At 35.1% G+C, this 102,017-nt stretch overlaps 1 protein-coding gene across 5 annotated transcripts; it reads right to left on the reverse strand.

Moving 5' to 3' along the window:
• Window positions 1–5,952: 5,952 nt before the first annotated feature.
• Window positions 5,953–92,770, reverse strand: LOC150091474 (uncharacterized). 5 transcript variants are annotated; one of them, XM_090375777.1, is made up of 14 exons: window positions 92,551–92,770; window positions 73,863–73,965; window positions 62,388–62,476; window positions 60,847–60,877; window positions 59,277–59,919; window positions 41,622–41,662; window positions 33,233–33,339; window positions 27,544–27,693; window positions 24,590–24,764; window positions 20,661–20,771; window positions 15,696–15,931; window positions 13,693–13,838; window positions 9,123–9,248; window positions 5,953–6,813 (listed from the first exon to the last, which is right to left on the reverse strand). In XM_090375777.1, the coding sequence occupies exons 1-14, from the start codon at window positions 92,686–92,688 to the stop codon at window positions 6,243–6,245; spliced, it is 2,667 nt and encodes an 888-aa protein (XP_090231903.1). In that variant the 5' UTR covers window positions 92,689–92,770; the 3' UTR covers window positions 5,953–6,242. The 5 variants fall into 5 exon arrangements, with proteins under 5 accessions (XP_090231903.1, XP_090231896.1, XP_090231911.1 ...); XM_090375770.1 differs by having other exon boundaries at window positions 33,233–33,342; XM_090375785.1 differs by having other exon boundaries at window positions 33,233–33,342; window positions 62,388–62,470; window positions 92,551–92,769.
• Between the last annotated feature and the right edge of the window lie 9,247 nt (window positions 92,771–102,017).

A 102,017-nucleotide genomic window follows, 5' to 3' on the forward strand; every position in this document is an offset into this window, starting at 1 on the left:
ATGACTTTACTGTTCTTATTCAGGACCAAATACCAAATGGGATAACCATTAATATGCAGAATGTCAAACATGAGAAAAAGCTAGGTAGCTAGAAAAAGTTGAAAGGGGGGGAGAAAAGTCAGCTAAGACTTTCCCAAACTATTTTTCCTTCAGTGGCTAAAGAAAATTGGAACTATGTACTGTACAAATGTAATTATATAATGATCTCTGGTCAGAGTTGAGTGAATTGATAGGTGTTCTACCATATGGTCAAGAATCTGCTTCTAGATAGTGATAAACTGTATGCAACTCAATTTGGCAGTTTTCCACAGATTACTTCAAAATTCTAATCATTGATACCCTTCAGGAACTGTTTTAAAATCGAAGATGATGAAAACAATTTCTGGCTAACGAATATTGGGACTAAAATTAAATGGCAGTCTTTAAATTATGTTATTGTTGAGAATTACGTAGAAAATTGAATCCAATTCAATACTAATACCTACTGCTCACTTGACTTCATTAAAAACCAAAATGATGACCACAATGCATGAAATGATAAATCAAGATGGCATACTATTAGGATAGATTCTGAATTATATTCAAACTAAGTAAATGATTATTCTTGAAATAAACTAATTGACAATCTTAATTTTTTCAAACTTCTGCATGCATATTAGGTAATTACTTATTGGACTAATAGTGCTTGTTGACTAGTTGTTGCTGAATGTTTTGCATGAGATCGATATTCTTACTCACCATACTTTTCATAGTCTATTAATCACCATTTCTACTCATCCTGCTGCATATTGGGAAGTTCGTTATCAGACTTTCAAACTATAAAATCTATTATGTTCTTATGCTTTTGATAATTAAAGCTTATAATGATGCCACTGTTATGTTAAAATAAGGGGTTCAGAAATATATATCTATTATAGAAATAGAATAGAAAAAATACATTGACCACATTTTGCCAGGTGCAGGTTTTTTTGCAGCCTTTAAAAGGCAGTATGTGACTGTACAGAGCCCTTCTGACAAGCACAGGTAGCAGGAAGTATCTTTCCAAATGAGAAAGCTGCCCTGGTAGCTACAGGCACATTATTTTCAATATTACCCTACACAACTCAGAAATACTCCATCTGGTATTTTTAGTGTTCAATTTTAGCATTTCACCACAAGTGCGGGTGAACTGTTTCAGAGCCACTGACCCAAAGAAATATGCATGGAATGAATTCTCCATTAGAATTGCAAATTCTTAGAGAATTAATTGTATTAAAATCACCATAAAGGAGGCAACACTGCAAATAGTTGGATATTATGTATTAGTCTGACAATGATCCATTGACTTGCCTAAAAAACTAGTCTCGTCAAGTAAGTGGTAAAGACTAAGAAATGGCAGCAATAATTACAATTATATAACCATGTTTATTTCATGAAAATCAACTGAGCATAAATCTACAAGCAGTGATTAATAATAAGCCCACAGCAGACTATAAAAACTGAATTGATGATCATCACTCATTCTCCAAGAGGGTTGAGCAAACACTAAAGGTTTTTAATCTGATTTGAACACACATGAAAAAAAAAAAAAAAAAAAAAATCCATTATGAATAATTAAACCATGTTTGCATTGGCACCAGCTGAGAAATGTGCACGAACAGCAAATCAGTTCCACAAAGTTGCAGCTGAAAAACACTTAAAGCAACCAATTTACCTTGCCTGTTGCTTCTTTCATATCACAACATTGATTATCATTGGACTGGTTGTTACATGCAATGAAAATAGATTATCTATAAATTAATCTGGTGTTTACAGTTTTAATCTGGTGCCTCCGTTTTAAGCCCATGCTTGAAATTTTAATGGATTTCAACTCCCATTATGAGATTCTGACCCCTGGCCAAAACAACAAGGCACATTTTAGTCCCAAAAAAAAAAAATTGCTTGAACATTTTTGGCCATTATACAGCAGCAATATCAACTGGATTTCTAGTTATGTACAGTTAGGGCTTCAGAAGAGGTTTTCCGATATACTTGTTCACAGACAGTGGAGAATATCCCATCTCTTCCACTCTGCCATAAGCATTTCTAATGCTGATGTAGAGATGCCTCGACGTCAGAAAATCACCCTGGTTTAGTCTGCCATAGTAACAAAACAGTGAATTTTGGAAGTTGATTTAATTGTTCATTAAATAAATTTCCACAACATTCTTTAATATATCTATGAATAATGACTTCACACTATGCAGATGTGAGCACATTACATATATCTATTTTCAAACATTGGCAAGACATTTAAAGAAACAAATTGGTTTAATCAAGTTGTCAGGAATGAAACAGGAACAGAATTTCTGCATGATTGAGGTAACATGCATAATATTTACGTGTTTGGGTTTGCTTTGACTAAGTTTGCATATTATATAAACTTAAGTGCCAAAATTTTATTTTGAAAGATTTCAGTTTCAGGTTGAGCAGAGAAAAAATGCCTAATGGTATATCAATTCCAATGCAAGCATAGAAGTTGCTTTTGATTTGGTTTTTAAACAACAGTGGGATATCACTTGCAATAATCCACCTATATCAACTTAAAATTGCCTATTTTTAGAGCAAGCAGTATTTTCAGCATTGCACTAGTGAGAAACACTTCTCAATGCACTATAATTAGTAGCATAACACAGATTATGGTCTATAACATGAAATGCATATAAACATTTTAGCAAATATAATATCTTCACTAACCACAAGTACACACATTTTTGCATTTCTTACTATAGAATACATGTTGTCCTCGTGCATATTTACTTAAACATTTGATTAAACTTTCCAGTGTTTCTAACTGGGGGAAAAAAAAAAAAAAAAAAAAAAAAAAAATTATTGCAAATATCTTGTCTTTAGAAAATGTCTTTGCCATCTCACTGAAAGAAACTTGCTAATCAGTTTTACACTAGTATAATGGAATGATTGCAAGGTTATTAATTCTGAATATATCCATTTTGAAATTTAGACCAGCAGTCCTGATGGCAATGTGTTAATATAAGTAGAAATTCAGATTTTTTTTTTTGGTAAATTCCAAATGTTCTGTAGTTTTAGTATTTTCTTTAACCAATATTTTTGCAAAAAGATGAAGGAAAAGGGAACACATTGACAAAAAAAAAAATAAATAAATAAAAATTCTTATTCTCCTTGAGAAATCTTGTGTGCAGCAATTCAACCCAATGATTCAATTTCCCCCTCTAATGTTTGTTGGCTATACATAATGACTTTGTTAAAAGGTATTGCACCCTCTTAACCAATTGCTTAATAGTTTCTATACCTACTATGTTCCCACATTTTACTTTAATCACCTTGATATCTGAGTTGTCCATGTATCTGACAGTACAATTGGTACTATGAGGTAATACCAGCTACTTATGATCCAGGTTCACCTCTAAGCTGCATCCCCCCTTTTTTGAAAGGGGGAAGCATATTAACATTTTGGACTGCAGGCACATTGTTGCACACAGGTTTCATGAAAGAGTGGCATATTAATAATACTCAAATACAACCATGCTTTGTACTTGTTAGCAATAGCATTAAAATCGCCATAAAGAGAACTCAGGACAACCACACATTGTTCAGAGAAATTCTTGTTTTGGAGGAAAATGTATCTTATTAACCCACACAGTGCCTCACATTGCATTGTACTGTAAGTAAAATATGGGAGTCATAAGTATTATTTTCGGAAATGTTCAGAATACCTTCATTTGTTACATTTGTTAGAACTGTCATGAAGCAAATTTTACATTTGTAAAAATCAATTTAAAGTATAATAATCTGTCATTCATTTGTTTATTTTACATTCACAAGTAAAATTTGCCATTGTTACTGATTATTATCTTTTTTTGATGGAGACTAAAGTTTGCATTACATGTTTCATACCTTGCACCAAGAGGGGAGGAAAAGAAATAGGGAATTGTGCTTAGCGTTGTAGTTATGTTATTACCTTACCGTGCGAAGGAGCAACGATGCTTTTAACCCAGGGGTTCACTCCCTCTACTTTTTTTTTTAAAAAAAAAAAAGTTGTGCCATTACTAATTTATTTTTGGAAAAGTTTATTTCTCCATTAGGTTTGTGTACCAGTGTTACTTTTACTAATGGACTTGAAAACCTGAATACTTAAATTTGCCATTTTACATATTTTGACCAAAATCTTTTTATATTTTCGGCAGAAAACTAAAAGATAAAACCACAAAGGACTTCAAACTTGCAATTTGTAAAACCATCTAAGATAATACTGTATATGAATTTTGTTCTGCTTGTCTGTGTAAATGCATGTACAAATTAGATACTATTAGTAATTTTGTTTATTTAAATTTTGCATTCATATTTTACTACTCAGCATACTTCAGGATATACTGTTATAAACATGTACGGAAAGAGTTTAGTGACTGATATGCAACAACACACGAAACAATGGCGCACTCCACACCCATGCACCTTGGGGATTCAATTGCTGCAATGTGGCAGCCCAAATTACAATTAGGATTAAATTTTGACTAAACAACCATTTATTATTTAAACCTACATAGGAACAGTGGTGGAATCAAAATTTAATGTATAAATAATACACACTTTGTATCATTTATATGTTAAAAAAAACTCTTCTGCAAATATATAACACAAAATGCAGAATGGTGACCCATAGCACCATTCTGCTTTGTCATGCCTATCAGTGAATGTCACATACATACTTTATTCAAATTAACAGTTTATGAATTCAGTCCCTCTTTTATTTCATTTTGTGTTATACACAGATGTTAGAACAGCATGTCACGGTTGGTGCTGCTGTACATTTTTCAAAAAAATTGTTGCAATGGATACTCTTATTAGGCATTAAACTAGCCCTCTGTAATTATTTGTCATAAAACTGACTACAGACTATTATTTGCAATTTCAACAGACTTACTTGCAATCCTATTCACACCTCAGTAACATCCAAGAATATCTAGGAGCAAACATATCCCCCATTAAGTTCTAATTCATTTGATGGGAAATTTTATACTTTATGCCTTGAATCCGATTTTTTGTTTTTGAAGAGATCTAGAGACTTTTTTCTTGGTGAAAATTCTTAATAAACCTACAGAGGGTTTTGGAACACTTCATGCAGTAAAGGACAACTTTTATTGTAATAAAAGTTCCCCACCTCAATTTAAAAACAGCTGTGGCTGTTTACAGTTAAGAAAGTCAGTTTTCATACTAACTTTCTTAATGTTTACTAAATTTATATTTTTTTGACCATGTTGCATAAAAAAAAAAAAAGGTTGTAAAAAGGAAAACTGGTCTGAATTACTTTAAAGCTTGAAGATTATCACTGCTTATAGCCTATGCACAACTACCCCACCCCCAGAAAAATATTTGCACCATTTTATGTTCTTTGCAGTGAAAGGAACAATCATGGGTATTTGTGCATAAAATCAGAATACATAATCGACTATATTAACAACCACACACCTCCTGCATGATTCAAGTCAATTTATCCCTAGGAAGGGTAAAAAAATGCTTTTCACACAAAGCAATTAATATCCACTGAAAGATAGATACATAGGTATGCAGAGCTAAATATAAAAATCTCATTTTAGTAAATTAAATATGATAATAGAGCTATTAAATGCTCAATAATTCCTATATTCTATTATATTATAAATTAACAGGGATTACCTTTGTTTTTGATATAGGAAGCTTCTATATCAAAAACAAAGGTAATCCTGTTGATTTATAATAGTAAATTAAATATGTACTACAGTGACAATTACTATAGAATTAGCTGTCGGTGAATTGGAAAATGGGTCTTTTTCTTGACACTGGCTGCATGAATTGCAATTATTTGTATGTGTGATGGTATCCATAATTTGATATATTGTCTGCAGGTATTGACATATGCTTGTTGAGACTTGGTAATATGTCATTAAACAAATGATGAAACTTGAAATAACCAAATGTCACAAACAAAATCATTTATTGCATTATACAACATATGGGTATGTAATACAATCCACTGTCATTTAATACATGCTACTGAATATCAAAGAACATTCAGACAACTGGACCACTATAATGGAATAAAACAGCATTGTGCAACATGCTGGTGAAGTTGCACGTTGATAATTACAACTAGCACATACACACACAGACTAATATTCGACACAAAGTATTCTTCTGCACTTAAAATAATAAAATGTGCATTTTGAAAGTAAAACTGGAAAATGTACACCAAGAACACACACTCGTTAATACCTTCTTATTATAGGCACATTGTAACGCTCCAAGTTACCCATATTTGACATCATTCCTCCCATCCCTGAATTACTCATAACGCCAGACTGCATATGTACGTTAGCCTGACCCATACCCACTCCTTGGTGCCCACGGTGTCCCATTCCACCACCCCACCGGTCTGTCTGTGAAGACTCTACTCTTCCCCAAGAATCCACTTTACCACCAGAACCCCACTGCGATCCAGCACCACCTGACCCAAAAGATTTGTTACCATCTCTTTCTCCTTGTGAAGGCTCCCACACATCTCGGTCAAAGGAGCGATTCCCACCTGAAAATCTTCCAGCACCCATGTAACGGTCAGACCGATCCCGGGAAACATCATAACCACGTGATCTCTTTGATGCATCAAATCGATCCCTGTCAGAAAACTCTTCCCGGCGAACTCCTCTCATTTCCTGGTCTCTACCACGACGTCCTCCTTGTGCACCTGCAAATTCCACTGGCTTATTTCTTCCTTCAAATCTGTCACCACGTTTATCAGATGATTCTCTGCGCTCATATGGCACCCTGTCTCTATCAAACCTAAACACAAAGAGAAGATTGTCAATGAAACTGTCACATTACAATATTTCCTTCCTGATTAAAAGAAGGATGCATGTTAGTTTTTTTTTAAAATGGGGTTCAGCATGGTTATATTACAATGCAGAACGGAATCAGTTCCCAATGTGAAAAACTAAACTAGAAAAATTGGAGGAAACACTATTCAAAAGTACACAAATTCTTTTAAGTTCTTACAAATTAATTTTGAAGCAAACTTTGAGAACGAACAGCAATATGGAAAGCTGGCTGCACATACTTATCCTTCTAGAGCTTTTAAAAGCAAAAGGGATAAATACAATGTGTGTGCAGCCATTGTGGTACAAACTCAGAAAAATGGAACATCAAAAGGAGTGACTGACCAGTGGGGGGGAAGGGGTAAAAGAAACTGCTGCACCATTTGTATGGAGATCCTATTTGCCATTTCTTTGCTTGGTGCTGAATAATTGCAGTGCATATTCCCAGGTCTTCTAATACTACATAATCCAAATTTTTCCAGTCTGAATTTCCATTATTCTTTTGAGACATCGAAATTAATATTAAAACCAAATTTTTTAGACGACAACTCCATTTCCCAGGTGCTTAACTCTACAGATATCCAGAGCAATTCCACCCATTTAACAAGTTTAGCTTACATTAAAATTAAATTACATAATTTCATTACAATCCCTTAATTATTGACATCAAAAGACTGTAAAGGGATGACAATGTGGTGGCAATAAAAATTAGATGAATTTCATTTTCATAAATTGGAGCTGTCTGCCCCACTAGGCCAGGCATGAAATATACTGAAGAAAAATGAAACTGACATTCTTGCAGGGCAATAATGATGGCAATGATACTTGGGCATTGCATAGGAAAGGGAAAATTAACTACTTTTCCTGAACTGGAAAAGTTAAAAATATGCAGCAAAAAAGAAAAAAACCGAAATCTTGCTTGTATGGAGTTCGTGCTTTACGATTACATTTCTTCACTTATGGAAATTCAATAAAATATTTAAGTGCTGATAAATGGGAACATCAGTTTTAGGCCAATCCAATACGTGGAAACAGTAGCAGAACTGATCAGTGTTCAAGGAGTATAGATGCGGATGAAGTTGCTGCCTTATTTTGAACAAATATTGGTTGTCTACAAATAATAAAATTAAAACATTACTGGAAACTGTCTCCAATTACTTTTCTCAATACAGTGCAGTTACAGTAGCATGTTTTTACATTGCTAAGTATATAAGCTGATGGTGGCATAGTAATAAATTATAATTTTTTTACAGCATCTTACAGGGTGGAAAAAAGTGATTTAGATGAATGGGTGAAAACAACAGAACAATGTCAATTGGCGCACTTAGAAACAGTAAGATACACCCACATTTCAGAAGGAAACCTAAAGAATATTTTTACATATTTGAAGCACAGATTATCAAGTGCTCACTAAACAAATGCCAATATATAATGAAACATTTACTCATAAAACGCATTATCATATCTACTCTCAAACCTTTCATTACTAATGTAATGATCTGAAATTCAACTTTCTTTAAAGTAATCATCCATCTCTTCTGGACATTGCAGATATCATGTAATGAGAACTCTGTTTAAAGAATTTCCACAAAGTGAAATTTCCACCCAATCGGTATTTGTGAACTGTTAATTACTTCATCTGTTGGTAGGAAATCATGATATGGTGCTTCCTTCCATCCAAACTGCTCTCGCACAGAAATGCTTTTTTAACTGTCAGCAGCTGGCTAAAGCTGACTTTAATTGCAGTGAACTCAAGGTGAAATCAGGGACCTATTCTTTTTGTTGCCTCCATTATATGAATGAGTCACGCTAAAAGAGCTAGTGCTTTAAGTCATCTGAACATACTACTCATACTTCAGCCTAAGCTGCAGATAAAGGCATCACTGTGTGCACCCTAGTATATTCTTATTATATCACAGAAAATATGAGACATTTCAATAAAAAATAAAGCACATCATATGGTCCAGAAAATGCAGTATGTTTACCTAGCACTGTTTACATGTTTTTTTTATTATTATTTTTTTAAAACAGAGTACTACAGTGTTTCATCCATTTTTTTTTTTTTTTTTTTAAATTAATCTTATAACAAATTAGAGATAATAAAATTTAAGGTCCAACACTATCCAACCTGAAAAATTTTGTCATCCACTATTTACTTCATCATATCAGTTGCTAAACATTGCACTAGCTCACTTTCTGGTTCCCTTACATTTTTCTGCTTATGTCTGGCTCCATGAATATTATAAAAAGTAGTATTTCTGATTAAATGAACTATACCTTAACTGGTGACGGCGCCTGAGTTCCTCTCTCTCACGTTCCAAGCGTTCACGTTCCATCCTTTGTTTTTCTCTTTCCATTCTTAACACATCCAGTCTATCTCTTTCCAGTCTTTCTCGCTCAATTCTAGAAAGAAAAAATATTCTTAACCATTCCTGCTATATTTCATCAATTAATAAATTTTTATTACTGTATAAAGTTGAGGATATACTTTTTAATCAGTTGTGATGATAAACAGAAGGATCAGGATCAATTGGAAACTAAGGCTACAGTGACTATTTTAAGTTAAAGTTAATAGTTGTCCTTCACTATGGTGCAGTTTATACTAAATTTATTCACTATAATTTCACTAGCAAAAATGTTTACTTATGTAAACACTAGAGGGAAATGGATGAATCACGACAACTTGGAGCTGACAAATTGAATGTGACTGCTTCTATATTCACACATCGGGAATATTTTAGGGATAGAGATACCAAAGGGATAAGAGTAGAAGAGAATGATTTCTCATCCACTTCCAACAAACTGAAAGGAAAGCACCCTGGATTTCCCCATTGTCCAAGCATATTAAGAAAGCTAGGAAGAGGTCAGCAAAACTTTGATCACAATTATTAGATCATCCTCGGATTCAATAGAAATTGTGGACTAGTTATGTGTAAATGTATCACCAAATTACCAATGGTGAGGTGAGTAATTAAAGACCTGCAGATTTGACTTATATTCAAATAAAAATAAAGCAGTTATTGTTAAAGGATATTTTACAGGACCGGAATTAAAGAAGTCACAGTATCAATCTGATAGGATGCTATGACTAAGGAAATGAATGCAAAAATATTTTTGACAATGTATAATCAAAGTTCAGAATTTTTTGATACAGTACCAAATTACACATTCTGTACAAATGAGAATGTGTGCAGTTTATGGGCAAATCATGGATAGATAACTAAGAAAAGGACAGTGGTCTTCAATGTGCATTACTCTTCTTGGGCTAATATTATTAGTAGAGTCCTCTAAGGCAGTGGTCTCAAACTGGCAGCCCGCATCTGGGCCCCGAATACATTTCAATTATGTATTTGTTGTAAATACGGTGCTTATAGTTTTAGAGACAGAAATATGGACTGAGCTTATGTGCACAACTGCTATTGAAGGAAAAAGAGATAGAATGAATATGTTGGGGCTTCGTCTTTGTCACTGTATGCTTGTATGCCAGGCCACATGACTGGGGTAAGGTGGGGGAACTTCCCACGTCGGTACAATCAGTAAATTTGGTTCGCCAGCTGACAGTTGATGGCGCTTCAGTATTCTGGTGTTTCCGATTTTTTCTTTTGACCACCCAGATAAAATTTAAGTGATTCTCACCATACGTATTGTACTGCTCAGTGAACAATTAATATTAATTTTGAACATACTATGCAATCCAGTTGAATGGGACAGGAGCATGTAATAATGTTAAATTGGGCAATTAATTTTTGCTCTGGATCGTTTAAATCATATTTATAAATAACAAAAAATTTCAAAATATGAGGTATTACACATCCCACAAGGCTGGCAAAATTTTTCTAAGGAGAACACTGTGCTGTGAACAAGAAAGTAGCCGAATTGCCATCTGAATTTCAAACAATTTTGAATTTATGACAAAGAGAACTAAAAAAGTGTTTTTTGCCCACAAAGTATGCCTAGGAGTAATTAACCTGTGTAATTTTAATAGTATTTCAGGCTGTTATTTGAAATACAGTATACCATATAAGTTTCCATAATTTATAGTTTTCTTGCATAAATGTCTCCTAATTTGCTTTCAAATGTGGTGCTGTAGATCATTTCACATGTCAGTGAGTAGTCACTTGAGGTACCTAGTTTCGCCATACTGAGTGGAGCTGTGATCAGTAATGAGTACAGCACATGGATAGTTCAAAATGGTGGATGTTACAGATATATGTATCAAGCAAAGAGTGGTGATTGTATTTCTTACCACGGATGCCTATCAAAATCCATATGTATATGGTGACAATATTGTAGATGTGAGTAGAGATTGATGTTGAGTAAGACACTAAGGGTGGAAAAGTGACATTGCTCAAAGAGCCGAAGCGGTTGACCAGTAACATCTGACAGACAAAAGCTGGACTGATGCAGTGATCAAAGAGGACTGCCGCATCTCAACACACGAATTGTGAGATGCAGTAGGTATAGGGAAACCTGCTGTGATAACAATAAAGGAACCAGGCTACCACAAGGTTTGCACCTGGCAGATCCCAAAAAATGCTGCCGCATGAGCACAAAGACTCAGAAAATCATCTGTTATTCTCTAGCGCTGAGAGTGAAGAGGTTTTTCTTTCACGTAATCACAGCTAATGATACCTGGGTCTACCACTATGATCCAGAAATGAAGGGACAGTCAATGCAGTGGTACCATGAAAATTCACCACGCAAGAAATTCAAAAGACAGCCTTCTGTCGGTAGTCATGGCGACAGTGTTTTGGGACAAAGGTGGGGGTCTTTCTTGGAGCATGGCACCACAATCAACTCAGATCAATATGTGAAAACTGAAAGCCTGCATCCATAGTGGACAAAAACCTTAGTAAGTTTTCTTCTTCTCCATGATAATGCATGACTCCATACCATTATGCGCATGGAGGCCACTGCAAAACTGGGACACACTGTTCTTCTTCATGCCTCTAATATCCCAGATCTTGAATTTTCTGACTATTCGCTCTTCAGCCCACTGAAGGATACACTCCATGGAACCCATTTTGTGCACGAAGACTAGCTCAAGCACATGAAGCCAGTTCATGAAGCCATCTGGAATAAGAGGTAAGGACTTTTATGGGATTGTAATACAGTCTGATTCAGAGAGAGAACAGAAGGGCATAGAAAATATGGTGACTTTGTGGGAAAATAAGTGTTTATTAATGATTGAGGATTAATTGATTTAAAATGCGTGGTTGTAGGAAAAGGTTAAATTTTCTGAGAAAAAAAAATAGGAGGCATTACTTTCGTCCTGCTCCTAATAATGCTTTAATAGTTTACTGCATTATTTGTGTACTCAACTTCAAATACATAAACTCCCTTGTTTTATGAATATTAAGCAGGGGACACCAGTATGCAACAGAAATTAAATATCTCATTTTAACTTAGCTGTAATGTTTTTGCATGTAGCTGAGAAGAAAACTAATCTTACCACAAACTTTGCTGATATTATCTAGGAAGATGATGTCTGTGACACACACAACTGGTTTCTGAAAAATTTTCCAACAAGGCAATTCTCCCATAAGAAAAATTTGTCCTGATAAATTTTTAAAAGATTCAAAAAGTAGGCAGTTTTCCATAGATTTAACCTCATAATGGAAAATTGAATTATGCTGCACATTTTTTCCCCAAACAAATAAAGAAATCATTTTAAACAAAACAGTCATAGCAAAAATAAATCGTTTTATATTGAGCTGGTTGGCTCCTGGAATAGAGAAGTGGCATCTAATATCAGAGTACATTCCTTAGCACAAAACAAGTGATGTGATAACAATATAGCACTATAAGTTTGACCCCTTTGAGCAGAGAACCCACCATACTAGAATTTTGCAGATATTGCATGGTCAAAGAACAGCAATCCACTAAAATCTAAAAAGTAGCGAACATTTTTGATCAGCAGAGTTGGGCAGAACAGCAGACAACGCAATGAACAAATGACACTGGATTAGTCTCCTATAGTTCACCACTCTGCTAAAAGTTCACTTGTATTTAGAAACCATTTTCAGGACTGCTTCCTTCATTAATAATTTAAAGATTACTTTGCTCTTTAAAGATATCTTTATATGACTTTATTTTGAATGCAAATTTATAGGAATATGTAATGACGTTAGAGAAATCTTATGATGGTACAACCACAATTGCAGAGGATCTGAATCTTGTATTGTATGCAGAAAAGAAGGGTTTCCTCTTTATATCTTGAAATTAACAGTTCCCAGCCCTGAAGTGTTACACTTGTGTCCAAGACCACTTCATGATATCCTTTATCCTCCTTACACTACTTTTACTATTGTTCATAGTTCTGTGCTCTTCAAGTTTAATTGAATGGAAAATGCTACCAGATGTGTCATGAAAAATTTCAGCTTTCAGTTTCAAAACGACTTTTGAAAGCCATTGAAGGAATTAAAGCAAGCATGCAGGAGCAAACTCTGCAGAGAGCTAGAGTATCGCCTCCATATTATTCAGATGGCAAATGGAAGTGGGATATATGTTGATGAGTGAACAAAATGCATGGCATGTTTATGCCAACAAAGCAAACCATTAATATAAGTACTTATTCCTTTTAGTGGTAATTCTAAGCACTAAATGTTTCGTCGTAGCCAACCTGTATATATATATATATATATAGATGTAAATTAAGAATAACTTTTATTTTGTTAATGCTGGATCATTTGTCAAATGGATTCATCTATCTTATAATAAAAAGGGGATGGGGGAGCAAAATGAAATAAAAATTGTGAAAAGAAGTTTTGCACTAACTATAAAAAATAATTTGAAGCTCTAGTGGTTCTAGGAATTTGGTCTAATACAAATAATAAAAAAAAATTACCTCAATCGCTCTCTTTCCCTTTCAAGACGATAAACTTCTTCTCTGTGTTTACGTTCCATGTCTTTTTGTCGATAGTAGTCTCTTGACCTTCTGTGCTCAGCTTCTCTCATTTCTCTTTCCCGTCTACGCTGGCGTAACCTCTCTTCCTTTAAAAGAAAATATTCTTCACATATAGACACATTACTTGCACACTTTAAATAGAACCAATTATTATTAAAATACAGAAGACTCTCGATTTACTGGTACACTTCAAGAATCCAAATTTTAAAAAAAATATATTATGTCAAGTAATAAATATAAAGGTATAAACAGATGTTTTGCAGGTCGTGAATAAGCAGTGTTATAAGTCTTCATTGGGAGATTAGTGTACCTATTATCTTGCAACACCCCAGCTTAAAAAAAAAAAGTTTAGTTTGCTTTAGTGCATCGTCAATTGTTGTGTTCCACCACAGCGCAAAATGACAAATTTTGTTTCATTATATTAGGGATGTCAGAAATTTTTTTTTTTAAAGTAACTACTTTTTTTGTTTAGAAATCGCAAAAATGATCGGCAAACGCAAGAGTTGTGCTTTCAATTAAACAAAAGTTTGAAAACAGTGCATCCGTTAAATCTCCAAGGAACCATTATAATGACGGTGACCAAACCATATGCGACATTGTAAAAAAAAGGGAAACATAGTATTTGACACCCAAGTACTGCATGGTAAGTTTCTTCGTTTTTTCTCAATTGCCATACTTTTTACGTAGGTTGCTGAATATTTTGATACAACAAGTCCCCAACTTACAAAGCTTCAGACTTACGTTACTTTATTTATAATTTTTTTTAATAAGAATGATTTCAGTGAAGAAGGCACACATTGCACCACAATAACATAAAAACCCAAAGAATTCCAGCTATTGGTATTATCGCAAATGCAATAAGACTGAGTTTACTACCCGTTTATAATGAATTCCACTAACAGAAAAGCCCAATAACCCAGAAAGTGCAAATTGTTTTTGTTTTATGGCAGTGACCTCCAGAAATGTACTTTATTAAAATGTGAGCTAGCGTGGGGTGATAATATTGGGTTTATCTTATCCCTGTGAAGTTCTTTTCAGAAAATTTAATTTTGACTTTTAGCACAGTGACGACTATAGAACAGGTGACAGCGGTACTAGTAAATCTATGAAGAAAAGGAAAACGATAGAGTTGGATCAGAAAATTAAAATAATAAGGATGTATGAAAATGGCCAAACATGACAAGTATTGTGCAGAATTTAGTTTTGTCTATGGCAATGGTGAACACAATAAAGGAGAAAGAATACGATAAGCGGTCGGCACCAATTAATCAACTATAATAACCAAGACTATGAAATACATGGTTTTACAGTACTATAACATGCACGTTTTCTTTTCTTATGCGATTCTCTGGCTACTTCACTGCTATCCCCAGATAAAGTTTTTAATTGAATTAATAACTGTTTTTCTTTAGTCTTCTAAGGATATTATGTGGTTTTTGTAATTTTGGCATATCAGGGATATAATAGCAATATTTTATTAGTCATTCGCGAGTTACGTAAAGCTTGAATTACAGAATAACCGGGAATTTTTTTTTAACCATCCATCCCAGAAAATCTAGAGTGTGTTCTGTATTATGCATAAAATATCAAAAAAATATATATAAATAATAATTTTACAATTTTTTATGATATTCTTGAAAGGTTTTTGTAAGGTTCTAGAAAATTCTATACAGTGAAAATAGTTTTGATATTGAAGTTTCAATATAGAAGATTGTAGATGATTCTAGAATGTCTGAAAAAAATAAATTAGAGTAAAGTCCATAACTTATAAAATCAAACGTTCACAGTATTTGTGGAACAATACTGAGTGTAGTATCTAAGAGCAAATCCACATGGATAACAAATTAAATTTGCATGCTAACATTTTTATAGAACTAATTTTTGCAGTGCAGCAAATCCAAGTCACATATAATATATTCAATGTTAAAAAAATTGATACATACTTGCATCTTCTGGAAAGAAAGTGAAGATCGTGATTTGAAACCAGGTCGTCCCAATGCACCACGACGATATAAGGGACCTCTGAACCTACCACGTCCCCTAAATGAAAGAGGTCCTCTCCCACGCCGACCAAATCGGAACCTGCTGAACTCTCGACTCCTTGAACGTCGCCTGTCTTTTCTTTCAAGATCATCAGGCTCACCCTCAATATCAATTATATTTTCCACTTGAGATCCATCTATTACAGGTGTACAATACAAAGATATTAAATACTAGAAAAGAATGCATTGGTAGTTATAAACATTAGTAATCTTGCCAGCATGTGTGGGCAGAATGCTTCTCATTAAACAATGCAACAGCATATCTCAGAACATGTTTAGAAAAACTAAACTGTTAGTTGCAAATTTTCAGTGCATGTTTTCTGATGTATTGGGTTGGCAGTGAGTGGAAGGTTCGGGGGTGACATTAAACTTTTTTTTTTTTTTGTTTTTTTTTTTTTTGGCAATCAGTTATTTCTTGCACTCTAGTAACAAACGTTTTATGGGAAAGGTTTTAATAAATTGGTTGTTAGGTAATTAGCAGAGCATTGTAAGATAAATGAGATTGAGGCTGAGATAGTAAGAAAGTAACAGTGTCGAGTTTAGTAAAGAATCTTGCGAATAGTTTGGTTCTGTGACAGACAGTGAGATATGACAGTAGAAAACCTTTAAGATGCGGAAAATTTTGCTCATACAGGATTCAACAATTTTAGGAAAATGTACTCGCATCTCTTTAGTTGTTTTCTGTGTAAAGCAATGTTAACAGGATAACCCACAATGGACTGAAATGTGAACTACCGATACTAATGCCATCTAGGATAATACATAAAAATATGGATATTATAACTGTTTTATTTGACCTTTTACATGGTTTGGTCATCAAATGAACACTGAACCTCCAACTCACATACACTGGCAGGTATTAAAAGACATCTTGAAATCAACTTGGCTAAAAAAATAAACTTCTAATAATCTGTTCTAGTTTACTAGATCATAATTATCCAGGGTTTTTTTACTTGAAAAAATAAATTTTATTTTTCCCCTCACTGTGATGATTTGTCCTGTTAGTTCTATTTTCCTCAAGATTCCTTCTAATTTTTTTTTACCATTCCTTTATTTCTTACTCAGCTTTTATAAGCTAAGTGTGTTATAAACATTTGCATTTGGTCAAATTGCTCTTTTGCTACAAAAACATTTGCTTATGGCACATGTGCCATAAGCAAAATACATAAATAAATACCCATCCACATTGCTAACCAGTAAGTTTATATTAAAGAAAAATTTGGTTTACAATCTATACCAGCCATACCCGTAATGAAAATTTAAAGATTGTGTGCAAAATTGTTGGGCAACAAAATTCTGGCTGGAAATTTAAGTGTTATTATTTCCAATAAGACTACGTACTTGTTTTAGCCAGTTTTTTTCCTATAGCATAAGGAAAAATAACGCCCCATAAATTCATTTAATGACACATAAAAATAACTGAAAATTCTTTTCATTTTTAATATGAAATCAATTTCTTTGACAAAAACATTATATAAACATACACTTGCATTCAAAAAGTGCATCACCGCTTAAAATTGTATGTCTGAATAACGTAAGTATATGGCAATACTTATTACAGATTGCAGATAAGATTGACACATAGGTGATGACATAATATTGTATCATCTATAATGGCACACTCTGCAAGAGTTGCAGTCATTCCTTGGTTGTGTCAGGATGGCGAGTTACGTGCAATTGACGCCACGAAGAAAGTGTAATTGTTGCTTTACGTGAGGAAGGATGTTCTTCCCATCATACTGCTTATAGTGTCTTGTAATCAGTCGACAGTGAGTAGGTTTCTTGCCAAACTCAAGAATACTGATACTACTGATAAGAAAAGGGGAACTGGACACAAACAAGTCTTCAAGCCAAAACAGTACCGCGTTTTGAAGCATTTATGCTTTAAAACCGTAAAGCTTCTTCGTCTGAGCTAAAAAGAGAATGGGAAGATCCAGTGCTTTTTTTGTAAAAAAAAAGTGCAGGTACTCATTCTTTGCTATCAGGAAAGATTTTAAATTAAAAGGATATGAAAAGTACTCAAAAATTTTCCCCCCTTGATATTGTTACTTTCGTAGTAATGTTTTTGGAATAAAAACAACAAATTTAGTATATTAACCCAGTTTATTAAATATAAATTAATTATTCAAGTATATATAGAAAAATAAGTAAATAAATTGGTCAACTACTGAGTGCCGGGCACTCAGGATGACACGAATGGTCTTTAGTGTAGTATCTCAAATAGAGAGCTTTGTGGTAACTGAAAAAAAAAGTTTCTAGTACACCGGCTTGGCCTAAAACTTAGGAAATAACGAAAGCGTTGTCTATTTGAGTCTTTCCAGTTGTTGTGAATGCCAAGGATGGGAGAAGTGACTGGCAGGTGAGGGCCGTGCAAGATTCAAACCAGGCACCTCTCCACCATCAACGCTGGCTCTGAGTATCTCCTTGCTGGGACAACTCCAGCTTTGAAAATCATTGAAAATACTTCTGGTTGCAAAATTTATAAAATGACCTTTATAGAATTATTGACTAACTATTTGGCAACCTTTTTGTCACCAAAAGGAGTTACTTAGCACAAAGAAGCGCGCTATCGAAGTGCAATAAAAAATTGTTTTTTTAATTTTAACACAAATATAATTTATCATTTAATTATAAATGATAGATTTCAATCTGAATAGTTTTCTCTTGATAAGCATCGAATAATGCATAGATAATGTGATTTTTAAATTTTTAGCTCCACTAGCGACGGAAATGAGAGTGGGACACGAAAATTACTCACGTGTCTCATTAAATATTTTGTTCAGTAAATATAATTGTGTATTGCATTTAATAAAATTTTTGAATATTTTCAATTTTACTTTTACATGCAACAAGATATGGAAAATGTAACACACTACAGAAATCTAACTTTGAATATTTTTGAATATGGCCACTGTACGGGAAATGTTTGGATACCACTGCAGTTGCCTAAAGGCCAGAAATGCAAACAGAGCATGTGAAAAATTTCTCGCTCAACAGAAACTATTTTAAATGTAACTTCGAATGGGAATTCAAAATAATTAAACAGAGGTTCGACCGAGCAATTTAGAATTATAAAAATGGTTATACAGTTTTATATAGAAAAAAATCTTAACAATGACAGTGAAAAATGTAAATTAAGTTAAATAATTTTAAGCTTATTTGAATAGTAGATAAACTACTGTCACACATCACTGTTAATAAAGGTGCCGGTGTGCCGTACCATCACAAAAAAAAGCACTGGGAAGATCATACAGGAGTGGTAGCAAGTGTAGCAACAGTCAGAAGATGCCTCTTCAAAAATGGACTTGTAGCCTGTCCTCACACAAAAAAATTAAAAAGCACGATTAATTTGGTCTAAGGAGGGTTTGGTGGTCAAATGGACCCGCAAGCAGTGGAAGTCAGTTATTTTCTTGGATGAGAAGATAATTCAACCTGCATGGCTCTGATGAGAACCAAGCGATTCACCGTAGACATGGCAAAAAAATACCATCCAGACTGTATGGAGTTTACAGTGGAATTCCCTACCGGCCAAATGATCTGGGGGTGCATTTCGTATTGCGGAGTAGTTCACTTGCAGTTTATAAAATGTTCCTTAAATGACAATCGATAACTGGCTATATTAGAAGAAAAATTGCTGCCAACCATTAGAGACCATTTCAACCTGCCAAGTAACTGCATCTCTCAAGTTGAGTATGCTCCTTGTCATCAGGCAAAAAGTGTAAGTAGGCACTTCAGCTTCATTTCTGCATTAGAGGTTCGACAGTAATGTGTTTACATTTGTTACAGGTGAAAAAATGGTTGGAAGAACAGTCCATTACAACTCTTAGCTAGCCAGGAAACATCCCGGACCTGAATCCTAAAGAGAACTGTTGGCATTGTGTGGAATCTGCAGTTGCCAGAAAGAAACCAAAGACACTTCGTGAACTTCAGGAAGCCATAATTCTGTTTGGAACCACGAACTATCAGTTGATTATCTCCAGAAATTTAACTTGTCAATGCCTCAACAGTATGCTGCATCAGGGCCAGAGGTGATTCAACTAAATATTAGTTTGAACCTGGTGAACTTTCCATTTTTTTGTTTTCCATTTAAAATGATAAATTGAAGCAAACTGAGGGTTTCTAATAACATTTCAGTTGTATAATGGTAAATGCTCATTCCGGAATATTTTGAGGACACCTGTCAAATACTATTTAGCTTTGCCTTAACAATTAATAAATATCTTTTGTTTATATTTCTATTTGTGATGCTAGCCATTAATGTAACATACCATCGCAAAAACGGGTTAGAAATTCTGCACTTTCTTTGAACACCAGTGTAACTGCTCAAGATTCTGTAAGTCAAGCCCCCTTAATTAATTGTATCAGTTAGATATTACATATGTGACGTAATAGCTGACTAAAAACAAAGATGTCAACAAAGACAGTGGGTGCAGAGTTACAAATAAAAATGAGTGATAGAAGATGCTGAAAGAGGAATATCTCAGAGAATACTGAAAAATACCACTGCTGCAAGACTGGTTATTTGGAATGCTGGATGTTAAGCATAAGTTAAAATGAAGAATTTTCTTTAAATGTATATAACCCTCAAATACTTGACTGGAATTTTTAATTACACCATCCTTCCTTTCAACCTGAAGTACCTAACTCTACAGGTAAGTATTCTGGTTGCAATTTCTTAGTGGACCTCACAAAAGGATTAACTAACAGTTCAATTAACACTTACCATAATTAGACCGTAGCCTAGGTGGAGACTATTCCCTAGAAAGGTTATTAAAATTGCAAAATTATAGTTAACCGAGTGAAAAGGTGATTACTTTGGAAGAGCAGCAGCCTAAGTTTTAAATAAAAAAAAAAAAAAACACATACCAATTGCTTCATCTTGGTCCATTTCCTCAACATCGTTAGCTTTATCCTTATCTTTATCCTTCTCTTCTTCTTTAGCTGCATCAGTCTTCTCTTCGGTTTTCTCCTCACCATCTAATCACGAAAATCAAACTTGTAAAAGACTAAACTTATAGATGTCCTTGTTTGTAATATTATTTGTAAGTAAACAAACTATACAGGAAATATTCTTTTTGCTCATTAAATGTATTCTTTATTAAATGTGTATAAAAAACCCTTGTTTTTAAATATACAGTAAACCTCTAGTAGTGCCCAAGTGCTTAAAACGACCACCTCTATGGGTGGCCAAAATCTGGTAGAAGGGTTTAAAAAGATACAATATTCATGCTAGTTACCCTCTATGCCAACCACTAAATACCTAACCCTCTCCAATCGTAATCCCTATTCTAACAAGCAACTGTGAAAAGATTGGTTCAGAGGTAAATTCCATGGATTCGTCTAGGTATTCTAGCGGTTCTTCTAGGTGGGGAAATATTAACTATTGTTACTATTTTTATTGTTTGTTCATTTAAGGGCACATGCAAATTGTGCTGTAAGGACTGGGGGTGGGGATCTCGTAAATTGCGGCATGAATAGAAATGATGGCAAAAAACAACGCTATCGATAAGGATAATAACTGAGTTTACTTCTCGTTATTCGCGTCTCATCTTTCAAGGAATAAATTCATGGATAAGTCTAAAGTACACGGTATATTGAAATAAAGGAAACGAAACATTTAAACTGTTCATTTCAATTACATAAAAAAAGTCACACCCTTACTCACAAGCAGGGGACAAGACCCACTGTTGTAGCTTTGGCCCAAGCCCTGGGTTAGAATCAATGAAATAATAAAACAAAAGAAATTATCATGCAGCAATTTACAAGTAGGGACATGACCCCCTGTTGATTATGTTAATTATGCTGCTATTTACATGTGGCACTTCACTAACTCACTTGTGTCAGCAAAGAAGAGTGAACACAGTTGCAACAAAAATGAGTGATAGAAGATGCAGAAAGAGGAATGTCTCAGACCCAGGACACTTTGAAAAATAAGGAGGCAATAAAGAACAATTGGTTTGAAAATTCCAGCAGAAATATTCATAGGGATCCTCAGAAAACCTTCACAACGAACAATTTGACTTGTTCGTAATTTGATGGTTCTGGTGCAAGAAATTTGCTGATAAACTACTCAATATTAAAAGAGAAAGCAAAACATTTTTCTAAAGTACTAAGCATCGATAATTCTATAGTTAGTAATAAGTGGCTTGAAATATTTTTTAATAGAAACAACAGCAAGTTCAAATTTGTTTGTGATGAAAGTGCATCAATAATCCAGACAAGGATTTCACGGTGAATGGATCTGACTGGGAACTATGAATCAAATATTCAGTGTAGATGAAACAGCACTTTTTTTATATCATGGTTGTCCACAAAACTAATAGTTTTAAAAATGCAAAAAAGACCCAAATTTGTTGTCTACAACTGCATTAGGTGAAAAAGAAAGACCACTAATCATAAACGATGCACTGAAACCACACTTGTAAAGAAAAAAAAATTTCCAAACTTGTAGTTGACTTGCATGCAAAAAAAAAAAAAATGCTTGGATGAGTAGGTGACTAGAATTGAGTAAACTGGAAACTAGCTAGGATGAGTGGAAACTAGAATTGGCAAATTTAAACAATTTTAACCTTAGAACGATGTATAGAGATGTGACGATAACCTTGAAAACTGTGGGAGGGAGGAACTTTCCTACTGTCAACATATGGAACGAAATGATAGCAGACAAGAGTAGTGAGAGGCAAGGAGTGAAATCATTGAGTGTAAAACTATTGATGGATGAAAAGCCTTCTCAATGCAATTAGGAAATTAAATTATCAAATTATTTCAGGTAGAAGTTAATTGAAAATAAAAAAATTAATCTTCCATTGACCAAAACAAAAATATAATGCAAACAACCAGCTGGAGTCATTAAGTGACCCCAGCAATAAATATTTTCTATTTATTAAGTATAAAAAAAAAAAAAAAAAAGCAGCTATAACACAAAAAATTAAATGAAACAGTTGATAAGTGAAATACTGGTAACGAAACAGTTTTGTAACATTAACTAGTTTCGGCAGTTATGCATTCCACCGAATTGAAATTAGTTGTTTTGTTTATTTCATGATTAGCATACTGTTGATTTTATTCCAGTGGCATGGTTCCTGCAAACCAACCAATTACATTTACATTTTTTTAATTGTTCTCTTATCAAATGTTCTGAAATAAAATTTGGAAAAATATTACCATTGCCCAACTCTTAGTGTCGTGGGAGCATGTAAATTCCTACTATGCAATCCAAAGTGTCTACAACCCCCTTTGCACTCATTATAGTCAAGTATCACTTGGAGTTGTTTCATCTGATATATTCAAATCAAAGTACTGAGTTGATACTATGCTCCTATTTTTCTTAGGAACATAGGAAATCATCATGACATCCTCAGTTGTTTGCACTGTATGTTTTATATTTGTGTGAAATTCTTGAGGAACCTCTGATTGAACTGCATAGTTCCGTTTAGCATTTACCTTGCTTCAATAATTCTTGTGCAATAAGGAACTTCTACATTACGTAAGGTCCATATCTTTATCCTATACCCAGCTGTTTGAAACCCAGCTTGTCAATGCATAAGTCATCACTGGGAATATGTGCTTTTTTACAATTCAAAACAAACATGTGGAATATATCCTCAATTGCTGCACTGTCTTCTCGTCATTGTGGACGAGTCTCTATATTGTCAAATCTAATAAATCTGAGCAAATCCTTCAATCTAGTGCGTGATATGGTCGCAGAAAAAAATTACAATTTTTTTCTGCAACCATATCACGTACTAGATTGAAGTACAACCAAAAAAATGTTGCAATGCAGGATTTCTGTGGCTCCATAATTCTAGAATGGGTTCCTGACATGCTTTGAGTGAATCATTAATAATGACCAGGCCTATGAATGCTTTCATTTCTAAGCAATTTATTTCCTTCCATTCATCATCTTTCAGAGACAGAGATAGCTTTTGGTTTCTTGAATAAGTATATCCAAAACATCGAAGCATTCAACTTATCCAGTTATGAATAAGTTGAATGCTTCTATGGGTGTCGTAATATTCTTACTATAACTTGTAAATCTGGGTATTTTGTTCATTGTTTGTTTCAAGACATCTTGCAGTTGGTTGGTTTTTTGACCACAGAGTGCCATCTTTAGTCAAAATTGTATCTTTAGAATTATTTTCACTACCTTCGTCAGATAATTCATTACCAGCATGTGCAGAATTATCGCTTTCACCATCTTCATCGGATGGATCACTAATTTGCTGCTTTTGGCTTTGTGAAATGTCTTCCTCTTCCAACAATTCCAATTGATCAGGAATATAATCAAACTCTTTGTTTACTAATTTTTTAAGTTCGCCTTCAGTGAGATACTTATGTGACATCATATAGCTAGATTGCGGAAATCAAGCACGTGAGAATATTACGCTGTCAGCAACAAAGCAAGTATGGCGTGACATGTCCTAGCACTCTTTCAAGCATTCTCTGACCAGTAATTTCACTCTATAACGGTTAACAATGTAATAACATCAATGGCCACGTGAGGTTACTAGGTTATCCAAATTTAGAAATTTTCTTAGATAAATTTTAAGTCATCGGAAAAGGTGAAAAACTCGGCTAAAAAAATAACGAAGCTTCTAAGACATTAAGAAAAATATTGACAAAAAGTAGCATTGTGGGGTCACTGTGACCCCAATGCTACCATTTCTTTTTCCCAGGTTGGGGTTCCATAGTGACCCCCACCTGGTCATCAGAATGTTAAGGTAAAAGTGCTCAAATAAAACAGTAAATTCAAGATGGAAAGAGTAATAGTAAAAATTTACATCAATTCATGTTACCTGTTTTTTCTGCTGTTGGTGTATCTCCCTTTTCTCCAACAGGCTTATCAGTTTTTTCTCCAACAGCTTTATCAGCCTTTTCTGTAACCGGCTTATCATCTTTCTGAACAGGCTTTTTACTACCTACAGGCTTTGCATCTGGTCTTCTTATTGATCCACCAGATTCTCTTCTCACCTATTAATTTGTGTCTCATTTAGAAATGTATGAATATTTAAAAAAGTTAAGATAGATCATGCCCAACCAGAGATAACCATGCAAAAACTAAAAATGTTCAAAGTTGTGCATCTCTACTAATTACAATATTTGTGCTTTTAAAAGAATCAAGGAACCACTGTTTAAAACATAACTTCTACAACTTAATAATATCTAGTTTCAAAATTTTTTTTATATTTAATAATCATTATCCTAAGGACATTATGGTAGTCAAATATGGTTATATAAAAATACAGATCTCATGATTGAAAGTTTAGTCTGCTGAATTTTCTAAGGGAAATCAGATTGCTGCTACTCCAGTTGCCGGGGGGGGGGGGGGGATCACACTTGGTAAACATTTAAGTGACTCAGAATAATAAAAACTACTTTAATTGCAACTATTTTCTCAAGACTTATCAGATGATAACTAGCCAGTCTGACACGCACAACTACCAAACTTATCTATTAACTTTCAAATAAGTGGATCATTTTTATTAATACTTAAAATCTTTTTCTGGACATTGTTTCTCTGTACAGTAACAGCTCCAAGGTACTCCTCAAAAGGTGCCATCATACTTAAACACATCTAAGCCAGTTGCAAATTCTCACCTGCTTCTCTGAAGTTAGAAATCCTTCAAATAACTTTTCTTGGACATCCAAGTCCAGTAATAAATTGCTATTTCTTCCGTATTCTCAACTTATAATTAATACATTAGCACATATATATCACTATCATTTAACTGTAAGACCACTGTATTAATTCTTTTGCATGTAATGCCACATCCTGCTTCCAATATTGCTGTTATGGCCTTTCTCCTTTTTTAAATCCTAGATATACACAAATTCCAAAGTATAGAATGCACAAAACAAGCACCAAAACTAGCAATGGGAAATTAACTAGTAAAAGGCAGTTAAAGTTCCATTATGCTCTAATATCATATCAGATATCGACTAAAAGTACAGGAATCCCTCACCAAGTGCAAGGAATTTCCACACTTGGCAAAATTATATTAGAAAATAAGATGAGCAAAAAATGTCAATAATCATTTTTCCTAAAAACTAAGATGAGGCTGATAATCAAATAAGAAAAACACATTAAGAATGAGATTACAGAACCAAGAAAAAACACACAGCACTTCACCAAAAACCTATAAGAAAGGAGGTAGCAACATGCACTACTGTATATAAAGCTGATGTGGCCAAACATGAGGGTGCATGTGTCATGTGACCAGAGTGCAAACCTGTGGCTGCTAAATCTTGTGTTTGATGTGAATCAAATCTTGTGAATGCCTTTGACCAATTGGTCATCCCAGAGTACAAACAGTAAATTAATTTATCACACAGTAACCTAACCAGCTGTGGATCTTCAAACAGCTTTTAATGCGTTGCAAACAATCTGAACTTAAGTCAATAATTTGTCCACAAAGTAATTTTACTCTGGCATTTTTCACAGTTGCTTTTAATTTGCCATGCAACATTTTAACAAAAACCTATCACGTTATAGTGAATACACCTTTCTTTGTGTTCTGAAATAAAATGAAAATTAAAATATGTAACAATGCTATTTAACTGTATATAACAATTTATGCCAAAACAAGATCTACTGTGACTAATTAAATTTTTACTAATAACACACCATGAGGAAAATTTGGGACCTCTATTCTGTGATAATATAATATAAACCAATCCACACCCTCCACTCCAGCATGGGGGATTTATTGATGAAATAAATGAAATAAATCCCCCATGCTGGAGTGGAGGGTGTAATACAATGAAATTTTTGTTGATCCAGGACCACCAACATTTTAGTAAAGTAGTACTAATCTACTTTACTAATTTAGTAAAGCTTCTGAAAGTATAGAGGAAATCTGTGTCACCAATATGGCATGATGGATGGACCAAAGAATCTCAAAACAATCATACAAAAACATCCAGCAACAAATGATGCAACTATAGGTACAGCATGTGTTATTTCTCTTGAAGATTTTTAACTCCTGAAGCAAGACGTGGAATCTATTTTCACCCGAAAAACATGTAACACCACAATTAATTTTATGCACTTTAATGAGTTCTGTACCCACACTACAATCCTGAACCATGACAGTTTGCAGGGGAAACACAGGACATCTGTCTTTGGAGAAGTACAGTCCACCAAGCATATGATCACTTGTATTCAACAGGAAAGACAACAAATACTGTGCTCTAAACCAGCAGTTCTCAAAGTGCGGTCCACACACCGGTGAGGAGTCTGCAAGGTCAAAACTATTTTCATAATAATGCTAAGATGTACTAAGTATAAGACATTAGGATTCTTAATTTTTAAGAGCGTGAAGGTGTCCTGAGACCAAAAAGTTTTAGAACCACTACTCTAAATTATTCATACATAAGGGTTGTAGTCCAGAAAAGACATTTTCATAATGGCTGGATGATTACAGCAGCAGCAGCATCATCATCATGACAATGCAAGAGTACAATCTCTATTTGATACATGCCAGGTGATTAACAATCCAATTCCCACTCTCCTGGAGTTCACTTTATTCCATAAGCTTAACAGTGAAATTAAGAGTGCCATTTACTACCACACAGTGATGTTTAGAAAATAATTGGGGGAGGGAGGGACAGGTTAAAAAATAAAAGGGATCTCCATCAACAGCTCAATGTTTCATATTTAAAATTTTTCATATAAAAATTCTCGTATTAGAAGGGAATATTCATGGGAAAGCAGATAAAGCTACTTCTATCAATTTATTGAAATTCTTACCCTTTCAACTGATATTGAACGACCATGAAATTCTGTACGATGAAGGTTTTGAATACATAGTGATGCTTCTTTGCTGTTTGCCATGGTAACAAAACCGTAACACCTTGCACCTGGATTGCGTCCATTTGTTATAATTTTGGCTCCAATAACCTGTAAAAAATTTGATATGAGAATGTGCATGTGAGAACCTAAACACTTTATAACATGGGCTAATATTCCCAAACACTGCATAAACTAAAATTTTAAGCATGACACTTTTCATTCCTGTACCTGAAAAAACAATGTTAAATCCTGAAATAAATAGAACTTTAAAATGTCTATTTCTGTAAATCAGTTATTTCTGCAAGAATTCTGATCGCACGCCAAACTCAGATGTACCTGCAAGTTTTGCTCATTTGTATTATGTATTATCTGTAGTATCTATGTATTATCTGTGACCAGAAATTGAATTAAAAAATACAAATAATAATGAACACATCCAAATAACATTTTCAGTATATTGAAAAACAGATGCTCATTTTTGTGTGACCAAATAGTCAACAGATCATATACTGAGCTTTTCATCAGCTCAATGTTTGGCAATTATAATTAATGCAATATTAAATAATTTTCTATTTATTAAATTGATACTGCACTTATATTAATCAGGAATTATAGGCAGTGGTCTTTATCTTTCATACAAGATGTTTGTTAAAAGTGTAAATATTAAGCTATCAGTATTAACACACTAAAAACACTAAGGTACATGCAAAAAGTTCCCAGAATTTCAATAAAAGCTTGAGTGAACAGTTGAGCTTACTAATCTACCACCTTCAACATACCTACCTTTTGGTGGTGCACACGCATTCCATTGGTCTTCCCAAGCTTTGAAGCATTCTTTAAAATTATTAGTTTCTTTTAGCACACATATGGCTGCTTCAGCATTTTCTATCATGTCATCACAGAGCAAAATAATGACACCAAAACCCCATATTTAGTTAGTTTCATAACAGAAGTCAGATGGTGCAAAATCTGGGGAGTAGGGAGGCTGCTGCGTGGCTGTCATTTTCTCACAGCCAAGAATTGCAGAACTGCCACCACTAGGCACACTGTCAAGGTACAGGATCCATGCATCCTATCCTTCCTTCAGGTTTTTGCCTTGAATTTTTGTCATAGATTTGCAATGCACTATGCCATCATTGTAAAAAAAAAAAAAAAACACCATCCGCAGACTAAGATTTTGTTGCACAATCTTGTGATCTTGGAGTTGTAGGCAAACACCTAACTCTCATACCCAGTGACCACCTTTTTTTTTTTAAAAGGAAACTTAGATCCTACATAGATTTCGAAAACAAATCACCTGTAATGGTTTTCCTGCAGTCCATCTGACAGCAAGTGTTGAACAAACTTTGCACACACGTGCAATGCATCCCTAAATCTTGAACCAGGATTGTGCATGCTGTGCCTACAGACAGTCAGTCCAACGGTTGTTGGGCAATCTCAACAACAGTCATTTATGTATCATTTCGTACAAGTCTCCAAACTTGACATTCGTTACATTGAAGGGCGTGCACAGCAAAGTTCAACTTCCAGTGTATCTTGTCCAGTTTTAAACTGATTAAACCACTTATAAACTGCTGTTTTCTTCAAACCATCATTTCCATAAATTTTCTATGATTGCAGCATCTCTGTAGCACTTTTCCCAAGTTTGTTAATAGCACACTATTCAAATTGCAACATTCTGCGTCAGTCAACTGTGACACAAGTGACGTCAATTCAGTTCCCCCTTAGCATGCATGTGCACCAAGTTCAATGTGAAAACACCAAAAATTTAAATACCAGCATGCAATCCAAGGAACTTTTTGAATGTACTATGTCTACTGTATATACCATTTTTCCCCCTCATGTAATTACTTATAAGAAATATTCATCTGTGAATTGGTTTGAAGTAACTCAAAGGAAGGCCTTGAAACAAACTTACAAAATGAGAAGTTCGTCAGAATACAGATGCAAAAGGAATCGTGTATATTACATTGTGTGTGTAATCACAATGTTAAAACAATAAAAACTCGTCCCTATTCTTTGCTCTCTCAGCCACCAATTTCCCATCTGTCTTTACTATCCTTGCCTTTTCAGTGGTAGTATTACAATTAACTTGTAGCTGTTACAAGTGTCAACACCTTTCATTGCTGTCTTTCCCATGTCATGTTTTCCTGCTATATTAACTGACCAACTTCGTCTCAGTGTCTTCCTTGAGCTCTTTTGATGCATAATTATGAAATCTACAGACTTGTTTAAAATTAGTGAAATATTGTGATTTATTTTAAAAAATTGAATACTTGGAAACACATGCCTCACTACGTGCTATAATGTCACTGGCTCTCAAAAGATTTGCCAGGAATACAGGATGAAGTTCTGTCCTGTTGATAAGGGGAAATCGATATGAATATTTTAACTGTCGTGTGGATCACCACTGTGATTAAATCAATGAGATTCGGGTAGTTCTGCCCTTTTCATACTCATGAAAGGACTGCTTCTTGTAAAAATGTACAAAGATTGTAGTGTCAGCTGAGTCCTGTTTGAATTGCTAAAAATTAATGTCAATTTGTAGTGTGCCAGTGCTTTCAACTGTTTAATGGATGCTGCTCGTATGATGACGTATAGTCAAAGGCTTAAATAGGAACTAAAAGTTAAATCTAATAATAGTGTCTGGTATTTGTGACTATCAACTTCATTCCCCTTTCCCCTTATTCTGTTCCCCTTCATTCCCCTTTTGTACTGGGATACAAAAGATAATCAACTAATGGTGTTCTTTAATTTGCAACCAGCTCTTGATTTAATATACAACAGAGTAGACCTTACAGAAGGAATTACACAGTTGTATGATTGAACTGATTCAGGGTAAGAGATTAAGATTTGCTTTCTAAAGCCAATTTCATTTTATGTAGTTCTGCAGAAAAATGCTGTATTCAGATGGTAAACATAACGAAATGATAGTAGAAGAGAAGCACTGCCACTGCATCAATGGATGGGTGTGATTTGGAACAGCTATTACAAGTAGACTATTTTCTAGGATAGATGGTAAAAAACAAATCCCAGATAATCAATTTCACTGTTAATCGAAAAATACAGAAGTCCTCGACATACATAATAGTAACATAAGACGTAACTTCTTAGTTTGTCAAGTTTTGCGTAACTCGGGAATGACCAATAACATATTGCTACTATAATATTATTGACAAAACTGAATTCAGCACGATACTTGTTAATGTTTGACCATTTTCATACATTCTTATTGGTTTAATTTTCTGATCCAACTCTTTTTGTCAGTAGATTTACTAGTACCACTGTAATTATTCTCTTAGTTGGTGCCACTATAAAGGTCAAAACGAAATTTTCTGTAAAGAACTCCACAGGGTTAAGGCGAAAACTCACTATTATCACCCTGCACAAGCTCACATTTTATTAAAGCAGATTTCTGGAGGTCAACAAAAAACGATTTGCACTTTCCAGAATCATAAGTGAAAATTTTAATCCTCTGTATAAGTGAATTTGCAATGCAATTGTTGCTTGCCAAATCGGGACAGGCAAAGATCTTAGTATGTTCAGCTTTGAGACAATAGTAAGATATAAACATCACTGGGGACTGATATTTAGGATGAGTAGTTCAGTCTATATGCACTTTACATTGTGTGTGTAAAATGTGAATTGTGCTAGTTTTCTGTTAAAAGATAACTGAATGCTGCCTTTTAGATCTAGCGTTCTGAGAATGGTGCAAAATACAGATCTGTATAGATTTTGGTTAGACAGTACCTGGAAGTTCTTTTGTGATAGAATCTATTCTAAGGGCAAAAATTATGACATGCATTCATGGCACAGAATCCTTACCTGTAAAAATAACAAAGCGAAATTTTATAATGAACTTGAAAAGAATAATTCTGGAGAAAATTCGAGAATATAGGGTAGTTGCCTTGTAGAACTGAAGGTATATGGTCATTCGAATTCCATACCTCCAAGTAACAGCAAATACCTTTCAATACCTATGGAAACCATAACAAGATGTTAATTTTTAAAAAATGGCTTGTGAATGGCCGATTCTGACTTGATCATGAATTTAACAGAATAATAAGATCAGCCAAATAATACGAAGTAAAAAATCTATCAATTTTCGGACGCTATGCTCTTCAATAGTAATTGAAAATGAGGAAGTGATCCTCTCATAAGTATCAGGTGAAGCCCACCTACTTCTTTTTGCTGTTTTTTTTAACTGTATTTTTCACCAACTTACTTTTTTAAAATTAGTTCTATTTCATAGTAAAAAATTAATGCACATTATGTTAAACATAAATAAAAAATAACATCCAAATCTCAGTAAATTTTGATTCAGAATTACAGTATATTCATGGTTTATTTTAAACAAAGGGTGTCCCCCTCCTGAATGTCCCTGATTTTAAAAGGTGATGAAAATTCAAGTGTTGTATATATGGCAATGTAGTGGGAGCCAGTTTCATTGTTGATGTTTCGAACCACACTGATTGAGGCTGTGGTATGGTCTGCAACCTGCAAACCACATCACTGCCTGTTGCCACAGTTTAAAGGCACTTAAATAACATTGAATTGAGGTCATCAATGCACCTCAGAAGAGATAAGTTGAAGCAGTACGTGCTGTCTTTGTAGTTAGCAGAAATCAATCAGGCATACATCAGGGGAACTGAACATGCAACTCTGCACAGGATCATAAAACAAGCAGCTGCTTTTCTAAGCCTATAAATTGCAAATGGTTCAAGAAATAAAGCAAGTAACAAACAACAGCAACAAAAACTTTGCTACTGATATACTTGATCACACTAACCAAAAACCATGATTTCTCGTGTCATGTTTTCGGATGAAGCAACATTTCCTATTTTGCGGGAAACTAACAATATTCGAGTATAGGGTTCTGAAACACCCACACTGTATCCAGGAGCACATTCAAAATAGCGCAAACACATGGTTTAGTCTTGTGAAGGATATGATTAGACAGTTTTTCTTGGAGGATCTGGTCATGGGAACCACATACCCAGACATGGTGGAACCATAGGCATCTCCTCACATTCCACACCTACAGCCCAACGTAAATAACATTTTAGCAAAATGAGCTTGCAGATGTCCATTGCTCTGAACGACACATTCCCAGACCCTCGAATTAGGTGTGGTGGACTGACACTCTGCATCCCCCCACCTGCCATAACTCCCTTAGATTTCTGTGAAAGACATGGTTTATTCAATGAAGGTGTATATGATCACCTTATGCATATGCCACATTCAAGCAGGTGCAACCATCAGTGCAGATATGTTGGACCCGATCTTGACAGTATTGTTTAGACTTTCTTTGTAGCACCAAAGGAGCTCATGAAGTCTGCAGACTCTGTTTTGGTTTTCTTTCTCAATAAAAGTTTTTGCATTTCCTAGTGCAATTTTTTTTTTTTTTTTTTTTTTTTTTTTTTGAGACATTTAAAATCAGAAAATATTAAAAAGAACACCCTGCATCTTTTCTGGAAATTCCTCAAATTTCTTGAAAAGAAGAAAAAAACTGTTCAATATAAATGCATAGTATATGTTCAATTTTAGTCCATATGAGTATCTTACAAAAACTTGGGCATAGAATATTGTTCAATAATGAGAATTTTACAAAACAATCAAATGGTATATCTTTTTAAGCATATATTACCTTTCCATATTTACTGAAAAGATTTTTCAGTTCGAGTGCTCTTGTTGTAGATACGAGTCCGGTAATCCAAAGATTTCTACTGCTCACTACAGATCGGCGTGCCCTATCTTCTGAAACACAAACTTACCTTAGTGGAACAGTCAGGAAATCAACAATAGATCATAAAGTAATACTTTGAAGTATAACCAAATTCTTAGAAGTGCAAAATATCACTGACATGAATTTTATTTTAATCACGAGAGAATTAATTATAAAACTAGAGTTCCTTTCAGGAGTATACAGGGTGTTTCAGTTAAACGTTTCAGAACTTCTAAGAGGGGTAGGGTACATCCTGATAACTCGAAATCATATAGCAATGTGGGGTCGGAAATGCTTTCCTGAAGCGGTGTTGTACACAGAAGCACCATAAAGAAAAGAGACCGTAAGTGAGAAATCGTTTTAATAATACATGAAAGTGTTGTTTTCCGATGAGGCATCCTTCACAAGGGAAGGAATTTTCAACACGCATAACGACCATATCTGGGCGGTCGAGAACCCGCATGCAATACGACGTCGTGCAGCACAGATTCGATTTTTGGTCAATGTATGGGCCGGTATTATGGGAGATCACCTCATCGGACCTTACCTGTTACCGTGTCGTCTAACCGGACCTATCTACTTGATCTTTCTGCAGCAAGTATTGCCACAACTTTTGAGAGATGAACAGATTTCTGCATCGACGCAACAGACAATGTGGTTCCAACACGATGGAGCCCCTGCCCATTATAGCGGAGATGTTCGTAACTACCTGGATGTCACATTTGGTCAACAGTGGATCGGACGTGGTGGTCCCGTGCGTTGGCCTGCTCGGTCACCCGACCTATCATGTCTTGATTTTTATTTCTGGGGTCATATGAAATCGCTAGTTTATGACACCCCTGTTGACAATGCTGAGGAGCTGGTTGCAAGAATCGCAGTAGCTGCCGAAGAAATTCGCCTGGAGTATTCCAGAATGTTCGGATGTCCATGCGTTGGAGATGTGAGGCGTGCATTGTAGCCCGTGGAAGAAACTTCGAACACTTACTTTAATCCATGTACCTTTTGCTTCTTTTCATGTATTATTAAAACGATTTCTCACTTACGGTCTCTTTTCTTTATGGTGCTTCTGTGTACAACACCGCTTCAGGAAAGCATTTCCGACCCCACATTGCTATATGATTTCGAGTTATCAGGATGTACCCTACCCCTCTTAGAAGTTCTGAAACGTTTAACTGAAACACCCTGTATATAAGTTCTACACCTACTAAGTAACATGTATGGGAGAAGTAGAAAAAAAAAATTTTAAGGGTTAATTTCAGTTACTCCTATCACCTCAAATAATATTTAATGACAATACAGTAAAAACAAGCATATAATAAACAAGTCATGAATATTACTGCAAAATGATTTCTCAAGCCCTGCAAATTTGCCAATAAATGTACTTAAGACATTTGAATCATTGCAATTTATTTCCACTTTATGATCTTTGGTTTTAAGTATCTGAAAATGCTCCATTTCATCAGTTAATTGTCTGAATGACTTAAGCTTTTTGATCTGTCTGCCTTCCTAAAACCTTACTTTAGTAATTTTGTTCTTAATGAATTAAATGTTAAATTGCAAACCAATTGTTTCTTCAGATTTTACATGATAAAAAGTATAGTTGTTACATAAGAGTCATCTGACAGAGGCAATTAATTGTGGTTTTATAAATTGAAAAATGCACAGGACTAGCTTTGTTTATGCTTTTTTCCCCACAGGCAGAATTAATAAGTAGGGTTTCATTGAATACAAAAAATGACAGAGTAAAAAAAAAAAATGTGGAGGTTCTAAAGTCTCAACTTTATTAGACAGTTGGAAAAAACTTTAGTAGTCGAGACGCGCTAATTTTCGTAAAATCGGACAAATGTTAATAATTTATTGTAATTTTTCCTTGTAGACTGCAATCTCACTATGGATTTAAAATAAACTTTGTGGATTTTTTTGAAAAGGGTAGTATAGTCTATTTTTTGGAAATTAAAGGAATATTATATATTTTATTTCAAGGCAGAAGAATACTCTTACCTGGGATTTTCTTCAGGAATGGCTGCATCTGGGTGAGGTGTAATTCAGAAGGTGTTGAAGTTGCAATTACATAGGAGGACAAAAGAAAAAGCCAGCTTTTGTCCTGAATCCTTTCATGGGGAGTAATTGTAGGCATAAAGGGAGTGATGTCCTGAAGCCTGATGAGGACTTTTAGTTAATACCATCTTCAAAGGAGGGTGAATACATGTTGAGGCTATCTTTTATAGCCCTGGGCACGTTCCATTGCTGTATTTCAAAAGCAGCGTGGGGGGGGGGGGGTTGAGTAGTTGAAAAGGGGTGAAGTGGGAGGTGGGAAATTTCCCACTTCACCGTATTACACTTGTACTTTGGGAATTTGGAAATTGATTTTATTTTTTGGCAGAGGGGGAAAAAAGCTAGGAAAGGGAAAGGGGGGGGGGGTTTCGCTCAGAAATCCAGGTGAGTGACTACCCATCCCTCCTGTTAGTAGAGGTCCTGGATTGCGGAACAGTAGGAAACGCTGGTCTAGAGTAAAGTCAGGAGTGTTGTCAATAAAATCGCCAAATTCAAACTCCTGGTTATTACAACTAATACTAACATAATAGGCCTAACAGAAACGTGGTAGTGCCATCCAGAAATTGGGGACGGCTATATACCACTATGGTATATATAAATATATTATACGTAGGAAAGGCAGGGATGGTAGGAGTGGTGGGGTCATGCATCAAAAGCATCCTGAGTACAAAAAGAGCTTTTGGTGACTGACAAGTTATTTCTGGCAGCAAAGAATGTGTTGGCTGTAATTGAGGCAAACTTGAGATTGGTAGTAATTTGCAGACCAAAAGATTGTGGGAAAGCAAGTGTGAATGCCTCATGAGAGCCTTCAATCTTCCCCTAAACTGGCTTAAATCATTAGGAGGGAAGCTTGTCATGGGAACAAAATTTTTAAATCAATTTCCCTTATTATGCACATTTACAAAAGAGTATTTGTACCAGCATGTTAGAGAAAGTATTACAAGCAAGAATATTTTTGACATAATGATTACTCATGAATCATGAATAGGGCATAAAATACAGGAAACATTGTCAGGTAGTGATCACTCAGTAGTTAGTTTGAAAATAGAGATTACAATACTTATGGGTAAAGGCACAAGTCCTAATTTCAGAAAAAGAGTATGACACTTTATGGTGCTAATAGTGCATCTATTAATTGGGAAGATTGCAAGAGGAGACAGAATACATCAGAATTATAGAACCTTTAACGCAAAAAAACCATAGGCTATTAATGCACATATACTCGTGTGATGTCAGAAGCAGTTCCCCAAGAATGAGTTATTTGACAAATGTAATGAATTTCATAAATTACAGACAATGCGACAGAGTGCTTTTATGTCAAAATCTGCAGAGTGGGAGTCATTAATGATCAGAGCCAAGCCTTTAGGGAATGACTTGTTCAGGCTTCGACAATAAGTGGTAGCTATGTTTTAATTCAGCAAAATGCAAAGTCTTATACTTGCAACCCCAAAATGAATTATACAATTGGAGCTTAATTAAAAACAGTACAGGAAGAAAGGCATCTAGGAGTTATAATATGGGCAGATATGAAGTTTTCTGAGCAGTGCAGACAGCCAGAAAAGCCCATGGTGTTCTATAAATCAGCATTTATCAAATTGAGGTCCATAGACTAGTTCCAGGGATACACAAAAACTGTACCTGTGGAACTGGTAAAATTATTCATTCTATGTATAACAAATTGATGGTAAAGTTATTTTTATATATTTATGTAAAAATAAATTTGAGTTGAACATTATTAAAACTTTGAATTTTCTTTTCTCCAAATTCAGTGTTCATACATATATACACAAACAAACATGCATATATATAATATATTTTTATTTATCATGTAGAGATAGTAAGTCATCATCCTACTGTATAAGGCAATTGTAAGACCACATCCCCAAAGTATGGAGACTTCATCCAAAAAAAGGCTCCAAGCTTCTTGAAAAGTAAAAAAAAAAACAGGCAACTTGCATGGTGAGATCAGCAAAAGGGCAGCCTTACAAGGAGACTCAGATTATTTGCCCTAGAGATGACCAGTGACCTTTAAGGGGATAGTAAAATGAAAGCAAAATTTTTGTTATAAAGTATTAATGGCTGTAAATTCAAATTAATGGGGAAGAGGTTCAGACTACATGGTAGAAGTTCCAGTAATCAATTTCTTGATTACTGGAACAAACTGCCTCCAGAAGTAGTAGTAGTAATGATAAATAATAGAAAAGCAAGTTTATATAGCATCAGAAAAAATAAACCTACGCAGTCCCCCATCTGTACCCTCCTGTCTCAAGACACTGCAATTTGCAGAACTGAAGCCTTTCTCTAGGTAAAAGCACTCTTTTGCTACCTTCACCAGACTGGTTGCTCTTCCCTACAACCCTTTCTAATGTGAGGCCTCCAGACTTGTATACAATATTCAAGATGCAGCCTAAACTTGGCCTTATACAAAGGGACGATCACTTCCTTATCTGCTGTCGAAGCATTTGTATATTATTGACAAAACACCACAAACTGTCTTGGCAGCTTGTCAGCACTGCTTAGAGAATTATGTCTGACTGTGCAATTACCCTGAGTCTTCTTTTTTTATTTCTCCACTACTCTTCCGTGTAGTACCACACAACTGATAAATTACCCTCGGGTTACTGCTACCCATGTGCAGTACCTTGCAATTGTCAGTGTTAAACATTTCTCAGCCCAATGACCCAATTTTCCAAGATCTTGTTGTATTAACTCACCCTGATGACTGTCTTTAACTACCCTGCCAACCATTGTATCATCTGCAAACTTTGACATTAATCCTGATATACCTTCATCAGTATCATTAATAAATATTGTAAATGACAATGTCCTCAGCACCAAACCCTGGAAAACTCCACAAATATTAGTGGTGTGATCAGTATCATATAGCACAAACAGCTGACATTTTAGATTAGGGAACTGAATATGCATTCAGAGATCAGACATGTTTATCAAGTGTTTTCTTGATAAAACAATGACTAAAGAGATATTCGTGTCATGGCAGTCTAGTATATTAAAGCTTTAACATTTTACTGTTCCTGATACTGCCAGTAAAACTATCTCCTTGCATATCTAAGACTTATGTAACAGCTGAAGTTTCTAAATTTCTGATGAAATCAGATTCCAGATGGTTAATATAAAACAGCATCAAAGGTCAAAAAACTGTTGGTATGAACATACACAGGGTGTTAGATACTTGGGATGCAGAAATTGAAGGCTCACATAACAGATGTGGGACCAGGACAATGCTTTTGGCTACAATATATATACATTTTAAAACAGCACTAAACACATCTCAGCTTTATAACTGGCTACTAGATGAGTTTCCAGCAATACACAATGTTGAGGCTACTGCTGTAGTGGTTTATACAGATGACCTGGTTTTTCTTGTGGGGCAACTTCCACAAGGAACTGGAGGAAGAGGCAGAAGTCTGTTTGGCTCAACTGTTATCTTGGACATCTCTGAATAAGTTACTAGTTTATGAGCACAAGTCAATGGCTCTGTTGCTGAGGTGACACATCAGCTGGATGCGGCCGGTCGGGTGGGGGCCTTCTCTCCGAGTGGTTCGCGAGACCACATACCTCTGAGTGTGCCTGGAGGAGCAACTGACATTTTTGGCTCATACAAATTACTTGTGGGAGAGGGTGAAGCAAACATATGCCAAGCTCCAAAATGTCACCTTTGTGGATTGAGGTATTGGGGGGGGGGTCTCTCCATCTTCTCTGACATCTTTGTTACAATCCCCTTATGCTTCTGAGGCTTGGGGAGGGAGAGTTGAACACCCATGTTTGGCAGATCCAGCACAGAGGTTTGCTCTTCTTGGCATAGCTAGATCCTGCAGAACAGTGACTACTGAAGCATTGTGTATAAGCCAGCAAGACTCCAGCTGATCTGCCTCAGGGAGCCATAGCCTACCCAAGGTTTGCCTTGAAGAGGGGCATTCCGCAAGAGGCTTACAGTGTCCAGTTGGGCAGGCGGATGTCTCTAATTTGGCACCAGAGCGGAAGAGAAGAATCAATGATGAATTGGAGGCCATATAGCAAAATCAATGGACCAATTCTGAGAAGGGGCAACATTTATAAGCTCTCATTCTCTCTGTTCAGACCATGAGCCAGTAGGGCCATGGCTCTGTTTTGGCTATCTGCTGTGTCTTGACCAGACAAGGCATGAGGTTGGGGCTTGTGACCTTCCATCTCTGCTCTTGTGGGGAGCTGGAAACCGGCCTTTGCATTGTGCTGGAATATCTACCCTATTTGGACCTACGAGCAAGGGGACACTCACTCTCACCCATTCCACTTTGGTGGAAATCTGTAACACCAGAGAGAACTTCATCATTTTGTCAAGTTCGTTAAGTGTATTTAAAGGGTACAAATTGCTTGATTGGGTGACCTACCTTTTCGTGGTGGGAATGAAGATGCCATCCCAGCCAATGGCCAAATGGTCATTTTTCTGTCAAAGCTGTTAATTCTATCTTTCCAAACAATGAGGTAAATGTTCAGAACTCCAGCCAACAGTTACACAAATCAGACTTCTCAAGATACCAAGGCTTTTGTTTCATTGACTTCACAATCTGCTTATTTACTTACCATAATAGCAGACAATTCTAAACATGAACCAAAAAACTATCGATCTATCCTTTCCTTAACAATACTCATAGTACATAGTCAATGCTGCTCTCTTCTCCAATGGAGACACTCGTGATCATTCTCAGTTTTGTACATTTAGCATTACAAAAATGTGCAATGGAATGATCAGCACAATGTTCTGTTTTTCTGCTGTTTAAATCTGTCCCAATGTCAGAGAAATTTACTTCAGGGGTGAATTCCTTGATTACATATTCCACCCTAAAATTTGAAGATTAATATAAACTTTGGTTTGTACAAAAATGTGCTAAGGCTGTTCAAAAGAACATAGAAAATGACAATTAGTTTGTGCCTAAATCGCCAACTTCATTTGCACCTACACTTAAGCTTCTACAATTATTAATCACTTCTAAGTGGATTTTGAGCAGGCTAAGAGAACTTGCTTCTTTTCTGATAGGACAGCAGAATATTCTGGTCTACCAAATTTATTTGGCACAACCTCTATTCATCTTCATCTATACACCCACCATTATTACAACCTAATGGTTCTAATGAATTGTCCAGTAAACAGCATATATCATCTCTTACCATACTCAAGACCTCTGGTCTTCTAGCAGGACATAAAAATACTGAATTGATGGAATTTCTCCACTTCCTTGCTTTTTTTTTTTACACTTTCTTATTCCACTGTTTATTTCTGCTTGCAAATAAAAACAAGCTGGTTTCTAAAAAAGATAAATCCCTCTAATGCAATCACTTCTACAGTTTCCAAAGCAATAAACACATCAATTGCCTACTATCTCAAAACTTTCCATCTAAGCAATGATTGCCAATACCAATGCAGTTAGCATTGATAAACTGATGATATAATGGCTTATGTTAATAGATAAAATTTATTAAAATAAAATGCTTTAGATAAAATTCATGTCTTGCTCTTGACATTAAGACTTGGAGCTTAAACATAAGTTTAACTCCTTCAATATTTGCTAATTTTTAGCAAATATACAGTTCCCCCCCCCCCTTTAGTACGGCCCTCAAATTATATATATAAAAAAGTGCCTGTCCTGCTGAATAGGCTGGCACACGCTGATTTAAGTAACCTTTGCTAGTGTAATTACCTACTGGATCATTTATCCCTGAAGGCCATATTATAACATATGGTCACACAATGAAGAAAAAAATATTGCTGGTTATTCTTTGCTTGAAACCAAAAATAAATGCGGTAATAGCTTTTTATGCTGTTGCACAATGTCTTGCATGAAATAAAATTGGAATCTGAAGTAAACTGTAAGCCAACAATTTCTTAAAGTATAGGCTGAACATTCACAATATTTCTGAACCAGAATCTTGTGCACCACGAGTAGTAATTAGGGATAGTTTTTCAAAAATCGATTGAACAAATTCATTCTTCACAAATATTTATGAAATTTTGAATCTTATTTGTTATCACTCAATGTCCTGCTGCAACTGCTTGTGCACTGCTAAAATTTTAGATATCAAAATTAAACATTTGGGGGGGGGGGGGGTGATCAAGATTCTATCCACTAACATCCACAATAAAAATATTACAAGTAGGTTTGGGACATGCCACAATTTGCTCCTCATATGTTGAAAATAAGAATAAAGCTACTCAAGTCTCAATTTACAATCTTCTATACAAAGAGTGAATCCTTACCTCTCTCTTCTCTACTGGTTTCTTTCGATTCTTTCTGAGAGCTGTAAGATTGTTTATTTAAAAAAAATTAATATTTTCCTTTCTAACCATGCACCGCTTAAGAAATATGCCAAATGCTATAAGAAAATCAGTAACTTACGTAAGTTGTAAATAGTGAGATCTTACCATAAAAAAACATGGCACACTCAATTTCACTTTACAGTGAATTACTCAGGAAGTCAGTGCTTTATCATATTACTTCTTAAATGCAAATTAAAATACTTACAATGAATGAACCAATTTTTTGTTGGTCATGTTAGCAATATTCGTTTTATATTTATTTGCACTGAAAGTGACCTGTCCATCTCAGACTCAATTTTGTTTTTTCACTATCACAAAACTGTATGAATATGTTCCAATAGAGAACTAAATAATTCCTTTTAATTCTAGAGAATTTTGGTGTTAAGGCAACAAATGAATGCTTACTTTAAGCTAAGATGTATTATTTTACAGTAAGCCCAAAATCTCACCAGTTTGGCATGGTGACCAAATACTATTAGTATTTACGGAGCATAAGTTAAAAAAGAACTAGCATGAATTTTAAGGTTTCAGCATTCACTACTACTAGTTACCACTGCTAAATATGAAGATAGTAAAATTAACTTCATTCTGAACCAGAGTAGCATAAATGAGATCAGAATCGGACTCACTCAGCCTACTACATTCTGAAAGGGAATACGAATAGAATTAAGCTGGTAACCATTGGAAAAAATTTACTGCTCCATTTTCATTTATCTAAAATGATATATTATTAATCTGCACAACTTTCTGCATGTCTAAATTTTATAGAATAGTTAATAATATGGCCATTTAATTATCTTTAAATGGCAAACAAACAGAATTCTCCTCCTAGTTTTTAGGAGGACTAAAATTGTGACTAGTTTTCCCAAAATTTCAGGTTCCAAAATTACACAACTGTTAATGTGTGAATATGCCATCTTGAATCACATTACAAAGATATTCACAATTGCTTTTGGCTCTGTAAAGTCACAAAATTAACCTGGGATATCCCATGAGGAGCCTTCAATCTCAAAGGCACCCTTCAGAAGCTTCAACTGTGCCATTGTCTCCATTGAGCAGCTTATGAAATTTAAGTGCCTGTGTACTTTCAAAATTGCCCCATTTATTGGTACTACATTATGCTTCTGTAGAAACTACTTGTATAAGCATTGATCCTCATTACTGTTTACACAAAGTCTAGTTTTCTTTTTCTTTGGAGTCCTACTTCATCTACAGAATCTACCAATTAATGCAATTTTATTCCTCTTTCATCCAACCATGACTCATTTCTTCTGGCAAGACAAAACAAAATGTAGGTATTTCACGAGTGTGATTTCCACACTCGTGAAAGAATCTACCAGTTAATGCAATTTTCTTCCTCTTTCATCCAGCCATGACTCATTTCTTCTGGAATTCCACTCGTGAAATACCTGCATTTTGTTTTGCCAGTCTTAACTCTTTCAATAATCTTCAACTGTATAGGTTTTTTTTTTCTTTTTTTTTTCCAATTTTGGTGGCCATTACTTCAGTCCTAGTGATTTCCTAATTTTGCTGTGTATTTATTTCTGATGCCCTAGAATTTACAGCATTTGTGAAAACTAATCAAAACTAAACCATCCAGTCCATCCTAGTTCCAAACTAAAGCCATCTGATTTCCCCAAAAATCACTTCATGTATATTTGTTTAGTTTAGTCCTTGGCAATTTTTGCTATCCTAATCGTAACTTCTAAGTGTAAGTTGAAGAAAGGATATCATTGTTGTTTACAAAAATTTACTTTAACTAAGGCAGTAGTACACTTGACAATGAACAGTAGCAATATTCCCCCTACAGAGATAGCTGTTTCTAAACAGCATTCCATTGATACTCTTATGGCATCTCTGAGGGGAGAAACTGGGTGTCTACAGTAATTAATCTGACAAGTTCCATTCACTAAAATTATTCTGTAACTAAATACCAAATATAGTGATGCAAGTATACAGCCAATGTTTAGCTAATTTCTGCTTTGGAAATATGGTAGTAAGATGTAAAGTAGATACTCTTATCTACAGTATTCACTTTTTCCACTTTCCAACATGAAATTGTTAGGTCTTTGAACACAACACTTTTTTCATAATTGTTTTGGGGGGAACATGACCATACCCACAGTATGGAGGGACATGTTATATGAAAGATGACTTTTTTTAAATTTCCAATCAAATTTGGAAACCATCCATGAATTGAAATCTACATCTAAATATATAACTGAAAAGATGAAGCTGGCAATACTATAAAAGAAATAGTATTTTGAATTCTCTTTTTTTGAAATAAGGTCGTAGTTTAGCTCAAACTGCAAAGAATAAAAAAAATTGAAGCATGTAGATTCCTTTTTTTTCTCAGTTAACAGAATTGATAACTACTCTCATATCAACTTGATTTAAATAACAAATTCACTTATGTTAGGCCTCTCAGCTGCATATTTCTGTGCTTCTAAACCATGCTAAAAAGTCTGAAAGATTCTTTAAGTTAAGTGGAAAAGAAAATTTTCACCAAATATAAAGAAATATAATTCTGAGTCCAAAGAAGAGTGCCTCAGTGAAAAAATGTAAAGTATATGATGCTGGTCTATTATTTTAAGCAAAAACTTATACTGACAGTAATAAATAGGTATGACAGGAATGCCCAATGAAACTGATGATACACAGTAGTACCAAAGTGGATGTGGTGGCATAAAATTTTTAATCTCTTGTCATGACTGTTTTCCAAATAAGTATATGGCCATGTAGGATGGGATATATTTAAAAATGTTGGCATAAATCTTCGAGAACTGTACAACAAAACAGCTTCACCTGGTTATTAAGTTCAAGACACTTCTGTAAGTTTGCCATGACAATCGAAATTGTTTTGCTGTTTTAAAACTGAACAGCAAAGCAAAATTTTCTAATGCCAAATTTACACATTATATATTATCCACACATAAGCTAATAGCCTAAGTGGAAGCAAAGTTCAAATGCTCAGTAATGGGAAAGTGAAATGCAGCAGGTATACAAAAATGTAAATGTACTTTTGATAAGAGAGAATCCTGGAGCTTTTATTGGGATATGTATTTTCCCCCAGTTAAAACCAATTTTGCTCCTCAAGCACAAGTACACTTGTCCTCCACTGGACTGCAAAATGTTACTGATTCACAATCATTACCCCATGTAAAAGTTAATAAAGGCAATGTGTCTGTAGAAGCCCTAAAATTGTAGTATACATACTTTATACAATAAATGAATAAAACTGCTTTAAAGGATTTCTAACCCAGGTGCAAAGCTAAATTTGTACAAAGTGGACTGGTATGGCAGAAAGGAGTAGAAATTCCATAGACTTCAAAGAAACTGACAGTGATCAAATCTTAATTTTGATGATTCACAATTATTCAATTAATATTCACAAGTATTTTGATGGGAAAAGTTGTAATTTATGCCATGTGTCAAAATAGACAAAAGATGGCAAAATTAAACTTTAGCAAACAGATTTTATGGAATAGGAGGGAATTTATTAATATATGTGAAGAGAAAAAAAAAAAAAAAAGGTTAGTAATAAGATGATGCAGACATGCTGCCAAAAAACAACTCAATATCAGTAATCATTATATATATAAACTCACTTCTGAGGAAGCAGAACAGTTATTAAGACATACCAAGAAGGATAAAGCCCAAAATTCTATAATTTAAGCTGCAGACATGTTTAAAACAATTAAAAGCAACAATCTAACTGTTACTTTGCACCAGCTATCACAACACATTCCTTCTGGTTCTTTTAATAAAATGCAATTTAAAAGAAAAATATTCAATTGGCACTTGTTTGGGAACACAATAAATGAATCAGTAAACAATAAATGAACACAATAAATGGGAACACAATAAATGATCAGGACTAAAAATATGGGGGGGGGGAATATACTAGTCTCTTTGGTTGGTCCTTCAAGCATGATGGATCAACTGCATGTAAAGGATATAACTGCACCTAGCCCAAAAAGTTGGACCTAGCAGCAAGAAAATGAGATGAAAGAGAGAAGCCAATGTTGTTTCAAATAGCAGGATAAAATTATTGTTCTTCATTCTCCTCACACCCCAAACAGCCACATGGATATTAAAGTGACTTTAAAAGAATGGGGGAGTGGGAACATCTTCAACTGCTAAAAGTGTGACTACCGTAAAGGGAAAAATACACACAGGGTGGCACACAATCGTGACACATTTGTATCATTATCTTAACTACTTGTGGTTGAATTTCATTTCAAGTTACAGAGTAGTTCCAGAAAAATTTGCTAGAGCAGCAATAAGACAGAACCTTACAATGAATGAATATGCTCCCATAACTTAGCAAAATGACAAATGCTCCAATTTTGACTTCAAGCAGAAGGCCAAAGATGACATTTGGCAAAAACTAACTATAGATTTGAGGCTTTTCAAACCTAGCAAGTTTGAAAAAGGCTGAGCAAATCACTAAAATTACCCCCAAAGTAGTTCATTCTCTGGAATGAAAGCCCTCCATTTCAAATATAGTGCCCCACAATCATATATATATATAAACTGTGAACATAAAAAAAAAAGAAAAAAAAAAAGATTTTACTGTTTTCCTATTTTTTTGCAAAAAAAAAAAAAAAAACTGGTTTCGCAAAGATGGAAACTGTTACCAGCTGTACTACTAAGCCAAAAAAAATGGAGATGTGTTCAAAGAATCAGAAGGGTGGGTATCTTCTACAATGTACTGTGTCCTTTCCAAAAGTCTTGCAATTTTCTTTCTTGGTTTGCAAAAAAAAAAAAATTTGGGGAGGGTGAGATACATTTAAAAAAAAAATAACAACCTGGAACTATTTAATAATTACAAGGGATTGCTAGTTTCTGGTCTATTATGTTTGAGCAATGCAAGCAACAGACATGAATCAATCAGCAACTCTAGTATTAGTCCCAGCCATTATAGTATTGGATGATTTTGGGCTTTGAATGAACATATACATTACTTAAATATTAGTTTCAAGTAAATGGAAATAATACCCTTTCTCGTGAATACTAGTTCAATCATTATGCCAAAACATCTTAAAATAACTCCTAAATTAAATTGATACTTCTTTTCATAAAAGGTGCCATGCCTCTCACTGAGTGATGTACTTTTCACTCACTGGAAATTTCTTACTTTAAAAAATATTACAAACATCAAAGCAAATAAAGTAACAGAATATATAATGTTGAAATTGTTTCTAAGATGCAAGAAAAACTTAACTACTAGGTGATATGTAAAACTATAATTTGTACTCAGATCTATTCACAATGAAATAATCTGTGGTTCTCCTTATCTGCTCCTTTTTAGTGGAGGGGAGATAAGATAGAACATTTGTAATCTGTAAAGCTATTATCCTCTTTCCATACATTGTTAGCTATTTTATATACAGTCTTGTTGGAAAACATTATTCCCATTTCCACAAAAGGATGTAATTACTATTCAGAGCAATGTAAAAGACACCTGTTACAAGAATGACTGATCAATAAAGAAAAACTGACAACTACACAGTAAGGTCAAAGATGCAACAATCCATTTAATCTCCTTTCAAAAAAAAAAAAAAAGCTTAAACCATCGTTTCTGAACTCTACCTTCAACAACTGTTAAGTTAATTGCACTGGACCAAACAAAAACATGTTTGTATCCCATCCAATATTTGTACTGAAAACTTCAATTCCAAGACACCTCAATTGCAAACATCCTTATGGAATTCACTGAAGACTGCTGAAAATTGTGCAAATAAAGGAATCAGATGAGCACTGACATATGTGAAGACAATGCTAGCTAGTATATATCCAATCATGCCATAGCAACAGATCCCCTCCACAAATGACACCTACTGAACCCACCCAACTTTAGAACCTTGCCTGAAAAATTATTGAAACAGTAACTTCCAGTTTTTATAGCCAGACCATATCTCATATGATTAAAGAACTGGTGCAAACCAACTGAATAGCTGCTTCCCTTGCAACAAAACTTTCTTGATAAACTTTACAGTAATATCAATCTCATCCAGTTAAAACATGCAAATAAATAATATAAAGATTGCACTGCAAAAAATTCACTGAAAAAAAGCTTCTTGACTGACAATATCCTACTTAAAACCTTATATTCACTTAAGAGTAGAATATTACTGGATAAAACTTCAAATCTCATTCTCAGCTTTGCTAACCTCAAATTATTCGTTCACAGCCACGTCAGTGAAGTCTGGGGTTACCGTTACTCCTACCTCAAACACTGTTTTAAGATGTTAGACCCACTAAACACTAATATGGAGTTTTTTATGTTCACAGTATCATTATAACAAACCATCACTGTCTAACTGAAGACACAAAACTAATCTGCATTATACAGAAACCAGCCTTCAAAGAATTTTTATTCAATTTGGCCGTCGTTTCTAATGATCTACTTTAGTCAGTGGGAATATGATGTCTTGAGGTTCTTATTGATTCCCTTATACAAAAAACTGTAACAAAGTGTAAACACAGACATTTGTAAAAATCCCCTAGCTTCATGAAGCTGCCCAAGAGATTATTGTAATATATTTATTATAGAGCAGCTGATGAATTATACAGCTGGAAATCTTCAAAATCAGGTGGCATTTCAAAATAATTAAATGGTTTAAGTAAATACATTATCATTTTACACTTTACCAGAAATCATACCCTTGAATATATTTCAAGAACATCTGGGAGAGGTTATTCTTCTTGGCCAGTGTCCATACTCCTGCAATTCTCAATAAAACTTTCATTTCTTGAAAAACTGGTAATAAAATCCTGAATATTTAATTCTGAAAATCAAACTATCAATATAGCTGTTTCTTTTAAATGGATTAATTTCATGACAATTCCAAACATTTCTTACACTATTTTCCATAAATCCAATTTTCTTTCAGAATTAAACTGTACATAGCTTTAAAAAAAATCAATTATTACAGCATTTTAATAACTATAAAGTATAGTCTGCTACAAATATGTGAATTTATAATATCACTCCAGCATGTTTTCAAATAAGCAAAATATATAATTCTTGAGGTATGGACGACTTGCCACTATAATAATACCAAGTGAAGTATATGAATTCGAATTAATTTGCAAAACCTATAGTTTGCTTTTCCAGATTTTGCTTTATGACCAAAGGTAAGTCACAATTTCTGATAACAATTTTTCCATCTCTAATTTCAGCATAAAATAAACAGAACTTCATTAAGTTGTTTTACAGTGTAACTAAGATTTCTTATTGATGTGAAAATCAACTCCTCTCCTTACACTTTATACCAAAAAAAAAAAAAAATTTAACTTATCTTAAGCAAATCCATTTCCAATATTATACCTCTGAAGAATGAACCTTTGCTATCAAGAAATTTGCATTTTAAAGCCATTTTCAGGCTCTGATTCTAACTGCACATCTGTATTATCAGAAATTCAAAATATGATCATGTGTAAGTCAATGTATACACCAACTTTACATCTGCTGGAGCAGTCCTATTTCACAATGGAGAACAAAAAATTCAGACAATAGTGCACCACAATGAATTGCATTTTATAAAAAATATATTTAGGGATTAAGAATAAATACCACATAATTTACTTGACTGCAAGTCACTGTACATAATAATAGTAAGCAAGAAACTTGCTTGCTTACTTATCATTCCATACAAACAGCACACATTCTATTTGAAGTATACTTCTATCCATGTATTGAATGTTTCCTAAAGACTCCTTGAATAGAAACATTTATCTTATAATGACATTGATTTGCAATGCTGGGATCACAAGGCCCATATTAATACTGAATCTCACTCATACTTGCTCTTTTTTTTTTTTTTTGATCATGTCAGATAGTCCTGTTGAAACAGCAAGAAATAACTAATACTGTAAACCTTCGGTAGAAAAAATTATACAAGAGGGAAATATTGCAACAAATTAAGATGACTTATTCCAGAAGTCAATTCAAAACAGAAAAACCTGAACTTATACTCCTATACTTTACAACTGGCAATTTATATCCATCCTACTGAGCCTGCTTTTTTTACCTCACTGAAATAATATCTTGATAATATACTTTCAAGGATGAAAAAAATATTTTCACAAAATCTAACCAGGCAAGTTGAAAACTACTTTTGCATAACTTTATGAATTACGTCCTTTGTTCCTTTTCTGTTCTCTTTAATCTCTGAACAACTTTCTTGATAAACTTTGTGCAAAACAAAAATACTTCAAAGTAGCTAGTCTTTTTAAGATAAATTATTACAAAAATGTAAGACAGTAACAGCATAACGGTTATTAAAAAGTTTTAATAATTCCCTTTTATGAAGTCAATGTATAAACACCATAATTTACTAATTGTCATTATGCAGTTAGCCAAAAATAGTGAACTATTAGCCGATCAATTAGATAAATAAAGTAAAGCTGATAATTAGCAAAGGAATGATGAATGCATGATGTGTAATGCTTGTGATACTTGGAGTTTGCATAACTGTCAAAAAACCAATCAAAAAATAAAGCAGAGAGAAAGTATTTGCTTCAAAATGACATCTGAATCATTTGCCATCAAAATGAACATTTAAGAAATAATGATTTCTAAAGTCAGATGAATTAAATCCCAGTAAATGAAATTCCTTAACTAAGCTCAGTGGGAAAGGGAGGGGGGGCACTATTTTCCTCACATAAGCAGAAACTTATGGCTACTACAAAAAATTCTTATGACTAGATTCAAAAAGTACATTCATTTCTAAACACTGGCTGATACTATCTAAGAGTCTGTACCTTAAACAATAAAAATAAACGCCAATAATAATAATAATAATAATAATAATATATATTCTTACATTTCCAAATTAATGCCCCATTTTGGAGAGCTAGTTTATCACCTAGACAAAGTAAGAGCAGTATACATGAAAACTAGTCTTTTTTTGAACCATTCAATTAGATATTTTTAATTAGGCTCAAGCTCTTTCTGTGGTCAGAACCTAACTATAGAAACAAATTTCAGTGTGGATATTTCAGGTCAGAGTGGTAGTTGGTTAATAGTGACTCTTCAAATGGTCAAAATGAAATTCTTTCATTTCCAACTTTGTAATGGGATATCCATTTATAGCCAAGAAGCATATATAATACCAGATAAAAATATATAAACAAAATCTGGTACCTACCAGAGACAAATGAGCAATGCAATACTAAGAACCAAGCAAAAGAAATTTAACAAAGTAATTTTAGAGAAAATACATAAGCTTATAGCATAGACTTTCGAAATGCAGAATGTATCATGTGACTTTAGCAATACAGATGCAATTGATGAATGACCTTGGAGATAATTCCAAGTATCACTACTGTTATTTTTAAAGAAGTAAATTAAGAATAAAGACTTATGCAATTTGACATTATTGATATGTGTATTTACAATAAATGTCAACTTTCAACTCATAATAAAGTAAAGAGCTAATTTTTCAGCTGTAAATATTCCTGCATAGAGAATCTGTGCAAACAAAAAAAATTCTAAGATAGCATAACACTAGACTAAATAAATCAATGGAAAAGTTTTTGCCATTTCTATCCTGACTTTAGCAGTACATGCAACTATCAGAAATAGCCAGTTTCCTAAAAATAATAATATTAATAATAATAATATTCAAAGTAGGCTCGCAACCAGCTAATTACTGCAGTTGTCAAAGCTCTAGAAAATAAATTATTATAAAAACATTGATATTAAATTGTCAGAAAATGAGTTATCAAGTCAACCAATCCTCCCCTACCAAACAAATGCATAACTTACCATAACACAGCTACATAACAAACAGTTTCACTATCTATCAACTGGCTCAAAATCCTATGAAATGTGTTGGAAAATTAAATTATGTAAATCTACAACTCCATCATCCATCTCACACACTTCAAGAACCATCTACAAGTTTTTCTTGTGTAGTATTAGTCAATTCTTGCATGCTTATGCCTATCCATTTACTACAATAAAATTTAATAGGAATAGTTTCCATTTCTGGCACGGCTCCAAATCAGCCCAAAAAATGGAAACATTTCTAAAGACTGACGATTCCTAGGGGCACAACTTTAAGAAATCAAAGGATTTTACATAGAAAAACTAGATTCGTTCAATCATTTCAGCCAAATTAATTTTTGATTAAAAATTATCAAATTCATGCTATATCATATGAAACCGGATGATTCTAAAGAGACCACATTCGCCTACAGAAACAAATAAAACAGATAAATTTTGTTTCCACTGTGTAATGATAGTTTTATTTTAACAAAAGATTTAAATTAAGAAAAAATTAATAGCAGCCACCAAAATAACACAGTAGGGCCAATACTGTGTAAGTTGCTTTTTAACACCCTACAGTTCAGAAATCAATAATTACTACCAGCAAAATATAGAATTCATATTAATGACTTCACCTTCAAAAAGTTGTAGTCCTTAATTTGATTGTAATTTCTGGAATGCTGAACACTAATTTAAAAAAGAAAATCTGTAAATGGAATTTGCAAGGCAGGAAAGTTACCATTTCAAACTTAGTATGGAATAAATAAAATTAATCGGAAGGGCACAGGGATAAAAAAAAAAGAAAGAACCCTACAATTTAAAGCATTTTTAACCCTAACCCAAAATTCCAGGTTCGTGAACCCTGAAATGGACACTTTCTGAGAAATAAAAATTGCTATTCTGCCTGTGACATTCTCATTGTTGCTGATGCATTTACCACACACACATCCCCACATAAATAGGTGCAATTTGCCTTCATATTTCTAATATTTTTTTTAGAAATCCTATAAAAGCTGTTCATGCAGCTTAATCTGATTTAATAATGGAGGAAACAAAACTACTAGAAAATGGATTTAAATTTTAAAATATTCCTCATAACATAAGTATATAATTCTTTATATAATGAGGTTTACTGTACCACATACCTAAAAGAGTGATTTCTGTTAACATGCTGACTCAATTCCCTCGCGTGAAGACCACTACCGTCAGCTTAGTTTTGCAATCCTGATATATCAAAATAAGTCCTTGCAGGACTTAATTACTAAGGAGTACAAGATGTTTCCAAAGTCCTGCCATTTGATATTATCATGCCTTTGTTTATAACTGGTATTCTCAGTGTATTCTGAATGTGAAAGCAAGATGTACCAATAAAATCAGCTCTTCCTCCACAAATTAATTTTATGCTACAATTCAAAATTTAATGTAACTTCCCATTTATAAAATTCCTTAATATTTTATCCAACAGTATTTGTCTAAATATCAGTAGCAGATTGCTTTGTAGTTTGTCTGGCAGAAATCTGCAATGGTTGTAATGTACCACTTCCTGTGGTATTAGTGGAAAGATTATGTAAATTGTGTACTTTCCCATTGAATTTGCATGCTCTGCAGATTAGAAAATCCAGAACAGTTCACTGGGAAAATCAACAATACAATGGAGAACTGTTACATTCAGTGGAAGGATGAACACTATTATACAGCTCAAATGGAAGCAAATGTTGATCAGTAAATTATAACTTCCTTTTTTTTGCAAAATTACAAAAATTTCCTATAAGATTTCTTCTGTGGAAATCAATTTTTCTAACATCAAAGGTAGCCAGATACCACTTTCAAAAGTATCTCAAATTTTTCAAGCCCAGGGACATACCTCAAAATTATAATATAGGATTAAGTGCCAGAAAATTAGTGAATGTGATATGTCCTAATGGGAAATCCTGTAAGCAATTTTCTAAACACTGCTGTGCAGACTATTTGAAAATACAAACTGGCAGCATTGTTAGAGTACAGCATGAATTTCAACTGAGATTTGGCAGGAGAAAATGTCCAGAAAGGTTTCTTTCTTGACAATAAAAAATGCATGTCAGATAATGCTTGAAAATATTGCACATGTAGAGGAAGCTATTACTCACAAATAAGATCTAAGTTTTTGTCAAGCCCAGTTTAAAACAGCTTTAAGTATTGTTTGTTTGAGTGATGCTAAAAAAGAAAGACAATTAGTCTTTTGTAATTCATCTATATTTGAAAACTATGCAAAACTAATTCACTAAATTCCACTTTATTGGCTATGTGAATAAAGTAAGAACACCCACACTCATTGCATCCTAAAAAATGCACTCTTATGCAATTTCATCAACTCAAATCACTGGACCACATAGTGCAAATATGGCTAATTCCCAAAGCATCATTTTAACGATAAGGTCTTCTTTATTCAATATCTTGGATTATATCATTGGCTATCACTCACCAGATCTGAATCCCTGATTATTTCCTGTGGAAGGATTTGTGAAAGAAAACACCCTCAGAAAAATAAATAAAAAAGCAACAAGTTAATGAAAACTGAACTGAAACCAGTTTTGTGGTAGGCATACCCAAAGAAACACTGGTTTTAATTAAGTGTCAGCATGGATACAGAGGGATTAGTAGTGGATATTTTTGCCTGAATAAACTCCCATATCTTACCTGTTTAATGAAAAACTACCAATGTCAGCTAGCATAATTCAACAAAAATATAAGAATCTGGAAGAGCTGCCCTGGCTGATTTTTGCATTATCAAATCATAGCCATCAATTCTTCCTACCACTAAAGTCAGACAAGAAATCACATACTTCATTGGAAAATGCAGTGCACTCAGAAATGATTCCACTATGAAATACAACATCAAGATTCAACATCAACTTTAGTAAAACACACTTAGTTCTTGATTAAATCTGTACAATTATTGCAGTCTAGTTTTCTCTAATTAGACAACTGTAGTATTACTTTTAACTGCTCAGTATAAAGAATTTCTGATCTATTCTGTATAGAAATTCTTGTGTAATGGTTCAAAAATCCAATTCTTCTCACACATGCAGGTCTCATCAATAACCCAAACTATATATAAAATTTGTGAGGCATTCATATTTTGTATCATAACATGATACTAATTACTATGCCCAAAACCTTAATATTAATAGAATAGATGTAAACCAGTAATAACACCCATCAAAATCTTGAATGAAATATCCCATTTTTTAGATGAAGTTAACGGACACCACCTTTCACAGATAAATGTCAATAGCAGGGTCCCAAAGGGTTCGTGTTGGATCCCCAATTACCTTGCATGGCAATAATATAGACAGTCAAGGGAGTTGATGAGAATCATGGCATACAATATCAACAAGATTTAGATTCAAGTCAACTGAAAACTAGTTCAGATATAACCCTGTTAAATAAATCCTATATTTTTTTAAATTGACAATAATCCTGAGATAATGCATTGATTTGTATGGGTTATAAACGCAATGCAGTCTATGACAAAAACAGTAGTTAAGTTATAACTGCAAACTTCTAGACATAAATTTGCAACACTAATTCTGCCAGAATACCACTCCTTTCTAAACTGTTAATTTTCTTCATTTATAAAGATCTTAAAGGATTTAATCTCTTGCATATAAAAACATTCATATCTATATAAATGAGATGATTCTTCACCTACTTGTTTGATATGAACAGTAATAACCCTGCCACACTACATCTCCAGCATATACTGGACACAAATGGTCACAATAACTGAACATTCTAATCTGTACCATGGCTGCAAGAGGTGCATTATTTTGTAGTAGCAAGGGCCTTCTATTAGTATTCTCTTTGAAAAAAAAAAAAAAAAAACACCAAATTGCAGCATTTTAAAACCAAAATGGACTTTATATTTTGTAGATGGTCTAAATTCCTGTATCTTTGAAAATATGCAAAAACATGCTTGTGGTTGGACAGAACTCATCACACTTTAAAATCCATTTGTTCCACAACAACAGCACATCTTATACTAAACTATCTTCTAGTTTAAAATAACAGGTGAAATATCTTCCACGGTCATCTCACTATCATTTTCATAAGAAAAATCGAAGGGTAACTATTTTCCAAAGAACCAAATGGAAAAATCTCGCATTGTCAATGTCGGTTTGATATTCTTACTATTTACACACCAACAGAAACTTGTTATTACAAACTATGACAGAGTAATTTAACTGATGCACCAAAAATAATTTTTCTTGGTGTGTATATTCTCTTTTGATTCCAAACAGAATGATGTAATATAGCTGGGTTACTTTTAACAGCACTGCTTTACAACCTGAGAATAATACTCACAGTAATTCCATTAATATTTGTTATTTTATCAAATGAAAGTTAGAAGAAACAGGGCCAATTCAGCAAATAATATTATGATTTGCTGAATGTTCAGAGCAGGGATTTGTGAAAGGTATATCATTCATTACCAATCTAGTTAGCTACTATGATTAGATCACTTTAAAAGTTAGGAGTAAAACAAAAACAAAAATATATATATATGTACTCACTATACACGTATCTGTTCCATTTAAAACAAGCATCACAATGTCAAGACAAATTATTTGCAGGAATGGGCAAATGAAGTGCTTTTTTCAAGGCATCAACATTGCCCGCACTAATACTAAAATTTCTTCACAACTTCAGAATTGGATTAATCAAAACTGGCTATTCGCTTCATGACCTATTTTATAGCAACACCCACATCTTATGCAAGTAATATGGGCTGAAAAATTCAGAATAATCCATCTTATGCATACATGTTTCATCTTCTCCATCTCTGCATGCAAGAGTTCAAAATTTTAGTTAAAAAACTCTTTTAGAATTTCTCAAGAAATGTCTACGAGAATTTCAATTTAGCTGGCAAAACTTATGGTGTTTCTTGCAAATAAATGAATATGATGATAGAGTTGCAACAACACTATGCCAATTCAACATCTTCTGCAACTAGCTCACAACTACGTTCTATTTCATTCAGTTGCCTTTCATAACAATTATAGAAAGTAAGAGTTCTTGCACTTTTGTATTTTATGATCAAGAAAAATTACAAATGATATCTGAATCACTGCTATCACTAGTAACAGAAAATGCTTCATTTTAAGACCATTCCCCAATCATTTTCTATCATCCAGCACCACACTTCAGCACGTCATGTGGAAACATTTGTCTAAAAAAAAAAAAAATCCAAATCAGTTTCCACAGACTAAGCTTTTCTCCCCACCCGTTCACACTTTACATATACTTCGGACAGCTAATTTCGACTTCAACAATGATAACGAGTTGGAACAAAGAAAAATCCAAGCCTACCTCCGACATTAAAATAGCAAGGAAATGCACAGCAGTATATCACCCAGAAACTGCTAATTGATTACTTTGCTCACTCAATCATTATTGTCATCTGTATTTGAATAAAAAACAGAATACACTCCTCTCACATTATACAGAGCAGGGATGTGCAATCTTCTGGCACTATTCCATTTCAACTTATGTGGGATATACAACTAAAGATTACAAATGGGGTAAGGTACATTTATTATATAGATGTAATTGTTATGTTATTTCATTTCAGGATATCAATGATATACAAATCAAGTGCTAAAATTATTTTATTTTGGCAAAGAATGTTTATAACCATAACACTGAGATAAAATAAAAATTACAGAAAAGGAAAAAAAAAATATTACCTGCTGCAGCATAGTATTTGCCTTTAACTTTTTCCTCTGTTTTTGCACCCTTGGTTTATCAAAACACAGACTAAAGCATTTCAGCTTACTAGTGAGGCACTCTGCCGATCATAAAATGTGGGCCACATGCAATCCATGGTTGTTGGACTTCCTGATCTAAAGGATTTTACTGATTCATCCAGTATGAAAGCAAACCTAAACTATAGAAACTGGTAATCTTGCATGCTTGGAACACGATTGATGGTTTTATAGTTTGGTTTGGTTAAACAAGTTTTGTACAAGCTGATATTCAACCAGTTTTTGGTCACATATATTCCAAACTGTGTTAGGAAAAAATATATATCAGGATAATAATCTATAAATATAATTATATCAATGCCTTCAAAATTCAGTAGAGCTACTTGGGAAAACATGACAGAAAACGCATACTGAAACAATGCTAATGAGTGAAATTTGAAAAACAGACATAACTTTCATGAAGTCTGATGCAAATCATTTTATAATGCAACACAGGCATCAATGTTCTGGGGAGAGATTATAAACATCTCTTCCCAGAACTAGCCATTCCAAGTTGATTACATTTCCATAGTAATTTCACTGAATTATTATAGAAACTTTCAAAATAATCTTCACTTAAACTGCCGCCTTATTTGTTAACTGAACAGTAAAAATAGATCAAGTTTGTTCCACACGATAATTAACTTTTCATAACTTGTATACCTGTTCAGTTACCTTTGAAATTCATGTAAAATGATGGAAAAATATGGTAATAAACTTTACCACAGCCGACCAAAAACTATTTTGGGTTGTTTTTGGCTTTATTTATTAAGAATAAACTGAGGTGTATATACTAGTTTCTAGCTCAACAAATTGCTTTGTTTCATCTTGAATAAGCTTCAATAGTGCATGTCAATTTAAGAAGTGATTTTTTTCCCTGATATTTCTTATGTGATTCCTATTTCATTCATTTAACCAATTAATCAGAAAGAAATTCAAGTACAAGAGATGCACTTTTAGTTGCAAAATTTTCTACTACACAGCACCAGTTTTCTTACTGAAATGCCATACTGTGCCAAATCAGAATTCACACTTTGAAAATATAATGCCATTCTGTTATATATAATGGATGCAGAATTTGAATGTAATTTATATAATAAAATGCAATATCATCAACTATTACAATGCTATACCACTAGTGATGCACTGCATGCTCCTTAGAGATTGATTTCAAGAGCTATATAAAATGCTGTGCTTCTATACAATTTCAAGTTTAAATGTAATTTGCAATTCATGATGCCAACAATCCATTTTTATAAAGCTATGTTCACATCTTTTACATAACTTTGTTCTATGCACAAAATGTGTCTCCACAGCTAAGGGGAATAAATTTGCTTCATATTGTCTTCATGTTCATCCATTAGTTTATTTATAAAACAAATGTCATGAAAAATAAATCAGAAATAACAAATGATCTGCTATGCTTTGATAGAAAATAACTCAGCATAGTATACATTTAAAAACCATTCATTTAGTGTTTTTAGTTAGAAAAACAGAAAAACCCTTTTATCTAAGTATTTCAGTACAATTCAATGTTACTGTAATCTGATAAAAAATAAAATCCACAGAATTTAATAATTAGTCCTTTAAGATATCTCATTTTCTGACAAGAACTTTGTTTTTACAGCTAAAATTATTTAAAATCACATTAACAAGCATGAAGAGGTGCCATTACTTTACACTGACTTCTCTGAGATGTGCAAATATAAGTATTAATAATTTTAAAACAGCAAAAACAGGATGAAGTGCTACACAAACCTACTGAAAGTCTGAAAATCACAGAAACATATCCTAACTGATATCCTACTTTTTGATAAATTTAAAATCATACAATAGTAATGAATATATATGCATATGACACTGCAATACCATTCTTTCCAGCAGGTTAGTGAAGCATAATTGTTCCTCTTGCCCCATTGTTATAACAAATCATTTCAACAAATTGACAATTAAGTGATATGATTAAATCATATTAATTAGTGAAGGCAGATGAAATATACAAAATTTAAAGGCTGTACTGAAAAAACAAACCTCTTAGTCTTAGTCGCAGTTGGGGTCTCTGCTGTAGAAGAAGCAGCTGTATTGTCCTGCGCACTTGCTGGTGTGCTGTCATCTTTCATCTCCACATCTTGTTCTTGCCCTTCAGCAGCAGTTTTCTCCTCAGCCAACGTGGCAGTTTCAGCTTGTTCCTTCTCAGTGTTAGGAGAGGTCTCACTCAGTTCTTCATCCTCTGCAACAACAGTAACAATTTCAGGAGCTTCAGCCCCTTCTTGTGCTAATTCAGTAACAGTTATATTTTCCTCAGACCGCTGTATATTAAGGACAGTATTGTGAGAGTCTTCAACTTGATCACTACCCTTTTCACTGGCTGCTGTTTCAAGATCATCTATGTCACTCTGGGTGTCATCAACATGTACAATAAGTGATGCATTATCATTAGTGTTAACGGTAGATGAGCTCAGAGTGATAGTGTCCTCAACTGTGAGGGGGGCAACCACTGGAGCCGATTCAGGTTTGGGAGGAGAGAGATGGGATGTTGCACCTACACTAGATGTATCTGAGTCCTTGTGATCTCCAGCTTCATGTGTTCCATTTCTGTGGGCAACCTCAGGATCAACTCTTGGCTGCTTTCGCTTCTGTTCTTCAACACTCTCATTTTCTTCTTTGGATTTTTCTGTTGTTAAAATTCAATGGTAACATTATTATATACTTGTGAGTGGAACAATATCTAAGTTTGGCACTGGCCAGCCACATATGCTAAAATTTCTAATGAAAGCTGCCGGTGTTCGACGAAATCCTTTTTTTTTTGCAATGTTTTCAAACAAATCTTGGGCTTAACAGCCGAGTAAGGGTGGAAAATTTTAAATATTCTAGTTAACATACTAACACATCCATTTGAAATTCTTAAAATAATTTATGCAATTTATCTGAATATCCCTTAAGAATTAATGATTTTTTTTAAGTGACGGTAATGTTGTTATTTACCGAAACAATTTTTTAAAGTTTAAGTCCACACTTTGCACTATTAGTACTATCATACTTGGAAAAAAATTAATAGATATTTTAGGTACTAACAGAATTTCAAGAACTAGGTCATTAGAAGTATATATTTAAAAATTCAAGTAGATTCACTTTGCAAGCATCTCTGGCTAAATTCATTTTATAAAGGGGTGAAAACTGATGGTTTTTAGGAAAATTCTTCAAACCCAAATAGGGAAAACATGCAGAACAATTCATGTTGCAATAAAATCCAATTCTTCATCTCTCCAAACTAATTTATATGCCCATATATGTTTTGGCATTATTTCAGAAATCTGGTAGATCAACAGCAGTCCTTTTTTCATAAATTCAGCTCCCAATACATACACACGCGCACACACATGCACACGCTAAATGCATGGTTGAAGTTCCTCCACTAACAAAATAAAATTCGAAAGGTATTCAAATTTACATTCTAATAAACATTAAGAGTAAAATTAATTCTTTGAAAACTAGCTTAACTATGCGAACTGTTTCAAAGACTACAAATGCTACTGTCCATTTATATCATTAAACCGGTAAATGCTAAAGATAATTTTAAATATACAAAAAACAAACTTACCAGCATTCTTTTCATTTTGTTCATCGGCATTCTAGAGGAGAGAAAGAAAATTAATTAGAAGCACTGGTGGACAAACAATGCTACAAAATAGAACAGGAATATAATTATAATGGCTTAAACTAATAGAAAGGCATCTAGTAAATCAAGCAATGGTATTCATACTGAAAACTATGGCCAATATGAAAAACCGATTGCAGTAGTTATAAAAATACATTCATACAGAATACTTATATAAAATGGGACATTTATTTAGGTACAGTAAAATAAAGTTGATCTATACAAGCTCAATCTGCAATCTAATTAATATGGTAATTAGAATAAAAGTTGTAGCTGTTTGTTAAGAGCAACACTGAAAAGTGTAGTATGGCAAAGTATCAGTGTCAAAAACTATGGATAGGATTTTCACTGAACAATCTTTTTTCACATAAAAAGATAAAACACCAGTGTAAAAAGAGGCAACAGGAGTTAACTATGAAGCACAAATTTTAAGGATTGGTGGAAAAATGCCATCAGAACCTTAATAGAGACACCATAGTTCAGAATATTTCAAATTTTTCTGGAACAGCATTGAATGGAACGTGTTTGTTCTGGAATTTTTTTTTTTTAAATCAAGATCACAAATGCAAAATTTTGAAAAATGAGATGCTGTTAGATCAATGACAGCATCTAACAGAGGTGGAAGTACAGACAGAAGTTGCAAACAACTGATCTGTCAGGAGACCAGAAGGCTCAACTAGAATTTTGAGAAGAACTGAAGTACTGAAATGCCTTGGTGTATGCAAAAATGAAGGGAAGTACTTATTTAAGCAAATGTGATTGGTCAGCCTTGGCACTTTTTTGAAAATCATGTTTAGATATGAAAAAGTATTTAAGGTGTAATCAAATCCATACAAAAATAAGTTCAATGACATTATCTGAACCAACACAAACACTTGTGGTTCACTGCTTTACCATTTTGCAATGTTCTTGTTCTCTGAACCTGAGCACTGCTGACTACTTATTCACTGAATTCAACTGTTCTTTGGCAACAATTGGTTATATAAACGCTAAAGTTAAGAAAACAAATCATGTTGTTGTGTAAGTTTAATGTTGATATGAAGAAATCCTATAAACATATTATTATTTATTTGAGCAACTTGGCATATCTAGTGTTTTCTTTTAGGTATCAAAAGCCAAGATAGGACTGTTAAGAAAATAATGGCTTAAAGCAGTGGTTCCCAAACTGTGCTCCACAGATCGCAAGTTTTAAACACAAACAGTTCCGGGGATCCGTGAATAATTTCTGTGACACCCATTTACTATCAACTTGAAAATACATTTTCAAGTTGATAGTAAATAGGTGTCACATTATTTTTGTAATGCTCATTGTCAGCTTCAAAAAAGTTTGAGAGCACTGGCCTATCCTAATGCCCAGTTTGCAGAAACACTGACATTCCACTATATATTAATGGTATTTATGAAATTCTAATTTACATACTAATATCATTTAATTTTAAGCTACCCACATTTACAAATTTTTGCATCTTTCTAAACTATTTTACCTTTTCTTCATCTTCATCATCCAAATCTTCCTGACTGTCTGCATTGCTGTGTGTTTCTGATCCATTCTCTCGGACAGACTTTCCTAAATATGTATACATCAAAAAAAATTCCAAATTAGCATGGATAATGAAAGTGAAAATGCATTTTAAAACAGCACTCTACAATTGTCTATTTAATAAGTTGAAAGAAACACCTTACCGATAGCCACTGGTAAGTTATTGTAAATTAAGTATTATGTTAATTATTTCTCTTTCATTTTTTCTGTACAGCAATTTTGCAATCTTAGAAATGGCACTGATGCCCATGAATGTTTATAGAAACAGAAAAGAAATCTCTTCTGGGCTGCAGACTAGGACAGCTTAAAAGGTGAGCTACCTTCCTCAATGGCTGCCATTTGTTTATAGCCTACAGAAGTCTGCCACTACTACCTATTTAACTGCACTTTATCAAAGTAGCGTTAGTTCCAGGTGATCAACACATTTCTGTTCTTCCTTTGAGCTGCTGAACTTAGATATAGAATAACAGATAAATATCTGATTCTTCACACTGGAAAGAGAATCTCTGGGTTATGTTCTAAAGTAATCAATGAGGCAAATTCTTACTTGTACAGGTACACAATGTAAGAATTATATCTGTATCACCTGCTCTGAAGCAGAGAAACTTGCAGCTAAAGCAAAAAAGCAGTATATGAACCATTGTTGTATAAACAGCAGAGCAAAGACAGTATATGCCAGTAGAGCAGATTACTTGACTACATGATGCTATGGCCACTGCACAACACAAAAATCCAACAAGCATTTCAAAAAACATTATACTAAGAGTCTTACAGGACCTAGCTTGCACCTTGGGTATCTGTAATATCCAACAGCAATCCCCAAGAAGTCAGGATATCCAGATTGCAGAAATGATGCATCGGGAAAGATAAACCCAAATTTAGTCAATGCACCAGCTCAACCCCCACAATTTGTTTGTTTCCTCAGAAGGTAACAAAATAACAATCATTGGTAAGAACCGCTCGGGACTTCCCTAACATTATACACATTTTACCTTTCTCAATGCAGAAACACTAGCAATCAAGCTGCCAAAACTAAAAAATGTCTTATTACCATTACAAGAAAACTTCAAGCGCGACCTTTCAAGATCTCAGGGATGCCAAAAGCCACACATGTATTGTCTTTCAGAATCAAAATGAAGTTCGTTCGTGACTAGTGAAAGAACATTCGTTTTATTTTTCATTTATTGAGTAAATGCAGCCCCTGGCCCAAGAAACTGGCAAATATGTCATGCATATAGATATGGTACAGTGTACAAATATCAACAATATTCTTATATACGTGAAACATAGTATATCATCAATCAATTCAATTATCACATGACAAATCAACTATACTGTGCAGTGGTCATCCCCTCAGCTACAGCACAATGAGCTGGTATAATCTATAAATTGTGTTCTGAGGTCAATTTTCTATTTTGCTAGATAACAGACCAGTTTCACAGAGAAAAACCCTTGCTACCCTTACCAGTCCAATTGACCATTTGTTTTTTTGTTTGTGAAGTTACCCTTGTGCTCCTGGAACCATTCTAGAATGATCAATGTCGCGTAAATTATCCTGCTGGAAATAATTGTTACAGACCAACTAACTCATGCAGCTTTCATGTGGGCATTTCATGATAGGAATTTAAATGAAACGGTTAATGTTAGAAAAACATTGTGAGCCATGCAATTACTATTTTTCTATTTTGATCGACAATGCAATTAACATGAGCAGCCCTTTAGGAAAAAATTACCTGTCAATTTGCATAACAATTTCAACCATACTTTGTAGGGGCAGTAAAAAGATATTACAAATTCAAAGATCCTTCCAATAGCAATACAATTGATTTCTATGTTTTATTCATGACATGCACAAACTTTATTATGCTTACTGCAATGACAAGGATCACATTGCAGTCATTGTTTTATAAGGTAGACAGCTGTAAATCAAATCCAATCCATCTACATTAAATTTATAATTGGCATGCTGTAATTAATCATTTAACATTTCAATGAAATTTTTTCACTATCCATTAAACTCTATCACTAACACATTTGAACTTGACATGTTTCAAAAAACATTTTTTCCCACCAAGTACTAGCCATCCACTACTTACCTTAACACGTTTGCTACCAGCTCAATTTACCTTTATAAACAAATTCAAAAACTATACAAGATTGAACCAATTTTTTGGTTTTTTTTCTTGCTATGTTTGAATAAGTCAGCTGCTGGTGAAGATTCCTTGACAGAAATTACTTTTTTTTTTCCAAACGGGGGGGGGGGGGGGGGGGGGGGGTTTGGTTCTTAAAGTCAGGTGGGTATTCATCCAGGTGGATGAAAAAATCCCTTCATGCACATATGCATCACACAGTTAATGTGTTAAAATCATTCACAATTATGATCTTTACCAAATTTAGTAAAGAGTACAGTTGTTATTTGGTTTTTAGGAGCATTAGCAACTAAGGCCATAATGCTCCAGGAATATGCTGTGGTCATTCCCTGACCTTTCCGCATCCTCCGTATTTGGTGGTGACGGGCTCGAACCCCGGTCTAATCAAGAAGCGTGTGCTACGCACTGCTGCTCCTTCCCACCTGGCTACGGAGGCGCCTAAAGAGTACAGTAAACAGATTACTGTGAAATTGAGATCAAAACAAACTAAATAGAAGACAAATCAAAATCACTCACTATACCAATTCTTGTATCAATATCATGCAGCCTCCTCCTCCTCCTGCACATAAATCCAAATCTGAGAAAAACATTTATTCTAAACAAGAATTTTTAATGTGTATAAAACAGATGATCTTCAATTTGAAGATGTGCTTCCTGCTTGGATATAACACAGAAAAAGTGCTGCCCTTGTTTAATAGAACCACAATCACAAAAATCTCAAAGAATTCCTTCAATGAAGTTTAACTTAAGAATTATTCTTAATCTAACTTAATAAGAATTAATCTACATGACAATTATGTAGATTGACAGAGTAATGTCCACATTCAAGATAGAAAAATTCTGCCAAATCTACTGTATTACGCAACAATTAGATTTTATTACTGAACGACTAGCAGTCTGCCAAACCCCATGTTCTTTTTCTGACAGAATCTCCATTATCAGTTTATTCAACTACTGCTCATCTCAGATGCCCAAATTATTCGCTGTATGATTCCTTTTGCCTCAAAGGTGGTATTTGTGCATATGTCCATTCTGATATTCCCTGTCAGAGACTTGGCAATTTGGAATCTCCTCTCTTTGATCTTCTCTGGCTTAAAATCTCTATCTACCTCATTATGTCAAATTTATCTGATGTCTCTACCGTTCTCCCAACTCCACTAATCACTTGGAGCCCTTTGGCTTCCTCTCTTTGCAAACTGACTTTTTTCACTAAAACTTTCCTAACAGTGAGATAATTTTCCTTGGTGATTTTCCTCCAGCTCGCTTCCGTTTCCTAGTCACACCGACCCACCTGGTCGAGATGCTGAGGCTTTTGCAATTACTAATGACCTTGCACAGATTGTTCATTTACCTACAAGAATACCAGACAATACCAACCATACAGCCAACACACGCTTGATCTTTTTCTCAAAAAAAAACCCATCTGAGTACACGGTCAAAGTGAGAGGTCCTTTAGGCACTTCAGATCACAACTTGGTGATTGACTCTTCTCCAATGGAGCCTTCATCTCATGGCTATTCCCAACCTCGTGTTGTTTGGCATTACAAGAATGCAAAACAGGATGACCTGCAAGATTTCTTTTCTTCTTTTCCTTGGTCGGATTGCTGTTTCAAAACTTCTGATGTCAACGTTTGCTCAATCGTGTCAGCGAAATTATTCTTGCAGGAATGGAATCCTTTATCCCATACTCCACTTTAAAATCTCGTCCTTTATCTAAACACCTTGGTTTTCCAATAAATGTGCTAAGGCTGTTCAAGAGAAGAATGTTGCATATTGTAATTGGCTTGTTTCTAATTCTCCAGTTTCATTTTCTGGCTACACCAAAGCTCACAATAATTGTAAAGCAGTTATTAATCAGTCCAAACTAGAGTTTGAACAGGCTAAGAGTAGAAAACTTGCTTCTTGCCCTAATGGTAGCCGAGCATTCTGGTCTCTTGCGAAAGCTTTTGGCCCCAACCTTTGCCCATCTCTGCTCCCACCTCTGTCCAAACCAGATGGTTCTGTTGTCACTTCAGCCAAGGATAAAGCTGACCTGCTAGTATCCCATTTTTCTTCCAACTCATGTATTAATGATCTTGGTAAAACTTCCCACCATTCCCAACAGGCTCCATTCGATGTCTCCTGTGGTCTTCCGTCAAAAGGATTTGGACGAATCTCGATGGTAAGAAAGCTCCAGGTCCAGATGGTATTTCTCCACTTGTTCTCAAAACCTGTGCTCCTGAACTTAGTCCTATTCTTTGCCACCTTTTTTCACTTTCTTATTACAAAGGTGTTTTTCCTTCTGCTTGGAAATTTGCTCATATCCAGCCAGTTCCTAAAAAGGGTGACAAATCCCTCCCATCCAATTATCATCCCATTGCAATTACTTCTATTCTTTCTAAAGTAATGGAGAAATCAATTAACCGCCAACTCTTAAACTACCTAGAAACCTTCCATCTGATCAACGATCGCCATTATGGATTCAGTCAGTGTTGATCCACTGGTGATATTCTGGCTTATGTTACACATATATGGACAAATTCAATGGAAAAGTTTGGTGAAACACAAGCAGTTGCTCTTGACATTTCAAAAGCTTTCGATCATGTTTGGCATAAATGTCTTCTAAACAAGCTTCCATCTTAAGGTTTGCCAACTGTTTTTTGTAATTGGTTATCCAGTTTTCTCTCTGATCGCTCACTGAGGGTGATGGTAGATGGCTCTGTCTTCTAACTTCTCCACTAATGCCGGTGTCCCCCAAGGTTCAGTTCTTTCCCCCACTCTTTTCCTCTTGTATATTAATGACCTTCTTCCACTGACTGGAAATCCTATCCATAGTTTCGCCGATGATAGCATATTGCATTCCACTTTCCATTTTGAGAAACCTTGCCCTGCTCAATCAGCTTCAACTTCTCGAAAATCTGCTACCAATTCCTTAAATGCCGATCTTCAGGTAATTCTCCAGTGGGGCAAAGACAACTTAATTGATTTCAACCCTTCTAAAACTCAGTCTGGTCTTATATCTTGCAAAAAGGATTCTTCTGCTCCTATGCTTATCTTCGGTGACACTCCGATTTCTAGGCAAAATGATTTCTCTTTTGGGGATTACCCTGACTTCTAATCTCTCTTAGCACAAACACATTACAAATATTGCTTCCTCTGCATCTAAAAAACTTGGTTTTCTCTTTCGCTCTTGGCGTTACTTTTCTTCTAAACAGCTGTTCACTCTGTACAAAAATCACAAATCCGCTATACCATGGAATATTGTTCCCACCACCCCAGTTGTGCCCCCAAATCCTCTTTCAGGCTTCTAGATTCCATTCAGAAGAGGGCAGTTAGGTTAATTAATGATTCCTCTCTAACAGTCTCTGCACTCACTGTGTCATAGACATACTGTTTCTGCTGGATGCCTGCCTCTACTTCAGATATTTCCATGGGCACTGTTCTTCTGAATTGGCTTTATAATTCCTGCTCTCTTTCAAAACAGTCCAAACACGTGCAGCCACCAGCCAACATCCATTAACTGTCCGACTTCAAACTCACAGAACCAACTTTTCATCTTCCTTGTCTAGTCATTCAACTGCTGCTATTTTCTGGAACAACCTTCCTTCATATGTATTTCCTGAAAATTACAGTCTACAGAAGTTCAAGTCCAGTATCAACAAATATCTTCTTTCATCTTCTCAACCGCCAACCCAAGCACGGTACTAAGTACTATAGGTTCTAATACCTCTCGTGTTTGGGGTTTACATAAAAAAAAAAAAAATATATATATATTAACTGTGTTCATAATACTCAAAATGACATGCTTCACTTCTCAAGAAAACACACAAAAAAAAAAAAAATTGTGTGAAGCAATGCTCACTCGAGATGATACAGTGAATGGATTTTTCCTCAACTGTCATGATGAGACATTGGTTCTCCTCTTCGTCTAGAAATGAAACGTCAGTCTGCCCAATTCACAATTGCCCAAAAAGTTGTTACTATTTGTTATTTTCTGGAACAGCCTTCCTTCCTTCATGTCTTTCCTGAAAATTAGTCTACAGAAGTTCAAGTCTAATATCAACAAATATCTTCTCTCAACCTCCAACCCAAGCACAGTACTAAGTACCATAGGTTCTAATACCTCTCATGTTTCTAGTTTTCATATTAAAAAAAAAAAAAACCTAATTGTGACCAACTATTCAATCAATTTTTGTGCCAACTTAAAATATATCAGCCCTGAAAGGCTAACCTGCTATATATATGCTATATAACAAGTATGATAAAAATAGAATACCAATTACAAAACCTGTACATTAAAAATTAAAAGTTGAGCTGTGTTTTGGCTCTTTAGAAAAAATAGGGAGGCAGCAAAGATAATGAAATGTCACTTGTGGATAGACTGCAGTATACTATATTCTGAAGGACAAGAAAAAGCATGTGACCCAGTGGATGAAATCCAGTCACTTGGATGCTACAGGAATGAAACCTTTTCCAGGGGCACAGCTGTGAAATATCTCTGATCACAGTCTCCATGTACTAACTACAATGGCCTCAATCTCATTAGAAGTACTCCACTTGCACAAAATGATCAAAAAAGTCACTTTTCAAAGTGAGGATGTTCCTTTCACAGTTTACCCCTTGAATTTTTTTACAACGATGAAAGAGCAAAAATGACCAACGTGTTTATTTAATCTAATTTCTAATCACTACACACTGACTTAATGGGACCACATGATTCACACACCGTAGAAGATGGTGTTCTTTAATAAACAATGCAAATAAAGCATTCAGCACAGATGACACTATGATCTTCACTTTAAAGAGCTACACTATTTTGCATGTTTTATACACTGAACATTATTATACTTATTTGTATGAAAAAATATCTTATCACAGAGTTCCCACCCACCATTTGAAATCAAGAAATAATGTATACAATACTTTGTTCATTTCTTTTACCCTACACACAATGCAATGTTACTCTTTGAGAGATTTTATAATAAAGGAATAATCTTGGGTAGGTCTTCTTAAAACACATTTAATTTCAAATTAACTTTGCATTGCAAATGAAAAGTACTATCTTAGCATTACAGTATACCCAAACTTTCATTTCAGTATTCTATACCTGACAACCAATTCAATAACTGGAGATGAATTATTGATTTTTTTTCCCCAATTCAAAATTTAACAGTAAAGTAATTAAGTTGCTTTATATATATATATATACACACACATATGGTCATCCTGCACTCGAATTGTGGAAAAGCTGTGGGGGGGTGGGGGGGGGGGGCAAAATTAATAACGATATAAAGGTAGTACTTTTTGTAAGGCTACATTTATAAACATGAATGTGGCAATTTGTTTCTTTCAGGTAGTCCTGTGAAAAAGTCAAAAAACTGTTTAAACAAAAATGACTAACCTGTCTGAATTCCAAAGTTGTCAAACTGTTGGTGCACATTTAGTAGGGGCACCAGTGGGTAACACGGCTGACTTAGAGGCATGTGACGCAAGAAAGCAAGCGCATGAGCTTATGTAGCATCGACCAAAAATAAAATTCACACAAACATTCCATTTAAGAGTTTGTCCAGTTCCTCCTTGAATCTATTTAAGCTATCAACTTCCACAACAGATGGAAGTTTGTTCCAGCAATTAACTACCCACTGCTAAAGGCAAATTTCCACGCATCTATTCTACAGCTGTCTTGCCTCAATTTGAATTTATGCCCCCTTAATCTGAGCAAGCAGAAGATTCCCATCAGAAATCAGCATGCTCAACCCATTCAAGGCCATATACACCTCAATCAGATCATCTCACAAGTGCCTAGTCTATACCCACTACAATTGGCAGAAGTTATGCCTCTCTTAGTAAGGGACCATTCATTCTTCTCACCACACTCAAGCAAATCTACATCCTTCCTAAAATAAGGCCTCTAGACCTGTATGCAGTACTCAAGACGTAGCCTAATCACTGCCTTATACAACAGGATAATCGCCCCCTATTTCCTGCTAGCAAAATTCCTGTATATCATTGACAAAACCCCATGATTTGCTCTGGCAGCATTGCTCAGAAAACTTCATATCTTACTGCACAACTACCCCCAGGTCTTTTTCATTCTCCACCTCCCTGAGTGTAGTACCACACAGTTGGTATATTTCTCTTGGGTTACTGCTACCCATATGGAGTACTTTGCATTTGACAATGTTAAACTTCAGTTGCCTCTTCTCAGCCCATCTGCCCAAATTTTCTAAATGCTGTTGCAGTAGCACACTGCCATTAACAAACTTGCCACCTTTGTATCATCTGCAAACTTCGACACAGCCTGATATACCTCCATCAATATCATTGATAAATATACAAAACAACAGTGGGCCCAACACCGAACCGAAACCATGTGGGAGTCCACTAATAACATTAGTCCATGAAGAGCTGTGTTGATTGATTACCAGTAAAATTCTGTCTTCTCCCACTCAACTACCCTTTTATCCATTGTAGCAACTTACCATTCTGCTCCAATTTGTACAGTAGTCTTCCATATGCAACAGTGTCAAAAGCTTTCCTGAAATTCAAGTACAGTAAACTCAATTTTCCAGGATAGATGGTAAAAAACAAATCCTGGATAATCGATTTCCTGGTTAATCCAAAAATACAAAAGTCCCCGACACACGTAAGAAATACGTTCCAGGACTTCTTACTTCATCGAGTTTTACATAACTCGGGAATGACTAATAACATATTGCTACTATATTATTATTGACAATATCTGAATTCCGCACGATATTTGTTAATGTTTGGCCATTTTGATACATCCTTAGTATAATGATTACTTAGAGATTTAACAGAAGCACCGTTTTCAAACTTTCGAATAATTTCAAGTTTGTTTACCCATCATTTGTCCTTTTTCACTGCAACGGAACAACTATCTACGCAACGGACTAAAACAAACTAAATATTTGATCTCTTTTCTTTTGAGTGGCGGGTGTGAAGACAGCGGGGATTGCAAGATAATAGGTACACTAATAATCTCCCAATGACGACTTATATTGCAGCTTGTCACTTATTTATGACTTGCAAAATATCTGTTTATACCTATTCTAATTATTACTTGAATTTTTGATTTCTGGCTGATTTTTTTTTTTTTTTTTTTTTTGAAGTCGTCAAGTGTCCCGGTTAATCGAGAGTCTGCTGTATATGATATCAAAATTATTTTTTGTATTCAGTTCATTTGTAACCACATCATAGTATTATCCAATCAAATTTGTCAGACAAGACTCTCCCTTACCAAACCCATGCTATATCTGAATTATTGCTGCAGTCTTGTGTAGATGATCCTGCAATGCATCTTTAACCAGCAACTCCTTTATTTTACCTGGAACAGAAGTTAAAATAACTGGTCTGTAATTATTCATGTCACCCTACAATCCCCTTTGTAAATTGGGAATACAATTGCACGTCTCCAGTCTGGAGGGATTTCCCACGAGACCAAGGATACTCTCATAATTATGAAGGGTTTTCTCAGTTCCTTTGTCGCCTCCCTTAATATAACTAGATAGATCCCATCCACCCCAGGAGCCTTTCTTTATGTTTAACTTCAACAATTTCTCCCCCACTTTGCTCTCAGGTATAACAAAATCATTAAGCACCCTGTTACAGTTTGATAAACTTCCAGCATTTTCCTCCATTAATAACTCATGTGTGAATGTAGATGCAAAATACTCATTCAGTTTGTTAGCTATCTGAGCAGGATCATCAACAGTTGAACCATCGATATCAAGTGGACCAATCTAATTCATCCCCTTCCTTTTAACAGTTTATAAGTAAAGAAAAGAAAAGTAAGTAAAGACTTGTAAAATGTATCCAGACCAATTATGTAGAAAGCAATGTCTGCATTCCAGAAGCATGGGAAAACAATCTGATAGGACAAATTGTCAGAAAATTAAAAGCTGACTGAAAGAGAATGAACAATGAAAACTGCAGCCTGAAAACAAAATTACCTACCCAATAACTGCAGAACTTAACAAGTCTCAGCAATCCAGTTATTTTCAAAACAGCTTGGTGAGAACTTCTTAAAGCTGAAATTCATAAGCCTCTATTACCAAGCCACTTGTTGCTGATGGTAATGCTAGAAAGAGGATGCAATGGCATAAGGGCCATAAAAACTGGAAATATGCGATTTTCAGACGAATCATCAGAGAAAGCATTTGGTAAAGGGTATGTCATCCTGATTGTCTTGTACCAACTGTCAAACAGAGAATCAACAATGGTTTGGGCAAGCAATATCTTTGTATTCTTTGGGTCATATCATCACCCTGAATGGGAGAATTACTGCCACTGATTATCTTGATATTCTGAGTGACCAGTTCACTCCCATGGTGCAAACAATGCCATGTTTACAGTTGATGCTCCAATACAAAGCTAGATGTGTCCAATCTTGGTTTGAGGAGCATGATGCTGAGGCTAAAGCATCTCTCATAGTTACCAGACAACCTTGAGCTACTCTGGGCATATTTATAGAGGACAGTGAGAAGCAGATTTCCTCTACCTTCATCACTCAAGGAGCCTGAAAACATTCCTTCCTGAAGAATGGTCTAATATGCCTCTTAAGACAGTTCAATTTGGATCTATCCATGTAGAACAAGCTATTTTAAAAGCAAATAGCAGCCCAATGCCATATTAGTGCATAGCTGTAGATCTTATCAGATGTTTCCATCATTTTGTTCACACACCATTTCACAGTAAAGAGTTTTAAAAAATTTTTATATTCCAGTCAAGTAATCTAAGTACTGTAAAAGTAAAATCTATTGTATAAAAAGGAAAATCATACAAATAGAAGTATTAGCTATTTTTATTTTTTTCAACTGCTTGTTTTTGACAATCAACTGCACTCCATTTAGAAAATAATCGGTTTTTGTTTTATAAATGGAAATAATTCTGACAAGGTAAGCTTCATAACTTGGACTATAACAATTTCTGCATCCATAAAAATCAGTCTCAGATAGGATTTTTGAGACACGAGTCTCAAACATTGGAAACAAGCCACTCCTAAAATTACTTGACTACATCGAATGGTTTGTCTTTGAAAGGTATAAGTTATTTGATGCTGCATTTTTTGTTTCAAAATTTCAAGCATCACTGAGTGTTTCAAACATCCTACATTACCACTCTATAGGTAAAAACCAAATAATTTTATTAATTAGGACAAAAATGTGCTACAAGTTGGCAGTTTTCAGCTTTCTACAGATTTCACATGACCAACAATGGACCAAGATATAGCAAGAAAGAAAAGCGAATAGCAAGGTTTAAGTACTCACTTCCTGATCGCGTTGAAGGCGTCTTTTTCACTACTGGCGATGCTCCTTCTACAGCTACTTCAAAGAAATATTCTTCAGGATCATGACCTTCATTCTCTAAAGCCTTCAAAGAAAATCAAAAGTAAAAAATTGAGGATTCTCTTTACATATACTATGGAAAAAAATTACATTTAAATGCAAAAATTTACTATCTCAGTTTTTTCCTAAAAACTGTCAGTCTGATATACAGTAGTGGCCACAAATTGCATCACTCCTTTAAAATTTAATATTTCATCATCTTCATGCACACAAAATTGTTACCTATTATCCTGTAATATGTAACATACTATTTCATGATACCAAATGCTTCTCACTGCACCCTTTGTATAAGCATTTACCCAATAGTCTGTTTTAATCCGCAATTGCAAAACAGAAGTGTTGCAATTACCACGGCAGCTTATAGAAAGCACTGAATAAGAAGGAAAAGAATGGGGAAAAGTTTTAACGTATGTGAATACAAAGAGAACAAATCAGATCAGACCTCATGTAAACAGCGTGGAAAAGTCTCAAATAACCTAACTGATGAGATAACATCATAGGACTGAGCAGATTTCAAAGGAATCTGCTCAGCAGGACTGGAATGTAGGACTACAACAGAAGGTCCTATGATGCCCTCATAATTAAAAAAAAAAAAAAAAAGCATTTGTACCCAGTGTTGCCAATTTAGTGGTTTTCCTGCTAGTTTTAGCGGAATTGCTTCAGGTTTGGCGGATTAAAATATGTAATAGCAGATGGCAAATGTTTTAGCAGAAAGAGTAAAAATGTAAAATATGTTTGGCATTTATATTTTGGCAATGTAACATTTAAATTAAGAAATATTTATTTAACAATATAAATATTTCATAATTGAAATGTTTTATTGATATACATCTTAAACATAGTAGGGATATCTTATTTCATTGTTTTTGTTTGTTTTTTTTTTTATAAAGCGAAGAATCGGTTTTATATTATTCAGGGATTCCTCTGAGGGGAACCCAACAATTTCAATACGTAGTTATACTCGCGGACCACAGTATAGTAAGATACAGTGGTAGTAAGGTAAGATACTCAGTATCTTACTACTACTAGAGTCATGGTAGTTTGTCCCACAGAATAGTAAGATAGAGTATCTTACTATTCTGTGGGACAAGCGGCATGACCGTTGGGTCATAGCTTTAAATTGTTGAATCAAATCGAAAAATGTGGATACGATACTGGCTCAAAAGACTTGAAAAGTGTTGTAAAAATTATGTTTTACCTGAAGAAGTACTTGGCAAAATAGGTACATAAGCATATGATGAGGTATTGAATTTAGACTTTAATTTAGATTTTTAGATATTTATTTTATATTAAAAACAAAATAAATAACTATTTATATATAATATATATTTTTTTAATCCCTACAAACAAATGAAGGCTAAACCTATCAATGGGTGCCATAAAAAATATATGCTTAAAAAGTTAGAAAAAATTTAATAAATAAAAAATTAGGGAAAATCAAATTCCATCAAAACTTTCAAAATACAAAAAAAAATTTACCTTATTAATTTATTTATAAAAAGGTAATTAAATAATTTTTCTTTAGAAAATTTTCTTCTAAATGGAAACTCATAGATAACCTTCTAGTAGACTATCCTGTGTTCCAAATTGGTATTTTAAATTTTCTTTTGGAATGTAACCAAGTGTTTTTCAATGTTTTGAGTATGAGCACTTGAATCATCTGTAGAAACAAAATTATAGCGATGAATAACCTCATCGTGGGTATAATTAATGTCTCGGTAGAGTTCTTTATATGCAGGCCATCCATCGCTGATTATTCTTGTAATTGATAATAGTTGTTTTATCTCTATTTTCTACCGGAACTAAAAAAAACATCATTTGGTAATTCTTTCGAATGCACTAAAAACCCACTGTATTCCTATTAGTTGTCCTCTATTATATTTTCATTTGAAAAATTCTGATTCATCAATTTTTAAGGTATTCCATTTTCTGAAATCCCCCCCCCTAGTTATCTGAATCAATGTATAAATATAGTGCAAACGCATCAGAAATACATAGCTATATCTGAATAAATCAGAATATTAGTAAAACGGCATCATTTTAAGTTATCTCATTGTGAAGGTATTCACAACGAGTTGCCATGATATTGCACTACTTCGAATAAGTAACGCTTCAACCTAAGGAGAAGACTAATGTTACTTATTCTCAGATGGATACCACCACCCAGACGGCACCATTTCAGGGCTATTTGGCCCTTGGCCAAAAATCGGTGGGTAGGTAAATAATTTTTCTTTAGAAAATTTTCTTCTAAATAGAAACTCATATAGATAACCTTCTAGTAGACTATTCTGTGTTCCAAATTGGTATTTTAATTTTCTTTTGGAATGTAACCAAGTGTTACATACTCACCTCTCTAAATACACGATACACCATCAAATGCCTGATGGTGTATCATGTATTTAGACTAAAGCGTTTAGGTCTAGACTCCTCCATAGCTTGAGGCTTGCCCTAAACACTTTAGAGTCTATCAGAATCAATTATTGATATCATGCAGATCTCCCTCAGGTCTTTGCATTTTTCAACAAGTGTTTTTATTGATATTTAAATCAAGAGCAATGCAATCTTGAGACCAATATTGGGACCAGAAGTACAGAAATAATAAATTTTGAGATAACGATAATCTACTAACATCAAAAAATGATTTATCTCTAATACTGTTTTACGGCAAGGCTTCTTACAACCCCACCCAAACATATCAGTTTTACATTTACTTTTTGTAAGCCACATTTCAAGATTTCAAACTTCATAAAAAGCTGTATTTTGCAAAATGTGATTTTATGCCAACCAAGAAATCAAGTGATCAATATTGCCACTGCATAAATTCATTAACTCCATTAAATGGTAGTTGTTATTTTTGACTTCTTCCTCAGAATAAACTGCATTTGATATGCAATTTGGAAGTTTTTGTTTGGACATAATGTAGGGGTCTTAAATTTTTAAGGCACCCATTATTTTTTTTATGGCACCGTTAATAGGATTTAACCCAAATGAAAATTCAAAAAGTTGGCGGGTTAAGTTTTAAAAATAGCGGATTTTGAGCATGTGACTAGCAGGAAGTATTATTAAGAGTTGGCAACACTATGTGTACCCTGTACGCACAAAAGATGTTTATTTTATATTAAAATATCCTTGGCTTGGACGGGGTTAAAGGGTTTTGGGAATGAAAAGAATCTGAACACGTTTAACATTTAAAGTATTTATTTTTTGTCAATAGTTCCATGAATTTGAGGTTGCAATATACATGTTCAATAAGTAATTTACTTACAACGGGTTTGTGATAGCTAAATTATGATATGTACACTTGAGATTGTAAATGTCTTTGAAACAGCATCAATTATAGTTCCGTGACTAGTAGTTGATACAGATATTTAACATTTGTCAATACAGATATTTAATGTTTAACATTAGTCCAAATTTATTTTCAAAGAAATCAGTCAAAGGTTTGGATTGAGTATCTGCAAAATTGACATTGAAATCTCCATTAAGTACCTTTGATATTCAGTCACATTTGTTGTGAGAAAATTGTTGTAGCAGTGCAGCTCCTTCAATCATGTAAGGATGTAAAATGAAATGGATGAAAGCAATGATGTGTTCGATCTTTTGGCTACGTGAAATGTAAATGACTAACTACAATATCGTTTGACCATCAGGAAAGCACTCAACTGCACATGTCTCCAACAGCCAACAGGTTAGATTTTCCAACAGCTTGTTGAGAAATCACTTCCGTACAAGAAGAACAACACGAGTACATTATATGTTAGGATAAATAGCTACACCGCCAGCTTGTTGATCTTATCATTTGAATTGAACAACAAAGTTAGGTATGCTTACTTCTGTTATTTAGCCACAGTTCAAAAAGTAGAAGTAACTTGGATTGTTGGGTGACTACATCAGTGAGCATAAACTTTGACAATTTAACATTAGAATGGAAAGATCTTGTCTGTTTACTGATGAACTTGTACAATGTATCTTGCATGATAAGTAGAGGATTACTCTACATCCTAGTCATTTCAGCTTGAATCGAAAAAGTGGATGTATCGTTTCTCAGTCGATAAAATTTTTTCTATTTGCAGCAATGTTGTTGTTGTTATTTGGTTTTTAGGAGCATTAGCAACTAAGGCCATATTGCTCCAGTCTTTTCCCTGACCTTTTCGCATCCTCCGTATATGGTGGCAGCAATAATGTAAAGATCAGTGATATTGGTAACTCAAGATAATTCAACAAACTAGTTGTTCGTGATATTTCTCATATTCATACACTATGGAATCAAAAGTACCTCCCTGAGATTTATAGATGGTAACAGCACAAGGCGGTATATTAGTGGAAAATGATTGCGTTTAGCCGAGATTGTTCTGTTGTTATTCAACAAAACACTCTTACCTCTTGAGATCAATACAGCTTCAAAATCAATTTCTCAAGCCATAGCAAACCAACGAGCCTTCGTACTAGCAACTCAACCCACAGCAGGTAATACTGGAAATTTCAACCAAAGACATTTAATAGAATTAGTCTCTTCATCATATTCAATATGCCAATTTTCCTAAAGCTCTGTTAGCCAGACCATCGAACTCGTTAATATTAGTGGTTATCAAGTACGGTTTGCCAATAAGTAAAGGTTGCTTTTGAATACACCTTTCCCGACAAATTTATAAGCAACTCTTAATGAAATCTAGAGTTCTTAGTCTCATTATTTTCACGACCATATAAAAATAAGGCATCACTCAATGCTGATGTGAACAACGACAACAAAGTTCACTTGACGCCATCACAAATGCCGTAACTTTTAAATTATATATAAATTCTCGATACTGACCAAGGTAAATACTAGGAAAGGACAATTCTTCTGCATGTTTGTCAAAAAGTAAACTTTATGGAACATTTCATTCAATAGGAGCTATTTGTAAATATTTGTCATTGCTCCACAAGAGTTTGTTGAACAACTAAACTTTGTTTAACAGGTATATCTTGTGTAGGAGCAAGATCTCTTTCCACATTTTCATTGAATGCTTTGTCAATCTCAATATCATACAGACAATACAAAGGAGTTGCAAGTAGATACTTTAACCAAACCCTTAGATCTCATTTACGAACCTAGTCCTTTAAATAACTTGATTTGTGTGTTATTTTATGTTTAATAGGAAAGTTAACGTAATAATTATTCTCAGAGGCAAATCACTGACCATCAAATTAACATTTACAGAAACATTTATCACAAACAGCTCCAAATGTATTTTTCAGAAATTGTCGTTCAAATTCTTTATAGGAGTTACGGTCATGTTCTATGTTCTTGTAAATAATTTTATGCTCAACTAATGTTGAAACCTGTGGAGGATCTACAACAGGTGATTGAGCTGAAAGAAGATTGTTTCTTTCTGAATGATGCAAGTGAAGCTGATTGTTGCAGTATACTCTGTCTAGCCAGTTCAGGAATCAACTGAAAATCCTCAGGTAATTCATTTGAACCGAATGTTCTGGATCGAAATCTTCAGGAAGTTCTTGAATATAATTTTGTGATATCAATGGTCCAGCTTCTTGATAAGTCGATGTTGATCAAAATCTTGAGAAGCAGATTTTATTAAATCTCCGCTCATTTTTTTCCCCTTGTTTTCTATGTTTTTGAATTCTTTCTTTTGTTGACACGAGAGGCTTTTCTTTGGTGGCTTTGAAGCTTTTATTCTTCATTAATATTACTATCTGCTACTAAATCTACCAAATCAACGTAAGCATCATTTAGGAAGTGACATCATTTCCTTACTTTAGTATCAGCTTACTCTGTCAAATCAACATTAGTGACTGAGTTAGCACCATTTGGGAAGTGATGTCAATTGCATTATTTCCATAAGAAATTACCAATCGGCTTTACTCCAGTGCCACCATAGATATTTTCACATCAAAAAAGTGGCAACACATCAATCACCAACAGCTGGAAAAGTGCTAACATATCACCAATACATAAAGGCTGTTCTAAGAGTGAAATAGGTAACTACAGACCAGTTAGTCTGACCTGGTGGCAGGGGAAAACCGTAGAGACAAAGACTAAGTAAAATCTAGGGACATTTAGATAGAAATGGTATTCTAAATGCCACATTGCTTTAAGGGAAAATCGTGTTTAACTAACCCAGTATGCTATTTTGAGACTTACTAATGAGCTGTATGTAGGGAATGATTTCAACATAGTTTATTTGGAATTTAGCAAGGCATTTAACTCAGTCCCTCATAAGAGGTTACTATATAAGCTGGAACGTGTTGAAATTTCCTGCTGGGAGAGATTCTAAAATGGATCTTGCAGGGTGGCTCAAGACAGAAATCAATGAATATTCTTCAGACTGATGTAACATGAGCAGTGGGGTCTCACAGGGATCAGTTCTTGGACTATTTATTTCTGATTTTTAAATATAAGATGGGGGTGGGGGGAGATGTCAATGGCAGTGGATGCAAAGAGTGAAAGATTCATTAACGATCAGTGCCATATATGATACAGGTATATCAAGTTCTGAGGTATAGTTAGATTACAAGAAAGGTCCATGGTGTCCTGTTGATGAGTCATCAAATACAGTTGGAACTCTTTAACAAACTTCCATATATCAAACTTTTTTTGATTTTCCCTCTTAAATGAATTAAGAGCTAAAACATTTTACAATTTAATGGTGCCTGTAAAACCCTGCAGGAGGAAACAGGCCAACCATGGCACAGGATATAAAAAGATGGAAGTTTGAGAGAGGCCTTTGCCCAGTAATGGCTAAAAAAAAAAAAGTAAAACCTATACACTATTATACCGAGAAGTCCCGCTAGTCAGCTCTCCACAGCCATTGGCTCCGGTCAACCTATTTTCTCCCATAAGCATCATATTAGAGAATTAGGAGACTGATTTTCCTTTATCTCGGAAATTCATCTGTTTCGAAGAAATGAATCATCCACACTTTCAGTAAATTTCGAAAACCTGTCTCTTTACATGGTAGCTAAAAGTGGTCCCTAATTTCAGCTCTGTTTTAACTGCTGTGCCAGTAACCTTAGTGTCTAAGAGAAAATCCTTGAGTAGTATAAAAGAGTGGAAGTGCTTAGTGTACATCACGGCATTAAAAAAAAAGAAAATCGCTTTAAAATTTGATGTCCCTGCCAGTAGTGTGTCAACCATCCTGAAAAACTGTTTCGATTCTCAAACTGGTTGAGGAAATGTGATCCAGTCGGAAGCACGCGAAATTAGGCCTTTGGGAAGATGTAGATGAAGCAGTTTTTAAGTGGATGAAGTTGATTTGAGACAAAAACATGTCAATATCAGTGCCATTAATAAAAGAAAAGGCTATGGAGTACGCATCTTTTCTGGGGCACGAAACATTCCAAGCAAGTTCTGGTTGGCTGGACAAATTTAAAGGCTTACTCGAAAATGTTATTTCTGATGAAAGTGGAGTTGCAATTGAAAGCTGTACTCATTGGAAAGAAACAGTTTTTAAAAAAATTATGGAGGACTTAGGGTCCAAAGATATTCAATGTTGATGAAACATGTCTATTTTTTTAAACGTTAGCTGAAAAATAGTGACTTTTAAAGGTGATAAAAGTTTAGGTGGTAAAAATAGTAAGGAGAGAATTACTCTTGGTTGCAAATATGGCTGGTAATGAAAAAACTGAAGCTTTTGATAGTAGGCAAAAGTAAATAACCCCAATGTTTCAAAGGAGTAAATCTGTTACAGTTCCACTACAACAAAAAACCTTGAATGACAAGCAAAATTTGAACAGTGAATTTTAAATTTCGATAGAAAGATGAAAGAAAACAAAAATCACAGTAACTGTCGACAACTATCCTGCCCACCTTCACTTGGTAATTTCGAAACTTAGAAGTGTGAAGCTTGTTTTCTTCCTTCTGAATAATTCGTCTTAACTGCAGCCAATGGACCAACCAAGGCATTACCAAGAATTTTAAAATGCACTACCGAAGGCACATACTGAAAAAAATTATACTGAGAATAGAAACCAACCAACCTATAGATTCTGTTATAGATTTGCAGATGTGCATATCGGAGTTGACAAGAGTGTGGAGTCGAGATGTGACGGAAACAACAATTAAGAATTGTTTCGCAAAAGCAGGTTTCACTAAAATGCTAATTAACAGAGATGAACTACTAGAAGACATTGAGCAATCTTAGGAAGAGTTCCAAACAAGGCTTGATTAGTGCAGAATTTGTTCTTGACGAATTTTTATGAGTTGATAATGATGTCATAGTAACTGAATATCCAAATGACACCAACATTTTGGAGCGTATTTAAAGAACTAGTGACAATATTGACGATGAGTTGGATGAAAATGAAGGCAATATTAAACTTTCCAAACAAATGTTGGCAGCATTTGAAACTGTGCATCGAGGCCTTCGGTGAGAAGAAAATGAACAGAAAATATCTGAATGTTTAAAGTTTAAACAAATGCAAACACTTATATAAAATGGTGTACAGTAGAACTAGTGTACAACAAAAAATAACCAAATATTTTACAACATAATTCTTAAGTGTACTAATAAATTGTGGGCATCACGTAAGTAGCCATTTCTTAATGTGTGTATTAATAGATTGTTTTAAAATGTTAGAAATTTTATTCATTCCCACTTCTTTCCTATCTTTTACTAATATTTCTGAATTTACAGTATTTTTCATTGTTGAAAAGGTCATATTTCTTTATAATGAATTTTTTTCAAGGAAATGATCGATTTCGTTATATAGAGGTCAGACTATATTTTCTTATAGAAATGGGGAAGACCACACTATACCCCAGCACAGAAACATCTAAAAACCACCCAGCTTCTTCGAAAGGGTCCAAAGATAGGCGAACTCAGTTGGTAAGATCGGAAAAAGGAATTGTACAAGGAAAGACTTGAAATATGTGAGCTACAGAGCTTGAGAAGCAGGCACACCTTGGAGGAGACCTGATTGAGGTTTATACAGTTGAGTAGGTTTAGTAAAAAGAATGAACGCAAATTTTTTTACTGTTATAAATAATTCAGAAATAGGGGCAATAAATTCAAATTACAGAGGAAAAGAGGTTCTATATTGAATGTAGAAAGTTTTCCTTTAGCCAGGGAGTTGCTGATTACTGGAAAAAGCTGCCACTGCAGATAGCTGAAAAAATGAAACTACCTATGTGAGGAGGGAAGCAGAGGAAGAGTTTATTGAATGTAGAAAGTTTTCCTTTAGCCAGAGTCGTTAATTACTAGAAAAAGTTGCAACTCCAGATAGCTGAAGCTGAAATTCAAAGGTCTACTCAACAGTTACCTACATGAAGGAAGCACATTGTCATATTATAATTTGTATTTTCTTATCTAGTTTTTACTTTTTAGCCAGTGCACAAAAACCATATGCTTCCTTGCACTATATGGCTAATACTGATCCCATGTGTTGGGGAGGGAATAAGCTGGTTAAAGAAACCATTTAAACTTTATCAAGGCTGCATTTTTTTTTTATATCTGGGAAAAACTTTTTATGAACTAAACCATTATATGAACTGATGGGAACTACCATGTTTAGCACAGAGAAGCTTATCACTGACTACACTCAACAGAATGTTTCTATGTAGACAGATAATTTAAGGATATGTAACAAGTGGAAATAACTTAGTAAATGGTACTGTTAATAAAAATTTACAAAAAATTCTTAAAGGAATTATTTTCTAACATGACCATGCTGTTTGCCATATTGCAAGCAATGTGTCACACAATCATCTCATATGGTTCTGAGTATATTAATGATTATTTTATACCAAATACCATGCTGTTTTGTCTTTAGGTGAATAATTTCACACAAGGCATTGATATAATATGCTCAGTGTGGCCAAGAAATAGCTAATGTAAATCCCATGGAAAACAGTTAGCAGGTGTGGGACAAAAAAAAAATTACTGAAAAAGAAACAGTAAAGCAAAATTACACTGCAAGAAACAATTACTTGTCTTAAACCATAAATTAGGTAATGATCATTCAAGAATGACATGTCATACAGGAAAGAGCAAAGCAATTAAAACTCTAGGTGGCCCAACAAAAAACTAAACGTTTATAAAGACCTGCAGGCTCATCACAACCTTATGATTACCCTTTTCTTTTTTGATTAATGTTAACTTGGAACATCACATAAGCCTGATATTCTGATTAAAACTGTGCCCACAGCATATGACTTTCTAGAAGTCAATCTACATAATGCAATATACAATCATTTTGGTCAGTATTATAGGAAAATTCAGTCCATGGCAATTTTTTGCAAATTTTATTTTATTTTATTTTTTGGCTGATGCTATATAAACTTGCTTTCTTGCATCATGCACCCTTGCTAATACTAATGCTAAAATTTTATATGCTCTACAACATTTACTCTTACCAGAACTCTGACACCATATACCACTAATCAATTTGTACCTGCTATATTTTGCTAAATTCCATTTCATGTACTCAGATGAAAAATTGCAATGAATACTTAACTGCAGAGGTAAACATTTAACTAATTCCTGTTGTTTTACTGTAATGGCATCAACTGACATTGGCTGCTTATTTAGCCATGCAAGATATCACTAGTCCAGAAAAATTGTGAATGCTTATAAATATCAGAAGGAAAAGTAACAGGAGGTATCATGTTTATATACTAGAACAGATTCTCCAAGGGAATTTACCAGTTGAAAGGCAGCCATCAAAGATCTTCAGAGGATAAATATTCCATTGATGACAGAAATTTTATTACTACTGAAAGGAAAACTTTTTAAAGTGGTGAAAAAGATAAACTGGTAAAGGATGCCCTATTTCTTAAGTTTAGCTTTTATTTTTCTTTGTAGTACTGGTTAATTAATGCTGCTCAACTCTCTGTTGGTCACTGTGTATCTTTAAGATGCATACATCTTTCTTTTTTGGCGGCGCCTCTGTAGCCAGGTGGGAAGGAGCAGCAGTGCGTAGCACACGCTTCTTGATTAGACCGGGGTTCGAGCCCGTCACCACCAAATACGGAAGATGCGGAAAGGTCAGGGAATGACCACCGCATATCCCGGAGCAATATGGCCTTAGTTGCTAATGCTCCTAAAAACCAAATAACAAATAACATCTTTCTTTGTTTCTTGGAACAAGATGTAGCAGTGCACTTGTGTTTCTCAGCAGCTTAAGGTTTGGTTTTTCCAAGCACTGGTCTGCTGTTTGTATCCGTGAGATACAGTGCAACTGTCCTCATAAGTGGTGCTGCATTGATTTTGATGGCTAGAATGGATTGCTTAGATCCAATTAATGCAAATGATGTCAAAATTATTTGTGCCCTGCTGTTTTCTAAGAAACAAGCAAGTGACTAAATCACTGATCACAGGACAGAATCCATAAAGGATTCTACTGAAAGAAGATAAGACAACTCAGAGTGCGCAAGATGCTACATCAGGAGGAAAGTTGCAACAAAGAGGATAACACTGACAGTTTTTTCATAGGAAAGGATAAATCGATGAAGTGGAGGAAAACACAGATCAACAAAAATTCAGTGCAGATCTCAAAATCTTCTAACAAAATTGCCTGGAGTTTTGTTGAATACACAAATTAGTATATTCAAACAGCTTTGAATATACATTAGTATATTCAAACAAATTTACAGGCAAAATTGAGATAAAAGCTTTCATTGGCCTTCTTTATTTAGCTGGACCACAAATATGGACTAAAAATATATGCCTTAGTAAATGTTAGGAAGCAACAGTCTGCACCAAATCAGCAATAGGCCAGCTGATGTCAAAAGACTGGCAGAAGCTATCCATGGTGTATAAGGCTTCGAATGGGTTGAGCACACTGAATTCTGATGGGATCCTTCCACTTGTTCAGAAATAGGAGGCATAAATTCAAATTAAGAAGACAGATGTAGAATAGATGTGCAGAAATTTGCCTTTAGTCATCGGGTGGTTAATTGCTGGAACAAACTTCCATCTGTCGTTGTGGAAGTTGATAGGTTAAATAAATTTAAGGAGAAACTAGACATGCATTTGGAGGGAATGGTGCGATTTTTTTTTTTTTTGATATCACATACTTGATTTCACGAAAGCTTTTGACACTTGCGCATGGAAGACTTCTGTACCAATTGGAGCAGAAAGGGTATTAAGGGTAAGTTGCTACAATGGATAAAAGGGTGGTTGAGTGTGAGAAGACAGAGGGTGATAATCAATGAACGCTGATCTTCGTGGACTAATGTTATTAGCGGAGTCCCACAGGGTTTGGTGTTGGATCCACTGTTGTTTTGTATATTTATCAATGATATTGATGAAGGTAAATCAGGTTTAGTTTCAAAGTTTGCAGTGATACAAAGGTTGGCAGGGTTGTTAATGACAGTGTGCTACTGCAAAGGATCTGGAAAATTTGGGCAGATGGGCTGAGAAGTTGCAACTGATGTTTAACATTGACAAAGGCAAAGTACTACATATGGGTAGAAGTAACACCACAGGAATGTACCAACTGCATGGTACTACACTTAGGGTGGTAGAAAATGAAAAAGACCTGGGAGTATATGTGCAGTCAGATATGAAGTTTTCTGAGCCATGCAGACAGGCTGCAAGAAAAGGTCATGGGAATTTGTCAATGATATACAGGAATTTTGCTAGGAGGGAAAAGGAGGTCATTATCCCTTTTGTATAAGGCAATTGTCAGGCCACATCTTGAGTATACTGTGTACAGGTCTGTAGGCCTCATTTCAGGAAGGATGTAGATTTGCTTCAGCACGTACAGGAAGGGCAACAAGACTGAAGGGGAAAAGGGGGTTCTGCAAATTGCAGCGGCTGGAAACTAGGCACCTGCAAGGTGATCTGATTGAGGTGTATAAGGCCTTGAATGGGTTGAGCACGCTGAATTCTGATGGGATTCTTCCACTTGCTCAGATTACGAACCTAAGGGTGCAAAAATTCAAATTGAAGAAAGACAGTTGTAGAATAGGTGTGGAAATTTGCCTTTAGCCAGCTTGTTGTTAATTGCCGGAACAAACTTCCATCTGTCATTGTGGAAGTTGATACGTTTAATAACTTCAAGGAAGAACTTGACAAACTTTTAGAGAGATGGTTGTGTGAATTTTTTTTTATTTTGGCTGATGTTATATAAGCTCATACACTTGCTTTCTTGCAACACATGCCACTACTACCACTACGGAACTGGATGGAACATTACGGTGGACAATTAGTTTACGGATGTCAATTTAGTTTTGGAACTCAGAAAAAGGAAACATGTTGGAATATTTAAAAAGAACAAACCACAACTCACAGTCAAATTTGTGTCAGCCAAGAACCAAGCTGAAAAATCAAGTTTGTTTGGCTTCAGGAAAGAGGCAACAATCATTTATGTACCAAAGAATGTAATCTTGATTTCCTCCTTGCATTTTGATGATGTCATTGATAGCGACACAGGTGATCAGCTGAAACCAGAAATTGCAACATTTTATAATAAAACCAAATCAAGTAGATAACATGGATCAGATGTGTGTGACTTACAATGGAGCACAAGCTTGTCGGCATCGGTCGACGGTGATATTCTACGCCATGCTAAACATTAGCGGAATCAATACACAAGTGATCTACATGGGAAATGAAAAAAAGTAAAGAGCTGAAAACTCTTCCTCAAATAACTTTCTGCAGAATTAGCTGCTGAGAAACTTCATTGGAGGAGTCAAGTCCTTGGGGACTTGACTCCTTATACATAGTCTAGACTTTTCCATAGCTTGAGGCTTATTCTCTAAACGCTTTATAGTCTAAATACAGCATACACCATCAGGCATCTCTCATATTGTGGAGTTATACTTCATAACTGTTTTGCCATCATTGCATCACTCGGGTACCTACCACCCACCAAAGAAGGGCCAAATAGCCCTGAAACAGTGCCGTCTGGGTGGTGGTATCCATCTGAGAATAAGTAACATTAGTCTTCCCCTCAGGTGAAGCGTTACTTATTCGAAGTAGTGCAATGTCATGGAAACTCGTTGTGAAGGTATTCACGATATGAGATATAACTTAAAACGATGCCACTTTGCTAATATTCTGTTCATTCAGATATGGCTATGTATTATCGATGCTGTCGCACTATATTTGTACATAGTCTAGACTTTTCCATAGCTTGAGGCTTACGCCCTAAATGCTTTATAGTCTAAATACATCATACACCATCAGGCATCTCTCATATTGTGGAGTTATACTTCATAACTGTTTTACCATCATTGCATCACCTACCCACCCACTGAAGAAGTGGCCAAAAAGCCCTGAAACGGCACCAGGGGGAGCCTGATGATGTCCGGAGTTTCCAAGAATAGGTAACAACAGCCTTCTCCACTGGGGAAGCGTTGCCTATTCGAGGAGTTTATGAGTGGTGTGAGTTGAAGGAGTTACTGTCCCTTTCATTCTTCTACATCGTTTATTTTCCTCTTCCACTCCTATTATTACTTTCCCTCTACCTTTTTGCTTTTCTAAGTCTAATAGGGACAACTGTATAGTCAAGTTATTATCCCACACAAATACAAAATAGCCCTGAAATGGTGCCATCTGGTATCCACCTGAGAATAAGTAACATTAGTGTTCTCCTCAGGTGAAGCGTTACTTATTCGAAGTAGTGCAATATCATGGCAACTCGTTGCAAAGGTATTCAGAATATGAGATATAACTTAAAACGATGCCTCTTTGCTAGTATTCTCTTCATTCAGATTTGGCTATGTATTATTGATGCTTTCACTATACTTATACATAGTATAAATGTGACTTAAGCAATCTACAGCAAAAATCAATTGCATAATTTATCATTATATGCTCCTGTCGCATTGTTCTTGATAATCAATTAATATTGATTGAGATCAGTAAGCAGTACCATACAGTACTGCAAGAATCACTTAAGCTTTAGCCAGGCAGTGCATACATTCAATTGGTCCTAGGGATAACACTGGATAATAACCAAAAATGTGCATATGTTGTTTGCAATTTCATGGAAGTCTTTTTTCTTTTTTAAATTATGAAATGGAAGAGATTCTTCCATAGACTCGTTAGTCTCGAAAGCTACTGCCTGTTACTTATTAGTATATTTTACATTAAACTGGGCTATAATCTATATTTGTTCTCTCAGATTCTTCTATGTTTAATACTTTTGAAATTTATTAAAATTAATGTTTTTCTTGTTTTAAAAAAGTACACAGCTTGTGTTAAAACTAAAAAGTTATACCCATTCAATCACTGCAATCATTAAGAAAAGATAACTAAATTTATTGGCATTGTTCAAGCCACATTAAAAAACATTGCCCAAAAATTAAAATACGGACCAGTTAGGTGCTCTACCACAAATTGGGATTTCACGTAGAAATTGGGTGCAGAAACCTATCAGGTTCCCCGCAACTATTTGATTTTGCTTGACAAGCATGAGCACTCCTTGTTTAAAGTTTCAGGTTTTGTTTTTCCACTCCACTAGGTCAGTAAAAATCTACATCATACCCTAGTTGTTTTTTTAAATTCATTGTTTGCACAGTATATAATAATGAATTTGAAGTACTGGTTAGGTCTTCAAATGTAGACAGCTGGGATATCAGAAAGAATAAGCAAGAACAGGATGAGGAGAAAAATGCTCTTGGTTAAGCAGACAATCTAAGGCAGTGCAACAAGGGGTGGCCAGTGAAAATGCTTTGGTGTCATAAGCACTGGGAAACTAAATGTGAGGAGTCTGCTTTGGCCAAATGACTGATGAGTATAATGAAATACAAAGAGATGTTGGGCCAATAGATTAGAATGTCTTATAATCAGGGACTAACTTTTCAGATATTGACTAGAACTTATGAAATGGTCACTCAAAGCAGCAAAAATTTTCTGAACTACTGTCAAGAGCAAAGGGAAGGGCTTTTCCTTTTGTAAAGAGGAGCACAATGGTCTGTTACCAAAGGTTAGTCAGCCCAACTGACAATTCTAAATGAGAAATTCATGGAATTAAACATTAAAGCTTTTCATACCAACAAAATATATTGTTCATGGTTTAGACCTAAATGGATGTCATGAACTGAAAAGACTACTGGCAGAGAAGAAAAATGCATGGGATGATTAGGGAGATAGAATTCTTCAATCATGGGGTGAGGGTAAGGTAGATTAGAAATCTTTGCCTATGCTAACACTTAGAAGGAAAGGAATGATGTTATTTGGTTTTTAGGAGCATTAGCAACTAAGGCCATATTGCTCTGGGGATATGCGGTGGTCATTCCCTGACCTTTCTGCATGCTCCGTATTTGGTGGTCACGGGCTCAAACCCCAGTCTAATCAAGAAGCATGTGCTACGCACTGCTGCTCCTGCCCACAGAGGCACCAGAAAGGAATGAACAATGCTGGTCCACTAGATATGAATGGCTTAACTGGTGGCAGTCTTGTCCAGTTTCTGGACAAACTAATTTGTACCTACATTCATGCACAAAGATTTAGGAATGGGAATACCAGAAATATGCCAAGTTATAACTACAAGCTAAATAATTTTGTTATAACTAGAAAGAAAACTGGAGGAGAAATTGCTAAAGATGAAAGTAAATAAGGCACCAATCAAAGGGCCAATAGGAGCTATGCGGTTATATTAAAAGCAATAGCAAAAGAGGTAATCCTTTTGGCCATAATTAAAACATCCTTGGATTCAGCAGACCTTACTATAGATTTCAAGTGTGCAAACGTCTCTCGTATTCACAAAGGGGAATCAAAAAGGGCAATGTGAGGAATTACAGACCTGTAAGCATGACTTCTGTCCAAGGGAAAATAATGGAGCCAGTGGTTAATGAAACAGAATTGTGGAAATATGCAAAGGAATATGAAAATCAGAGCGTGGGTTTGTTCAGGATGATCCATCTTACCAATCTGATTAGCTACGACAAACACAAAAAAACGGGGGGGGGGGGCAATTAATGCAAACAACTTCAGCATGTATTTAGGTTTCACTAAAGCTTTCAACACTGAATACTGTACAAATTGGAAGTGTGGCACTAGGAGAAAATTATTGCCGTGGATAAAGAAATGACAGAAGACAGTGGTTATAAGTGGGCAGTGCTCTTCTTGGGGGAGGAGGGGGGGATTAGTCCAGTACATCTTGCAAAGTATTTCATTAACAGATCCTGGTAAATTTTCTGGTGAAGGGCATTTTAAACAGAAGCACTAACTGAAGAGAAAAAACTTCCATACAGATCAAAAACAAATTATGGTGCAAAATTACTGCTGTACTGATCTTAGATTTAATAGATTTGAAATAACTATGGATTAAATTATTAACACAATCACCATGACACTGTGTTTTAAGTAACAATCTGCATGACAGCATTTGTCTAACTTCACTTTACTATTCAAGCAGCATAAACAAGTTTAATATAAAATGAATCTAGGATGGCCTAGCAGACCCAAATATGATATTGGTTTCAATCTATTTTTGGATAGGTAGTGGCAGCATTATATTTTTAAATGGAAAAAAAAATTGAAGCCACTAGTTTTATATATATATACTGTATACATTTGGGTAAATAGTGTGTTAAGAGATGCAATGGCCATGTATTATGGTCCACTCTTGCAGCCTACTTTCGTGTGGAAAATAAAATAATTTCTTTACCCAGGCACTGCACAGAAACTGATGACAACACTATGTACCACCTCAGTTCATAGCTTTGAAAAAACTACACCATAAGGTATAATCTAAAAGTAAAGGAAGCTTACGTCTTGCTTCCCAAGCAGATGTATGCTTCAAAAGAAAGTTCATCTTGAGTGAATTTCTCCCCCTTTGTGACTAACCGGCTAGCATACCTGAATGACTACAACTAATTTCACATTCTGTTTCCTACTAAACCTTTTACAAGCTTTAACAAAAAAAGTTTTACTAGTTTAATTATATTTCTAAGTTTTAGGGCTCAGGTCACTAATTTCTGTGCCTCTAATCGAAATAAATTCAAACCGAAAGGCCAGCGGGAACTTATTAAAAATAAAAGGACTGTTAATTTCTAAATCGGGCGAAAAATACTTCTGAGGATACTTTTCTTACTCTAAACTTTGTCACGATCTGCGCCCCACTAAAATAATCTGCAGAAATTGTAAACCACTGAGTAATTTAGATAAGACTAGACCATGAGGGTCGAGATTCAGTATCGGGTACAGACAATGAGCATGGCAAATGCATACCATTTCTATTAGCATTTTGGTAACTTACTGTAATTCAGTTATTAATTTCCTTGTTATTCAAATTTAATAATTACAGTGATTGCAAAATAAAAAAAGACAAATTCTGAAAATTTTAATATTGCCTTTGGAAATATTTCGTGAAAAATGAAACGAGAAATTAATTATATTTCCAAAGGAGGTACAATCTCAACTTTGGAAAATACTTAAAACAACCGAAATGCTACACAGACATACACAATGGCGCGTTAGGCGGTTTGTTTTAATAGCGCGAAAATTAAAGAAATCGAGTATTAACGAAAACTGTTAGCTGTATTTATAATTTAAGCATAAAAACTGAAACAATAAGCTTCCTTACTAACTTATTAATAATAACAGAATTAAAAATTCTTTGTTTTCTCCATGCAACACAAAATGTAATACACAACGACGAAGTACAACAATAGATATCAAATATGGCGCACAAAAAAAGAAAGAGAAAGAAAGGGTACCTTTGTCAGTCTTTCGACTAGAGCAGTCTTCACTCCATTTTTGTCCAACCCTCTCTTCTCTAATTCTACTCGTAAATCGACAACTCGAAGATCGCATAACTTCTTTTTAGTAGTTGTTTCTTGATCCGTAGTAGCCATTATCAAAGAATAAACTTAGGACAGCAATGGCGAAGTAGCAAGTACAAAGAGGAAGCACCGTTCACTGCGTATCACACCAAACTACACTTCACTAATCTCGCCACCAGTCTTTCGAGAAACAAGCAGCTCATTGGATACTAGCTCTTCGTCCCATTACATCACACAAGCTGCAACCAATTATCAAATATTTTAACATATTTTTAGATGAAATTTTTAAAAAAATTAAAAAAACTTGAAAACAAATCTGAAAAATTCTATGTTAAAAACAAGAAACAATTTTTAAAAATTATACTAAAATCATATATAGATTTTTGATAAAAACATATATTGCAAACAAAAGTAGCAGACTTAGACAAGTCGGCCACCTACCAGTTGTATTTCCTGCAATATTCTAAACAATCACGGTTTCCACAGCTCAGTCTAAACTAAAGAATAAAAGTGCTCGTATGTGGCCTGCAATTTTTAAACTTTATGATTTTAATCTTAATTTTTAGAGTAAATAATTTAAATATATAGTGGTTACCTAAAAAGTTACTTTACTAAAAGGAGTTTCGGGATGAAAGCCTCAGAGTACAGGAAATTTAATACACAAAAAAAATAATAATCATTTTGGTTCATAAAAAATCACAGCAGTAGGTGAAATGTCAAGGCTTTTGTTACATCTCATATTGTGAATGGCTGCACCATGATTTCTGGATATTGCCATTCCTCATATAAGCAACGTTTCGCAATGAGACAACACTAACGTTACTTAGGTCACATCACTGGCATCCCCGAGAACAAGTAACATTAGTCGAGTAGCCAAACGTTGCTTATTCGAGATAGTGCAATATCAGTTAAAACAAAAGCTTAAGACAGATATAACCTATGTCTGTAATCAGGTCACAAAGGAGATTAGGAAAGCGAAGGCAAATTACGAGAAATCTTTGGAAAAGGATGCAAAGAAAAACGATTTCTTTACATATATAAACACAAGAAGAAAGGTGATGAATTAAATTAATCCACATGATGTTGATAATCCTGTTCAGATTGCTGGAAAAATCAAGTAGTATTCCCCGTCTATATTTCACACATAAGGAATTCTTGAAGAAAGCGGATCCAAAAGAGAGCTAAATGATTTTATAATAATTGAGAGGAAAGTGGAAGATAAACTGTTGAAGTAAAACATAAGAGAGCCACCTAGGATCTAGTCAATTATGTTAAGGAAAAAAGCAGGCAAACCATTAGACATAATTAGGAGAGCACTCGTAGATTCCAGGAGGTGTCTACGAACTGGAAATGTACGAATATATCCCAAATGCACAAAGGTGATATGAGTGTTAACATATCATTTACACTGTTGTGTAAAACATAAAGACCAGTCAGGTTTTCACCTCTAGCTTCTCACAGGAGTAACCTAGATATGAGAAAAGGATACCAAAGGAACCTCGTGAGGTACAGAAATGATAAAGGAAACAAAAAGGTACAGAGGGACTTTATTCAAAAATGGCACCATAGCACTGGCTGCCATGATAAAGATGTATCAATGCCAAAGATGGAACAAAGGGAAGAGGTGGTCCTCAATAGGAGATATGGCTACCCCTAATGTCGATGCAAGCTTTGCTCTGCCTGTCCATACTTAGAACAATGTTGTGGATACGTTCTTGCGGTAACATCGTCCGTTCCTCTGTCAGCGCCATCTTCAGCTGGTGAACATTTTCTTGTGGGTGTGGACGTGCAGCTAGGCGTCTCCCCAGACCGTCCCATAAGTGTTCGATAGGATTTAGATCGACGGAATGGGCAGGCCAATCCATGCGAACAATGCCATCACTTTCCAAAAGCATATCAACAGCTGCAGTGCGGTGGGGTTATCATCTATAAACACGAACTCGGGGCCAATGGCGCCTGGGGAAGGATTACCTCAGTACAGTAGGGTGCACCAGTTACAGTACCGCCTTCCAGTATCTAGAGTTGTGTACTTCCATCCAAGGTAACTCCTCCTCAGACAAGAACACCTCTACCGCCATATCGATCCCTTTCAGTGATGTTTGAGGGGTGATACCGTGGGCCAGCCTCTCGCCAGATTAGCTGATGTCCAGAATCGCTGCTGAGACTGAATCTACTCTCATCAGTAAAGAGTACGTTACCCCATTGCGCTGCTGTCCCGTCCTTGTGTTTGATGCACCACTGTAAACGGTGTCTCCGATGGGCAAGTGTTAAAGGGACACAGCGCACTGGCCTTCGGGCAAACAGTCCACCTTTCGTGGAGTCGCCTGGCCACGGTAAACCGCGATATCCTGCATCCGGTGCAGCTGTTCTCCAATGGATCCCTCTGTCTCATGTCGGTCCCTCTTGGCCGATACCAGTATATAGCGGTTATCATTGGGGGTGGTTTTCGTGGACGACCACCACTGGTCCTTCGCACAGCTGTACCTGTTTTTCTGAAGGCCGACCGCGCACGTGAGATGATGCTAGCAGTGATACCGAACTCTGCAGCCACACTCCTCGTATTTCGAGCTTCCCAATTATTCGACCCCGGGTAAAGTCATCCAGATGTTGTCTACTGGCCATTTCGTTATCTGTAGCACTGTATGAAACCAATCGAAAGTCTGTAACAATCGTGCTCCCCATTCGGTAAATTGCTGAACTGCTGCTTTTATCTGTTTATGTGAACCCTCTCATCACGATTCAAATTTTTGCATGTGCACCAGCTTATTACTAAACGGCCACAGTTATGCACATCACCACAGGCTTTTCGTTTGATTTTGTGGTTGTAATAGTGTTGGTCCTTAAGTTTTGCACACCATTGTGGTTTAACTTCTGTTCCAGCGGAAACTTTGGAGTCACCGATAAAAGAAATAATGCAGGATCATCTAGACAAGGCGGCGTTTATAATTCAGACACAGCATAGATCGATGAACACCATGGTTATATCCAAACTTCCTTATATTTCGAGGGTACAGCTGTAAAACGGTGTTCTCAGGTCGGCCGATAGTAAGTACACCGGACCGAACGTATTGGTAACTCTCTAAGAGGCTTCCGGATCAACAAGTGTATAATCTTGCTACCTCTACTCTAGATATGTTAAGAGGAAATCTCTAACCAATTCGATTGAATACTACGATGTGGTCACAAAGTAACTAGATGCAAAAGGTAATTTTGATGTCATCTACTTCGATTTCAGGTAAGCTTTTGATACTGTAGCACATAAAAGACTTTGTACAAATTGGAGCAGTGTGACATTAAGGGCAAGTTGCTGCTATGGATAAAGGGGTGGTTGAGTGGAAGACAGAGAGGGGTAATCAAGGGGCACTGCTCTTGTGGACTAATGTGATTAGTAGAGTCTCTCAAAGTTTGGTGTTAGGCCCATTGTTGTTTTCTATATTTATCGATCATACTGATGAAGGCATATCAAGCTGAATGACCACGTTTGCAGACGATACAAAGGTTCGTAGGATGGTTAATGACGCTATTCTGCTGCAACAGGATCTAGAAAAGTTAGACAGATGGGCTGGGAAATGGCAATTGATTTTTAACATTTAGAAATGCAAATGGGTAGCAGTAACCCTAGAGTAACATAGCCACTGTGGGTATTATACTCAGGGGAGTGGAAAATGAAAAGAACTTGAGGGTAATCGTGCAGTCGGATATGGAGTTCACTAAGCAAAGATAGCTCTGGGATATTGTCAATGATATACAGAAAAATTGCTAGCAGGAACAAGGATATGATTATTCCAATGTATAACACAGTGGTTAAGCTACATCTTGAGTACTGCATACAGGTCTGGATGCCTCATTTTAGTAAGGATGTATAGCTGCTGAAACGAGTACAGAGAAGGGCAACGAGATTGGTGAAGGGAACAAAGGGTACTCTTACCAAAAAAGGCTTAAGTTTTGCAAATTGCTGCATTTGGAGACTAGGCACCTGCAGGTTGATCTGATTAAGGTGTTTACAGTTTTGAACATATTGAGCAAGCCCAATGCTGATAGGATTCTTCCTTTTGTTATTGTGCGAGTCGATAGCTAAAATAAATTCAAGGAAGACCTAGATTAACTCTTTGAGGTAATGTATTGGTGAAATGTGATGTGACTCCTTTTTTGGCTGTGGATCTCGTGCATCATTTGCGACTGGTAATGCTAATTCTATCTCGTTGGTCATAAGATGGTCAGCCATTTGAAATTTGAAACGTAACAAAAACCATGCCATATTACCTACTTATGATTTACTATGAAATAAAATATTGCTTTACACTAACTTGTTTCTATAGGTACTTTATTATAGCGGCTACCTATATAGTTAGAGGTGGTCAATCTCAGTATGTTCAAAAGGGGAAGATGTAAAGCAGGTTGTCAAAAGTGATGTCACCTGATGTTATGGTGGTGTGTGTGTGGAATTCAAATATGATGAGTACAGAAAGAGAAATAACAGGCATAGAGAGAGAAGTTATGATATTTTTTAAGAAGCGCATAGGTTCTAATATAACAAAGTATAATTGGCATTGTTAATCGAAAAACGAATGGGGCAGAAAAATGTCATACTGAAGAATACACAATGAAACGGAGAGCCCAAAAAAATCAGATTATTTTATAATACGACATATCAACTTTCCAGATGATTGAAACTTTAGGCTAGGTTGCTCTACAATTTGTGGGTTAGTTTCTCCTTAATTTATGGGTTAGTTTCTCCACAATTTGTGGGTTAGTTTCTCCATAATTTGTTGTTTGTTTAGTCGGACGCTAAATATTTTTACAAATGTTGCATGACGACTTTCTATAATACCAGCAATATTACAGATCTCATTAAAGATGGGAAATATGAATTTTCCATACGTAAACGTAAACAAACCTTTTTTTTCGCTAATTTCAAATATGTGATTCGGTTTTTTTTAGAATCTGTAATTTTCGTAATCCAGCTGTTATACAATCAGCAGTAAAAATTAAATAAAATGATTTCGTCACAAAACACTTGAGAATGGTTAAAAAACATTTTTATTATTGTAGTTAACCCCCATTATGTTCTATATACAGAGATAAATTAATACACCCAATTTTTAAAAAAAGATATGGACAATTTAAAATGGTTCTCTGGATGATTTCTTTCATCACGGTACAAATCCAGAAATAGTGTGCTGACCGTCCTTTGTTCCAGAAACCCTAGTAGCGAGATATTCAAGTAAGAAGTCTAAATGCAAAAAATTAAGTTTTGGCGATGTACGATGTCCCATTTCTTTATCTTTAGCGAACAGCTTCTGAACTCCACTTTTTGGTCACACCAAAAGTTTCCACAAAGCCGTTTGAAAGGCTACCATGCTCTAAGTTATTTCAGATATTTTTCAAAGCTTTCTTCTTGCAGAAACTCTCTGATATGACGCAGCATTCCATCTTTCACTGCTGCATCATTAATATTTTTCTTTCTTCCGTAAATTCTGTACAGTGGGATCAACTGATGATGTTACCAACAGCAAATTCTGAGTAGGAAGCATTCAAGGAATTAATCGTGGAAGCTATTAGACTTTTCTTACCTATTAAGAAATACTGTTCAAGGTTTAGGTTTAAATGGTTGTCAACGGAATAAAGGAGACACTTGGAAGAGAAGAAAACTGTATGGATGCATATAAATTATCAGGCGACTAAGAAGCCTATGGCAGATATAAGCTAGTCTGTAATCAAGTCACAAAGGAGGTTAGGCAAGCGAAGGCAGATTATGAGAAATATTTGGCAAAGAATGCAAAGAAAAACAGCGAAGACTTCTTTATTATATAAACTCTAAAAGGAATGGATTGAATGAGATTGGTCCACTTGATATCGATGGCCCGACTGTGGATGATCCTGCTCAGATAGCAAACAAACTGAATGAGTATTTTGCATCTACAATATATGAGGAGTTATTAAGGAAGGAAAATGCCAGAAGTTTATCAAATTGTAACAGGGTGCTGAATGATTTTGTAATAACTGAGAGCAAAGCGGAGGAAAAATTGTTGAAGTTAAACATAAGAAAGGCACTGGGGTGTATGGGATCTATCCAGTTATATTAAAGGAGGCGGCAAAAGAACTAAGCAAACCCTTAGCCATAATTATGAGAGCATCCTTGTACTCGGGGGGAAGTCCCCACGCACTGGAGATGTGTAAATGTATCCCCAATTCACAAAGGGGAATCGGATGGTGACACAAGTAATTCCAGACCAGTTAGTTGAATTTCTGTTCGTGATAAAATAATGGAGTCACTAGTTAAAGATGCACTGACGGATCACCTAGACAAGACAGCAGCAATAATTCAGACACAGCATGGGTTTGTTAAGGGAAAGTCTTGTCTGGCAAATTTGATTGCATACTATGATATGGTTACAAAGAAACTGGATGCAAAAAATAATTTTATATCATATATTTGGATTTCATTATTTGATTTTTTTTTTATGGAGCATTAGCAACTAAGGCCATATTGCTCAGGGATATGCGGTGGTCATTCCCTGACCTTTCCGCATCCTCCATATTTGGTGGTGACGGGCTCGAACCCCGGTCTAATCAAGAGGCATGTGTTACGCACTGCTGCTCCTTCCCACCTGGCTACGGAGGCGCCTTGGATTTCAGGAAAGCTTTGACACTGTTGCGCATAGAAGAGTTCTGTTCAAATTGGAGCAGAAAGGTATTAATGTTATTAGCGAGGTCACATAGAGTTCGGTGTTGGGTCCACTGTTGTTTTGTATATTTTTCAATGATATTGATGAAGGTATATCAGGCTTAGTGTCAACGTTTGCAGTGATACAAAGGTTGGCAGGGTTGTTAATGACAGTAATGGCAGTGTGCTACTGCAATAGGATCTAGACAATTTGGGTAGATGGGCTGAGAAGTGGCAACTGATGTTTAACATTAACAAAGGCGAAGTACTATATATGGGTAGAAGTAACCCCAGAGGAATGTACCAACTGCGTGGTACTACACTTAGGGTGGTAGAAAATGAAAAAGACCTGGGAGTATATGTGCAGTCAGATATGAAGTTTTCTGAGCCATGCAGACAGGCTGCAAGAACAGGTCGTGGGATTTTGCAATGATATACAGGAATTTTGCTAGGAGGGAAAAGGCGGTCATTATTCCTTTTGTATACGGCAATTGTCAGGCCACATCTTGAGTACTGCGTACAGGTCTGTAGGCCTCATTTCAGGAAGGATGTAGATTTGCTTCAGCACGTACAGGAAGGGCAACAAGACTATGGAGGGTAAAAAGGGGTTCTGCAAATTGAGCGGCTGGAAACTAGCACCTGCGAGGTGATATGATTGAGGTGTATAAGGCCTTGAATGGGTTGAGCACGCTGAATTCTAATGGGATTCTTCCACTTGCTCAGATTACGAACCTAAGGATGCAAAAATTAAAATTGAAGAAAGGAAGTTGTAGAATAGATGTGCGGAAATTTGCCTTTAGCCAGCGAGTTGTTGATTGCTGGAACAAACTTCCATCTGTCGTTGTGGAAGTTGATACGTTTAATAACTTCAAGGAGGAACTTGACAAACTTTTAGAGAGAGGGTTGTGTGATTTTTTTTTTATTTTGGCTGATGTTATATAAGCTCATACAAATGCTTTCTTTCATCACATGCTTCTATTACTATTACTAGATGATGAAATTGGCTATTAATATTCAAATGCGTTTGAGGCTAAAGCAGATATTCCACTATTGAATGCTGCATTGAATTGCTCCAAATAGCACCTTTATCTGATAGACTGCTCAACATAATGAACGGAATGCTTTTCATGAATATTTTATTGTGAACAGTGTCGCCGAAGGCGAACACTGTTCACATTAAAATATAATACGCATCCTGGCATGCAAAGTCCGAGTATCCAATAGAAATCAATCTACCACCTTACAGAATCGCACATTATGCAAATTATACATGCATAGAAACACGCGGATAGCAACCACATCACTCCATTTTTTTTGGCTTACTCAGTGGTATGCTCACATCTGCAGCACTCAAGATGGCAAATCATCGTCGTATAGATGATTCTTTCAGATGGCAAATCATCGTCGTATAGATGATTCTTTCAGATGGCAGACCGTTGCATGACTTGAAGCCGGGCAGTCGCAGAGTTGGCTTAATGTTTTACGCAGTGTCGTCTCGTCACTATGGAAGCAGTTTAGTCTGCGCAGGTGCAACACTGGTATCGTCACTGTCCTCCCCATACCGTCTGCGCGGTGGCACAGTGGTGTCGTCACCGTACTCCCCCACACCAGGTAGAAAAGGCCCAGATTCGAATCTCGTCAATGACGCGAGGAACTTTAATGGTTTTTTTCACTCCTTGGTCGGTCGAGTTAGTCGGTCTCAGGCGTAGATGGCAAGATTTCTTCCCCCCCCCCAGGAACAGGTGTTTTTTCGTCCAGAAAAACAGGCAAATCGACCATAGTAGAAACGCAATTTACAGACTTAATATAGGGTCATATATAAGAAACTACTGATGGCTCTAATATAGTTTTTGTCATCCCCATACCGGGTAGAAAAGGTTCGGGTTCGAATGCTGTCGATGACGCAAGGGCTTTTATGGGCTATTTTCACTCCGTGGCTGAGTTCATCGGTCTGAGGAAAGGATAGCAAAGTTTTCCCGGAACCCTGGCTTTGTCGTCCCTCAAAGCAGGCTAAACATACGCAATTTACAAACACAGTACACATGGGTAGATGAAATAACTTCCGTGTGACCATAATAAATAGGGTTTTTTTGTTTGTTTGTTTTTTATGGAAGCAGTTTCAGAAGACAGGAATCATTAGGAGAATTGCTCGCCAAGGTCGCTCAAAGACTACGTCAACCAGAACAGACAGCTTTAACAGCAAGCAGAACACCTATGGTGTCATATCATCAACTGTTTTGAGGGTGCTGCAGCCACAGTGAAAACATTTCCAACTGGACTGTGTTAAGAAGGCTCAATTCAAGTGGACTCTACGCAAGGAAGCCAGTAATTTGTATCCCATTAAGCCCTAATGATTCTGGAATAAAACTTGGAAAGAGTATTGATGATGTGTTAATTGTATTTATGCCATTTTGCAAAATATTAAACTATAGTCCTAGTAATATTAGGATTGAGGCAGACAGATGACTAGTATAATTGTTTTTTAAAGTGATACGTTATTGAGTATTTCGCTTATTGAACTTAGATTACAACTGCTGATTCTTAGTTAATCTATATGAGACTTGGTTTGTACATGGTTGGATTTTTATTCCATGTATTCAACATTGCCTCACAGAAGTATTGTGGGAATTGATTGGTTTGTCCAAGCTGTAGTAGTGTGAGTAATAGACGTATTTTCTATCTTAAGTTGATTGTAATGACCAAACTTAGGATAAGGTTTGATTTGTTTGTGTTA

Source organism: Mastigoproctus giganteus, chromosome 1, assembly GCF_048544385.1.
Source record: "Mastigoproctus giganteus isolate SK-2022 chromosome 1, ASM4854438v1, whole genome shotgun sequence".
NCBI classification, from domain to species: domain Eukaryota; kingdom Metazoa; phylum Arthropoda; class Arachnida; order Uropygi; family Thelyphonidae; genus Mastigoproctus; species Mastigoproctus giganteus.

Bases quoted from the DNA above. Each gene is read 5' to 3' on its own strand.
- LOC150091474 (XM_090375770.1), bottom strand. From the start codon at position 92,688: ATGGCTACTACGGATCAAGAAACAACTACTAAAAAGAAGTTATGCGAT. The intron at 33,343-41,621 runs GTAAGGATTCAC...TTTGTGTTTCAG, and splicing joins AACCAGTAGAGAAGAGAGAG to AAGATAGGGCACGCCGATCT. The intron at 24,765-27,543 runs GTAAGAATTTCA...ACAAATTAATAG, and splicing joins GTTCAATATCAGTTGAAAGG to GTGAGAAGAGAATCTGGTGG.